The following is a 144,179-nucleotide window of genomic DNA, read 5'->3' as shown; positions in this document are numbered from 1 at the left end:
GAGGGGTATTCAAAATATTCTCGGTATGAGAATGAAAACAAACAAGTACGAAAAGTTTGATATTTTTATTTTTCAATATACTCCCCCCCTATGTTCATACACTTAAAAGATCGATCAATTATTTTTTTTAATCCCTCGTAAAAATATTTTTTATCTTTCGTGTAAAAATGCTCCTCCACTGCCGCCTTCAATGCTTCATCGTCAGAAAATTTATTTCCACGCAGATCCTTTTTAAGATTGGGGAGCAAAAAGAAGTCGCTGGGGGCTAAGTCCGGACTATACGGTGGGTGAGTAACAGTTTTAAACCCACGTTCAACAATAGCTGCCTTGGCAATATGAGCAGTATGGACGGGGGCGTTGTCATGCAGAAGCAGAATACCTTTGGTTAACTTTCCTCGCCTCTTTTCTTTAATTACATCCTTTAATTGACGTAGAATGTTAGCGTAGTACTGTCCTGTGATATTTACACCTTTTTCTTTATAATCGATTAGTAATACTCCTTCACAATCCCAAAATATCGTGGCCATGACCTTGCCAGCTGAAGGGATGACCTTCAACTTCTTGGGATGAGCTGAACCCTTAATGTGCCACTGCATGGACTCTTGTTTACTCTCTGGGTCATAATGATGAACCCAGGTTTCATCTCCAGTAACTATTCTTTGCAGCACCTCATCAGGATTTTCACCGCACAGGTCAATAAAATCGGAACAACAAGCTACACGCATGTCTTTTTGAAGCCGAGTCAGCATTCGCGGAACCCATCTTGCACTTACTTTTGACATATTAAGATGGTCATGTATAATATCATGTACGGTACCAATAGAGAGATTGGTTACTTGTGCTATAGATTTTACCTTCACTCGACCATCTTCCAATATAAGTTTTTCCACTTTATCAATATTTTCTTGTGAAGTAGCTACTACAGGCCGGCCAGGTCTAGGGTCATCTTCAATACTCTCCCTTCCGCGTTTAAACTCGCTTGACCACTTTTGAATGGTAGATAAAGAAGGAGCAGACTCACGGTAAACACAATCCATTTCCTCTTTTATGGTTTTTTGATTTTTACCCTGTTTTGTCAAGAATTTTATCACGCATCGATGTTCTAATTTAGTTAACATTGTCAATTCGCACAGGATGTTCATGTTTGTTCAGCAATTGCAGAAAAACAAAAGACTATCTCGGTTCGAATTATACTTTTTTTTAATGTCAATGAATAAACCTTAGCGGCCAGTAACGAAAGAAATTTTAGAAGAGGTCATAAGATATCAATACCGAGAATATTTTGAACGCCCCTCGTATCATTATAAACGTCACTTTTTCATAGAATTTTTAGTATAATGATAACATTTCCCACTGTGTTATTGCAAATGCCATGCAGAAACTATTTCGATCCACCCTGTATTTTTATTTGGATCCTCTTAAATACCTGGCATACCCTACCCGAGAAGGGATTTTTGTAGTTGAATTAAAAGAAAGTGCTCTAACTACAAAAAGAACCATTTTAATGCCGGCTGAACACACTCATCGAGAGACCCCGAGACAGGCCGAGAACGTGTGTCCATGCTGCTTCCTTCTCGTCTCGCTCTTACTTGTCTCGTCTTCTCCGATTGGGTCGGAGCGATGCCGAGACCCTTGGCGAGAAGCTCTCGACGAGTGTGTACACGTACAGCCGGCATAACGTTTTTTACTCTCCATGTTTCAGGGCGCGTCCTCGAGCCTGGTGGTGAAGTTCGCAGACACGGAGAAGGAGCGGCAGCTGCGGCGCATGCAGCAGATGGCCGGCAACATGAGCCTGCTCAACCCTTTCGTGTTCAACCAGTTCGGCGCCTACAGCACCTACGCGCAGGTCATCACTGAGCAGGTACTTTTTTTTACGAAAGACAGTGCCTAGGTCTCTTCTTACTTTCCTCATGACTGAAGATCACGACCACATAAGGTCACTGTTTTGTGCAACAAGGCTGTTCCATTCTGCACGATTTTCCTCCGTCACAATAATTGGCGCCTGTATAGTTCCCTGGCAGGTCTTCTTTACAGTATCTACCCAGAGCGCCGGTGGATGTCTACTACCCCGTCTTCAATAGTCAGTAGGTAGAGTTTAGAAAAAAAAATTAAACATCAAGCAGGTTGATGTCAGCCAGCCATACACAACGTTAGATGTAGGTAATCAGTTTAAGTAAGTCTTGGTATAATTATCGCCTCTTGTTTTATTTGGATTTCGATTTGTCAGTTAATTTGTAATAATGTATTATTCCAGCAACAAGCAGCCCTGATGGTAGCAGCGACGGCGCAAGGCTACATCAGCCCGATGACGGCGCTCGCGTCCCACGCGCTCAACGGCATGGCCAACTCCGTGGTACCACCGGCTTCTGGTAAATACACACAACTTTATCCGTACCTATGTTTCGCAACATACATTTTCATCCTCTGATTGCTTTGCGCGTCAGGAGGTTTGAGTTTGAACGTACTACCTTGACTATTTTGATCGCGTTAAAGGGTAAATAATGAAATGGTGAAATAGAATGGCTCAACTACATCGGATTTACAAATTAACGAAGAATAAAGATATCCGGGTTAAACAATGATGAGCGATGGTTTGTTGGTTATTTCAAATCAGACCTATATTTTGCGCTTTACATATTTCCAGCTCTGAATACAAAGTTTCAACTATCCAATCTTGCGATTATACGCAACATCATACAATTTTTAAGTGTATAAAGACGGTAACATTACGGTTACAGACAACTTCTCCGGGCTGGCGATAGGCACGGGCGCGCAGCCGCTGAACGGCGCGCTGCCGTCGCTGCCGTCGCCGACCATGCCGGGGTTCAACATGGCGGCGCAGACCGCCAACGGGCAGCCGCCGCCGCAGGACGCGGTCTACACTAACGGGATACACCAGACGTTCACTGGACGTGAGTATAATACTAATGAATGCATCGCCGTTGCAGCCCATTCATAATAATTTATTTGCAAAAAAAGGAGTTACAAAAGTTGGTACATTATATTCATACGAAAGTCCGTCCTCTGAGCCGTCCATGCTCAGCATGCAAATCTTACAAGCTAAGCATTCCACTGTTGCTGAACAGACGTCTAATGTCAGGCGACGTTGTTCTTTATCAACCTATCTGAGCGTCGCTCTGCTCAACGAGAACTGCCAGCCTAGCCAAGGTTACAATCGCTATCGCTTCGACAGCGAAACGCTTATGTGTCTCTATTCACTCGTTCAAATGATTTGTTAGCTGTACGTCCAATACGCAGTTCGTCCAAATGATATTTCAATTCGCATTTCGTCCAACACGTATTTGGTCCAACATGCATTTCGTCCAACAGCATTTCGTCCAACGCGTATTACGTCAACACGTATTTCGTCCAACAGCAAGTCGTCCAACATGGATTTAGTCCAACACACATTTTGTCCAGTAAGCATTCCGTCCAACTCGTATATATGTAGGAGTCTTGTCAAGAAAAATATATACGCCTCTCATTACTGCAGCCACGGGTCATTTTATGAAAATTCGAACCGTTTCTCTCAGTTACGTACGCCTTTGTACGACACACCTGTGCGTGAGCGGCGCGTTTTCGTGAACCTTGTAGGAAGGCACGAAGGTTGACATTGAGCTTTGGGCTGTAGCCGCACGCGTCAGTTGACGTATTTGGCGGTCAAGGGGTTTATGGAATGGATACAAAGATTTATTGATTGTCGAACGAGCGAGCGAAGCGAAGTTCTTCCAATCAACTTGGAACACACGGCTGGCTAGAGACGCACGTCCCGGCATTTCGATATTTCTTGACTGAACTATCCGAGGATAGTTTGTTGCGCTATAACTAAATATAGTATATTTGTTCTAATTCAAATGAAATTAGGTAAACGGTAATTTTACTCAAATGGTACCTTTTCCCTGTCACTGTCACAGATATATGCCACGTTCACACAACTTCACATGAACGCGACATTTCCATGCATTCCCTGCGCAAAGTTGCCAGCTCGCTCGCAAATCAAAGGGTCTACCGCGAACACTGAAGTCCGCAAATTGCGGGAATTTTTTTCTGTTTTACTCCAATTGGACGTTATTATAAAGTGACAGAGAAAAATGCCCGCAATTTGCGAATTTCGGTGTTCGCGGTAGACCCTCAGGATGGAACTGTCAAATCAACATTACGTAACGAACGTCAATGACGAATTTCACATGCTCAATGTGTGTTGTGTAGGTATTTATTCTTATCCTAGTCTTCCTTAGTCTTATCCCAGAGAACGGGACGAGCTTCCACTAGTGAAATTAAAAAGTCGACATCTAAATTGTCAGTCATTTTTGTGCATTAATTAGCACGTGAGAACTATGCAACAGCAAGTGCTACTGCACGACGCCGTGCCGTTACACGGTAGCCGGCGCCGCACCGTGCACATGTGGCCGGGCCCTAACAACTCGTTAACGGCTCCGACCGTGGGTCCCAGTAGCACCATATCATCGGCGTAGCTGATATTATTGACCATTTTCTCATTTCCCGTATCCTCTTAATAAACGAATCACGAAATAGACGAACTCCGTAATGATGAATCGCGAAATGGACGAAATGCAGAGTGACAAATCGCGAAATGGACGAACTGCGTATTGACGAATCACGAAATGGACGCATCACTTATGGACAAACTGCGTAGTAGACGAATGGACGAAATGCGATTTGGACAAACTGCGTATTGGACGTCCAGCTAACAAACCTTTCATATAGTGCGACAGTGACCGTTGCGTTTCTATCGCTACGGAGCATAAGTGATTGGCATGTTGGCTACGCGGCCCGAGACGCTACATCATTCATACCAATCATTTTAAAGTTACGTCCCATCAATAACCACACAAACTTAGTTGATTGCGACGTACCATCAAGCAAGGCATATTTCTTTATCAGCCTACATCCGTAATATCACTTCACATCCGTCGCTTCTCATCAACAACCACATCAAACTTAGTTGACAGCGACGTACCATAAAGCAAGGCGTATTTCCCCAGCCTATCTGAGCGTCCCACTGCTGGGCGAGGACCGAGGCGTGATATCGCCGATGTGCGCTGATCTGACGAATGTTGCAGCGGTGCCCGTGACGGCGCAGGGCCTGCCCAACGGCGAGGCGGCGCTGCAGCACGCGGCCTATCCCGGCATGCAGCCGTTCCCAGGCGTCGGTGAGTGGCGTTTACCGCTTCGCTTTACGAATGTAGTGTTTTACTCGCTTATCGAGGACGATAAACGAGGAAATGGTGTGTACGAAAATATTTGCGCGCTTTTAGACAAGTGTGCAGATATTTATAACGACATTAAACATCTATTTGATAGTCACTTGATTATAGAGACTTCAAAGGTTTAAACCAAGTTCTGGAGTCTTTATAAACAAATGACATTAAGCGACTGTATAGAATGATCAACATTTTATTTCGTGTCACGCATCTCTGTGGATTTAGGGCATATTAGTTGTGATTTTCTAATGTAAACATCGTCTAAATATCTATAAATGGATATTTACTTGTTTTATTTACTTGTTATGTTTGGCTCTCTCGGCTCTCTCGCACTCATATTATGTCTAGTACGATAGAACGAATCGGATATATTAAACGATGTTTACTTGAAAAAGTCACGCAACATAGATGTCAAAAGGCGAAATGTTATTACCGTTATTGTTATTGTACACAGATGTTACTAACACACAAGTTGCTTTAAATTTTGAAAAGTTTAATACTAAATAAAAAAGAAAAAGAAATTTGATATTGAAAATGTATTATTAAAGACAACTTGTGTATACATCGCTTCTATCAATGGATCGATCTTTTTTTACACACACATTAGTGCAACCAGCCAAGTTCACAATATTCAACCGCATTAAAGATCGATCGATTGACAGTTGATATACAAGTATGATGAACTGTTATAAGTGTTGATGGTGTAACGTTATTTGCGCTGTACCTATCACGCTATCGGATACGTATGTCACATACTGTAGTTGTTGTCGGTGTTATCATAGGCATAATAATCTGTTGTTTACTGCAGTCATTGTGTAAAACTTTGATGTATTAATATCCAATTATTTAACGGGGAGAAATATATAATTTAGATTTTGTATTATTTCTAGGAAGTATTCTGCGTACAGGAAAAGTACCTACATTCTTTTTTTCAAAATTGTATATGAAAGTTTGCTAAGTTTTAAATAATTAATGATCATCAGCCATATGATAAACAAATTGATTCTCTCATAATCTTATTATATTTACACATAACATAAGTATCTTTTGAAATCGTTTTTTTTTCAAGTCTTATTAACATTTTCGTTTCAAACATTATCGTTCTAAATAATATAACATCAAAATCAAAATCATCAAAATGTTAAATATCTTCATTTGGTTATATACTTAAATCGTTATGTTTTATAAGTGCTTTCATATGTTAAAAAAACATCGTCTCACATGTTTATTCGGCCGAAAATAAGATACCTACTCGAATTATGTTTATTTAGCTTGATATTAAATGTGGGGTGGAGTGCATGTGAATGTCGGATAGGTGTTGATTGTGGAAATGTTCGACAGCCTACCCGGCGGTTTACGGCCAGTTTCCGCAGCCGATCCCGCCGCCGATGTCCACCATTGCGCCCGCGCAGAGGGAAGGTAAGTGGAGCCCTGAGCTACAAAAATAGAGGTGCCACTTGTAAAGAGTGCGGCTATGTTAAATCTGCATTGAAATTATTAGACAATATCACTAAACGCCACGTGGTGTTGACATTCGAATGCAGATTTCACGCAGCTGACGTCTACAAGAAACTCGTACGTAATCATCTGCCTGGACTTGGCTTATTGCACTTCCTTGCTTTTTACAATTTGACAAAACGAGCTTTAGCAATAATTGCATACTTCATCATCGAAAAGTGGCATCTCTATTCACAATAAAAATCAACCAGATAGACCCTTCATCGCGTCGGCCGATCATACATCCTTCCGATTCCTCTTGCTTACTTCTTCAACCGCCTGATGCCCTGGTAATCATTACACAACATCACCCTACGAGCGTACATTCTATCGACAATATACATCCATGAGATGTAAATCTTGTAAGAAGATTAGTCTTTCAGTGAGAAACTTGTAAACAGGATACAGACTCTAAAACGCGAAGATAAAATTTTGCAAACAGCAAAAGTTCACGTTGAGTGTACGCCCTTAGCCCGAACAACCGTATTTTAGCATCGGAAACACTCATAATTCCATCTTTCTTCTTTTCGCTGATAATTTCCGAGCTGAAACACGGTAACTCATTATAATTGTCTGTGTAGTCCGTAGGTATTGCTCCGAAATGCTGCACGTTATATTGACAACTTGTTGCCAAAGTTTCGGACCTCTGATGTACTTACCTCTATAAATGTACATGTATAAATGTTGTGTTGTCTTGACTGTTTAGCTCCTTGTTCTTGTTTACTTTACAAACTTCGTGTGTGTGCAGTTCTTTGTCTCTTGAGAGCTTAGACGCCTTTAAAATACTGAGAAATAGACAGTTCTTAACTTACCCGAGTTTGATCAAATATCTTGTTTGTATTTGGGCTGATTTTTATTATATATATTGTCGAATTTTTTCGTAAGATTTGGATAAAAGGCTGGTTTATGGGCTCTCGACGAAATCTCAATTTGGCAGTACCTAACAAAAATACCATACGTTCAGTGGAAGATTTTTAGGACATACTGTGAAATTGCGCTTAGGTATACATATTATAAAAGGGGAACTCGACTGTCCACTATATTGTACCGATGCCTGACGAAAAATAATCGACAACAAAATATAAACGGTCCTCTAGTGTAGGTATTCTGACAAAAACGCCCAAGTTAAATACCGATAAATACTAAAACACGACGTAGATGTTCTCCTACAACCAAAAACAACAAGCACACTAATTTTGAACCCACAAATGCATCCAATTATTTGTACAAATCTACGAACTTTCAAGGATAATTTTTCAACCATGATGCGTATTAGTTTCTCTGGTCAACTTTCAACAAAAAAAGCAAGTTGTGATACGATACTTATTAATCCGCTTGTGTCTGTCATGTTTAACCAATGATTTTAAGTAACTCACTGAAAGTCACAACAAGATCAGGGTCTAAAATGCCAGTCATAATTGTCAAGAGGGCTTTGGTGAAACTAAATCTCGATTCAAAATTGCATAATTATTAAAATTATCTTTATGAGACATGCAACATAAGCCAATGCGAAAGAGCTGATGGTCTGTGATTTATATTACAAAATGTTTTACGTGCCATCTTCCTATGATTAGAATTAAGCCGAACAATTGTGTCTGGAGGCAGATTTGTGAGTTCTTTAAAGATTTTCTTATGTTCCCAGGGTGCTCGATCTCCGGCCCTGAGGGGTGCAACCTATTCATCTACCACCTGCCCCAGGAGTTCGGGGACGCGGAGCTGATGCAGATGTTCCTGCCCTTCGGCAACGTCATCAGCAGCAAAGTGTTTATTGACCGCGCCACTAACCAGAGCAAATGTTTCGGTTAGTTCGTTTGTTCATCATACCGACTTATGATCATTTATATAGGCACCCATTAAGTATAATGCACTCCTTTATCTATTATTGGACATAGGCTAAGCCTGAACTAAATTAAATTGACTACAGTGACAATCAGAATTGACATTTACGAACTTGAGTTTAAACAGACCACGTTCTAATTTATTGTACTTTTATTTTTATGGTTCTACTCCTTGTCATTTTTGTTGTCATACTTGTCATGTAATCTTTCGATTCATTGTTTTGAAATACTGCTGTTTGTTTACTCTATCTATAGCTCTACGGCTTTACGAAATACTGTTTACAATCATTTTGTCACTACAGTTTAACGTTTCACTTTTCTCACCTGTAGAAGCCTGCAGATTTTTACGCATGTGTATATTGTATATTCGGTCAACATCGCTGCCTTAAGTGTGTGGTCTCAGTGGCGAGTGAGCGAGCGTTTGGCAGGGCGTGCAGCGTTGCATCGAGCGTGCAAGGGATTCAAGCAGCGTTCACTGAGGACACAGTTGCATTATGCTCGCATTTGTTTAAAATGAACCGCGCTGAACGAGCTGCTTAGTCGCCACCGCTTGAGCCACTCAGTTTACACCGTTATATTTTTTTGCCATCCTTAACAGGCAATCGTAATATTCCAGGTTTCGTGTCGTTCGACAACCCCACATCGGCGCAGGCCGCCATCGCGGCGATGAACGGCTTCCAGATCGGCATGAAGCGGCTCAAGGTCCAACTCAAGCGGCCCAAGGACGCCAACCGACCTTACTAACCTTAGACGCCGTCCCTGCGCGCTCGCGTCACTACCGTGAGTCAATGAACTTTTTGAAAAGATGCCGGTCCCATATTGGGATACTCTCCTCCAATTGAGGGGGAAATCTTCTCGAGGCAGAGGTGTAGGGTTGGAGCCGGTGTAGCTTTATTTGACGTTCATAAGCGTATTGTAATATGCCTACTTGAATGATAAACGATCTATATCTTTAACTTTAATATTATCTAACGCATTCTTTGCCAGTGGGCGCTACGCGCTACATTCGTAGCCGGTTACACATATTTCCCACATGGTAGCGAAAAGCGCCGACAAGCTTCAAACGGAGCGTTGGGTGGGGTGGGCAGCATAGCGGCAAGCGGCCAAGTGCTCTGTGCGTGCAGCGTGCACTCAGTCCGCCCGCATACTCTTGCTTGTGTCTAATTCACTTCCTGCCCTGCTCCACGCTCCGCTCGAGGACTCTCAGGTCGTAGACGTAAAGATATCGCACTTAAGAGGGTTGGATGTGTGAGCGTGTTGCGGTTGCGGCGTGTTACAGCGCGTGTTGCTTGTTGCAGGTGTCTGGCCGCGCGCGCCCCGCGCCCGCAGCGCGCATCATCGTGTATTATCAACAATTCCAAGGAATTTATTAATACATCTTTATTGTATAGTAAATATCATTACCTACATACTTACCTAAAGATTATGCGAGCCCACTCGGCGAGTATACTAAATTAGTTAAAAGTAATTTATTAAATCAGCGCGTAGGAATGCTTCATTCTTATCATTATCGATTAATCATTAAATTACTCTATTATATTATTATTATATATACAATTTATTAACTTTGATTAAATTATTATTATTATAAAATGACACGTTATAAAAATTTTGTCATTCGTAATCATACTTCTACTTCTAAGTACTTAACGTTTAACTGAAACTTTTAACATAAATTTATTATACTAGTTATTTGCTTGAACTAAGCCAAACTGAATTTATTAAGTAAGTTGAAAATGTAAGAAAAAAGTGTATTTTAATTATTGTATATTGCAACAAGACGTAGACCGGGACGCGCGCCGCGGCCTCGCGCGGCGGCCGGGCTCGGCCTCTGGCCTCGCCGTCCGGCCCCTGGCCTCGCCGTCCGGCCCCTCGGCCCCGCCCCGGCCTCGCCCAGCCGGCCCGGTCCCCGCAGCCCCGGCCGGGGCCGCAGCGCCCGTCCCGGACACATCGCGGACACTGTTGTCTCCCTCCGCCGAACTGATTGCATTAATGTAAGTGCTCGGTATAGATCACTATTGGAGTATATATATCCTATATTTTGTTAAATTTTATTATGTGTGTGTCTGATAAGCTAATACGCTGGGGTACCACACGGCAGTCCTCTTGTATAACGTAACCAGTCCCACTCCAATGATCTGTACTTTCATGATGCATCGCGCGGCGAGAGCGTCCCGCGTCGGCCGATAGCGCCCGACGCCCGGTACGCCACGGACAATACGCGATGACTCGTATCGGTGCGACGCAACTCTGTCCATGGTACGCCCAGCTCCTCACAAACTACTTGTTAGTAAACGTAAACTAATGGCGATGTTGTTGACAAAAATTAAATGTTTGTATTTAACGCTGTGTACAAATCAAAGTGCACTTCAACATAAGACCGAATACTTAGGCCTTCGTTTCAAAAGATCGTGTTATTATGTGTTGTAAATTCCAAATGGGCTGTGATATAAAAAGTATAATCAACATAATGGACTGTACTCACGCCGTTCGTGTCTGTATGTGACGCGTCTCGCCGCCGCTCGCCGCCGGCCGTGCGGGTGTGGCCACCGCCGCTCCGGGCCGGCGCGAGCGCGCGGCACGCACGCGATGTCAATTCTCAACGAGCGTGCTTCCCCGTCTTTATTTCGTGTGTGTCTATACAAATATATACATAATACTATTCGTGTTAAGGTGTTAAATACAATAAACGTGAGGACCGCGTCCGGGAGCCAACAGTGGGAGGTGCGCGAGCTAACAGGTTACAAAACTAGTGTAATTTCTACAGACAAAAATAGATTCATAATCAAAAGGTACCAATATAAATATTATAATGATACTGAGATACCTTAGATTATATCGTGTGCGCTTGGGCGGACTAGGTGCCGGTGCGGCGGCACCGCGGCGCAGCGCTCGGGCCGGGCGCCGACCTCGGCCGCCGAGAGCCGCGGGCCGGGCGCCGACCTCGGCAGCCGAGAGCCGCGGGCCGGGGCGCCGACCTCGGCAGCCCGGCCCGGCCCGGAGCGCGGAGCGCCCGCCGTCGTCTGCCGCGCTATAGTCAAATGTTACACTCACCACGAGACATAGAATTTTATATTTACACAAATAATTATATTATATTGATATAGTATTCTAGTTTTAGGCGTTTATGATTTGTAAGTTAAGCGGTGTGTATAAAAACGACATGAATTTGTGTACCGACGTTTCGAGTGTATCTAGTTCTTTTCCCTGAAACTTGAGTGCAATACGTTGTTGAGCTTTTTAAATTGTTTTATAGCGTTGTTTTCGTTCACGTCGCATTTTTTTCTAATTTGTAGTGTTTTCGTTGAATTATGTTGTTTATCGGCGTGGTCTAGTTTCGTGCCGACTTGTGAGTCGGCCTCTGGGCCTCCGGTCCGTTCGGGCCTCAGGGCCGGCCGTCGGCCGAGTGAGTGCGGCGCGACGAGCGACGGCCCTCGCGCTATTAGGATACCAGTAATCGATGCCAAACCGGAACACGTATACTTAGTATATCGACTATCGATAAATATCACCTCGTGCGTAATGTAGGAGTAATGTCCCGGGGCGGCCCGAGCCCCCCGGGCTATTAATAATATTGTACTTATATCTTTATACTGATTAAAATTAAATCCCTAAAGATATATTGCGGTAACGCTAACGTTTGTAATAGATTAATGAACCTCTCTGAATGTATAAAACGATCGCCCATAAAAGTGATTTTAGGATACAGGGTATGCTTTGCAATTATTTAAATGTATCTAAATGTTTTCATGTAGGCAGGTTTTGCCGAACTCTGAACTAGACTGCGATGCTTCGGCCAGCCCGCTCTCGGGTCCACTAGCCGCCACTTTTTATATCGTCGTCATAGGAACTGAAACCATCTCATCTCATCCCATCGCGGCTGCGCCGGGAGAGTGCCGGGTAGTTGCGGGCAACGATGGGGAAGTCGGTTGGATGTTTGAACCAAGAATAAGTCACCGACTGGACTTTTCTGTCGCCGTGACTATCCAGGGGCTTGCTTTCCATGCAGACTACTCTTAACTTTATAGAAAGTTTGGTATGTACTAGAGACTATAGATAGTCCTGTGTATATAATATTAAAACGTTTTGTAAAACGTGCAGAAAATAAATTAAACAGTTGTTCAATTTATTTTATGAATCTAATAGATAGAACATAAATCATTTAAATAATATAAACGAAACTGGGTTTATCGCGTATAAAATGCCTATTTCTTTGGCCAAGTGCGATGGCAAAATACTCAAAATAAAACTTCGGAAAGTATTTAAAGTACAAATATACCTACGTACGCTATATATTCCATTTTAGTTGTTACCTATACTTAACGAGTAATACGATACGTTACGGTACGATGATTTATACGATAAGTTTTTCTTTTGTGCAATAAAGATTAAATAAATACATAATAATGGCAGACACCATAGACAATATTAGATCAGTTGGTAACTTCGTAGTTTGCACGGAAAGCCCCCATCGATCGAAGGTATAGACCGGACGGGAGCCCTCTCGGGTGATTCTTGCGCTTCGCCTTTATTTTACAAGTAACTGGCCGGAAACTTCATTCCAAATTACTGCGCCTTGCGTTCGAACGTATCCTCATTCACTTGTCATCTCATACTTCTGAAGACGGTAGACCGCGACACCAGAAAACTGAGAAATCTGCAACATCGAGCGCATCGAACCGTCTCTCGGAAACCTAACGGCAACTTAGTATTACAAAATCGAATTTCTTAACTATTTAACTCCTAAAACTTTTATAGAATATTTATAACGTTCGCATGTTTAAATTGGTCGTAGCGCTCGTGTAGATGGAACATAAGGAAGTAGGTACCGAGGAGGTACGTAGGGACGGTCGCCAGGCCGCCGGCCGGCGACGCGCGGTTACGCTCAGGTCCCTGTTCGACGCTAGTTAGTAAGATGAATGCCAATATTTTAATCAGAAAATAAAAAAAAACAAACGTTAGAATTTGGAATAATTAATCATATTATTATATATCTATTTATATAATAAAATATGGAGAGAGGCGCATAGTGCTTTTATGAATTGTAGATCCTAGAAAAAAAACAATCTAGTCATATCTCTTTACGTTATTTATGTTTTCTATCGCTTAGCATAGTTTAGCTTCAAGCACTCTTTTTTGTTAACTATTTATTATAATTTGTACTTATTCTAGTGCTTTCTCTTGTGCCATTTCGTTTTTAGTTTAACTATTGATTATCCTAGTTAGTTAAGCATACGATTTCCTACAGATAATGTCTACCCAATTGTACCGAAACCGACTATGTTGTAACAATAATAAGTTTATTGTATTCATGTTTTAATAAGTTATCCAGAATACTGTTTTAATATAGATCATTTCATCCATAGTTTAGATACGTTAAGATTAAGGTGAATTGAGATTATTTATGGTATTGTACGGTAGGGAGGAGTGGAAATGGTGTAACAGTTCGGTTAAATTAGAAGTTTAAAGTTACCTTAGCGAGTTAAAGATGAGTGAGTAGACGAAGTAACTCTATAGACGTTTTACTATCGAATGTAAAAGCAGAGATCGGCAAACGCGACTCGGGTACCAACAAGATATAAAACTTAGGTACTTAACAAAAGTAGGTATTCCCAGGCTTTCCTGGCGGTCTAACCAAGTGACAATCGTTGATAAAAAACGCCAATCGAAAGTGAAATTAATGTATGGAAATGATCATTGATCACGTAACTTTTCGTTGCACCTGTACTCCCGATACATTTTTTTCATTTCGGGCGTTTGTTGATGTACGATTGTCATCATGGCTAGACCCCCTGTAGTCATTCAAAAGTCAACATAGATGGCAGGAGGCCGTTGCTAGAATCAGATCGTAAGACCTCCCTATTACAATTAGCTATCTATTGTATTGGCAGGTCGTCTACAAATGGTTAGTAAAGTATTACTCTTTGTACTCAGAGACCCGCACCGCGACTGCCCTAACAGTTAGACTAAAGAGAGCAGTAGAACAAAATCGCGCCGTCCGTAAAATATTCCTTTCCTAGTCCAGAACGCTTGCAGCCGTGGAACTTGACTACATAGCCTTCGGTATGCGTCAGCCTTCAAACTCGATGTGTACATAATAATGACGTCATATCTAATTTAGGAGCTTACTAGCCTTTTGCCCCGGAATCCCGGGCGGGTGACAGGGTGACGTTGTGTAAATGCTAAGTCGAGATCATAATCATTAACCGTTTTAGAACGCGCACATTTTTACACGGGCGACATTTCACATTTAGGTGTTTTGATGTACAGATTTTTGGATGAGAAATTGCTTTAGGATTTTAATTTCGGTCGCCCATTATCTAAAGTAGCGTGGACATGCACTGTTCTGGATAACTTATCTTGGAATAGTTTAAGAGTAACCAACCAAACCTATTCTTGATCGCCTGCGCGATATCGAATCGAAAAGAAACAGGGCGGATTCGATTCCTTCACCGCGGCACCGTGATTGTTTGACACGCGGATTTGACTCCAATTCATGCCGCTTTAGACAAGTGTATCCTACGGTCCGAAGTCCCGGTGAAGGCCTGAAACAGGAAACAGACTAGCTGTTTACATATAGCTTAGCATTGAGATGCCTGTTAAGGTATCTGTGATATACGCTTGAAACGATCGTCCATTGAACCTACTCTATGTATCTATTTATGAACATGCTAGCGTTTCGTTTGGGTTGGTTTGTTTGGGCAGGCACTGAATGACCGACTTGATTTTTGTAAGAGTCAGTAATTGTACGGCTCGTCAAATACCCGCTTGTACCTCATGGCAGTCGAAAGAATTTTAATTTTAAATAATGTTGATATCATATCGATACCTACTTGTTATATGTATTTTAATATAAGATTTGGTAGGCAATGGTCGTTCAGTACACGCTTTACCGGTTACCAAAGATTCACCAAAACTAAATGTAAGTGGAATTGTGACTCGAACCAAAGTTGAGCATTCCTATAATGTGACATAAATAGAAGATACAGTTACCTCACATTTGCATAGATTTTTTAGATGCGAGTTCTCTTTGTTAAAGCACAAATGAAATTGAAGCACAAATTGACAGGACGAGGGCTCGCTGCTAAAATAAGCTATAGCGAAGTGCCCTGAACTGATTGACAATAAAACCGATCTTGAACGTGAAAACAGCGATCAGTTTTATTGACAGCTAGTAGAAAGGCTCGCTTACTACAACTCCTCGCACTCGCTCGGTCATTTTAATATTGGAATATTAGTGCTCAAAAACATCTATACAAACTTTTCATGACAATAAGGTCGTGTGTAGATATTACTGAGATATCTGCCGCACAATAAAGCTGCAGAAGCAACGAGGAGCATAGTACTGCGAGCCGTGGTCAGCAGACCGCCATGTACAGTAGGCCGCCCGCCGCTCACGCGCGTGGCGCGGCGGGCAGATACAAAGCATTTGATAGCTAGCTATTGAAAATGTTTATTCTCATATATTGTTATAGTTCGCCAAAGATTGTAAAATAAGAGAGTTATGATCACTTTTTTGGAGCGTCGCTAGTTAAATTGTTCTTTTTAAATTAATTAATTTATACTTTATTGATAGTTTTTAATGAAACTTTTAAACAGTACTTAGCTAATGACGGACTGCGTTCATAGAAACACATTAGGGAAATAAATACAATAATAATTCGCCTACTTTGCATGTCTTATTTAGTTAAATGAACGTTTTAACCTTATATCGAGTTATTAATATGTATATTGCTGAAATATTTCAAAACTAAATTACTATTCAATTATTTATTATTATACACTTATTACGTTTAGTATGCTAGAAATATGATGAAGGATAATAAATAATTTTAATTATATTAGGACAGTGTTTTATTTCCATCGTCAAAGATTCAAGAAAACAACCTTTGGGCCGATTTTTTTTACGTTTTTTTTCGATAAAATATCATATTGAAACGCAGCCTTTAGAATAGCATAGAATAGAATATAATTATTTATTGTGAAACTATGGTACATATAGTTGTTAGGCAATGCTATGCATTAATGGATGCATTACAATACAAGTGCGAAAAATAGGAAATTCGCAACGAGTGGCGATAAATTGAAACGCGACCGAAACGAGTTGCGAATTACCTTTTCGCACGTGTATTGTACAACGTTTTACAATTAGGTACATATGGCACTTTAAATTTTCGACATAAGCACGTATTGTGCTAGTTACCGCACTAGGGCGGTAAAATAGCGCCACATGTAGGTACCTACTGTAAAAAACAATGATTACCCATTATATTACCTTGGTATTATTCAATACCACTACAGTGAGTTAAGTTGCGAGAAAAAAATCATGTTTTCTATTACCACTGGTAACACCTTAGTGGTAACAGCTGGGAATAAGGGGCTATTCATAAATTACGTCAATTCAAATTGGGGGGGGGGGGGGGGGGTCTGGACATCGGATGATGGTAGCATGACGACATGACGTAGGGGGAAACGGGGTCATTCGAAGCATGATTTTGGATGATTTTAGGGGGGGGTCAAAAATATATGACGTAATTTATGAACAGCCCCTAACACAAAATGGTTCATTTTACGGACTTGTGTTATCAAGAAAATGTTTCATGTTGTAGTTTATTTACAATTCTGGTCAACTGGGGTAACAATGAGATGTGGGTAAAAATAAAACTCAATCGAAATCCCTACAGTTATAATACAAGCTATCTGTACCATTATGGATTATATTGTATGCGTATTTACGTATATGCGTTTATTTCTGTAAAAGTTTTGAATTTTTTTTACAGGCCAATTGAAAGGTGCACCCGACATCAAAACGATAGGTATTTGAATCATATCCTCCTAAGGCCCAACGAAAAATTGAGTATGTAGTCAGCACGGCCCCTAGTCCTATTGTTTTATACCTACTCATTCAGACTCAAGTACTCAGAAGACTTTTTGAAGTGAAATCTTCTTTAGCGGCGCTGGGCACTTTTTGAGGCCCACCTCAAAAAAATGATAAACTCGCGAGCGGATTCTAGGTCTGTGCATTCATGCAAGCGACTTTGACGTGAGACGCAATGATATCATGTATTCAAATCACGTTTTGATGTCAGGTGCATGTTCAAATTGGCCTGTTATTTTTATATAAAAATGTATACCTACATCTCATTTTTACCAAACTTAACTCTATTATAGTTATATTTTTATCTTAGAATATTGTTTAAACTAATGGCAATATAATGATCAAAATAAAAATTCAAACTAACTCGTTTTCTGAACGGAACGGAAACTCGTTTTCTGAATGAAATGCAAGGTCTGTGACATCTGGCAGTTAGAGGGTATGGTTTTCAAAATGAATATTTCTTCACTACCATAAATAAGAAACAACATAAAAGAGTATTTCTTTATTTTATTAAATTTACTTTTAAATCCTCATACTCCGACCTCATTTCTTCATAATTTCCTCGGACACTTTCCAGGTAGTCCTGGTCAGTCAGCCTCGTTTCAACGAGTTCAAGTTCCAGTTTATCCTTTGGGCTCACTCGATGCCTCACAGCCGACAACCGTGGCAGCAGGGCTGGGGTTATCTGACACAGCCCGCCCAAAATCAGCTCCGAGAGCACTGGACAGCTGCCGACACAACGTACCACATTATCATCCGTTAGGGAGTGGAATAAATTTAGCCGAATTCTATAGAGGCGCGCTCCTGCAAAGTGACGGATTGCCCTCAGGCCCAGAGGTGTAATGTAAGGGCCACACAATCCCACAGCTCGAGTATGTCTAGCTCCTTACAATAACACATTATAGCTGCCACAGCAATGTCATTTACTTTGAGGTCTATACACAGAGTGTGCAAGTGCCTGAGTCGACAGACAGCCTTATAATTCTTTAAATGACACTGATTGGTTCTCTTACTATTGCTGTGTATTTCTAGCAATTCTAATTTGGGCATCTTGTCCAACACTAATTGAATTTCCTCCGCTATTTCTATAGGAACATCAATTAGTTCAAGCATTGTCAGTTCAGCAAGTTGGTTGGTGGATGAAACTAAGTGTGAAGCTCGCAAATTAAAGCATGAATGGAAGACAAATACGTTAATCTTTTTGGGTCAGTGAGGGCAGCTACCAGATCCCGTGCTGCTACGAGAAAACGGTCTAAGAAGACCTTCCCTCGATTTCTAATTAATGAAGATTATGTGGAAGAAATTGTGTGGAAGATGATCATCAGCTTTTGATCGAACGAGCGAGCGAAGCGAAGCGAAGTTCTTACATTCGACTTTGAACACGCGGCTGGCTAGCGGCACGTCTCGGCATTTCGATGTTTTTAAGCTGAACTGTCGGAAGATAGTTTGATACTCTATAACTTAAGTAAATTTGTTCTAATTTAAATGAAATTGGGTAAACGTGTAGTCGAGGGCATTATATTTTAGTCATTAAATTATGAGCAGGCCCGATCAAGAGGTTATTGAGCTAGAAGAGCTTAGAAGGCCAAAAAGCTGTTTGTGAGAGGTCTTGCTATTCTAGACATTTTTTTGCAAGAAACATGGTCGAGTTTAGTATCAAATGAAAATGCTTGACTTACACTTTTATAATATCGTTTTTAAATTTCCCATTTTGAAATAATTAGCAAGATAAAAATAAAATAGAATAAACATAATATATGTATTTGACATTTGACAGGAAATATTTTGGCTTAGCACAGATACAGTTTATTTTAATCTCTATGGTGGTGACTTAAATCCAGGGGTGGGACAGCCGTATACGAAGCCCCAGGGGGGGGACAGTCACATATAAAGCCCTTTATTCAAAAAAATAGCACCACCTTTATCATTGAACACTAAACTTTTTTTTTAAATATGGCTACATTTTATTTCCTCAGAACGTCTTAAAAGTCTCGTATCTAGGACATGCAACAAACAAAAAACATTTAATAGAACAGAGTATTTTATGGCCATCGTTGCCATGGAGACGATTGTCACAATAAAAAACATTTTTGTCAAATAAAACTCATAATATAATATTTTCGTATTTATTGTACTACAACATAATTCAGATAAATAAAAAATACTTTCGGTTATACAATGTTAAAAGAAACAAAGTTTTCATACGCCTTCACAGTCGCTGAGAACTTTACAAGATAATTCAGAAAAAACCATGGCGGGTAGATTCCCGACCTGCTGCGTGTAATTGTGTTTCGTGGTCAATTGTGTGTTATTTCAGCCGTGTATGTTACGAGAGCAGAGAGGTCTCCACGAAGTCCACAATCAACTTATTTCAGATGCGGTGATGCACGTCTGTCCAAATCCAGACAAATACCCTGGGGGCCGATTTTTGAATTTCGAGCGGTCGATTTCGTCACTCGAAAATGTGTGGAAAACGGCGAAATGCAATTTTTTTAAATACGAGCGATGAAAATTGGGAATCTAGTGGTATTGACCATTCGTTTTCAATTCTATTAGTAAAATTTAAATGCCTATTAGTGGAGATATTATTGAACGAAATACACGAAATCGAGCGGTCGAATTTCAAAAATCGGCCCCCTGAGCGTTTTAAAGTTTGGGTTAAGCTTATTGGGGGCAAGTTGGATACCCCGTCAGATTATGAATTTTATAAGAAGAAGAGGGTCAAGAGGATTTGTGATCTTCATTTTACAGATGAACATAAAAATCGCTTTAAGCGACTGAATGCAATAGCAGTACCGACGCTATGTCTACTTGGTAAGTCAATAATAACACTATAACCACACAGCTACACAGCCACACAGCTAGTATGCCTGGATGACGGTTTTGAAGCCTAAATCACTATACTAAGTATGCTAAACTTTTACTCATAATTATCAAAAAATTGCATGTAAATAAATAAAATACCTATGTAATAATAAATAAATATTACAGAACATTATTACACAAATAGTTGCACAGTAAGCTCAATAAGGCTTGTGTTGTGGGTACTTAGACAATGACATGTATAAACTTTTATATACCTATAAATACATAGAAAACATCCATGACTCAGCAACAAATGTCCGAGCTCATCACACAAATAAATGCCCTGACCGGTTTTGAAGCCGGGACCATTGGCTTCATACGCAGGGTCACTACGTACTAGGCCAGACAGGTCGTCAAAAGCTGTCCACGATTGTAATTTACAATGCACCTACATGTGGAACTGAAATTATGCAACAATTTTGGATATGATATACCTTTTGTACAGTCAGCAATAGTATGTACTTATTCGCTTAGCACCTTTGCATACTAACTTCTATGCAGGGAGATTACCTTTCTTTGCAGATGACTCTGCCAGCGCGAGCTACGCGTTACGAGCGCAGGCGTAGCCAACAGCATGAGAAAGATTGTAGGTGTATGTAGTCAAATTGACTACACACAGAAAACCCGCCTAGCGGGTCACGGAATTGAACGCGTATGCAAAGTTTTTTGTTGGTGCAATAAAATTTAAACAATCATAATTTTAATACACTTTCAGGCACAACCACCTTTCAAGATTCTGCTCCTATCTGACATTCAAGCCACCTTTCATTCTGCTGCTTCTACGACAGGTAAATCACAAACCATCCATATTCATAACTAGATTGTTAATTAAACACTCTACTTTTCATTTCGATAACGAGGAAAGTAAAATGCATGTGATTTAAAAAAAACATGACTGAGTACTGTATACATTTTTATACTGTTTCTAGAGGGTACTTTGAATTAACAATTTAGGTTAAAGAATCGTTATTTATGGAATGGAGGGTTAAAAATCAGAACGGAAATTGCAAATCTATTTAAAACGAAATTTCAATTATTTATATAAAAAAATGAAAAAAAAATCGTCCTTGGAAAGTTAACGCATTCACTGCCAGGGGGAGTGGCCTAGGAACAAACTTGTATGACGGTCGACGCACATGTGCGTCAGTGGCAGTGAATGTGTTAATGCTCTAGTGCAGAAACGTATCACTTTCTGCAAACCTTTTAGAACAACAATGACCCTCTTTCAGAGCATGAGAAATGAAAATTATACACCTAAACCTTCCCCAAGAGTCACGCAGTCGAGTAAATACTTTGTACAGTACTTAGCTCGGGGTTTGGTAGCTGCGTAACAAACCTGTTTTTCCACCCATTGAAAGGCTTTTTTTAAATAATGCGTCGGTGGCAAATAAGCATACAGCCCGCCTGATGGTAAGCAGTCACCATAGCCTATATGGATACCTGAAACTTCAGAGGTGTTACGTAGGTACGTACACGTTGCCTACCCTAGGTAACACTTCGCACCCTCGTTGAAATGATCTAAATATGTATATTTAAAATAAGGTTTGTGTGTAAACATACGTTTAATATGTTTTTTCAGGCACCTCCAGCGCCCAACATATTTCTCCTGAAATAAACAATCAACTGAATCAACCTACCTTTAATTTCGCTACTTCTGCCCCAGGTAAATAACGATCCTTTCACTCACGTACTAACTGTACTAATAAAAGTAGGTAACTCAGAGTGATGTCTCAGTCCATCTGTTATCATTTCATGGCTTACTTAAGATGCAATAGAATAATAAGAACGTGTGTGTATGTGTGTGTGTGTGTGTGTGTATGTGTGTGCGTGCATGTACATCTGTGCATGTGATAGGCAGGCATATAATACTTAATAGGTAGGTAGGAAAAAAGGAATACCTACAATTGATATCTATATTTAAATTTTCAACTGGAGCTGAAGTTGTTTCTAATTAGTGCACTAATAAATTTGAGATAAATTGGCAGTAAAAAGATGGGAACATAATTAAGACAAGGGTAAAAATAGGCATCTTGGCTAGGCACCCAGTTTACTAAGTAACTAGCCCTGGCGTCCGTTCCGTAGCGGTGCGCGCGTATTATGGCTAGACACCAAAATCGGCGTAGGCCGCATGTACTCGTAGTGACGCGATGTCATCGCGGAGTGAGCCACACCTGTTCTAACATAGGAGAATAAAGCGCTTTGTGTGTCTTTTTTTATTAACCGACTTCCTTTCCCAGAAGTATTAGGTTCTGTATTCGGTTGCGGTTATTTGTTATGTATGTTCGCCGATTACTTACTCCGACATCCGTGATCCGATTTGAGTACTTAATTATTTTTAGTTTGAAAGGAGGTCCTCAATTTTTAAGGTACGTGTATGGTGATTTGGTTGTTTTCTTAAGCAACTCGAGAATTTTCTCGCAAACCACCAATTTGATGAAGTGAAGCATGAGCTGCGTTCTCGCGCGCGAGTCCATACTTGAAGTCGATGATGATTTTTTTGATGATAATGAATAATGATAAAGATAATGATGTTTTTAGGGTTCCGTACCCAAAGGGTAAAAACGGGACCCTATTACTAAGACTCCGCTGTCCGTCCATCCGTCCGTCCGTCCGTCCGTCCGTCTGTCACCAGGCTGTATATCACGAACCGTGATAGCTAGACAGTTGAAATTTTCACAGATGATGTATTTCTGTTGCCGCTATAACAACAAATACTAAAAACAGAATAAAATAAAGATTTAAGTGGGGCTCCCATACAACAAACGTGATTTTTGACCGAAGTTAAGCAACGTCGGGCGGGGCCAGTACTTGGATGGGTGACCGTTTTTTTTGCTTGTTTTGCTCTATTTTTTGTTGATGGTGCGGAACCCTCCGTGCGCGAGTCCGACTCGCACTTGGCCGGTTTTTTTACTTGAAAGAAGTTACCTCCAAGGTGATGGTGATGGAGTTCACGAGGAATTGAGGCAACTCCTTGATTTTGAAAGGCACGTGTATGGTGATTTCGGTGTCTTATAAAGTAACTCAAGCATGTACTCTGGATAACTACCAATCTGATTGAGTGCACTTTATGATATAGACCAAGGACTATAAGGGAACTTAATTCCCTCTTATGAAAGGTTTATTATGATTTTGGATGTAGGTAAGGTAGTAGGTATTGGAAATGACTAAAGAGACTGAGAGGTGAAGGGTAGGTGTGGGAGGTGAAGTCTGAAGGCAGGGTGGTGTTTGAGGGGTTTGAGGTTGGGGGTTGGGGAGTTGGGGCTTGACGAGTCATGGTCTGAGAGGCTAGGGGGTTAAGGGCTGATTTAAGCCCTGCAGATAGGCCTTGATTTGTTTTAAGGGTTCCGTACCCAAAGGGTAAAAGCGGGACCCTATTATTAAGACTTCGCTGTCCGTCTGTCTGTCCGTCTGCCGTCTGTCTGTCTGTCTCTCTGTCCTTCTGTCTGTCTGTCTGTCCGTCCATCTGTCTGTCTGTCACCAGGCTGTATCTCATGAACCGTGATAGCTATACAGTTGAAGTTTTCACAGATAATGTATTTCTGTTGCCGCTATAAAACAAAGTAGCTTCCCTGTCTGTCTGTCTCTCTGTATGCTTAGATCTTTAAAACTACGCAACTGATTTTGATGCGGTTTTTTTTAATAGATAGAGTGATTCAAGAGGAAGGTTTATGTATAATTTGTTAACCCGTGCGAAGCCGGGGCGGGTCGCTAGTTTATAATATAATTGTTACCTACATATTTGCTGTGACTTATTTTTCAAGAGTGTTTTTAATAAGAAAGACACTTCAAGATCGCTTACCTACTTTCTATCGCTAAGGAAAAGTATACGAGGGGCGTTCAATATATAATGAGAATGAGATGCAAACTCTTTAAATATTAGGAAAGTAAATACTGGCCGACAAAGCTAATCTACCTAGCTGATTGCCATGAAAAAAAAAAACTAACTGTTCTTTGTTTAAAAAAAAATACGGCGATTTCTTTGCGGTGCTATTGAGTACGTTAGCGGAAATGGAGAAAATTGAACTGCGCGCCGTTATCAAATACTTGTGTTTGAAATTTTTTTCTATGGACCAAGTCAATTTAGATTTACGGGACACTTTAAGGTCTAATGCTCCTCCGTATTCGACAGTCGCACGTTGGTGCGCCGAATTTAGACGTGGAAGAACATCGACCATGGATCACCCCCGCTCCGGACGCCCTACTACAGCAGTAACTGATGAAATTGTGAAAAAAGTTGAAAACTTAGTTTTGGCGGATCGTCGTGTCACGGTTCGTTTTATTGCTGAAAATGTAAAGATTTCAACGGGGAGCGTGCATAATATTTTACATGAACCCTTGGGTATGAAAAAGGTATCAGCGCGTTGGGTACCCAGAATGCTTACTGACACGCAAAAACAAACTAGAGTCGAGATTTGTCAAGAAGCTTTGGACCTGATACAGCAAGACCGGGAACTTTTTTTGGCGCGATTTATAACAATGGACGAAACATGGCTCCATCATTACGACCCTCAAACGAAACTGCAGTCTATGACATGGAAAAGGCCATCATCTCCAACTCCGAAGAAATTCAAGGTGGGCCCATCTGCCGGTAAGGTCATGGGCTCTGTTTTTTGGGATGGTAAAGGGGTCGTAATGATTGAGTATCTCGAGCATGGAGCCACTATTACGGGCTCTTTATATATGCCAAACAAATAGCAACATTGCGCAATTAGATCCGTGAAAAACGGCGAGGTAAACTCTCGAAAATTGTGTTGTTCCATCAGGACAATGCACGGGCACACAAGTCCGCCGTTGCAATGGCTGCAATACGTGATGCTGGGTTCGATATCCTTAAGCATCCTCCGTATTCACCAGACCTCTCCCCTAGTGATTTCTACCTATTTCCGAGATTGAAGGAATACCTAAGAGGCAAGAAATTTGAAGACGACGACGCGGTAGTCGCTGCAATACAAGATTTTTCAAGTACTCAAGATGAAACCTTTTTTAGAAATGGAATTTTAAGTTTAGAAAAAAGATATACTAAGTGTATTATGCTAAAAGGTGACTATGTCGAAAAATAAAATAACATTTAATAAAAGTTGTATATAACATACTCATTCTCACTTTTTATTGAACGCCCCTCGTACTTAGTTTTGATGATACCTAAGTCTACAGAAGAGTGACCCTTTATGGCATAAGTTGTAGCGATTATTACGTTGGAGTTTTTTTTTTACAAAAATAAGCTTTATAATACTTCCAGGGCAGGCACATCCATCCAGCGCCCAACATTTTCCTCCTAGAATGGGCTATCAGCACGCCTTTCATTCTGCTTCTGTGCCAGGTATATGATGGTTCCTATATATTCATGATATTAAAATGAAAAAAGAGCATTATATTTTATTTCATTATAAACTGAAATACATAGTATGTGACTTCTTCCTCGCGTTGTCCCGGCATTTTGGCCACGGCTCATGGGAGCCTGGGGTCCGCTTGGCAACTAATCCCAGGAATTGGCGTAGGCACTAGTTTTTACGAAAGCGGCCTTCCAACCCAGAGGGTAAACTAGGCCTTATTGGGATTAGTCCGGTTTCCTTACGATGTTTTCCTTCATCGAAAAGCGACTGGTAAATATCAAATGATATTTCGTACATAAGTTCCGAAAAACTCATTGGTACGAGCCGGGGTTTGAACCTCCGGATTGCAAGTTGCATGCTCATACCGCTAGGCCATCAGCGCTTCCTAAAATAATTTGATTTGTTCCCAAAGTTGTGTAATATTTTTCATTGTTTAGGGTTCTGTGTCAACTAGATACATACCGAGGAAGCATAAATTTTTATGGTTTCGCTATATCTGTCTGTCTGCCTGTCTGTCTGTGTCTGTTCGTCTGTGGATTTGCTACGTGATCGTAAGGCGCATTACACTATTTACACTGCACCCAATTAGCACGTCGCTCTGATTTTTGAGCGAGACAACGCTTTGCGCGTATTATAACCACATCCCGCTTGTCGGAATCGGATGCAGTGTGCCGTGCGCCTTAGTGCTAGAAAGCTGCAATTCGGTACCTATGGATACAAAAATCAATGATGCCGACTTTATTTTGACAGAAGGTAACTACGGAGCCCTACACTGAGCATGGCCCAACCTACTGCAGCAATCTTGCAAGCTAAACTAGACCCACTTCCCATCATTCGGTTGAGCTGAAAGTTCACATAGGTACTTAAGTAAGTCGGGTGACAATGCAATACATATAGGTACCTATAATTGTCTTTGTTAGCATTTTCTCGGTGAGTCTCGCTAATCGCCAGTATGATAGGGCCCTTAGCGATAAAAGCTGTATTTTCTGTAGGTATTTTGTTTCTAGATAAAAATGGATTCAATCACCATAATTTATTTTTAACTAGCGACCCGCCCCGGCTTTGCTGTGGTTAACAAATTATACATAAACCTTCCTCTTGAATCACTCTATCAAAAAACCGCATCAAAATCCGTTGCGTAGTTTTAAAGATCTAAGCATACACACAGACAGACAGACAGCGGGAAGCGAGTTTGTTTTATACTATGTAGTGATTAAAATACATATACGTATGTGAGAAACATGAATAGAAAATATTTGTTAGTATTTATTTTTCTGGAGTCTCGATAGAATTCTAAGATCTGCTAAGTTCTGAAGTACGCGCGTAAACAATGATTTTGTATATTTCTTTGTATTCTTCTAGTGACACCTGCCACACAACATTCTGAGATGCCTACCATCAACAACATAACTACTGCAGAGTCTTCAGTATTGGCAGAACATAATTATAGTGGGATGACCCGTTCGAAAAGAAGGACATTAGATCACGGTAATTAAAAATATTTATAAGTTATAATGCCATACTGATTGTGTATATCAATATAATGTAGGTACTTAATAGGTTATATTTATTATGAAGAGATCGATTCGAGATGATGATGAAAACCAAAGCTGAGCATAGGAACTAGGTAAAAAATAAATGTAACTCGTAAATATGGTGTATTTATAATTTTCTCAATCAGTGAAAGATAATTGTAGAGATAAAAATACAGTCGGTAATAAAAAAATGTATCAATACTAAATTTGATGACATAACAAACTTTTCACCACACCAGCTAGGAAAGGCTTACTTTGCACTTCAAAAACGGATAGCTAAATTGCACTTTGCTATCAGTAAATCACATGTGAGGCAAAGTAATCAAATGCAAATTTTGAGTTGTTTTCTTATGTTTGCTGGTAGAATTGACTTTTAATTGATGATTTTGGATGATAAATATTTAATAACATTCGAACATTTGAATGTGATTTGGTTTGATATTTTACATTTAATATTTGCTTCGGGTTGGTGTGGTGAAAAATTTTGTGTTTCACTCGGGGGCAAATTTTGTTTAACCCTCGTGCTTTGAAACCCTCGCAACTCTCAAGAATCTTTCGCTTGGTCGGGTATCAATATTAGCACGAGCGGTTAAACAACAACTTTGCCCCCTTGTAAAACAAATAACTATAAATGTATAGTGACAAACCAAAGCCAAAAGTTATTAAAAATTAAAGGTACTTAATATTATAATTTTGTTTTCTTTCAGGTTCGAAGAAAATTGAGGTGCAGCTTAAGGTTAAACAATTTCAAATGGAAGTTAACCGTTTGCGCAAAAGGGAACTTTCATACAAGCAACGATTGGAACAAGCTCACCAAATGTACCAGACAGTAGTGCGGCACATGACGAAACCAGCTCGGCTTTTAGTGAACATGCAAAAACAATCAACGAAGCAACCTGAAGGACGACGCTATTCATTAGAAAAAAAATACTGACAATGTCGCTTTACAAAAAGAGTCCAAAGTGCTACTGGCTGATGTGTGAATATTTTTCACTGCCATCTGGCAAAGCCATTAAACGCCAAATTAAACTGACCAGTGGCATAAATACAATTATATCCGAAGAAATTAAAAAAAACAATGGCTTCAAAAGAACCTGCTGACAGACTGTGTAGCCTAATATTTGATGAAATGTCTATTACGCCTCAAATTCTGATGAGTTTTTCAATTCAGCTGGTATCAATGAGATTTTCGAAACTTATTTGCGAAATAGCATTTGATATTTGTCAGTCGTTTTTCGGTGAAGGTACCTACCGATATAGTTTACCCTTTGGGTTGGAAGGTCAGATTGCAGTCACTTTCTTAAAAACGAATGCCTACGCCGATTCATGGGATTACTTAACAAGCGGATCACAGGCTCCCATCGAGCCGTGGCAAAAAGCCCGGATTACGCGCGGAAGATGATGACGCAGTACCTTTCACGTCTCCAAACTAAGGGCTCATGTGTGAACTCGTATGAGATTTTAGTTACATTGCGGACCATTAATGTAACATCAATTCAGCCGACCGATCAAATAACGCAATGTAAGGAAACTCGCATGCGAGTTCTCGCACCGTCTAAATGAGCCCTTAACACTTTCGGTGCCAGCGCTTGCTACGCGCTACGAGCGTAGCCGATAACATGGGAAAAACCGTATGTAGCGAAAATCGACTACGGATAGTGCACCCACCTGGCGGGTTGCTGACAGTGAATGCGTTAATTTTAAACAACCGATTGCCAATAATTCAGTTTTCTAGGTCAAACGGTTTGGGCTGAGCTTTGATATTAGTCAGTCAGGACTTTATAGCATACAATAACGTTATGTTTACCCAGGTATTGGCTCCTGTACTTGTATCTGTTGCGATGTTTTCTTTTACGTTTGTATAATATAGTTTATTACAGCATACAATAACGTTATGTTTACCCAGGTATTGGCTCCTGTACATGTATCAGTTGCGAAGTTTTCTTTTACGTTTGTATAATATAGTTTATTACAGCATACAATAACGTTATGTTTACCCAGGTATTGGCTCCTGTACATGTATCAGTTGCGAAGTTTTCTTTTACGTTTGTATACTATAGTTTATTACAGCATACAATAACGTTATGTTTACCCAGGTATTGGCTCCTGTAGGTATTTGTATCTGTTGCCATGTTATCATCATGTAAATGTTATATCACTATGTGTAGTAGATAAACTTCTGTATAGGTAAATGTGACTTGTGTAATAAACTTTTGAATTTTAAATTATGAAATATCAACTATCTTTTCTTTCCCATTTATACTTACCTTGTTATTTTATTTTATCCGGTATTTAATAAGCTACTTTATTATAATTTTCTTGTTAAAATCATTCTTGGATATCATTGTATTGTACTTACGTTACCTGTTGGACTTTAAAATATCTGCTTGCCAATATATACCTATAGCAAGCAAATATTATAATAAAGTTGTTGATTAATGGGTAAGAAGAGCAAAACTCTTGATATAACAAATTATATATGACCCTGTTTACACATTGATTAATGTTTAGTGTGAGTTTATACATTTGTAGCAAATGTATGAACTCATATTAAACATTAATCAATGTGTAAACAGGCCCTGTAGGTATGAATATTGACGTTAATATTGTGTGTTCGGATTTACAGATGGCGCTTCATAATGGATACAAAAAAGTTCCAACAGGGCTCTCTTTCTCATATATATATTATACTACTCTTTGCGAAGCCCTTTATTCGAAAAAATAGCGCCATCTATATTACTTAACGCTAAACTTGTAAATGGCGCTTCAAAATTTATGCAAAAAAGCAAATCTTGTCAGTAGAAAAAGGCGCGAAACTCAAATTTTCTATGAGACCATATCCCTTCGCGCCTACATTTTTTCTACTGACAAGATCTGCTTGGCCAAATATATTATACATACTACTCTTTGCTTAAATCAATCAGTTAAAGGCTCCACAGACCTTGCAATAAATCCACGCGATCTTTGATCCATTGCCGCCTATAGAGCGACATAAAATAGTAGAAATTAAATAAAATGGAACTCAAAAATGTCCATACTAAATTGTTGCCATGTGTAAGCATTTTACGTCAAAAATATGACAGTTACGTAGAAAGTGGCGCCCTCATTTATTTTCTATTATTTTATGTCGCACTATACGAGTACCTAAGTAGGTGCAACAAAGTCAATCGCTATATAATTTTTGGTTAACCGCGAGTTCTCAGCAAAGAATATTAAATCACTACGTTTTAAGAGTCGGCACTCTCGAACAAGCCTTAAACCGAATTAAGAACGTACATTGTGCCAACACACCAAATACATGTCAATACTGCCAACACAAAAAAAAACAACGCTAGGGCTCGACACTTCCGGTACCTACTGTTTATCGATATCGATAAATGTGCGATACGTGCTGTTTTACTGTACTACTGTAAAAGTAAATATTGAGAATCAGGTGGATTAATAAAATAAATGCAAAACATAAAAATAATTTTATTTTACATAATAAAGATAAGATACAGATAGTTTTATATTTACGTAGGCATATTACAATACGCTTATGAACGTAACTAAAGCTACAATCTACTTTTAGAGCACTCCTGCAAACACTGAGTCTTGCCTGTGAAGGCTGTGAACTCCAACTTCCCACAAAGGGAAAAAGCTGTCAGGCTTATTTACATTCACTTGTAGATTTCATTCAGCCTTTGTATAGGTAAATATTCCAAATCCTCATTACCTGTTACCTTTACCCATAGTCGATATCTGAAATAAAGGGATTATCGATAAGTTATTCGCACACTATTCGTGTCTTAGGTTACCTAGTTTTTTACAAGAAGAATCTATTCACAGAATGTTTTCGTTTTAATCAAGGATTGTAAACGATAAAAACTACTCCAAACTAATTAAAATAGTATCTGGTAACGACTCAAAATGAAAATATCGCACAAAAACATCAGTTTACCGACCTGTTCGAATCAAGGGGAAATCTTGCCAAAAATATATCAGAAGTAGGTAAGTTTCCTTACACGCCTGACCCCACAAACTTCACATTTTCTTAAAGATTTGCCCCCCATTTAAATAAAAGCTAAAGTTATTTAGTCTAAACACAAAAATAAACACGTAACATAACCGCTTTCACGACAATTTAGAATGAAGGTAGACGTTTTACCGATCATACCAACCTAAAGAAAAGTAGGTATAATACGTGTATGTTTGAAAGCAAGTATGGTATGTGCTACCAAAATGCAACAGCAATCATTTTAATTCGATAAGATTATTTACTATGCCTCAACGTTGGTAACAAGTACGTTCCTAAGTTATCATAGTATGGGGTGTCGATGGGCTGGTTCTCAGTTCGGGGCGAACTACTAGTTTAGTTTCGTTAAACTGGAAATATTATACGGATATTAACTGGAAATACGTTAGAGCTTCAACATTAGGGCAGTTCTGTCTAACAATTTCTAAATTTTTTTCATTCATGCAATATGTGGCCACAACCCCCACAACCGCGGAGCCAAGTTTGGTAGACCAACATTCGAATGATTCATACTTTGACCTTCGCATCCAAAAGCCTCTAAAAGCGTCGTAAGAGTGAACATGATTATTCACCGTTAATATTTCGCAACTAAACCGTATCCCGTTTAAACACATTAGCACCACTCGCTGCCACCGGCGGCTGACGCTCTCGCTTCGTACAATGTCGTGGATGGGCACATAGCCCAGCACTGCGCGCCAGCAGTCCTCGTTCAGGTAATCCAGTATCGTCCATTCGTTATCTAGTTCTAACATTTCACTATCTCAGATAAAACCTTGGAGGATACAACTAAACGGAGTAGCCATTAACAGGCCCTCTGTCGAAAATAGGCGGCCAACGGTCATACACAATGTATGGACTGACGTTTATCTGACATGGCTATTTTTACGTTACGCATACATTTGACGTTCCCCTCCCCCGCAAAAATCGGCAGACTGTTTTGTACAGAAAATTACAGACATGGCGTCTCCGTTTGATTATGTATCCTCCAAGGATAAAACTAGTAGTAAACAGAACACAACAACAAACAGACAAGCAACTAACGAAAAACATACGAAAAAGGACGCTAAAGTTAACTGTCAACTGTCAGTGTCAAACTTAAAGCCCCCTCCAGACTTATGTATCGCGGCGCGAAGCCGCGAACGCGAGTGTGGAGTTGATTTGTGTCTGTGAAAATCATGAATCTATAGATGGTCAACCAAATTTTGTCAGTAAAAAAAGGCGCGAAATTCAAATTTTCTATGGGACGAAAATCCTTTCGCACCTACATTTTTCAAATTTGCCGCCTTTTTCTACTGTCGAGATCTGGTTGACCAAGTATAGTATTAAACTGGATGGGGCATGAGTGGTGGGGATAACTGACAGAACGGGATAGTCTTATCTATCTTAGTAGGAGTAGCAGCGAAAGCGCTATTATTGTTTGTCCTTGTCAAAAGCGGTTTAGTTAGACTCTCGCGCGAGCCACGAGACGAGCCGCGAGCCGAGCCACGAGACGAGAGTGTAAGCGGTGGGCTCGCGGCTCGTCTCGTGGCTCGCAAGCTCGTCGAGCTAATATAATTTAAACACTAACGGCACGGCATAAGGTTTATAACCGAATGACAAGCCGAACGCGAGTGTAAGCGGTGGACTCGCGTCTCGTGGCACGGCTCGCAGTTCGAATCGTGGCTCGTGCGAGAGTCTAAATCGACTATCAGTCTCACATTTTTTTTTATTCCCCACCATAAATTATACTGGGTCAATCAAATCTTGTCAGTAAATAGGAACAGAAAAAACTATACTCATCCTTTTCTTTTCTTTAGTACTAGTGTTAAATAAAGATAGTATGATTCTCTCTGTCTATGTTTGAAGTCAAACAGACCTTTGACACACTATAGTATGGATTATGGTGTGGCAACAAATAAATTCGACCAATCATGCGTATGTTTTGTCCCTCACGGAGGCACACGTAGACCATTTCTATAGGATGCTACCTTCTATGGTCAGATATATATGTGGTCCGTCTGCCATCCTACATGTATACTTGGTCAACCAGATCTTGACAGTAGAAAAAGGCGGCAAATTTGAAAAATGTAGGCGCGAAGGGATATCCCATAGAAAATTTGAGTTTTTTTACTGGCAAGATTTGGTTGACCAGCTATAATTTGCATTCACAGTGGAGTGATATTTATGCCAGATGAGAGTAATCACATAATTTTGATTTTTATGAGCCGTCAAATATTTTTAAGCGACCCTATCAATAATAGAGATCAATAAGAGAATATCACTTGCTCCCTCTAACGCATAAATGCGTCCCTTGGAGTGGCCGGCGTTGGCCCATCGTGTAGAGGAGCCATAATAGACGGACTTTCAAACTTAGTCAAAGGGTATAGCCGGGTAAGCATGGCCAAACTGCCCTTAGCGAAAAAAACAATTTCCTTTTACTGGATTATTAACCTATATAATAAGTAGTGCTTTCACCAAATATTAAGCCTCAAATGCTTAAGATTTAAAAAAAAATGCAAAAAAAGAAAAATCATTTTTATTTTATTATAGCCAAAGTACTAATCCGATTTCTTTGTAATTTGGGTATGTTGTATATATAATTAAGGTCGATTTCTGAAAAAAAAATATATTGAATTATCTCTTAAAATAATAGTAAAAAATTGAGATGAAAATTTTCAGAAAAATAAAAAAAATACGTGCGAGATAGCGACAGTTATCCAATTTACATATTTTATGTAGAATTTAATAATGTTTAACATATATTTTTTTCAAAAATTAAAATCGGGATTAACAGTGTGAAAAACTCGAATTTGTAACATCCCAATAATACTCTCTCTTCAAATCAAGGGTGAACAGGCACCTTCTGGGCAGACTCGCTCCATCGTAGGCCACGTCTTCGCCCCGGCTAGTCTGTGGCCATGAGTAAGCCCATTTTTAATAAAAAAAAAAAATACAAGCAAAGCTAAGTAGTCATAAACGAATGAAGAATGAACACAGTCTTTACGAATTTGAATTTAGAATGTGACGTATTTTATTCATCAATTTTTTTTTTAAACAGTTATGGCCTGTTTATTCATCAAAGGAACAGACATTTTTCAATCGTTAACGCTCTGTATAAAATTCGTGCCTATTTTCCTGTTCCCGCGCTTTTTTTTTAATCCCTGAATGCCGTTCGCCCTAGCCGAATACAGCCACGGAGTTTAAGGTCCGCCCTAAGCAAAATAAGTCGCGTTCTAAATTCAAACTGCGTTGGGAATATAACTTTCTAGTATAACGTACAAGTTATTTTGTATGAAGAGAAGGTATTATGGGATGTTACAAATTCGAGTTTTTAACACTGTTAATCCCGATTTTAATTTTTGAAAAAAATATATGTTAAACATTATTAAATTCTACATGAAATATGTAAATTTGATAACTGTCGCTATCTCGCATGCATTTTTTTTATTTTTCTGAAAATTTTCATCTCAATTTTTTACTATTATTTTAAGAGATAATTCAATATTAATTTTTTCAGAAAGCTACCTTAATTGTATATACAACATACCCAAATTACAAAGAAATCGGATTAGTACTTTGGCTGTAATAAAATATATATTTTTTTCTTTTTTTGCATTTTTTTTTAAATGAAGCATTTGAGGCTTAATATTTGGTGAAAGCACTACATATACATAGGTTAATAAAATAATCCAGTAAAAGGAAATAGTTTTTTTCGCTAAGGGCAGTTTGACCATGCTTACCCAGCTATACCCTTTAATCTGCCAAATTACAGAGGTACTTACGTTCAATTTCCGGCGAGGTACATAAGGTACATTAGGGGTACATTTCGCCATTAAAAACTGAGCGCAATCAGGCGAGGTGGTCCGGCTGTGGAGGATCACACGACGGATAAAACTAAAAAATAGCCTTGACCATAGGTATTTCTTTAAGCAATCCTTCTGTATATTATTCTTTCATAAAATATAAGTTTCTTCAGTCAGACGCATCGGTGAAGGTCAACCATAATATATTTTAACATATTCGTAGGCATAAATACGAGCTTGCGCGGAGAGTTCCATAGGTCTCTTGAGACTTGAGACCTTGGTGAATGTTGAAAATCAAATAATGATATATAACAATTTCGCCATTTATTATTTGTTCTTTATTAATAAGTAACATAACTGAAATTTGTAACCTAACTTTAACAGGATTAAAAAATTCAACTTAAATACACAGACAGGTCCTCATACTCCTCCTCAATCTCTTCAAATTCCTCCATACCGATGCTACGTCGGTAATCTGGGTTACTCAGATCTGATTCACTGAGGTCCAGACACAATTCATTTCCCGGACTCACTTCATGCCGAGCGGCTGACACACGCGCTGGCAAAGCAGGGGTTAACTGACATGACCCACCAATTGTCAGCGATGTGAGCTCGGGACAGCTGCGGACACAATTTACCACATCATCATCGTCTAGGTGACAGAAAAAGTACAGCCCAAGATCAGTGAGGTGGTCTCCTGCATTTCGACATATTGCCTCCAAGCCGTCCGAGTTGAGACACTCACAGTCACCAAACTCCAAGGTTTCCAGCTCCTTGCAACATCGAGTTATAGCTTCCACAGACTCGTCTGATACTTTGAGGTTTGTACGCAGATATTTCAAGTGACCGAGACGACAGAGAGGCTTATAGTTTACTAGATAACATTGATTCATTCTCCTACGATGGGTGTTTATTTCTAGCCATTCTAATTTAGGCATCTTGTCCAATACTAACTGAATATTCTTTGATATTTGTTTAGGAACATCAATTAGTTCGAGTTTTGTCAGCTCACCAAGTTGGGGGATAGATAATATTATGTACGGAGCTTGCAGCTTGAGGCACATCTTCAAGACAAGGGATTTCAAGTTAGATAAGTTTGCAGAACTTAAACATTCCCCTGTTATTTCAAAACAGTCATTGAATTCTAGCTCTTCTAATGCTTTGTCAGCTATGGACTGACTGACAAACTGATCTGAGAGGTCACATGTACTGACACAAAGCTGTTTTACACACTGCAAGTCTTTCATTAAATTCTGTTGAAATTTTTTGGCTTTAGGTTCTTCAAGGTTGATCAGCGTCAAAGCTTCAAGATTGGGACAGTTTTCTGTCAATTTTTTTAAACTCTCATGATTCGTGCAGTAGGTACCAGCTACTGATTTGCCTAGTTTAGTTGTCCACCTCTCGAATGATTCGTACATTGACGTCGGCAAACTAAAATATGAGGCATTTGAAGGGTCCGCACAATCAGATTCCTCGGCTGAAGAAAAACTAAAGCGGATCCCTTGCAAGTACAGCAGCACTACTCGCTGCCACCGGCGGCTGACGCGCTCGCTTTTTAAGATGTCCTGGACGGGCACGTATGGGAACAAGGCGCGCCAACAATCATCGTTCAGGTAATCCAGAATGGTCCGTTCGTTAGTTGTTTCTGCTTCCAACATTTCGCGTTATTACTCTAGCAAAACTGGGATACCAAAAAAATTGAAAACCGTGAAAACAAACTAACATCAAACAATTAATGATGAAATGTCAACACTCGAGCGTCAAGTTCCATTCAAGTTCAAATTGATGGCGATTATTGCGGCGAAACCCCAAACCCGAACATGCCTATAGGAGTTTCGCTATCAAGAAACGGATATAAAATAACTTTTGTTTCTGTGACTGGACCGGACTTAGCCGTAGAAGAATAAAAAAAAAGTAGCCGTAGACGTCAAAATTGACAAATATGTATGTTATTTACTATCATCTTATTTCGTTATTTTAATGAAAATTAACTTAACGCTTTATTTTACAAAAATATTATCTAAAAGTTACAAAGGTTAACTTGCTTTTAATATTATTACACATATTTTTGCATTATATGAACAACAATTTAAAACAGTTCGTTTACAGTGGCAAGGCATGATTTTCGCGCGTTCGCTATGACCACCGACATGGAAAGTGATAATAACTGGCGAGGCGTTCCTTTAACCGAGATATGGGGGGCGCAATCCCCATGGGGAGCTCCAGAGTTCCCTTTAGTGGCCCCGGCATTTAACCACACGGTGTTGTACCATATTCCGAGTAGCGGTTGCGTACCGGGCGACCGGCCGCCTAAACCGCAGAACGGACAAGACAAATGGGACCACGATTTCGTCAGGATGCCGTGCTCTAATCAGAGTTTATATCCAGTTGAAGATGTAAGTTTATTTATAAATTGTATCTACAGATGTCTATTACAGTGAATTGTTTTAAAATGGTATATTCCATAATCCAAATCCAAACAATATTTGGTTACAGGTGAAGTTAAAGTGATGTCACAAAGTTAGTGCCTGGCTCCCTTTTGTCACGAGAAGCCACATTTTCTTGACCACCCTAAACGTGTGACGTAATTAATGGACGACCCTTTCTTTTTATTATTCTATCAAACTATCTGATCAGAGTAATTTTATGTATTTAATGTAACCAACAACACCATTGTTCAAAATTATATCATTATTTCAAGTTTGGGGCTTTGAAGTTTTTCTTTATTTATTGTGTAGAGCTCAGGAGAAACACACTTGAAGAAGCGCTGGGGTTTAATCCAGAGTGCCCTGTGGAAGCCAGTTCGGAACAGCCAGGAGCTGGCCGAAGCTATATTAAGTTACAACACACAGTTCAAGAACACTTGGAAGTTCAGAGCACTACATAAGCTGTTTAATGAGGTAATATCAATAATACATTTTTAGCAATAAGACCGCCTGATGTTTTGTATCGTTTTCTTTTATTGAGATGTGCAATAAAGAGTATTTGTCTTGTATTGTACATGGTGTTCAAGTAAATAAATATTAAATATATAAATTCAAATATTTTGGTACAATCTTACACAAATCAACCTTGCTATATGGCTTCTTTGTTATCTATACTTCCCATGTATTTTCTGGAATCTAGCTAGCTTTCAACTAAGCAAAGTTTTTACTATGTTGTTTAAAACAAAAGATCAAAGCAAGAAATCTTGTCAATTAGCCGGGTCCACACAGAGCGAGCATACACAGTCACAAAACGGCCAGTGCGGACACGCACGCCCGAAGACATATGCCAGGCCGTGTATGCTCGCTCTGTGTGGACCTGGCTATTGAACACTTTCCCAGCAGGTTAAAAAGTTATTACAGTTTGCCATATATTTATTTTCAGCATTTAGAAGAAGAGGAATCCCAGTACTTCTTTGATGTCACATTGCCCGAGATTGCTAAACTTGCACTTGAGTTGCCTAAATTAATACAATCCCCTATACCATTGCTCAAGTAAGTGTTACTTTGTACAGGCAGCATCAATGGTAGGAGATGAAACAACACAAACACACCAAAAGTATCTGATATTCGGATTGATGCGGACTGTATAAAGTCGGCAGTCGACATATACATACATAAGTATGCTTGAACCATTGATAAAATATCAAACGTTTACTCTGTTATTCTGGATATGAATATATTTACTATTTATAGGGTATTTTACAATTTTTGATGCTTTTTTTTTAATTTTTGAGTGCTCACTCCATACAAACTGGCTATTAGCCCAAAAGCTAGAAATAATAAATGCATGACGAGTAAGAGGACTGAGGGAGCAGCGGGCGGATGCGTCCGTTGTAAAACTTGGTATGCGCCCCCTCGCCCCCTCGGCCCCCTACTAGTTAGTTAGTACCAGTTTATCTATGCCTTTAGGTATAACTAGAATTTTGAAATCGATATCTGCTCTAAAGATGAAAAAAAGTAAACATTTTGGTTACTCCTTGCAGACAGCACAAAAACCGGTCAATATCACTGTCGCAGCAGCAAATATCGAGTTTGCTCGCAAACGCGTTCTTCTGTACGTTTCCACGGCGGAACAGCACCAAGAAGAGTTCAGAATATGCCTCTTTCCCGCACATCAACTTTAATACGTGAGTATTTTCGTTATGTATATTTTTTTTATGCCTGGTCAACCAAGTCTTGTCAGTGAAAAAAGGCGCGAAATTCAAATTTTCTATGGGACGATATCCCTTCGCGGCAACATTTTTCAAATTTGCCGCCTTTTTCTACTGTCGGGATCTGGTTGACCAAGTATATTTATTAAGAGGATAGCTAGAGGAAGTCGCGTGACCGCTTCTCAAACGCAGCTATGGCTCACAGTTATACCCCTTCGATTTTTTTAAATAAATAAAAGTTTTTATGCCTCAATTCTTATTGCATATTTATTAAGACAAATATTATAGTATAAATAATAATAAAAAAATCCATTATTTATTTACATTTCATAAATTCGTTTATTTTTGTTACAGTCTTTATGAAACATCAGGATCAGATTCCATCTTGGAGAAGCTCAAGTGTTTGTGCCACTACTTTAGAAGAGTCTGCACTAAAGGTGATATTATTTTATATCTGCCAGAAAGCATTGTTTTTTTTAATCCATTTTGTAGTCAGCATCAAAATCCCGCCAAATTGACGCGTATTACAACCAACTACAATTAACAACAAAGACCGAATTGATCACTACCCCTTCCCCTTACGCTTCCCCCTGTCTGTCTGTCCCTATGTATGCTTAGATCTTTAAAACTACGCAACAGATTTTGATGCGGTTTCTTTTTAATTTACTGTTTATAGATAAAGTGATTCAAGAGGAAGGTTTATGTATAATTTGTTAACCCGTGCGAAGCCGGGGCGGGTTGCTAGTTTTATTGACCGAAGCGTAAGCGAAGGTCTACGTTTTGACTCGGGCATTTGGCTTTTGTATGTCCGGATGTTCTCCTCCACAGGTCACAATTCTCAACCGATTCTTGTGAAATTTTGTGACCAGATTCTATGATTAAATAAAAAAATTTTGTCGATCCCGTTTTTGGAAATTTTTAAAAATGGAGGAGTTGTGATACCTCGCGCTTAAACAAATAGTCGTATCGATATCACAAGAGTATTTTCTTTTTGAGACATATTTACATAGTAAATGGCAAAAAATGCAGAAAAATTGTATTGCTGGTTTAGGCGGTATTTAGTTTGTACTCGAGAATGAGTAGCCGAATTTCGTCAGCTTAGCTAAGAACTATCATGGCGCATTTTGTAAACAATCGCTTTTTTAGGGTTCCGTAGCCAAATGGCAAAAAACGGAACCCTTATAGATTCGTCATGTCTGTTTAGAAGTAGTTGTTCTACTTCTATATATAATAGCTGGGTGACCTATTTGGTATGGAATGATAATCACTTTAAGAATTATTAACTCCGTATATTAAAACAATCAAGTTGATCGTACAAAGGTTCGAGCGGGACTGGCGTCCCGAGTTCCTTAAAGCTATACCTAAGCTTTTGGCTAGTCAGCTCATATCGCGGTGCACGCGCACTTGAATATGAGCTGACCTAGCTAAACTGTTCCTATATTTGTCTGTCTGTCTGTCCGTCTGTCCGTCTGTCTGTCCGTCCGTATGTCACAGCCACTTTTCTCCGAAACTATAAGAACTATACTGTTGAAACTTGGTAAGTAGATGTATTCTGTGAACCGCATTAAGATTTTCACACAAAAATAGAAAAAAAACAATAAATTTTTGGGGTTCCCCATACTTCGAACTGAAACCCAAAAAATTTTTTTTCATCAAACCCATACGTGTGGGGTATCTATAGATAGGTCTTCAAAAATGATATTGAGGTTTCTAATATGATTTTTTTCTAAACTGAATAGTTTGCGCGAGAGACACTTCCAAAGTGGTAAAATGTGTGTCCCCCCCCCTGTAACTTCTAAAATAAGAGAATGATAAAACTAAAAAAAATATATGATGTACATTACCATGTAAACTTCCACCGAAAATTGGTTTGAACGAGATCTAGTAAGTAGTTTTTTTTTATACGTCATAAATCGCCTAAATACGGAACCCTTCATGGGCGAGTCCGACTCGCACTTGGCCGCTTTTTTTTTGTTTGCACACAGAAAGTCTGGGTTCGATCCCCAGTAAGACATAACTTTTTGTATTTTTTTTTTCACTTAAACTTCGTATTTTTTTTTAATAAATTAAAATCTTTGTATTGTTGATTGATCAAACCGCTGTCATCGTTCATCGTGCACGGTTCCAATAAGCTATGCTCGCGAGGTCTACAGCTCACAGAGCCACTAGTATATTCTGAAGAAACCCAAACAGTAATAACACTGTAGAAACTATCCTCAACTCCCGTTCTGTATAGAGCAGCCCCGGTCGGCGCGGTGACGTTCTCGCGCCGCTCTGTGCCGCCGCGGCGCTGCCCGGCCTGGCCACAATCTGCTGCCTCCCTGGCTGCAGTGCCTTTACACGTAGCTGCCGGGGGAACTATCGAGGATTCTGACGGGCTGGTGCAGATGGACTTTGCTAACAAGTGAGTGAACAGAACCCGCTCCTCGAGTGATCCAACCGACTGCGCCAGACAAGCTTTTCTCTTTTCTTTGTCCCCTAGTCACAATCTGCTCCCTCCCTGGCTGCAGTGCCTTTACACGTAGCTGCCGGGGGAACTATTGAGGATTCTGACGGGCTGGTGCAGATGGACTTTGCTAACAAGTGAGTGAACAGAACCCTCTCAAGTGATCCAACCGACTGCGCCAGACAAGCTTTTCTCTTTTCTTTGTCCCCTGGTCACAATCTGCTGCCTCCCTGGCTGCCGTGCCTTTACACGTAGCTGCCGGGGGAACTATTGAGGATTCTGACGGGCTGGTGCAGATGGACTTTGCTAACAAGTGAGTGAACATAACCCTCTCGAGGGATCCAACCGACTGCGCCAGACAAGCTTTTTTCTTTGTCCCCTGGTCACAATCTGCTGCCTCCCTGGCTGCCGTGCCTTTACACGTAGCTGCCGGGGGAACTATTGAGGATTCTGACGGGCTGGTGCAGATGGACTTTGCTAACAAGTGAGTGTAGATAACCCTCTCCTCGAGTGATCCAACCGACTGCGCCAGACAAGATTTTCTCTTTTCTTTGTCCCCTGGTCACAATCTGCTGCCTCCCTGGCTGCAGTGCCTTTACACGTAGCTGCCGGGGGAACTATTGTTTTTTTTATGTCGCCTGGCCGCAATCTAGTGTCTCGCTCGCGGCAGTACTATTATATGTAGCTGCCGGTGGAACTATTCAAGATTCTGACGGGCTGGTGCAGATGGACTTTGCTAACAAGTGAGTGAACAGAATCCTCTCCTTGAGTGATCCAACCGACTGCGCCAGATAAGCTTTCGCGATAAAACTGAAACCGTAAACTTTTCAGGATTTTCGCAAGGCTATCCTATAGATAGGTTAGGTTAGGTTTGTTTTATGGCAATCCTGAAAAGTGACGCGTTTCTGAACCAAATGAATGATGACTAACGAAAATGCGGGCAAACAATACATTATGACTTAAAACTATTTGGTAAACAATAGAGACCCATTATACACATTATTAACTTGCAGATACCTCGGCGGGGGCGTGTTGGGATACGGTTGTGTGCAGGAGGAGATTCGCTTCGTCATCAGCCCCGAGTTATTGGTGTCCATGCTGTTTACCGAAGTGCTGCGGCCGAACGAAGCACTCATGGTTATAGGTAAATTCATTCAACACATTGACAGTTTGATCGCCGACCTCCGACCGAATTAGACATGGGTCGTTCACGAGTGAGTGATTCAAATGAAGTATGAATATCTTTTGATTGAACTCGCTCACTCTTCAACTCACTGATGATTTAACTCGCTCAGTAACTCAGTCGCTCAGTGTTCCTTGCGCGCTCTTTCCCACTCATGATTCGAATGAGCCGGCCGAGCGCGAGGTGCGAGTGAGACTGCGAATAGGTTTGGGAGTGGTTCGGAAGAATTCGGAGGGTGTCGGGAAAACACGGCGGGATCGTATCGCCTGATACGCCTTCTTGGTCGCACTGGCTGTATGTATCTGATTGATTGACATCTCTCTCTACTCACTCGTGAACAATATAGTCTACAGTTCCACTGAGCGAAATTAGTGATATATCAGCGCGAGCGAAAGATATGAATCACTCTTTTCAATTCAGTGAAGCGTTTTGCGCATGTCTAGACCGAATACATCCGTGGAGAACACATTACATCGTTTTTCCATAAGAATTTTCAACCGAATCCCTTTGTTTGACATAATTATTGAAAGTCATAATGTAATAGAAATTGTTTATTCGTGGCATAAAACAGATAAAAAGAGAAACAAGAAACAAACTTACACATAACATTACAACGCATATCATTACATAACATAACACATAAATTAGCCACGAAATTGTCCCGACTCAGCATGGTGTAGCCTGAATGGGCCAACGCTGGTCTTCCGTCGAGGCCATGATTGTCAGATTATCATTAGCCATCATTCTGAAACCTTAACTTTTCAGGATTTTCGTAAGGTTAGCCTATAGATAGGTTAGGTTTGTTTTATGGCAATTCTGAAAAGTTACGCGTTTCTTAGAAAAACCAAATTATGTCTAACGAAAATGCGGACAAAGAATACATTATGACTTTCATACACACTGACTTGGATTGTCTGTGTTCATACATTATGTACTTTATGGGAAACAATAGAGACCCATTTTACAAATAAAACTCTGAATCTGAATCTGAATTTTCAACCCTATTTGTATCTTCTTAGAGATTCCATAAAAAAAAATATTTTTAGAACTATATAGTATCTGTTAATATTGAAATAGTTGCGATATATTTGTCCAATATTATGAATTATTTTCACTATGTCAGGCTGCGAACGCTACAGCGAGTACTCGGGCTACGGGTCCAGTTTCCGCTGGTCCGGCGACCTCAGCGACGCCGCCCCGCTAGACTCCTCGAGCCGCCGCCGCGTGTGCGTGCTGGCGCTGGACGCGCTGCCTTACGCCAACGCCGCGCTGCAGTACCGCCCGCCGGCTATACTTAGAGAACTCAACAAGGTACATATTCAATTCAATTCAATATATTTTATTTCGGACCATGTCCATAGTGTTAGTGTACATTCCCTTAATCTTATGTTAGTGAGACTTATACTAAATTACCTATAATAAATTATAAACTACGCCTCTGGACCCCATATGTACATCGTCCCAGTGTTTCCAGAAGGCGCAAGCAGGCGATTCTAGCACTAGACGCACTTCTATATGCTTGCTTAGCCTATTATATTAAATTGATGATTTTAATGTTATCTAATTATTTTATGAAATATTTAGATTTTATGTTTTTTAAGTAGTCAGTAGTCACACTATTATATAATTATAAACTGAAATAGATAACATACACTAAAGAAAGAGTGACGCAAGTCCACCGATGGCCGAGGCGGGAACCTTAGTGGACTTGGTGAAAAAAATTTTTGAGTTTCAGTTCGATGTATGGGGAACCCCAAAAAATTATTGTTTTTTTTTTTCTATTTTTGTGTGAAAATCTTAATGCGGTTCACAGAATACATCTACTTACCAAGTTTCAACAGTATAGTTCTTATAGTTTCGGAGAAAAGTGGCTGTGACATACGGACGGACAGACAGACGGACAGACAGACAGACATGACGAATCTATAAGGGTTCCGTTTTTTGCCATTTGGCTACGGAACCCTAAAAACGGGACCCTATTACTAAGACTCCGCTGTCCGTCCGTCTGTCACCAGGCTGTATCTCACGGACCGTGATAGCTAGACAGTTGAAATTTCACAGATGATGTATTTCTGTTGCCGCTATAACAACAAATACTAAAAACAGATTAAAATAAAGATTTAAGTGGGGCTCCCATACAACAAACTTGATTTTTGACCGAAGTTAAGCAACGTCGGGCGGGGTCAGTACTTGGATGGGTGACCGTTTTTTTGCTTGTTTTTTTTTGCTTGTTTTGTTCTATTTTTTGTTGATGGTGCGGAACCCTCCGTGCGCGAGCCCGACTCGCACTTGGCCGGTTTTCTAGTGTATGTTATCTATTTCAGTTTATGATTTTATTATGTTATTTCTGCTTATAATTACGAGCTCTTGCGGTATAGGTACGGTGGAATATATAATGCTGAAGCTCACAAACAACTTAACGTTATACTATCATTGTATTTTTATCCACAATTCATAAAAAAGTGCTGCTTGAAAATTCTCATTAATTGAAAAGATTTATCTAATCATGCATGATTAGATTTTTTCGTGTCCATACTTTATATTATTTTCGTTTCAGGCCTGGGTGGGATTTACCTTTTACTCTGAAGATCAGCCCACAAGCACTCAGTACCCCGGCATTGCTACTGGCAACTGGGGCTGTGGGGCCTTCGGGGGCACTCCGCAGCTCAAGACCCTCATACAGGTTAGCTGGAAGAGATCCCTTTTAGGCATAAGCTCGCCTTTGGGTGGATCCACATTTTTGTGTTGTTTTTCTTTCCGATTGTCCAAGAGACACAGTTTGTTAGAAGAAATGTTGTATTAAATTCTACTGTTAACTTAGTAGATAGGCCAGTATGGAAATTACTATTACAAATAAAATCAGGGTATTTCAAGAGTTACCCAGAAGAACGTAACCATAGCAACGAGTAACACTAGAAAGTTGATTAAGTCCCTTGTACTTTCTTAATGTATCCCTGCTTTGTATATATCCTCAGTTATATAAATAAAGTGTTTATAATTTCCAGCTAATGGCGTGCGCGGAGGCCCGGAGGCCTATGGCGTACTACACGTTCAACGATGTGGGGATTCGGGACGAGTTTGTGAACATTTATAACTTGCTGGCGAGATATAATGTCACTGTTGGTGAGTTTATAATAATACATTTTTTAAATTATGATTTAGTCATTCAATAAACCAACCATTTTCCGTCAGTCAACCAACTAACTACCCAATTAATTAAAGATTAGTCCCCAACTAGTAAACAAGTAACTTTATAATCAATTATAGACTCAATTATCATATCAACCAACTAACAACTGAATCAATCAATTACTTATTTATTCTGTCAGTCAACCCACCAATAAATAAATATTATAGGACATTTTATTACACAAATTGCCTATGCCCCACAGTAAGCTCAAGAAGACTTGTGTCGTGTTACTCAATAAAATATTGATTTATCTATCAGTCTTTGTTTTAATATCTAAACCTGTACCAGGCCAACTGTACCGGTTGATCACGCGGTTCTGCACGACGGACGTTCGCAAGGGCAACCTGCACGGCTTCCTACAACACGCGCTGAAGACCGGACAAGTCCCGACCTGTCACACACCGGACACCGCGGGAACGGGGCCTGCGAGTGAACGGACAAGACCGGACACGTCGGGACCGCAACCGACAGAACAGGCGAGACCGACGGAGAGACAAACGGAGGTGGAAGAAATGGATGTTGTTAGTACCATCTGTCAGTTATAGTTGTCGTAAGACATCGACTGACAAAAAACATGTTTTTATGTCTATTAGGTACATTTTATTTAAGACGATCTTCTGTACGAGTTTGTGGATTTTTTGCATAATTTTTTTTATATCCACGGATAATACAGATATGGTCAGTGACCTTTTGTTCAAATTTATTTCTGAAAAAAAAAAACGTTTTCCATTATGGTTGCAAAAAGATACCCGGGCTATAACCGCGAAAATCGAAGTTCGCAAACTGCGGGCATTTTTCTCTGTCACTCTAATTACGCCTCTGAAGGCAATGATGGAGTAAAAGAGAAAGATCCCCGCAATTTGCGAATTTCGGTTTTCGCGGTAGCCCCTCTGGTTATAAATAGAAATAACATTTTCAAAAGGAAACCTCTGGGATATCATCATCAATAATTTCTTAATAAATTCTAATTTTTGTTAATAATTTTTCAGAGTGACACATTGGACGTGAACGAACTTGAACTCTCCGAGTCATTACAAAAGGAGCTCCTCAAACAATCACCTGACATGTTCTCCCAAGATGAGTCAGACTCCCAAGAAACACAACTATTAAAATACAGTGAAACTGTGTCTAAATCAACAAGCACAGAGGCTAACAAAATGGCGTCCTGTTCAAACAAAATGGCCGCCAGCAATAGTAAAAGTCTTACTACAGATTTGTTTGAAGAGATGAGCAAGCTAGACCAGTCGAATGGTAAGCTAAATCTATCTAAATCACACACTAATATATTGGACGATTCTGTAAAAAGTACAAATGACTCTATGGATATGAGTGAGACATCTGAACAAAGTAAATCGGATCCCAGTTCGGAGATGAAAAGGAAGATGGCTAAGAAGATAACGGATTATTTTAGTAAAAAAGCTATTTGATGTATATACTGCTTAGTTACTTTATAGTGTCTGATCTTAACTTACATTGTATTTAAGAGTTACACTTGTTAACTTTGCAAGTTCTTGATTATTCGACATCAAATATTATGTCGAAAGTTTCCGCCTACAGTGGGCCTACCGCGAAAACCGAAATCATCTTACTCTGTCACTCTTATTACGCCTTCATTGGATTAGATTGGAAAGTTTTCGCGGTAGGCCCCCGAGACGAAAATTGCAAAAGTGTGAACATTATATTTGACGTTAACTATACATTAGTCTGCATACCGACAGAGTAAAACATGTTTAGACTATAAAAACTTTCATATTGAGTTTCCTTACATAACAATAGTGCCTACACATTATTGTAGAATGTATATATGTGATATCTGTATTTTTATTAATGAATTAAAGTGTATAGTACCTACTAACCATTTTCATTTTTAAATTTTAACTATTAAATTAAGTATTTACTAGCTATGGTAGTGGACCTTATGAGTTTGTAATAAGGTTGAATGTTGTAGTGAGATTAAGGAGTGGAAGAAGACGGGATGATCACGATCATATTGACCAATTAAATTAGAAAAGAAATTGAGGTCATAGAATCATATTATTCTTGGTCAATCTCATCCAATGTCTACGCGTACTTTTGTTATTTTATTCAAGATCTGATCTTTTTTTTAGATTTATAGTGACATGCGAGCGCTCGTAATTAAAAAAAAATACCCCGAAGCGCGCATAAAAGTCGAAAATTGGCATTCATGCGTCCTCACCTCCAAATTTGATCGGTCATATTTAATAATACAATCGAATCCAGTGGGATCCGTGTGCCAATTCGTGTGCTCGCATCGTCTGATTTGATGAGACAATTCAATCAGATTGGACTTAAAATTGTCTTGTCTGGACTGGCCTTAAGTATGCTGTCAAAAGTGTCAAAGTCAAATAATGTGTGACTCATGCCATGCGTCACACGCACACGTAAGCCATGTTTAGTAAATAGTAAACAAATTAAAATTATCCATAGGACGAGCCATTCGTTTATTTTCAAGAATTTCGTTGGAATATACGCCTATAGATAAGTTATCCTAGTCGCACGTATTACATTACTCGATATTACGCATCATTTTCCCAGAATGTTATCTGAACACCAAACAGGTTAGCTTGTTTTCATCAACATTACAAAATTTATGCTAAAAACAAAAGGGGGCGATCATCCCTCCCCAGTTTCCCCTAAGTATTAACTCACCTCCCAGGGCAGCCAATAAACCCTGGCAGTTTAACTCCATATTTGGACCAAAAACATATGTACTATGTATTTTGTTTGTTACAAGTGAATTTTGTAACAAATAATTATAAGCAATCCTTGCTGGATTCCTGTATGGTATTCGTAATTTCTCTTTGTCGTTTTTTGGGTAGTACAGTATGTATCTCTGTCTGCCTTTTGTCTCAGCTGGGTGTTTTTCGAGTAGATTAGAACAATCCTTGGGTTTGGAATAGCTTTATGTATTACATTTTTGCTTACTTAATATATAGTTAGTTTTTTTAGCATTAGAAAAAGACTACGCAATCTTGACATAACGTGTCTCTCTGGTTCACCAGTCTTTAATGGTTTCCATTCGAAGCAACATCAGGCTTAATCCAATTGAAAAGTAAAACCGTGACTAATTTGATTGTGGTTTTCTATAAAAGGTTGACAATGGCTTAGGCCCCTGGGTATTAGTTTGTGATTTGAGAGTTCTCAATTGTTGTATTCTTGTGTGGAGTGTACGTTAAAATTCAATTAGATTAAGCACTTGCATGAGATGTGAATGTGTCATTCTGGTTCATTGAATCCACAAACACCAGTCCGCCATGCCCTTATTATTTACTCTAGATCTATATCTGTTAAATGTTATATTTGTTATGTAATATTAAATTGTACAACGGGACTTAACCGCGTATTTAAGTTTTTAGATTTACCTCCGACGTTTCGAGGACGGCGTTGTCCTCGTGGTCTCGGAGAAATTCCCTATAGGAGTTCTGGGAAATTTCCTATAAGTTAAATTGTGATAAGTACAAAAAATGTTTTTTAAATAATAAAACAGATATTTATGTAAATATTTTCTTGTTTATTTTCTTGGTCTTCCCGCCACCTTTTTGCCTGCCGCCTGCTTGTTCTTGCCGCCGAACGACAGTGATTGTTCTGTAAAAATTAAGACCACGTTTACAAAATTGCAACACACATATTAGTATGACCTAAAACTAATCTTTGTTATTTACAAGCAATTGACGAAGAACCTAGGACCAGAGAACCCGTGTCGGGTTTAGGAATGACTAATACTGAAGTGTTGCGGTGCTGGTCGCGGCATAGTACTTTGCATAGTATAAATAAAAATGATAAAGTGAGCGGCAACTTAAGGTGGTTCGCTTTCCATACAAAAAACAATTGCGTTTTACTCGTCCGCTCCCACGGCTCATATATGAGCCAGAACGCTTATGGTGACGTCACATCGTGGGATTTGACAGGTTAAGCCATTACACATTATTATTACATAAATATGTGCGCATCTATCTACTTTCGAATATTCGTTTGCGCTAAATTGATAGTAAAACACGCCAACGTTATTTTGGTGTTATATAGATAAAAAATATACCTACCGTTTTTTGCGTGGTTTATGTATAAAACAAATTGTTACTATAAACTTACCGGGCGGCGCAATTTTGAGGGAAATGTCGTAGGTCTTGCTCTTCGGCCTCTTGGCGGCCGGCTCCAGCTTCTCGGGGGTCTCCGTCGGTGTGACCGTGTCCTGCGTGGCCGCCCAGCCGTCCTGCAATCACGATACTATTATTACAATTTAAGTAAATTACAGAAAAATAAAAAGAAAACATAATTATAACTAAAGAAGAGTAGATTATACAGGGTGCTTCCTGTAACAGGAGTAATAAATTAAACTAAAGGCTCAGCGACTTTTAAAAATTATGAATCCTTTAGACTTCCTCTTTTTCATACAAAATAAATATTGCCTTCAATGTATGCTGACATCAGTGTGTTTGACGTTGCTTGTCACGCTTTAAACATAACAAAGTTTGCAATACATTGCGTCTTAGAATAAACTTTAAAGTGTAATAAAAATCAAAACATGAGTTATTTTCAAAAGTTGCTGAACAAATGTTGGTCAGTTTGAGGAGTACAGCCTACAGTTTAATTTATTGCTCCTGTTACAGGAAGCACCCTGTAGAAGAGGTGGTGCCTAAGAAAAAATCCGGGCCCTCGAGTATAACAGCCGAACTAGATAGCGATACGGCATAATCATACCATTATGCAGTAATGTAGAAGTGTGCAGATAATGATGAAAGACGCGTTTAACCACCCAGAATGGGCCAACACTAGAGCACAGATCATATAATACTAGTACAGATACCCAATCCCATACTAAAAACGCGCACCGTCCTAAGTAGCAAATACTTGTAGGCAATTTTTTAGTTCACAGTAACAAACTAGATGGCGCACGGAGCCCCACGGAGCTAATAAAACTCTTACGACAAACATGCGTTGAAATGGCGTCAAAACACCTCTCGCGCGACATCTGTTGTAGCTTTCACGCACTAAACCTACACATCACATTCATTTTTAAGGTCAATCATTACTAGATGGCGTTTCAGCCATCGGCGACAAAATTGAAATTTATTTACATATCATAATTTACGATTATGAAATCAATTTGACTTTTTAATTTTTTTGTTAATTTTTTTGTATTGTAAATAGAAGTTTGAATGGGTACCTACTTTAGTGAAGGCGTCAAAGTTTCGTTACAAATCACAGGTCGTATTCTTATCGCTTACCTTGCTTCGGCAAATCGGCACGACAAGCGTTCGGGTAAACCAGCATAACTGTGACTTTGAGATACACAATAATAATGCATAATCAAAGAGGACTCTTATGCTGGTTTGAAGGTATCTAGTAGGTACCTATGCTTCACATTAGGGCAGAAAGAACACGGCATTGCGGTATGATCTGTTTTAATAAAATAATTCTTGGAGCTAAGCGTTGCATTGCCGCGTGCCGTCCACATGGCCTTGAGAGGCCCAAAGCCCAAGGTCGCGCCGACGAAACAATCTATTTTTAACGTCCGTTAAATAAAATCGAAAGTAATAACTTGAAAAAATATGCGCATATTAAAATCTAAATTTATATGTGACGTTATCTATGAAAATGGATCTTATTGTCGATGGCGCTTACGCCATTATTGACGATGTTCAGATATAAATAAAAGGCCACGCGACGCCGTGCGGCGTAAGCGCCATCGACAATAAGGTCCCTTTTCATAGATAATGCCCCATATTAGTACCTAGAGATATAGATATAATACTACGCGGTATTTTCTTAGATTTATTATGAAATAAAAAACCGGCCAAGTGCGAGTCGGACTCGCGCACGGAGGGTTCCGCACCATAAACAAATATCGAGTCGAGCCAAAACAAGCAAAAAAACGGTCACCCATCCAAGTACTGACCCCGCCCGACGTTGCTTAACTTCGGTCAAAAATCACGTTTGTTGTATGGGAGCCCCACTTAAATCTTTATTTTATTCTATTTTTAGTATTTGTTGTTATAGCGGCAACAGAAATACATCATCTGTGAAAATTTCAACTGTCTAGCTATCACGGTTCGTGAGATACAGCCTGGTGACACAGTGACAGACGGACGGACGGACGGACGGACGGACAGCGGAGTCTTAGTAATAGGGTCCCGTTTTTACCCTTTGGGTACGGAACCCTAAAAAGACCATGTATATAGGAAAGGAAGGAGTAGGTATTTTGTAAGGATCACAGATCATATGTGACGTTATCCATGAAAAGGGACCTTATTGTCGATGGCGCCTACATCGTTATCAACGATGCTCTGGTATAAATACAATGCCGCGCCACGCCGTGCGTCGTAAGCGCCATCGACAATAAGGTCCCTTTTCATAGATAATGCCCCATAAAATACTAGTACATACATAGTACATGCAGATACCCAATCCGCCAATCCCATACTAAAAAAGCGCACCGTCCTAAGTAGCATATGTGACGTTATCTATGAAAAGGGACCTTATTGTCGATGGCGCTTACGCCGTTATTAACGATGCTCTGATATAAATACAATGCCGCGCGACGCTGTGCGGCGTAAGCGCCATCGACAATAAGGTCCCTTTTCATAGATAATGCCCCATATATGTACGTTGCTTTGCGTGTTTTACATTCTATTTCGTAATATTGCAATAAAAAATGTGTGTAACGTTTTTTTTGCCATGCTTTTAAATTAATAAATAAACTAATTGTATTTCCGATTTATTCATTTTTTTATTTAGCTACTAAAAGTTTTGTAGCTTATTCGCTACGGCTATCATGAGTTGACATTTGACGTTTAGGTACGCTAGCGACTGCATGAAGTCGATCGCAGTCTATCTCGCTCGCACTCGCATTGATGTATTGGTGCGATCGAGTTATCGAGTTCACGCAGTCGGTGGCGTAAAAGACAAATGTCAATTAATGGTAGCCGTACTTGTCCTATCATGTACAGTCAGCAGCAATAGTTGCTAAGCGGGCGAGGTGTTCAAAATAATCTTGACGCGACTTTATTGTTAAGTGAATAAGAGCGCGTCAAGGTAATTATGAACGCCTCGCCCGCTTAGCAACTTCTGCTGCTGACTGTACCTAAGAAAACATATATACAAAACGGATTAGTTATTAAAAATGTTACTCGAGCGCGCCAGCTATTGATAGTGTCAGTCGCGCACCAAGTCTCGGAAATAAAAAAGAGGAGTGAAAATAATAAGGGTATGCCGGTTTCCATGGTCAGGGTGTTTAACCCGTAAGTAGCAGGTCCACAACGTTACAAAAAAAGTGACCTTGAATTACCTACTCGATCGATTTTTTTATATTGAAAATAAAGTGTAATTTATTTATATAATGAGACAGATATTTGTTCTTGAGTTATGGATATTTTCTATGTATTTAAGTATTAATTGTATATTACACATTTGTATCGTTAGTCAACTTGTGTAAGAATGTCCCTATAATATTTATTTATTTATTAAACATTTATTTCATGTTAAAAATTTACATTCTCGTACAAACGGCAGTAACACGATTTATTTTGTAGTATTTTAAAATACAAAAAGGAAATATTTGCACTAAAAACAAATATTTACAGCCGGGCTGGCCACGATACGAGGGGTGTTCAAAATATTCTCGGTATGAGAATGAAAACAAACAAGTACGAAAAGTTTGATATTTTTATTTTTCAATATACTCCCCCCCTATGTTCATACCCTTAAAAGATCGATCAATTATTTTTTTTAATCCCTCGTAAAAATATTTTTTATCTTTCGTGTAAAAATGCTCCTCCACTGCCGCCTTCAATGCTTCATCGTCAGAAAATTTATTTCCACGCAGATCCTTTTTAAGATTGGGGAGCAAAAAGAAGTCGCTGGGGGCTAAGTCCGGACTATACGGTGGGTGAGTAACAGTTTTAAACCCACATTCAACAATAGCTGCCTTGGCAATATGAGCAGTATGGACGGGGGCGTTGTCATGCAGAAGCAGAATACCTTTGGTTAACTTTCCTCGCCTCTTTTCTTTAATTACATCCTTTAATTGACGTAGAATGTTAGCGTAGTACTGTCCTGTGATATTTACACCTTTTTCTTTATAATCGATTAGTAATACTCCTTCACAATCCCAAAATATCGTGGCCATGACCTTGCCAGCTGAAGGGATGACCTTGAACTTCTTGGGATGAGCTGAACCCTTAATGTGCCACTGCATGGACTCTTGTTTACTCTCTGGATCATAATGATGAACCCAGGTTTCATCTCCAGTAACTATTCTTTGCAGCACCTCATCAGGATTTTCACCGCACAGGTCAATAAAATCGGAACAACAAGCTACACGCATGTCTTTTTGAAGCCGAGTCAGCATTCGCGGAACCCATCTTGCACTTACTTTTGAGATATTAAGATGATCATGTACGGTACCAATAGAGAGATTGGTTACTTGTGCTATAGATTTTACCTTCACTCGACCATCTTCCAATATAAGTTTTTCCACTTTATCAATATTTTCTTGTGAAGTAGCTACTACAGGCCGGCCAGGTCTAGGGTCATCTTCAATACTCTCCCTTCCGCGTTTAAACTCGCTTGACCACTTTTGAATGGTAGATAAAGAAGGAGCAGACTCACGGTAAACACAATCCATTTCCTCTTTTATGGTTTTTTGATTTTTATCCTGTTTTGTCAAGAATTTTATCACGCATCGATGTTCTAATTTAGTTAACATTGTCAATTCGCACATGATGTTCATGTTTGTTCAGCAATTGCAGAAAAACAAAAGACTATCTCGGTTCGAATTATACTTTTTTTTAATGTCAATGAATAAACCTTAGCGGCCAGTAACGAAAGAAATTTTAGAAGAGGTCGTAAGATATCAATACCGAGAATATTTTGAACGCCCCTCGTAGGCACGACAGTATCTCGCGGCGAGATATATTGCCCGTCCCTCTTTTATTAACATGGTTAGAACTGTTAGGCTGCGGTCGTACTGCAGACGCCGCACGCAGCCGACAACGTCACGTCGCACGCAGCGTCTGAATGGTGTTGGCGGGGGGACGCCGCACGCAGCGAGCGAAAACGACCACTCCCGAGCATTCTCGAACACACCATTCAGAGGGCCTACCGCGAACCACGTTCGACGTGTTACCTCCCTGTCACACTTACGTACGAATTTACAAGTGCGACAGAGAGGCAACACGTCGAACGTGGTTCGCGGTAGGCGCTCTGACGCTGCGTGCGACGTGACGTTGTCGGCTGCGTGCGGCGTCTGCAGTACGACCGCAGCCTTAGAAGTTTCAAACCGTGCATGCTGTCCCTGTCGCTACTATTAGAAAGAAGAAGAGGACGGCACGAATGACTGTGGCGTTCAGCGTTCACGCCTATGTACCTAGTTGTATGGTAGTTTTCGTAAGCACACAGACGCACCTTACAATTAGTACTTAATCCGAGTGTGCGTGTGCACGTCGCTGTGCGGCCTTGAGACGCTGGAGCGATTGAGGACATAAGTACTCGTATTAAATTAAAAATAAATACAAACCTATAGATATAACACACCGTATTGTCAATTTAAGTTTGCAAACGCGCACCGTATTCAGTTTAGAAGCGAAACATCGACTTTTGACCAGTCATGGCGGTCATGACCTTGCATTGGAAATACGAACACCTAGGTATTTTTTTCAAGGATAACTCGCATGTCACACCGTGGCCAGTCCATGACCAAATCATGACCACCCCCATACTTCCCGTCGTAGTCATGAGTGCAGTCATTGTCGGAGTTTGTCCGTCAACAAAAATTCGACTAGGCAGGCCCCGCGACCCGCGAACACCGAATATTGCAAATTTTGGGCTCTTTTACTCACATTAAGTTGTAATTCGAGTGACAGAGATAGTTGCATGAGTCATACCAAGCATATTTTATTAGTGTTATTTTAAACATCAAACTTCTATTAGATTATGTAATTAAAAGAACACTTGCATAGTCTGTGTTATCAAAATCGCTGTCAATTTAGTTTGTTCTACCTCATGAAGTTTACAGACTTCGATTTTCGCGGTTTAAGCCGATCATCGTTTACAACAAGGAAATTAATAAACTGTAGACCTCGCGAGCATAGCTTAAAACTGAATAAAAAATATATGGGTACGCCGTTTAGAATTATTTAGAAAAACTAAATTAACAAAAAGTTTAATAAAAGATTGGAAAAATGAAACGAATACGTTTAACCCGTGCTTTGCACAAATAATAATACATAATACAATAATATAAGTGTAAAAATTTACAAAAAGTTAGCAGCGCACTTTACTGGGGTTCGAACTTGGAACCTCCATGCATCAAAGCAACTGTTTGCTAACTGCGCCATGATAGCACTTAGCCAATTTGACGAAATTTGGCTACTTATTTTCGAGTAAAACCTACATACATATCTAAATACCGCCTATACCATTACAACATTTCTACATTTTTGCCAAGCACTGTAAATATATCTCAAAAAGAAAAGAAATGCTCTTATAATATTGATACGACTACATATTTGTTTCCGCAATTTTGAAATAATCACATTGAAAAAAAAAACTATTTTATCCTAGAATCTGGTCACAAAATTTGATGAGAATCGGTTGAGAATTAAACCGAGGAGAACGTTCTCCTCAAACGAAATTTGGCCCGAGTTAAAACGGAGACCTTCGCAAACGCGTCGGTCAATAAAGGAGTAAAATGTGCGTTTGACTTGGACATCAAGCGAAATAAAAACTTGCATTGTGTTTAAAAACAAAGCATTCATTTCTTTTGAAAAACATCGGCTTACGAGTTTTTTTAATTTATATTTTAACGTCAGGCCTACTTTAAAAAAAATAGGTACTCATTTAGAGTAGGCATGTTTATTGACCGATCTATTTTTTTTACATTATATACTAAATTTCGTAATTCATAACTCAAATGTAATTATTCTAAATCAAACTCCACATATTAGAACCGTGGTGGCTCCATCTAGTGACAATATTCAATATTACTTCGACAGCTCCACATAACTGTCCTGCGCTGTTGTTCATAACGTAGTCAGTCGCGTTATAATTGTGATTTCAAATTTTGAAAATGAATGCATTGAATTCGTGTTGTTATTAATGTTTGTATTTCATTTATAATGTTTTTAATTTATGACACTTTAAATGTCTCTTAATACATCTTAATCTGTAAGATAAAAATTTCGTTATCGCCGATTGTGACATATAGCGCCATCTATGATATCGATTTAAAAAGAATTATACGGCCTTCGGAATGGGAGGGCATGACTAGAGGTAGCCCTTGGCTCCTTGTAAGTCCACTTATCGCCTTACAAGAGCTCATAACCGTACATTGTCTTATACTAACCATACAATAAATAACGTATAATTTAGCTCTCAATATGAATACCTTGACACTGGCTAAATTGTCCCACTGGACAGAAGATATTTTATTTAAAAAAAAACGAAAATTACAGAGTTTAATAGGATTGACTCTTTACTGTTCACGGCGTCCCAGTGCACCGCGCCGCACAGTTTGTGACCCCTGGACTTCACTATTTGTCGTGCTCCATGTATCCCTGTCTCTCCCTATTAACCTAAAGCCGCGTCTCGATATCGCGCGGCGGCCGCGCGAGCAATGTTCGACCGCGGCAAACCTGTATTTTGGCTCGCGAGCCAAGTTCGGCGCCATCTTGAACTACAGCGCGGCGGCCTCGCGCGGCGGCCTCGCGCGGCGGCCTCGCGCGGCGGCCTCGCGCGGCAGGCGAGCCGACGAATCCGACGATCGACCAGTTTGTACTCGGGAACCATGGACGTACGTCGTCGTGCAGCTGCCGCTTTTATAATGATTTATCATATTATTCACAAGAAACCTAAACGGAAAGTTCGATGGTGGATGAAAAAGATGTTTATGAATAGAATACTACATGGTGGTGTGAGACTTATGGAAGACATGAGATATTAAGTTGATGTTACATTACAAAATTTCACAAGAATGAGATCAGAAGATTACGAACTTTTAAAAGCATTAATTCCATGCATCACTTCTTAATAATCTGTTGCGATAATCACTACATTTACTATTCCATAGAAACTGTTTAGTTCCGTATAATTCAATTAAAGTACGACACTTTTCATTATCCATGTCTGCTGCCGCGCTCGCGAGCCAACTGAAATATGTACACATCCGTCCCAACTGCGCGCAAACATTCCTTTGCCGCGCCGAAACACCGACAATGAATGGTTCGTCGCGAGCCGCGTTCGAGCGAGCGAATGATCGAGTTGGCTCGCGAGCCAGCCCGGTATCGATTGCGCCCGGCTGCCTCGCGAGCCAATGTTCGATAGCTTGCCGCGCAATATGGAGACGGGGCTTAAGTCCCTAAGTCACAACAAGTTGACACGCTGCCCTATCCTCGATATAACGCAGTGTAGAACTAGTGTCCTACCTCCGGGTCCTCGATCTCTGGCGCTATGGGCAGGAAGTGCAGCATGCCCTCGTCCTCGCCTCCTCGTCGGAGCTGCAGAACTAGTGTCCTACCTCCGGGTCCTCGATCTCTGGCGCTATGGGCAGGAAGTGCAGCATGCCCTCGTCCTCGCCTCCTCGTCGGAGCTGCAGAACTAGTGTCCTACCTCCGGGTCCTCGATCTCTGGCGCTATGGGCAGGAAGTGCAGCATGCCCTCGTCCTCGCCTCCTCGTCGGAGCTGCAGAACTAGTGTCCTACCTCCGGGTCCTCGATCTCTGGCGCTATGGGCAGGAAGTGCAGCATGCCCTCGTCCTCGCCTCCTCGTCGGAGCTGCAGAACTAGTGTCCTACCTCCGGGTCCTCGATCTCTGGCGCTATGGGCAGGAAGTGCAGCATGCCCTCGTCCTCGCCTCCTCGTCGGAGCTGCAGAACTAGTGTCCTACCTCCGGGTCCTCGATCTCTGGCGCTATGGGCAGGAAGTGCAGCATGCCCTCGTCCTCGCCTCCTCGTCGGAGCTGCAGAACTAGTGTCCTACCTCCGGGTCCTCGATCTCTGGCGCTATGGGCAGGAAGTGCAGCATGCCCTCGTCCTCGCCTCCTCGTCGGAGCTGCAGAACTAGTGTCCTACCTCCGGGTCCTCGATCTCTGGCGCTATGGGCAGGAAGTGCAGCATGCCCTCGTCCTCGCCTCCTCGTCGGAGCTGCAGAACTAGTGTCCTACCTCCGGGTCCTCGATCTCTGGCGCTATGGGCAGGAAGTGCAGCATGCCCTCGTCCTCGCCTCCTCGTCGGAGCTGCAGAACTAGTGTCCTACCTCCGGGTCCTCGATCTCTGGCGCTATGGGCAGGAAGTGCAGCATGCCCTCGTCCTCGCCTCCTCGTCGGAGCTGCAGAACTAGTGTCCTACCTCCGGGTCCTCGATCTCTGGCGCTATGGGCAGGAAGTGCAGCATGCCCTCGTCCTCGCCTCCTCGTCGGAGCTGCAGAACTAGTGTCCTACCTCCGGGTCCTCGATCTCTGGCGCTATGGGCAGGAAGTGCAGCATGCCCTCGTCCTCGCCTCCTCGTCGGAGCTGCAGAACTAGTGTCCTACCTCCGGGTCCTCGATCTCTGGCGCTATGGGCAGGAAGTGCAGCATGCCCTCGTCCTCGCCTCCTCGTCGGAGCTGCAGAACTAGTGTCCTACCTCCGGGTCCTCGATCTCTGGCGCTATGGGCAGGAAGTGCAGCATGCCCTCGTCCTCGCCTCCTCGTCGGAGCTGCAGAACTAGTGTCCTACCTCCGGGTCCTCGATCTCTGGCGCTATGGGCAGGAAGTGCAGCATGCCCTCGTCCTCGCCTCCTCGTCGGAGCTGCAGAACTAGTGTCCTACCTCCGGGTCCTCGATCTCTGGCGCTATGGGCAGGAAGTGCAGCATGCCCTCGTCCTCGCCTCCTCGTCGGAGCTGCAGAACTAGTGTCCTACCTCCGGGTCCTCGATCTCTGGCGCTATGGGCAGGAAGTGCAGCATGCCCTCGTCCTCGCCTCCTCGTCGGAGCTGCAGAACTAGTGTCCTACCTCCGGGTCCTCGATCTCTGGCGCTATGGGCAGGAAGTGCAGCATGCCCTCGTCCTCGCCTCCTCGTCGGAGCTGCAGAACTAGTGTCCTACCTCCGGGTCCTCGATCTCTGGCGCTATGGGCAGGAAGTGCAGCATGCCCTCGTCCTCGCCTCCTCGTCGGAGCTGCAGAACTAGTGTCCTACCTCCGGGTCCTCGATCTCTGGCGCTATGGGCAGGAAGTGCAGCATGCCCTCGTCCTCGCCTCCTCGTCGGAGCTGCAGAACTAGTGTCCTACCTCCGGGTCCTCGATCTCTGGCGCTATGGGCAGGAAGTGCAGCATGCCCTCGTCCTCGCCTCCTCGTCGGAGCTGCAGAACTAGTGTCCTACCTCCGGGTCCTCGATCTCTGGCGCTATGGGCAGGAAGTGCAGCATGCCCTCGTCCTCGCCTCCTCGTCGGAGCTGCAGAACTAGTGTCCTACCTCCGGGTCCTCGATCTCTGGCGCTATGGGCAGGAAGTGCAGCATGCCCTCGTCCTCGCCTCCTCGTCGGAGCTGCAGAACTAGTGTCCTACCTCCGGGTCCTCGATCTCTGGCGCTATGGGCAGGAAGTGCAGCATGCCCTCGTCCTCGCCTCCTCGTCGGAGCTGCAGAACTAGTGTCCTACCTCCGGGTCCTCGATCTCTGGCGCTATGGGCAGGAAGTGCAGCATGCCCTCGTCCTCGCCTCCTCGTCGGAGCTGCAGAACTAGTGTCCTACCTCCGGGTCCTCGATCTCTGGCGCTATGGGCAGGAAGTGCAGCATGCCCTCGTCCTCGCCTCCTCGTCGGAGCTGCAGAACTAGTGTCCTACCTCCGGGTCCTCGATCTCTGGCGCTATGGGCAGGAAGTGCAGCATGCCCTCGTCCTCGCCCTCCTCGTCGGAGCTGCAGAACGCCGCCACTGCCTCGCACGTCGTCACGTCCACCTGCACGGTAACACAGAGAGAAATAAATAAATAATAGTACAGTATAATAAATAAATAATAGTACAGAAGATTCACTCTCCAACAAAATGCGTCTATTACGACGTAGGCCGCTAGGTGGCGCCAAGCGCGAGCAGGCGCCCGTTCCGTAGCGGTGCGCGGCAACTACTATGGCTAGACACCAGAATTGGCGTGGGCCGCATGTACTTGTAAAGTGTCACTCAATAGAACTTGCTATGTAAACAAACCGCCATACTAAAATTGACACTGAATGTCAAATTACTAGTAACTTTTGTTTACATTGTTAGCGAGTTCTATTGAATGACACTTTAGGTAAGAAATCGCAGAGTGAGCCACGCCTGACAGAAAACAATGGCGCGCAGTGCTCACACATTCAAGTTGAAATGGCAATATAAAATAAAAGTTATAAAACAGATCAGTAACCTATCTTATACCTTTTAACAAAAAATTCTTGTATATATCTATATTTCGGGGATACGATACGACGGATAACAATTTCGATGAAATTTGATAAGGCCCCCATAGGGTTTTCGGGGGCGAAAAATCGATCTAGCTAGGTCTTATCTCTAGGAAAACGCGCATTATTGAGATGTTTTCCGATCAAAGCTAGGTCTTCTACTTGGCGTTCACCACCTCAGACAGTCATTATTACTTCAAAATATAATACGCCAACTCCTTACATAAACGTTGTCGTTAGGTACCTCAAAATCATTACTATAGCTGGTCAAGCAGATCTTGTCAGTAGAAAAGGGCGGCAAATTTGAAAAAAGAAAAACCGGCCAAGTGCGAGTCGGACTCGCGCACGGAGGGTTCCGCACCATCAACAAAAAATAGAGCAAAAAAATCGTGTTTATTGTATATCTAAGGGGGGCTAGATATTTATTTTATTTTTAGTATTTGTTGTTATAGCGGCAACAGAGATACATCATTTGTGAAAATTTCAACTGTCTAGAATCTATCGCGGTTCATGAGATACAGCCTGGTGACTAGGGCTTCCAAATACCGGACTTCTCACAATACCGGTATTAATACCGATACTGTCTTCATCAATCCCGGGATCCCGGTATTGGATATGAATCGCTTAAAATATATAGTTTTATTAAAAAGGGGAATTAGAAAGGCTCACTGGAATACCAGATATGTCCTAAAAGCTATTACAACAATAAACAATCAATGCCGCCGTCTGCAATAATTTTATCCAATTTGTTGACTTCACCTCACCAGTCACATTTGTAGTCCAACTTAACCAACCAGACAACATTTCTTCAAATTTCCGTCAAAATTGGTTTGCCATTATTACAGTTATCCTTGCTCTTTCGTTTTATTTTTTGATAAAGTTATAAGAACTAATTATGTTAATGTTAATATCACTATCATCATATTCATCACTCACATAACATCAGGATTCATCCACCACCAACCACCAAATATTTATCTGACGCATGGCAACGATCTTGTTTCAATAATAAAATGAGGGTTAGAGACCAGTTAGAGTTAGACCAAGTAAAGTTTGCAACGATTTTGATAGCGTACGCAGTGCAAGTGTTATTTGTACGGCACAATTTCATAGAATTTTGACGTTTAAAATAACACTTGCAATGCGCGTGCTATCAAAATCGTTGCAGACATTTCTTGGTCTAACTCTAGATGCGTCTGACGTTTAGTAAGCTTTTTGAATTTTTTGATACAGCCGAATATATTGGATTTAAAGGGTTTATACTGCGTATTTCCCTCATTTTTAGGGTTCCGTAGCCAAATGGCAAAAAACGGAACCCTTATAGATTCGTCATGTCTGTCTGTCTGTCCGTCCGTATGTCACAGCCACTTTTCTCCGAAACTATAAGAACTATACTGTTGAAACTTGGTAAGTAGATGTATTCTGTGAACCGCATTAAGATTTTCACACAAAAATAGAAAAAAAAACAATAATTTTTTTGGGGTTCCCCATACTTCGAACTGAAACTCAAATTTTTTTTTTTCATCAAACCCATACGTGTGGGGTATCTATGGATAGGTCTTCAAAAATGATATTGAGGTTTCTAATATCATTTTTTTCTAAACTGAATAGTTTGCGCGAGAGACACTTCCAAAGTGGTAAAATGTGTGTCCCCCCCCCACTGTAACTTCTAAAATAAGAGAATGATAAAACTAAAAAAAATATATGATGTACATTACCATGCAAACTTCCACCGAAAATTGGTTTGAACGAGATCTAGTAAGTAGTTTTTTTTTATACGTCATAAATCGCCTAAATACGGAACCCTTCATGGGCGAGTCCGACTCGCACTTGGCCGCTTTTTTACTGACAAGATTTGCTTGACCACTATACCTCAACGACTTACCTCAAAGTCCACATGAGGTATGAGGAGATGGATTAACCGGTTAAACCTGGAGTTGCCATGGTTACCAGTACAATTCGACACTGGGTTAGCGGTGTTAGTGGCCCTAAAAAACATAATATCGCGCCAACTTCTCAACAACTGTATTGGTTTACACATTGGTTTATGAATTATGTATAGACACCGTTTGTTCCCAAATAAACATTCATCTTACGAATGTTGTCGTTAGGTACCTCAAAATCAATTAAATTAAATCTTCTCGGGGCAGAGGTGTAGGGTTGGAGCCGGTCTACCTAGCTTTATTTGACGTTCATAAGCGCATTGTAATTATGCCTACTTGAATAAACTATCTTTTATCTTTATCTTATCTTTATCTTATCTTATCATTTCTACCTCAACGAGTTACCTCAAAGTCCTCGTCGTGTCCGCTCTCGGCCGCCTGGTCGACGGAGCGGTCCTCGTCGGCCACGTCGAACTCGCTCTCCCTCTCCTCGTACTCCACGTTCTCGTCCAGCTCCTTGAAGTCGGGCGCGAACGCCGACCAATTCTCGACCTGATTCTGCGCCCAGATCGATACGACACCTGAAACAAGTTTAATTTACTTAACCTTTATTACACAAAAGAAGAATCTAACAGTACTTCCTTCCTCGCGTTGTCCCGGCATTTTGCCACGGCTCATGGGAGCCTGGGGCCCGCTTGGCAACTAATCCCAGTAATTGGCGTGGGCACTAGTTTTACGAAAGCGACTGCCATCTGACTTTCCAACCCAGAGGGTAAACTAGGCCCGTATTGGGATTAGTCCGGTTTCCTCACGATGTTTTCCTTCACCGAAAAGCGACTGGTAAATATCAAATGATATTTCGTACATAAGTTCCGAAAAACTCATTGGTACGAGCCGGGGTTCGAACCCGCGACCTCCGGATTGCAAGTCGCACGCTCTTACCGCTAGGACACCAGCGCTTTACGCAATTTTATGAAAAGGTGGAATTAATGCCGTAAGGCATTCTCAACGAGTCAACCTTAATGCTAAACCCCACATGAATACTATGATTGCATGATGGAATTTTTTGCGATTTATCCAAGGCGTTCGATTGTGTTGATCAATGATCACGCGTTAGTTGAACATAGCAATCATGGTGTCATGTCAAAGTGTCTTGGGTGTTCTACAATCATATACACTAGCCTAAACAAAATGTGTTAATGTTGTTTGGTATAGAATTGTAGACCAATAGAAAATTTTCGTTAATTTGGAAAATGAGTGTACACCAGGGATCTATATTGTACGACACATCACGTTGCCAACACAGCAACAATCTTTGCATAATAATACAATGATGATGTATATGGGACCTGTACTTGTGTATATTTCGACAAAGCAAGGATTTTAAAAACCCCGAAACATTAGAACTTCTTTATAATGCATATGTCCGATCAAATTTAGAATACGCTAGTACAGTCTGGTGTCCTCATTTTAATGTACATATTGAGACAATTGAAAAGATTCAGAATAAATTTATTAAAACATTGAAATATAAATTTTGGGATTATGATAGTACACACATTGAATCTCTTTGTAAGCGTCGTGAAATCAAATGGGTTAATTGATTCACCTAATCTCCTCTCAAGAATATCATATATGTAGATGTCCAAATCGGCGTACTCGTTCTGTAGGCTTATTTGCTACCCCGTTATGTCGTACAGCGTATGCAAGGAATAGGTTCCTAATCAGAGCTTGTAAAAATTATAATGAAAAATACATTGATCATGATATAAATCACATGTCTTTTCAACAGTTTGTTACTGCGATTAATAAAAAAAATGAAAAAAAAAAATAGACATAAATTTTAAGGTTTTAGGATATTCTCTGTTTCTGTTATGTACATAATATAATATGTAATGCGTTAATTTAAAAATAATATGCGTTGTTAATAATAATATGTGTAACCTAAAAGTTAAGTCCTTTCTGAGCAAACATAAATGTCATTAGTTATAAGTGGACACTGTTTCGGCTATGTATTGTCTAAATTAATTTTCTCCAATATGCTCGGAAATGTTCACCTTATTGTAGCAAAAATAGTACCGGAAGTACTTCTTTATTGTCAAACTCTAATTTAAAAAAATAAAACTATCGCTGTCCTGTTCTAGCGGACGGGAAGTAAAAAAACACTACAGTAATAACTTATTACTGTAGTGTTTTTTACTTTTTAAAAATAAAAAACGCAAACAGCCAATTATTATAGCCGCGGGCCGCGTCTACACGACCCGATCAGCTATCATTTCAAGCTATAGGATAGAGTGAGATAGTAATATAAACGACCTTACATGTCTCGTTCTTACAAGACCGTTGTGCTCGTGTATGATCGTGCGAATACTGCTTAATAAAATCAAAGAATATATTTTTTTTTTTTAAGGATCTCATCCGTGTTCATAAAGCTTATATTGCACAATTATAGTTTGACATAGACAGAGAGAATCATACTATCTTTGTCTTACACCAGTACTAGAACCCAAAAGAAAAGGATGAGTATAGTTATTTTTGTTCTTATTTACTGACAATTTGCTTTGACCAACTATATTTTCAATGAACGAATATAGAATGGTACTGAATTGAATGGCAGAATAAGTTTGTGCCTTTAACTTTTAAAAATAACGAGGGAAATTGTTTTTGACGTTTTTGATGTGAAGTTTCGATTTGAGTGATGCTCGATGCTTAAATAATTATTATTTTACTTTATTTCCTCGCATGTTTTGGAGAAAAGCACTATATATGCCTCGGCAGGAATAGCAATTCGTGGATTCGTCTTCTTTGTCGGACTCCGCTACGCGTCGTCCGACAAAATCGAAACTCATCCACGAATTGCCCTTTCCCGGCCTCTGCAATAATGTACTATATCTTGTTGTACTATTTTGCCTGTTTGTTTCCCAAGTTTAAATAAAATAAAATAAAAAATATACCTATTTTGGACAAATAAATGTTTTTGACGGTTTTTAGGGTTCCGTACCCAAAGGGTAAAAACGGGACCCTATTACTAAGACTCCGCTGTCCGTCCGTCCGTCTGTCACCAGGCTGTATCTCACGAACCGTGATAGCTAGACAGTTGAAATTTTCACAGATGATGTATTTCTGTTGCCGCTATAACAACAAATACTAAAAACAGAATAAAATAAAGATTTAACTGGGGCTCCCACACAACAAACGTGATTTTTGACCGAAGTTAAGCAACGTCGGGCGGGGTCAGTACTTGGACGGGTGACCGTTTTTTTGCTTGCTTTTTGTTGATGGTGCGGAACCCTCCGTGCGCGAGTCCGGCTCGCACCTGGCCGGTTTTTTTGACATTTTTAACACTCTTCTAGTACCTATTTAGGTACTTGGTTGTAGTTTCCCTCTTTTATGGTATGTATTTTGTAATCTGTGTCTGAATTGTGTGTTGCCACTCGTTTAGTCTTAGTTTAGATGTAGATTAGTTTTAAGTCAGGTACCCACTGAAAATCAGCGTCATGGCTCGCCGTGGCATTATGCTGAGTGGGGATCCTGTTTAGCATCTAAGTTGTTTGTGTTACTTGTATTGTGTGTTACTTGTACCTGATGCCACTGACAATCCAACCTCTAGACTGAGCTTAGGCCAATTATTTCATGAAACCGATGCTGCCAAAAATACGGGGGTGCGGGGGGACGAGGTGAGCGAATCCCGTGCCGTGATTGGTCCGTTCAAAGACACGGACCAATCACGGCACGGGATTGACTTTAAGATGGAGTAACGCTACCGTATGTGTGGCAGAGGGGGTAGCGCGACTATGCTATGTCTAGAGGTTGGATTGTCTGTGCCTGATGCTAAATAAATGTATTTCTTCTTCTTCTTCTTCTATTTAGTTACCTGCAAAAAAGGGTCCTAATTATTCTATTTGGCACCTGAGCGCGGGCTAGTCCAACGCTCAAAAAACCAGTGTAGGTGCGCTCTCCGATAACGCGCCTTCGTTACGCATCTCGATGACACATTTTAGACTGGTTCTGTAGCGTTCGACTCGCCGGCACTCAGTAACCGAAGTACCGATTTTTTATGCAGGTGGTTGTGGCACGTGGCACGAGCGGTTTTACTGAACAATAGACAATAGGATTAGCCTTCGGGCTCTATTAGAAAGCTACAAACTATACCTGCACTGATACTAGCTATGATGGGTCGGATGGGGTGCCAGACTACGTCGAGCAGCAGCTCGCCCTTGGTCCCGTGCAGGATCTTGACGAGGTTGCCGATGCTCTTCTCCCAGATGTAGAGCGCGTGCTGGCGCGCCGAGCCCGCGCAGATGTACTCCCCGTCGCCCGAGAAACAGCATTTCTTCCACGTCGTCCTGGGGACAGTAGGGAACAAACTTAGTAGTGGCAAAAAAAGAGGAAATCTCTTTTTAGGGTTCCGTAGCCAAATGGCAAAAAACGGAACCCTTATAGATTCGTCATGTCTGTCTGTCCGTCCGTATGTCACAGCCACTTTTCTCCGAAACTATAAGAACTGTTGTAACTTGGTAAGTAGATGTATTCTGTGAACCGCATTAAGATTTTCACACAAAAATAGAAAAAAAAAACAATAAATTTTTGGGGTTCCCCATACTTCGAACTGAAACTCAAAAATTTTTTTTTCATCAAACCCATACGTGTGTGGTATCTATGGATAGGTCTTCAAAAATGATATTGAGGTTTCTAATATCATTTTTTTCTAAACTGAATAGTTTGCGCGAGAGACACTTCCAAAGTGGTAAAATGTGTGTCCCCCCCCGTAACTTCTAAAATAAGAGAATGATAAAACTAAAAAAAATATATGATGGTATACCATGTAAACTTCCACCGAAAATTGGTTTGAACGAGATCTAGTAAGTAGTTTTTTTTTTATACGTCATAAATCGCCTAAATACGGAACCCTTCATGGGCGAGTCCGACTCGCACTTGGCCGCTTTTTTTTTGTAATACTACAAAATTCACCAAGAGCTTGTTGACTTAATAGGGATATTGAAGTAGTAGGTAGTAATCACTTTATTGTTGTACACTACACAACACGAGTTTACACAAAATTGTTTGGGCCCGCGCCGCGGTATTTCCGTAATTCCGGACCGACCGATTACCTTCAATTCAAAACCTTAAGACCCACAACGCCTTTTTGCAACCCTTCTGATACTGCAGATGTTAACGTGCGACGGTAATTGCTTACCAAGGCGATTCGTCTGCTCGTTTGCCTCCTATATCATAAAAAACTTTTGTACTTACTTGTTGACAAGATCCTGTAGTTTCTGTATGGGCTCTGGTTCGCCGTTGACGCCGCTCTTGACGACCGTGGTCGTGTCGTACACGCGGATCACGCGGTCCGAGGTGTTCACCAGGAAACAACTGCAATATACGACCAAGTTTAACATCGAAAGTCTAATCTAAGGTACCTAATTCTCAACAAACTGAAATAGATAAATCATACACTAAAGAAAAAGTCCACCGATCCAACTCTCAACAGTCTCAACTCTGTATTATTATAAACTAGCGACCCGCCCCGGCTTCGCACGGGTTAACAAATAATACATAAACCTTCCTCTTGAATCACTCTATCTATTAAAAAAACCGCATCAAAATCCGTTGCGTAGTTTTAAAGATCTAAGCATACATAGGGAGAGACAGACAGCGGGAAGCGACTTTGTTTTATACTATGTAGAAGTGTGCAAAAGGCATACCTAAATGAACACATCATGAGTGCGAAAGAGGCCGACTACAAATGAATAAACGTCACTAATTTTTAGCCTCATTAGGACCTCTTGTATGTACCAAAACGCAAGGTCAGTGGAATGGAAAATACGAAAAGCTGTAATCAGTCTCATTAATTAAAACATAAGTAGGTACTAATAGCTAGAACCGTGAGCCATAGGAAGTTAATATAATAGTGATTTTACTTTTAATTACAATAAAAACCACTCACTCTCCCCTCCTAGCGAACTCTATGCTCTTTATCCCCGTTGTGCTGGAGGTGCCGACGGTGATCTTGAAACTCGCCTTTATTGCCAGCGTCTGAGAGTGCAATATCAGGATCTTGCCTTTGGTGTTGCCCGTGTACACGTAGTCGCCGCGCCGGTCGAACGATGCTATCACGTTTATGTCACCCTGAGAGTGACATATATGTACAGTTCAGAGCTAAGAAAACTGGTTACTTTGGTATAGCAAATTGTAGATTTTCATCCCACTTGCATAAGGCCCGTTACACACTATCGCACAGCACCGCGACGAGAAAGAGATATCTGTTTCACTTATGGCCCTTATGGGTGCGACGCACCAACATCGCGGTGTGGTTCGATAGTGTGTTACCACATTAAAACGCTAACGCTAACGGCTAACGCCAAATTGTAGTTTTTATAATGTTTTTTTTACACTTTTTAATCCAATGCCATGAACACAAACTAAACTATACATTTGCAAGGGCAGACTCCAACCAAAACCGTAAAAGGTAGAAGTTGGCTCGATAGAACAAATCACGAAAGCATGTCGTACCTATTTTCATTAATTTTCAGTTGTACATATTTCGTTAACCTGCATATCATAGCAGTATAATTTTAATATAATAGTACATTTGAATGCAAGTGTGAAAAGTGTGTTATTATTTACGAGTCCCGAGATAGAGACTTTCACGCGTACATTGAACGACGTTTTTTAATACATTTGCGAAAAAATCACAATAAAACAAATATTAGTTACATGAGTACTTACAGTTACAGTTACGAATTTTCGCTTGAACTGGAATGATATTGTATATTATATATCATTCAGCACTATAAACTACGTTCAGCTAGGCGTGTCTCGCTCCGCGATCTCGTCGCTTTACTACAGCTAGCTAAAAGTACATCCGTTCGACCCCCATTTTGGGGCAAGCCATAAGCCGCGCGTGGCGCTGTCGCCACCTAGCGGCCATATCTGTGCTGATAGTAACAGACGCGTTTTGTTAGAGAGTGAGTCTTCTGTACTTAGTACTATTATTTATTCTGTGGTTCAACATTGCAAAAATCACATTAACTCATTTCATACAAAAACACTCTTAAAGTTGCAATTTAAGTTCATTATTTTGATACAACTAAATTTTAAGTGAAAATAGCGGGCGCCGGTATGGCGACTATGGCGCCGGTTTTACTTTTTAATTTTTCATTTTTTCTGTTAACGACAGCCAACGCGGCAATGATAGTTTTCACTGAGTGAGCAAAATCGCATTTTGCTCACTGTTTTTAAGTAGCAAAGTACCCTTGTTCGAGCTGCTGAGGTGAAAACTTAATTGTTGGTATATCTTAAGAAAACATGAGTGAATAGGTAAGTGATGAAGAAGGAATACATTTTTCAGGTTCTCTAATATGTTCTCACTGCTGAGGTGAAAAGTTTTGTGAACTACACGAGATCAAAGTTATTTACACCTCGTGCGCTTTTGAGTCCCTTACTACGCTCAAGATTCTAAATTAGATTCACTCGCTACGCTCGTGAATCTAGTATAGAATCTTTCGCTTGCACGGGACTCAAAATAAGCACTCGAAGAAATATCAAACTTTGATCTCTTGTTGTACAAATAACCATTTCCATACAGCCAAATTATAAAAAATTTTTTTAGTGAAATATCGTAACATTAATAATTAATAATTTTAGTGTAATATCATAACATTTTATACATATAATAACAAATAAATATTTACTTTATATCGTGTTACAATACTTTTTGTACGTATTAATATGTCTAATGTCAAAATAAAAAAATATTTATAAAGTTTTTAACCATCCAAACTTTTTGGTGTGGACGTATCGATTATGGTCAGAATTAAATAAATAAAAAATTGAAAAGTAAAAAGCACTAGTTCGCAAAAACACAACTTTGCGAACGCTAAACCGCTACGTAAAAATAGCACTTTTTGAGCAACTGTATTAAAATAGTTATTTACAGTACATATGGGGATACTTTTCCGCACATAACTATTTCGATACAAGTGCGAAAAAGAGGAAATTCGAAACGAGTGGCGATAAATTAAAACACGACCGAAGGGAGTGTTATAAATCGACACGAGTTGCGTATTACCTATTCGCACGTGTATCGAACAACGTTTTACAGTACATATGGCATACGAAAAGTGCTATTTTACGCACTAGTGTACTGTAAAATATATAGTTAACGATATGGCCAAGGGATCTGATGAGCAACATGTTAAATATAAGTATAAAACTCAGGCATAGAGTAATAGTCGAGTTTTTTTTCATTGGTCCACAAGCTCAACGAAAAGTAAAATGTCTTACATCTTCATCAATGGGCAGTATGTTGTGATCCCCGTCCGTGTCGACCAGCAGCGCCGCATGCCGCATGGGGCACACGAGGAACCTCTTGTCGTTGCGCGGATCGAACTGTACTCGCACTACGGCGGTTGGGAAGCGGTAGCGCTGCTCGCACTCGCCTGTGAGGATGTCCCAGATGCAAACGTTGTGGTCTGTTGAGGCCGATAGAAGCTGGAATAGAACATTTATTTATTTATTTTTTATTTTAGTTATTTATTACACAAAAGTTACAACTTTTTTGTTAAGGACAAAGCTCCACAAAACTACATTTGTTTGACTGTGGAGTCGCATTATTCTATACTTAAATAAATTTATGTTATAAGTAATAGGCTTACATTGGGAGTTATAATACTAGGTAATGTCATGAATACTCTATAGGGCAACACATTCCCCTATAGTGTATTCAAGAGATACATTTTAAGACTCTTTTTTAATCTACTTTTTTTGGGTTCTTTTACAATATATTTTCTCTCTCTGCACCAATTGAAGGTATCTCTGTTTGGCCCTATGGTTGACTGGTAGAGAATGCCATTTGGCATTAAGTCCGCCATTTGTACATTGTTGTATATATTTTGTGCAATAAAGTATAAATAAATAAATAAAATAAATAATTATCATGAAGAGAAGGGTACTTTTTAGAATGAATAATTAAGCGATTGTTTTTTTAATAATATTTATTCAATTTTATTCGGATACGTCGGGGGAAAAAATGCGATTTACGCCAAATGTCCGGGTTTTTGAAGTCTATGTCCAAGTTCGGCGAACTTAGACTTAGAGATTGCAGCCTTAGATAGAGATCTTTATTTGCATACTACAGTGTTGGCCGAAAGTTAATGTGAATAGAAAATGTTGGCCATTAACCATTATAAATTGAACCTTAAACCGTATCGGACGATTATAGTTTACGATTCAATTTATAATGGTTAATGGCCAGCATTTTCAATTTGCATTAACTTTCGGCCAACACTGGCATACTATAGTACCTACATGGACCCTGGAAAGGGTGTAGCAAAATAGGTAGTTCACAATATCACAGTTTGCTTATTATTACTACTGACTTATACTTAGGCCCTATATTACTTATACATTTTCTAAATTGCTCAATCTTGTTATTGGTTAATCAACATCAACATCAACATTTATTCAGCAAATAGGCCACAAGGGCACTTTTACACGTCAACATGGAATTTACATACAGCAAAAAAAAAAAACACATCAACAATTATAAAATACAACTAAGCCGCAAATATCAAATCAAACTAAAGTATTACATAGAGATGTATAAAGTCTCTAAATGTCGAATTACAAAAAAGGCTATAACATATAAAATATAATATAACAATAGTATTGAAAAAAGAAACACAAAGATACAAAAACTATAATCTAAAATTATTTAGAGATGTAAATGTCTCTAAGTGTCATCATAACTAAAAGATTACAATATATAGTAGTTAATCAAATTATCCTTTGAGATGTATAGGGTCTCCAAGAGTCAAAATCCTGTATACCTAATTAAAACATTCATTAAGAAAATGATAATAAAAATAAAATAGCACACGAGAACCGAATGAGGTGTGTCCATGTAATTATCCTCAAAAATAAAATTACCCAATATAATAGCTCGTGTTAGCTTAAATAGACCAGTCAAACAGCACCCGTTCACGAGTATGACGCGTATCTCAGCCATCGCCTCTCTTAACCTTCATTCGGGAAAGTGGCGACCCGATCAACAACGCCACCGTAAGCAAAGACTTTTAAGCGAGCATGACATATTCAAGCTGCCGGGCCATATTAATATTTAAATTGTAATAACGTACAGCTGTGAGACACAGCATTTTGTTCTTGTATGTTACATAAAAAACGGTATATCGTCACATAATTACTAAGCTAAATGCCCTATATTAACTTAGAGATGTATTATAGGTCTCTAAGTGTCCGAATCATTAAAAATATAAGTATGTACAAACAAATTAAAAATAAAAATAAAATTTAAACTTAGAGATGTATAAGGTCTCCAAGTGTCAAAAACTAAAATTAAATTAAGCAATATAAACAATGAATCGAGAACATGATGGTCTCATGTGTCAATTTTACTGGACACTAGCATGATTAATTCACAATGAAAAGAAAAAAAAAAGAAAAACAATACATATGGCTTAAATGCATCTCTATCATCTATAAAATCATTTACAGTATAGTACGCCTTACTCAACAAGGAGCGCTGAATGTGTGACTTAAATTTGTTAAATGGTAAATTCGCTAGATCAGTGGGAACTTTGTTATAAAAACGTGTACAGTTCCCGACGAAAGATGTACTAACCTTACGGAGGCGGTGGGCGGGCACAGCAAGTTTATGTTTGTTTCTAGTGTTATAGTTATGGATATAACTGTTAAGCTTGAATTCGTGGACGTTTTTCCGAAGATACATAATAATCCGGCACTGGTACTGTTCAGTAATGATATATTAATGAAATAAGCATTGACTGGAAAGAGGCAATATCAGTTGTTACAACTGCCTTCATCATTGACTCATGTCAAGTGACAAAGTCTGCAGCTATATGTCTGTTTATGTATCCACCTGATGGAGCCTGTGTTGCACATTAAATAAGAAAAACCGGCCAAGTGCGAGTCAGACTCGAATTCCAAGGGTTCCATACATTAAGTCCGACTCACGCTTGACTGCACATTTCTAATAGGTTTTCCTGTCATCTATAGCTAAAGAACTATTTTGAATATATTTTTCAAAATTTTAAACCCAGTAGTTTCGGAGATAAAGACAGACAGATAGACGCACAAGTGATCCTATAAGGGTTCCGTTTTTTCCTTTTGAGGTACGGAACCCTAAAAATGAAATAATAACCATACCCCGCAACGGAGCTAGCAAAACCGTAGCATATGACAGTTTTGTGTCAGGGTTGGCGATTATGATGAAACATTTTGCTTTAACTTTATTGTATGTAAGATTAATAAAATTGATCGAGAACCTTGTTGACCCTCTTCCGATATAACCCGGTTCAATTTACTGTCAAATAATATAAATTAACAGGTCAATGTCAATATTAGATGCGTCTCAATGTATCTGTTATTTTGTTTATAAAATCACGTTTTTTTTCGCATTTATTTCAAATATTAACATGGAATTTTTATTGCTTGATAATATTGGTGCGTTTGAAAACAAAGAAAATATATTTTTTGTACTTTAGTTTATGCGTAGTAGTGATAACCCTGACGTACAACTGCTACAGATTTGCTAGCTCGGTTGCGAGGTATGATAATAACTAACCTTTCTACAATTTCGGGACCAACTAAGACTGCAAACGGGATACACATGTGCGGATATTGACTTTGCAATTCCTCGGGTAAGGAAGTCCCAAATAAAGATCCTCCCATCGTTGCACCCCACTGCCAACAGGGTACCTCGACGGTTAAACGCGCAGGTCGCCGCCAGAGATATCGAGTCAAGAGACCCATCAAACTCCTGAAAAATACAAATGTTTTAGTTAAACAAGTTTACTATAATAAAGGCAAGATTAAGGTTAGTTTTGCTATTGAATTAGGTTGGCTGAAATTACCAGCATAGGAACTATATTCATTTTTATCTGCGACTTGTGAGCATATAAAAGAAACAATCTATAATCGTAAGTCAACATGACAAACTTTGATACTGGTTGGGTTTTGTCAAAATAAATTATACCTAGTAATAGAAATCTTTTAATTATATTACTCAAGTGCTTACCTCGGGATAATTTTGTCCAAAAGATTCTGGAAATAAATTGAAATGTGATTAAAAATAACAATAACAAGTAAGACACAAACACCGGAACACCATATTTAAGTTTACTTACCAAGTAACTCTAAATTCATGGCTGTGTAATGGTTTGTAAATTGATTGTTAGATTTGTGTTATTTAATATAATTATACTATAATGATAAAACTCATTTACTTATACTTAAAACTATTTTTATTATTGAAACGACGCTGGTTCTACCATGTTCGCGTCTATTTTCAATTTTGACATTTAGTTGACAGCTGCGAAAAGAGTTTGATGGGGAAAGTTTAAGATACCTTTAAAACTGCTACTAAGCATATATTTGTGATTAAGGCTATATGGACGGCCGGACGCGCATGTTCGGTCCGCAACACAGACTGAAAACGATGCGGCTATGTGTTAGAGTGAGACAGAGAAATATTGCAATGTAAGGCAGATGGCTTCAGATGTAAGATGGCGCTGTCATGTGCAGTGAAAATTGCTCTAACACACCACATTAAGGTCACGGTACGCACCGATATCTCTTTCTCGCTCTCACTTATGGAAGCGGTGCCACAGAATAAGTAATAGTAGTAGTGTGGAGGGGGCTTAAAACATAGTGATTTGATTATTATTCTTCGGCTTCATTTGAACAACGTTGCACTCGCATGCGGGATAAGGATTTTTAATTAAGTTAACGCATTACAAATAACAAGACACATTGTAGGAGAAAACATTTATTTTGCAAAAAGAAATAATCGATTTGATTCTTTAATAAAATTCGTATTTAGAGATACATGTAAGTACTTATCGACTCTGTATAAATAAATCTCACTTAAACATAACCGGAAATAATACATTTTATTCGAGACCAAAAAGTCCTCAACTTAATCCGCTAATTACGCAAACGTAATATCGAATCGATATATAAATAGATCACTATAGAGTATGTACAGGTCGCTACGCGTCGAGCTCGTCCTCGCGTTGGCTCGAGAAGTAGCTGACGAGGCCGCCGAACACGCTGCCCTGCGGCTCGGCCGGGGGCTCGGTCTTCACGAAGTCGGGGCCCCGGGGGGGCTCGGGGGCCTCCTCCGTGGGCGCCGCGGGGCCCGCCCCCGGCTCCGGGGCCCGGCCGGGCACGGAGACGGGGGCCGGAGCGGGAACTTCCGCGGGGGAGGGTTTGTCCGGCGGCGGACGAGGCGGAGGTTTCTCCGGCCCCGGGTAGTAGGGCGCCCTCATCAGCGGAATGTTGTAGGGCGGGGCGCCGGGCCGCAGCATCGGCGGGTAGCCCGGCGCCTCGGCCCGCGGCGGGCGCGCCGGCTCGGCCTTCTCCGGGAGGAACCGCGGGAGGCTCGGGTGCATGCGCTGCAGCGGCGAGGGGCCGCGCGGGAGCGGCGGCTGCTCCGCGGGCGCGTACGGGCCGTAGGGGCCGTACTGCGGCGCGTAGGGGCCGAGCGGGTAGCGCGGGCGCCGCTCCTTGCTGTCGGTGACCTTGATTTTGGGGTGGCGCGGCGGCTCCGGGGAGCCGCGCGGCGGGGACTGCCCCGGCGAGTGGTACTCGGGCTCGGTCTTGACCTCGGCTTTGATCTTGAAGGGGGGCTCCTTGGCGGGCGGCGGCGTGGAGTCGGAGCCGGGGCCGGGCGGGAGGGAGACGGGTGACGCGGAGCTCGGCGGCGCGGGGGACGGCGTGCCGGGCGCGTGCTGCGCCGGGCCCGGGCCCGGGGGGCCGAGCGGGCCGCCGGGCCTCATGGGGCCGCGCGCGGCCTGCAGCTGCACGGGCGGGCCGGCGCGCAGGAGCCCGTGCAGCGCGCTCAGGTGCGGGCCCGGCGCCCCGTGCAGGGGGGGGTGCGCGGGGGGGCCGAGGGAGGCCCCGGGCGGGCCGCGGGGCCCCGGGGGCCCGTGGGGCGAGCCCGGCGGACCCGGAGGTCCGTGGGACGAATTCGGTGGCCCATGAGGGGGTCCGTGGGACGAATTCGGTGGCCCGTGGGACGAGGGAGGCGGCCCGTGCGATCCCGGCGGTCGGTGGGAGGACCCGGGTGGGCCGTGAAGTCCCGGGGGTCCGTGGGGCCCGTGGACCGAGCCCGGGGGGCCGTGAGGTCCGGACGGGCCGTGGGGCGCCCCGGGCTGACCGGGGACGCCGGGCGGTCCGTGTGAAGATCCGGGGTGTCCGTGAGGTCCATGGGATAACCCCGGCGGGCCATGGGTGGACCCGGGGGGCCCGTGAGGTCCACGAGATGATCCCGACGGCCCGTGAGGTCCCGGGGGCCCATGGGTCGATCCGGGTGGACCGTGAGGGCCCGACGGCCCATGGGTCGACCCGGGTGGGCCGTGAGGTCCGGGCGATCTGTAGGGCGAGCCCGGAGGTCCGTGCGACGACCCGGGCGGCCCGTGGGGCCCGTGGTGCGCCGCCCCGGGGGCCCCCAGCAGGCGGGGCCCCAGCGCCAGGTGCGAGACGGCGTGGTTGGGCGGCGCGTCGGGCAGGCGGTAGGGCGGCAGGCGGTAGTAGTGCGGCGGGTACTGGCGCGGCGGCAGGCCGGGGTGCGGCACGTACATCACGTTCTGCGGCCGCGGACCGTACGGCGACCCCCCGCCCGGGTACATCATCGGCCCTCTGCGAAAATACAGAACTGTTACTTACTGTGCTGCCGAGTTAAAAAAAATACCAAGGAAAGTTTTTTGAAAAGGTTCTAAAGCTAGCCACTTATATCATGGGTGAACTCTCTTTTAAGGCCTTAGTTAGATACACTTGTAAGTTTTACTTACGTAAGTAGGGACACAGCTATACTACAGAATGAGAGATGAATATCGTTATCTCATTTTAACAAATAGTTTTGTCCTAAGTATCTGTATCTTGGGCCTAAGAGTGACATAAGTGTGCCAAGAATACAAGTGGCTCTCTAGGCTCACTTCTTGTATTTTTAGATTACCTAGTTGTATTTGTCTCGGAATTGTAATTACCTAGGCCGGCCTGAATTAATTATTATACAGTGTGTAAGTCTAATACGGGCAATAAATTAAACCAGATATAGAATTTACCCGTCTTATCATTAATTAAAATGTTTTTTTAAGTTACACTTAATTATGACCCCGTGATTAATTTTTTCCACATGTACCGAGCAGCAATGTACTGCAAACATTAAGAAACAGAAGATGACATGACATTACTAGATACGAGCTTTTTATAGTAACTGCCAACAAGCGTTGACAGTTACTTTGAAAAGCTCGTATCCCGTAACTTGTGTGGTGTATTACATTGCGGGCCGAATTATTTTGTATGGTTAAAATTTTCAATGCATTTCTAAGTAAAATCTATCTCAATATACTTTTTAGGTCCTATGCTAACCACCGTTTAAATATTCGCCCGTATTGGATTTACACATGTATATGTTTGTGTGTGTGTAAGTACCTGTATTGGTTCAGCATGTGCGGCATGCGCGTGATGACGCTGGGTTCCTCGCTGACCGGCTTGAAGGGCTGCGGGGAGCCCGCTACGGATAATGTGCCTGTCAGACAGTTTTCATGTTTTGAATGGGGTTGGCAACTGTCAAAGGTTGGCATAGATGGCGCCATCATAGTTTGCCCCTTTTTAGGGTTCCGTACCCAAAGGGTAAAAACGGGACCCTATTACTAAGACTCCGCTGTCCGTCCGTCTGTCACCAGGCTGTATCTCACGAACCGTGATAGCTAGACAGTTGGAATTTTCACAGATGATGTATTTCTGTTGCCGCTATAACAACAAATACTAAAAACAGAATAAAATAAAGATTTAAGTGGGGCTCCCATACAACAAACGTGATTTTTGACCGAAGTTAAGCAACGTCGGGCGGGGTTAGTACTTGGATGGGTGACCGTTTTTTGCTTGTTTTGCTCTATTTTTTGTTGATGGTGCGGAACCCTCCGTGCGCGAGTCCGACTCGGTTTTTTCTATAAGATTTGGCTAGGAATTGACAGGGCAAGCTATGATGGCGCAATCTGCTAAATATTTCGACCGGCCAACCCCATTAAAACAAAATTTACTGCTACTGAGACTCAAACTTAACATGAATCCTGCTTTCATCCTCTAAGGAGGTGCAATAGGAATAGCAATTTAACTAAACGAATTAGCCGGCAAAAGCTGGTATGAATTAATTTTAGAGTAATGAAATAATGAATATAAATCACAAGCCTTCAGAGCTGTCATTATTTTCAGCATAGTCGATTAGTTGGTAGGATACTTAGAGGATATAATCAAACGGAGACGCCTTGTCTGTAATTTTCTGTACAAAACAGTCTGCCGATTTTTGCGGGGGAGGGGAACGTCAAATGTATGCGTAACGTAAAAATAGCCATGTCAGATAAACGTCAGTCCATACATTGTGTATGACCGTTGGCCGCCTATTTTCGACAGAGGGGAAAGCTTGTTAATGGCTACTCCGTTTAGTTGTATCCTCCAAGGTAGGATACAATAATCGCAAAGCTAATGTCGGATGTGGTTGCTGGTTGCCTACCTTCCCGGAGGTTATCGGCGGCGAGCGGACCCGCCACCGGCACGCCGCGCAGCTCCGCGCGCACCTGCATACAGAAAAACGGCAACGTAAGATAAGATAATGTTTATTCATTTAAAACTTATGCTAATTTGATTTTTACAATGGTAATTATACAATTTGTACTTAAATACTAGTGCATTCATATATTTTTCAAAGCAGGAAGAAAATTCTACAAAACAGTACCTCCCGTGACCCTAGGCGGGAACCACTCAGGGTCACCAAAACGTTCAAATACCTTGGTCACTGGGTCACCGAGGACCTAAAAGATGACCTCGACATAGAGAGGGAGCGTAGAGCGTTGGCCGTCCGCGGAAATATGCTGGCGCGCAGGTTTGCCAGGTGTAACAAAGACGTGAAATAGTACATTATTGCAGAGGCCGGGAAAGGACAATTCGTGGATGAGTTTCCACGAATTGCTATTCCTGCCGAGGCATATATAGTGCTTTTCTCCAAAACATGCGAGGAAATAAAGTAAAATAATAATTATTTAAGCATCGAGCATCACTCAAATCGAAACTTCACATCAAAAACGTCAAAAACAATTTCCCTCTTTAATTTATTATTAAAAGTTAAAGGCACAAACTTATTCTGCCATTCAGTACCATTCAATATTCGTTCATTGAAAATATAGTTGGTCAAACCAAATTGTCAGTAAATAAGAACAAAAAAACTATACTCATCCTTTTCTTTTGGGTTCTAGTACTGGTGTAAGACAAAGATAGTATGATTCTCTCTGTCTATGTCAAACTATAATAAAATTGTGCAATATAAGCTTTATGAACACGGATGAGATCCTTAAAAAAATATAAAAATAATCTTTGATTTTATTAAGCAGTATTCGCACGATTATACACGAGCACAACGGTCTTGTAAGAACGAGACATGTAAGGTCGTTTATATTACTATCTCACTCTATCCTATAGCTTGAAATGATAGCTGATCGAGTCGTGTAGACGCGGCCGGCGGCTATAATAATTGGCTGTTTGCGTTTTTTATTTTTAAAAAGTAAAAAACACTACAGTAATAAGTTGTTACTGTAGTGTTTTTTTACTTCCCGTCCGCTAGAACAGGACAGCGATAGTTTTATTTTTTTAAATTAGAGTTTGACAATAAAGAAGTACTTCCGGTACTATTTTTGCTACAATAAGGTGAACATTTCCGAGCATATTGGAGAAAAAGACGCTTTTTAAAGCTTTTTGCCAATCGTTTTACACCTGCAGCCTGTGGGCCAGCTATACTCAGCGAGCGTACAACGCTCTACGAATATTTTAGGCATTTAGGTTGCCTAGTTATATAGTTATATTATTATTATTTATTTCTGATCTTAGGTTAGGTTATTTTATAATATGGATATAAAAATAAAATACAAAAACACTTACAAAAACAATACAAAATACATATAAACACATTATAAAAAACCTAACCTAGGGTGCCGCCAGCAGCGGGGCAAGGCCCAAGCTACCGGTGGTCAGGGCTGCAGAGACAGTTATATAGTTAGTTATATTTATTATTAGTACTTGTAGATTTATTATTGGATTTATTATTTTGTATTTTGAAATGTCACTAACCTTAATTAATTTTAAGATTTGTTTGTTGTAAGTACTATCATTTATGGATCATTGGATTCGAAATAAATAATTAATTGAAAATTAATTGAAATTGAAATATTCAACTTAAAATAAGTACAGGCAAAGTTAAAACTTTTTATACCAAACAAATGTGTATTTTCTGTTGCTAACTGTGACAATAAATTACGAAATGTGGGTAGTTTTACAATTGTTTTGCAGTCAAAATAAAGATAATAAGTCATTAATTTAGGGTCGAAGCAAGTTAAGTGCTACTTTCTTAAAAAAAATAATAATAATGTCCACATTACCTGTAACCTCGGCTGTGTGGGGAACCTCTGATGCTGGTCGGGACCCGGACTCGGACCGGGACCGGGGTAATCCGGGTGCTTCATGCCCGGGTACATCATCCGCATGTCTGGTCGAACGTTGTAACCCACTGGGCCGGATATTGGGTATTCGGGCTTCTCCTACGATAAGTAATTAAAACGTAATCATTTCATTACCTATCACGTGACATATTAAGCCGAATGGAATGAAATATTTATAATAAGCATAAGCGCTGGTGGCTTAGCGGTAAGAGCGTGCGACTTGCAATCCGGAGGTCGCGGGTTCGAACCCCGGCTCGTACCAATGAGTTTTTCGGAACTTATGTACGAAATATCATTTGATATTTATCAGTCGCTTTTCGGTGAAGGAAAACATCGTGAGGAAACCGGACTAATCCCAAACGGGCCTAGTTTACCCTCTGGGTTGGAAGGTCAGATGGCAGTCGCTTTCGTAAAAACTAGTGCCCACGCCAATTACTGGGATTAGTTGCCAAGCGGACCCCAGGCTCCCATGAGCCGTGGCAAAATGCCGGGACAACGCGAGGAAGATTATTATTAAGCATACATCGGGGTTTTTGGTGCGGGAATGTTTCACACTAGCCAAATAATAGGTAAAAACTGTAAAAAACGATACTAATTTAACATTTCTTAGCACATACCTACGTTCAATTCATAGTTTGGTAATTATTTTACAATAAACAAAGTTATAAATACACGAAATCATTCCCGCACCGAAAACCCCGATGTATGATAATAAAATACACACTAATGAAAAATCGATAAGACTTCCAAATTTAATAGGGTGCCAACAATTCATGTCTTTACACTGTAAACATACACATTTACACATTGTTGTGTGCCTGATCTCTATCTACGATGCAATGCCCAAAGATTCGTCGTGGGAGTCATTTTCAGGGTTTTCGGGGTACGGGAGACCGCGAAAGCTGAAGACGCCGATTTGAATCCGGTCGCGAGCACGGGGCGCGTAGCGAACGTGCCAATCGTTAACGCTCCGTAGCGTATCGTACCCTTGGAGGATATAATCAAACGGAGACGCCATGTCTGTAATTTTCTGTACAAAACAGTCTGCCGATTTTTGCGGGGGAGGGGAACGTCAAATGTATGCGTAACGTAAAAATAGCCATGTCAGATAAACGTCAGTCCATACATTGTGTATGACCGTTGGCCACCTATTTTCGACAGAGGGGAAAGCCTGTTAATGGCTACTCCGTTTAGTTGTATCCTCCAAGATCGTACCTAGTTATCTTTCTCTACCACTCTTTCACACTATTACGACAATGACAGTTGCGTTTCGTTCGCTACGGAGCGTTAACGATTGCATTGGCTACGCATCCTGGTTTGGTCACTATTTCTGTAGTACTTACTTTGTCTATTTCAGTTTACATTTAATTCAACGTAACAAATACCTTTTTCATCCGCTTGCTCTCCTGCTGCGCTATCTTCGCCAGTTTCTTTTCCTCTCGCTCTTTCGCCTTTAGTTCTTTTTGTTTCTCCTTCTCTTCCTTCTTTTGTATTCTCTCCATGCGCTTGGCTTCTTTCTCTGCTAGTTTGGCTTCGCGCTCTTGACGTTTCTTTTCTCTTTCAATCTTAAATGTAAAAAAAAAGAGTTAGGAATATGTGAGGCCTCAAATTTTAATTCGAAGTATTTATTGAGGATTTTTATGATTATTGCAGGCGAGATATTTATATTATATGATTAACTCTTACCTGGTTGGGTTTGATTGGTTCTTGGCTTAGATCTGTAAACAAAAATAAGGGTATATGTGTTAGATGTTAAGTTGGAAAACAAATAAAATGTGTAAGTGAATGTAGTGTGTATTTATGATTTTGTTGATAACGCTGAGGCCCGAGATATAAGTAAATTTAAAAAGAAAATAAATGATATCCGGCCAATCATTGTCTATGGAAATATAGTTTAAAGAAATGTATGTGACAGGCCACCTCTTTGTTTCATATTGATCTATTGCAAAAGTTATCTAGTGACCTATGTATGTGTGGGTGGGAAAGGTTACCTTTGATCTTGACGCCGACGAGCTTGGCGAGCGCGTCGTCGGCGCTAGTGGCGCCGCCTCGACCGCCGCCGCCGCGCCCGCGAGGACCCCTGTAATCAATTACATTTCTTCTTGCGGTTTCAGTCTTCCAAATGTGTACGCTTATTCGCTAGGTGCACGACTGGTGCTGCCCTCATTTTGGCGGACTTTCTACGTTAAATCTTATGGAGTAAAATTAGTTCAAGCGGCTGCCGCTAGTACTAATGGCGGACATTCCATAAGATTACCTGTGTTTGTGACGATCAGCGCCACTTCCCCCTCCAACGACTTCGCACCTTGCCAATAAACGTACGTTACACTTTTTGCGGTTTTGAAACCGAAAGCTGTATCGGACGACCAGACGTGATATTGGATCAGCGATGACGAAAAATTGCATTACAATTTGTAATGCACTTAGGCCTCGCAAAACCAACCTTCTTATTACGGTAGGAATACACATTGAAAAGGGCCTCGCAGATGTGGTTTCGCCCACGGCTAAATTAATGCAAGCTGCAAGCTACGCCACTGTTGAAACGTCAAAGTTTTTGAGTGACAATTATGAAATTTATCGATTAAATTTGAAATTCTACTTTGAACTCTAACGACGTACGAGTATATGCCGATATAAAAAAAAAAAGCGGCCAAGTGCGAGTCGGACTCGCCCATGAAGGGTTTCCGTATTTAGGCGATTTATGACGTATAAAAAAAAACTACTTACTAGATCTCGTTCAAACCAATTTTCGGTGGAAGTTTACATGGTAATGTACATCATATATTTTTTTTAGTTTTATCATTCTCTTATTTTAGAAGTTACAGGGGGGGGAGACACACATTTTACCACTTTGGAAGTGTCTCTCGCGCAAACTATTCAGTTTAGAAAAAAATGATATTAGAAACCTCAAGACCTATCCATAGATACCCTACACGTACGGGTTTGATGAAACAAAAAAATTTTGAGTTTCAGTTCAAAATATGGGGAACCCCAAAAATTTATTGTTTTTTTTTTCTATTTTTGTGTGAAAATCTTAATGCGGTTCACAGAATACATCTACTTACCAAGTTTCAACAGTATAGTTCTTATAGTTTCGGAGAAAAGTGGCTGTGACATACGGACGGACAGACAGACGGACAGACGGACAGACGGACAGACAGACAGACAGACAGACATGACGAATCTATAAGGGTTCCGTTTTTTGCCATTTGGCTACGGAACCCTAAAAACGAAGTAATAATATACCTGCTTCCCCGGCCGCCGCGACTGCCCTTGCCTCGCAGCGGTCTCGCCTCCGTCGCGGCCGCTTGAGCGTCTGCAACGACACACCATGTTACACACCCCGACAACACTTGACAATGAATTATCCGAATGAAACTTTACCAACTAATTATTTATCTTTTAAACTTTATTGCACAAAGATATACAATTATGTACAAATGGCGGACTTAAACATTAAACAATAACTATTTTATAAGTTAAGTAAGCAAAGAGTTTTGCTAACTGTAAAATTGCAATAAGTTGTGTTGCCAAATATTTTTTTGGGAAATGATAATTTGGGTACAATAGTTTCATTTCATTTCATTTCATTTATTGAATGCCAACCATGGTATTACAAGGTACTTACATATTATAATAATAACATTATAAAGTACAGCATGGACCCTGCTAGGGCGTGACAAATCTTAAAATATAACTTAAACATAGGGAGAAAAAAAAAATGTTAAATTTACACTTAAAACTAATACATATTTTCCGATCCGTCGTTCATATATTCTTCGAGAGTGTAAAAAGCTTTAGATATTAAATATTTTTTTAGTTTTGTAACAAAAGTATTGTATTTCTCTTCAGCTACTATATGACTAGGTAAGTTGTTGTAGACTTTCATTGACATGGAATGTGGTCCATTCGAGATCATTTTGAGTTTGGCTATTCCAATTGGCACCAGTTTGTTCCTTGGCCTCAAGTTATGGTTTCCTTTACAAAGGTCTTTAGCTTGGGTATAGAGATAAAAATATTTCCGCACGAATTTACATGACTCGAGAATGTACAAGGATGTCAGTGTTAGTATTTTGAGTTTAATAAAATGTGGTCTACATGATTCTTCCACATATATATTGCTCAAAATTCTAATGCATCTTTTTTGAATTAGTATAGTATAGTTATAGAAGTTTCAGGTATAATACTTTGGGAAAAGTTTTTGGCCCATTCATTATTAAACCGACATTATATAGGCAGTATTGACCGAAATTGTCATTCAATTAAGTTCGTTTTTATTTAAGATTCCATCATTTACTATATTTTTTTGTTATCAATGTAATCATTCTCCTTTCGACACCTACATATAACTAAATTAGTGATAGTTAAAGTGTTAAGGTGCGACCACACCGCTACTTAAAAAACGGTGACGTTACGGAATCGCAGTAACGCATCGTAAGCGTACCATCCACACCGCTGCTCAAGATACGCAGTCGCCTTTTTTAAGCAGCGGTGTGGTCGCACCTTTAAGCGGTAGAGCATTACTTAAAGGATACGCAGTGCTAGTTAAAGATACGCTAGTGCTAGGTAAAGATACGCTAGTGCTGGGTAAAGATACGCTAGTGCTGGGTAAAGACAACCTACACAATAAGAAACGACCTCAATGAATTAAAATAATAGCTATTAATAATAAATTGACAAATTAGTACAAATAACCTTTTGGCAATATATTGTGGACGCTATTTACTTAGACTTAGTTTTAACTTTTAAGCTTTGACGTCATTTATTTTTAATTTAATTTATTACTAATAAGTAAATGGTATTAATGTTAATATGCTGCCTTATAGACTAGCTTAGAATAGAATAGAATAATAATACTATTGTGTGCCCTAACAGGGTGTCATGATCTGACCATATACAATGTAACATCTAATGTACATGACAATACAATATGAAATAAATGAAAGATACGCTAGTGCTAGTTAATAGTGCTAGTGTTAATAAAAGTGTTAAAAGGCGTACACACATAACTTACTAAGATGCGCTTGCAGCTCCTCCTCCTTCGCCTTGGTGACGTCATCGGGTAGCTTCTCGAGCGGCACCACCGCGGTCTTGATGAGGTCGCTGAGGGTCTTCTGGTTGGGGTCGGGCCGGTCCGAGTCCGAGTCCTCGGAGGAGGTGACCTTGAACTCGTCCGAGCTGTCCGGCATGTGCTTGCCGCTGCCCTTATGCATTTCCTGTTCAACGGAAAATTAGTTTCTTAAGTACAGCCGCCATCAGATATATCGGAGCGCCCGAGGTACTCAAAAATATGTGAACACGCACTGTAGCGCCTTGACAATAGAGGCCTGTTTAGATATTTGTGAGGGCGTTGGCCGCTCCGATATATCTGATGGCGACTGTACATAAATAGGCAATTTGGAATTGTCAATAAATCATTCTAAAATGATATACAGGTAGGCGCTAGGTAATCCGGCACCCGATTTATTTCCCCCTTTGCCGGATTGTTGGAGCTGTCGGAATAGTGGATTTGTATGGGAAATAAACGGAAACAAACACGTGGCACTACCGAATTATAGAGCGGGCCGAGTGCTGAGGCCTCCTTACGCGACGCGAGGCCGAATGTTACAAAACGCAAATTATGTTCATATACTCACATCTTCAGATTCAGTGTTGGGCATCTCAGTATAATTAATCTTCTTCTATCTCGTCCTGTGTTTAGGCGACCAGTCGTTGGGCGAGTCGCTGAGGCCTCCGTAAGTGACGCGAGGCCGAATATTACAAAAGTAGTAAAGTTCATATACTCACATCTTCAGATTCAGTGTTAGGCATCTCAGTATAATTAATCTTCTTCTGTCTCGTCCTGTGTTTAGGCGACCAGTCGTTGGGCGAGTCGCTGAGGCCTCCGTAGGTGACGCGAGGCCGGATGACGTTGCCGTCGGCGTCGTACTGCTGTAGGCCTCGCGGTTTCTTCGGCTTCGAGGGGCGGGACTTGTCGCGCCTCTCGCGCTTCTCGCGTTTCTCGCGTCTGTGTCGCGATTTGGATTTTGATCTGGAACAAGTTAATGGGAACGGTAAAATCTAAATGTTAAGTTCGGATAACCGAGGTTCTACATGTGGGTAACCAAAGATACATGTAACTCCGTATACGGCCTTACCACGAAGCCCTGGGGCCAAGGCGTAACAATAGCGACATTAGAACACCAATCAAACGTAAGATAAGTAGTCTAAAGAAAAAACGTGCCTCGGAAATCAAGAAAAAGTTGTTCTCGAATAGATGGCGCCACGCCTTTGGCCTATACTCGGGTAGATGACATTGGCGGCGCCGTTTGATATTAAACAATTTTAACACATATCAGTGAAAGAACGTGGGTCAAAGCCATATGGCGTTTTAAAAAACGAAAAAAAAAAAACATCTATCCATATAGCTATCAAATCATTTATTTTATATATCCATACTAATATTATAAATGCGAAAGTGTGTCTCTCTGTCTGTCTGTGTGTTACACCTCTTCACGCTTATACAGCTGAACCGATTTAGTTGTAATTTGGTATGGAGATAGTTTGAGTCCCGGGGAAGGACACAGGGACACAGGGATCAGGACAGTGGAAATTTGTATGGGACATCGATAAAAAGCAGATTGGGTAAAAATAAGCTGCCCAAATTAATAACTCCACGCACACGAAGTCGCGGGCAAAATCTAGTATATATTCTCATTTTTATATTTTAATTTTTAGTTTGTCGATAGATAGCAGAAAATTTACTGTCACTACAAAATTGACTATGACAATAACCCTCTATATTATCTATTATCTTTGGTGTAACTCACTTGTTCTTCGGTGGCCACTCCTTAGCGCCGCTGGACTCGCTGGAGCTGCCGGCAAACTCCCCCTTCAACTCCGGCCACGATTCCCGGAGTTTACTATGACCTTAACCCTCTTCGATCAACACGGGCTTCCGACACGGAAGGGATAGGCCCAAGCGATATCTTGACATTCAAATCATTCTGCCATTTTTCGCGGGGGGGGAACGTGCACACAGTCGCACTTCTCACACACATACAAAATCCAATCTGTAATGACGACACAAGTACATAGAAAATGACACCCTACACAGACAAATCTTGCACACCTCGATCTGTTTTTGTGTACGGACGAATCACAAGTGTCACAACACGCATACTAACACATTTTCGTTAAAGAGTTTTATTGTTTTCTGAGAGATGAGAAGTCGAATTTGTCGCTCGACCGATCCGCAATTTGTACTGGGCGAGCAAAATCGTGAAATCCAGCAATTACATGAGACTAAAATATAATAATTGTGTTTAAATGTAATTAAACGTATGACATGTAAAAAAATATTACATGTGACCTTCTTTTTGTAAATTTGATGTCCCCGACCTCTTTTTACAACAAAAAACCGAGCAATTAGGCATTTTTTCTGCCGCTGTGTTCACTCGCGCGTCTGGACTCGGTCTAGTTTAAAATCCGAGCGCAACTATTTTTATTACCCGCGCTAGATCAGTTGATCTTGTACCTAGGCATAGGGGAAATAGTGCGAATGCCGCATCCGTTCCGTGTTGATCGAAGACACTGACCATCCAGCCTCTAGACTCAACTTAGGCCAATTCTTTCATGAAACCGATGCTGCCAAAAATACAGGGGTGCGGGGGACGAGGTGAGCGAGTCCCGTGCCGTGATTGGTCCGTTCAAACACACGTGGGCGTCAGACAGAAATATCTGCCGGGCGCTAGTGATGTGACACGTTGAATAATAACATTGTCAATCACGGTCAATAATGTAATAACAGTAATAATATGCAAGCATGTTTTGAATGCTATGTTGATTCGTTCGTTCGAAAACATTAACCCATAACGTTGTGGTTTCGTTAGCAGGTGTATCTGCTTTATATAATTAATTTAAAAATAAACTATTGGTAAAAAGGCGTCTTATGGGATTTAGAGAAGCGCGAGACGAGACGAGATGCGGATGCGGATATTCGCAACATCCCTGCTTGGAAGCACTTCATTCACGCTCGCCCTTCGGCCTCGCTTTAAATTACTGAGGGTTGCACGCTTGGGAGTCGGGGTGAAGGCTTCGGGCCTTCGGCGGGTCAGCCTTCGGCCTCCCAGCCTGATATTCGCCCTTCGGGTTCGCTTAACCTACTTGGAAATTTTCCTTTGCCCGTGTCCGCCGCCATTTTGAGTGTTAATAAAAAATAATTCACATACTAATCTTGGGCCCCCAAGCTCGCCGCATGCCAAATCTCAACGCGCTCAGACCAACTTGAAAAAAAAAATCATATCATAATCATAATCATAATTCTTTATTGCAACCATGGTATTACAAGGTGTTCTTATGTTAGTTAGTACATTTGAAACTTTTTAAATGCAATTTGTGTTGTCTCGGGCCCTCTATGGCATTTGGTCGAGCACCCCCCACCTATCTCTCACCTTTGAAGCTTTTCATAAAAAACAAGTGGCCATTTTTACCGCCATATTGGTTTTATTAAAAAAAAATCCATAGGAATACAGCTAGGTGACCCCGAGTTTTCGTGACCAAAATTTTAGCGCGCTGGGAGCATTTTGAAAAATGATCGCCATTTTTAATCCGCCATTTTGAAAAAATAATGGCGGCTTCAGAAACTGTCAGCGTCCCTCTATGACATTTGGTCGAGCATCTCCCACGTATCTGTCACCGTTTAGTGACCAAAAGTCGGATAATCCGGTAGACCAAAAGTCGGATTTTTCTGGAAGTCACCAAACCACCCCCTCTATACGACCGTATCAAAGTCAAATACCCCAGGAACCCCCTTCTGGGAGAGCAATTATGTCAATTAATCAGTCGGGTTGCGGCTTTATATACAGGGTGGATTTTCTTTTTGGCTCAGTGAGGGCAGCTACCAGATCCCGTACTGCTACGAGAAAACGGTCTTAGGTGACCTTCCCTCGATTTCAAATTAGATCCCATTCCTACTGAGGATCAAAAGCTTGTATGGAAGCAAAAGGAAAACTTTTCCCATAATATTTGAATGAAAATGAAAACTTTTATTTTTCACATGCTATTTTTGTATGCCAATCGATTCCATTCCTATCCAGTATCAATAGTTTCCTAGAGGTCGACTTACGGTAATGTACTAAAAAGCCACAAATTAATAAAAACTTTTTCCATACATTTACTATGGAGAAAATGTGAAATTTTATTCACAATTTTCTACCTCGCCCATCATTCGTACAGCAATGTCTTCATACAGTATTATGGTTCTTAAATGTAACAGGGCAGGACTGATTGGCCAAATATTATGGGAAAAGTTTTCCTCGATTTGTGGCTTTTCTAGCCGGAAATTTTTTTTTGCTTCCATACAAGCTTTTGATCCTCAATAGGAATGGGATCCATTGGCATAAAAAAAAAGTTTGTCAAAAATTACCTTTTTCTCGTATCCTGTATGTTTTTTCCAAAATCTGTAAATGCCAATCTTCATTAATTTGAAATCGAGGGAAGGTCTCTTAAGACCGTTTTCTCGTAGCAGTACGGGATCTGGTAGCTGCCCTCACTGAGCCAAAAAGAAAATCCACCCTGTATTCGCGGTATCCTACTATACCCACCCATTTAACACCCTGTATAATTCTATTAAGAGTTATTACATGGTTTAAATCAAATATTTATTTGTTATTATGTAAATGAAATGTTATTTAACGCAATCTAACTAAATGAAGTTTAAATTATTTGGCCGAATGTTCAAGTATCATTGCCATGTTGGCAGTCGTACACAGAAAAAAAGCAAAAATTAAAAAGTTAAACCGACGCCCACTATTCTCAACAAAAATGGAATCAAAATAATGCATTTTAAATTGCAACCGTGTGTTTTTGTATAAAATTGGTCTTGTGATTAATTTAAATTTGCAATGTTTTTATAATCGCTAAAAGTAATACGAGTACCTATGTAGTGCTGAATTGACAATATCGTTTATGTTCAAGGGAAAATTGGTACCTGGCCGTAAGTGTAATTCTCATATTATTTATTTGTTTTATAGTGAATTTTTCGCAAATACCTATGCGATTTGAATTGAATTACCTTATCAATAGTAAACAATCACATTCTATGGATATGGACATCACTAGTTTGGGCTTAGGAATGTCACGTAATAAAAGACAAGAAAGGATGTATACGGATGCAGCGCGATAGAAAGAGACTTTCTTAAAAGACGTCATCGAGTTTCAAGCGCTGTCAAATTTGATGACACGCTTAAATTAAAATATTTTTTATCCAAATCTCTAAAAAATCGGCTTACCTGTGAAATGAAATGCCATTTTTTTGTACACCAGAGTTTTTAGTGTTCTTGCCACACAATTTGACACAACAATAATGCATTTTTGATAGCAAAAACTTCTTCGAGCTACCGAAGTTTCTAGACCGAGCCCGGTCCGCCGACTGAAGTAAGCGGTGTAGGCGTGACTCGAAGATGGAGTAACGCTACCGTATGTGTGGCAGAGGGGGTAGCGCGACTATGCTATGTCTAGAGGCTGGATGGTCAGTGATCGAAGATAACCCTCTATCTATACTATCTATTATCTTTGGTGTTCCTAGAGTGTCCAAAGCCTCAATAAAAATTAGATTAAAAAAAAAATCTTTGGTGTAACCACAAAATAGATACAGAAGTCAATCACATGTATGTACTTCACTTTTCATACCTACGCTCGGCGGTCGCTCTAGGGTTGTTAACTATGATTTATGCACAAAAAACTATCGTAGTAACGTGATAGTGGCACTCGTATCTAGTAGTGGCCGGGGCGGGGTGCATAGGTACCTACCTACCTAACTGTTCTGTTTAACGTTAAAACGAACCATCGAAATACAAGCAGATACTTACTCTGAAACCACTGGTAGCTTAAAAAACGACAATTCATCGTTTTATGTTGAATTCAAACAACCGTCCACTGAACAGTTATAATAACTTTTTTTTGTTTCTCCATTATTGCACAAAAAAGTTCACAGACGCGTGTCTCAAGCGGATGGCACTCGCGCTCGCACTGGTCCCAACCGGTCCGAGATATCGTGTCCGTGAGCAGTGTCTATGTGTGCGTTGCTCGAGCGCACTTTGTATGTAGATTGATTTCTATACTGTATCTATTTTGTGGTGTAACTCACTTGTTCTTCGGTGGCCACTCCTTAGCGCCGCTGGACTCGCTGGAGCTGCCGGCGAACTCGCCTTTCTTCTTCATCTCCGGCGACGATTCCCGGAGTTTCGGACGGTCTGACAATTGTAATAGCAATGTTCACAAAAACGTACCTTACTGCAATGACGATATAGTATTTTATGCAACCGTTGTTTAAGAGGGGTCAAAAAAGGCGAGTGGCGTGAGTAACAATTTGAGGCGAAGCCGGAAATTGTTAATAAAGACGCCACGAGTATTTTTTGACTCAGTTAAACAACGTTGCATACAATACTTTTTCTACGACCAAGCACTTACTTTTAAATAAAATTGTAAATTTAACAAATATTTTTAATTCAAGAAGTAGCAAAGATGGAGGGTACGGGCGGGAAGAAAATGAATGAATGAATGAGATTTAAAAAAAAATATGTCTATGGTTCACTTATTTGTCAGAGATGACATTTAAAATAAGGTTGGCAACACTGTATTTCATTCAATATTTTTTAAGTGGTCATTACACAAAGTATCGTAAAATCGCCAAAAAGATACTGCGTGTATGCACAAATCCTTTTTTGGGGAATAGACTAAAGACTTGTCTTGACAACTATAAGGTAGGGTTTTAAAGGTGTGTGCACGACCCTTTAAATGACAAATAAAAGTACGGGAGTAGAAAAAAGTCTAAAATTTACTGCTATAGTCATAGAGAAATATAGTAAGACGAGAGTGCTCACTCAATACATCAGTTTTGGTCCTCCATACATCAGCACCGACCGGAAAGCCTTATGTTGTTAAGCATTAGTCGGTCGGTCGGTGTTACATCTATTGTCAAGTAGCAGTACTGATAATTCCGCTACTCGATGCTAGACGTCGACTATGAAAATAATCTTTTTGGTACCAAAACTGATTTATGGAGTGAGCAATCTATGTATTTTCTTTCTCTATGCTATAGTGAAGTGTTAGCCTTTTTCTAGGCACAATATTATTATTTATAGACCACATATTATCACTAGAATTTCTGTCTTGTGAGTTTGTGTTTTCTGTTTAGAATGTTCTGTCATTTAAGGTTTAGATTAGGACCCTTTTCCAGGCATAGTACGATTTATCGACCACATATGCGGCAAATTTCAACTTTACCATTCCGAGTTAAGGTTCAAATTAGATTGCACTTTCGGGAAATGTGATGAGTTGATGACTTTTGTCTGCTGGTGATGAGATGAGAGGAGACGTGCAGTAATAACTAATGGCATTTGTTGTAATAGGGAATATTACACGAAACTCTTCGTAGGGGGCGCCACTCCCACAATAAGTCACAATCTAAGGGTCATTGGATATTTTGTTATCTATCCTCTCCATCACTCTTGCATATTCGAGCGATAAAGAGGCAGTTAGCCAAGTTTCTATTTCGTGTTTCCCGGTAGGCCCTTTGTAAACAAACCGCCTTGATGTATCAATGTCATATTTGATTGTCTGTGAAAACTTGTCAAAAAACAGTTTAAGGTAGGTACAGTATATATAAGTTATTCTACGGTTTACTAAAAGCGCTAGTGCTGCACTCTGGCGGCAAAACGTTGCAGTAATACTCCCTATTCAGCGGAGCGGAGAAGATACGTGGCTTACAACCATAGTCTAGGAATCCTCTAGACTGAGTTTAGAGCAATTATTTCATGAAACCGATGCTGCCAAAAATACGGGGGTGCGGGGGACGAGGTGAGCGAATCCCGTGCCGTGATTGGTCCGTTCAAAGACACGGACCAAACACGGCACGGGATTGACTCGAAGATGGAGTAAAACTACCGTATAAGTGGCAGAGGGGTAGCGTTACTATGCTCAGTCTAGAGGATTCCTAGTCTATGCTTACAACCAAAGCTATTAGTTTCCTCCCGCATATCTCCTATCTTCGCAAGGCCCACCATACAAAGTTTCCCTATTTTTAATTTGAACCTTTGTCGCATAGTACATTAGGGTGACTTTCGTTTGTTTTAGAAAACAATGAAACTTAAGAAATGCTACCTTATTTAGTTTTCGAAAGGTTCAAATTAGATTGAAACAGACTGTACATTGTAATTGGGTACTTTCCTCTACTCAAAATAAATTATTTCACACTGTGCACGAAATAAAACACCAGATAATTATTAGAAAACCATAGATTGCAGTTATTTTTAAACATAGTTTCTATTTAATAAATCGTATTGAAATATAAAAAGTAGATGAGTTGACCGTGACGTCACTACACATGTTTTCATATAAATTCCCTATTAGCAAATCGTTTTGACAGGTCTAAAAAAGAAGCTGATTTGACTAGTAGGAATATAGCCAATTCACACTGGGCCTTACGAGGCTATTATATGTAGGTGTTATTTACCTTTCTTTTCAGTGCGTTGCGCGCGGCGTATGGGCAACGAGTCAGAGGAGCGTGAGTTCGAACTGTCGCGGTCTGCGGACGAAGACATGTCTTCCGATGACGAGTCCATGCTGGAAGAAAAATGATAAACATAAATAAATATAAAATATAAATATCAGGGGACATCTTACACAGATCAACCTAGCCCCAAACTAAGCAAAGCTTGTTCTATGGGTGCTAGGCGACGATATACATACTTATATAGATAAATACATATTTAAAAACAAAAAAACCACCACACCAGGAACAAACATCTGTGCTCATCACACAAATAAATGCCCTTACCGGGATTCTAATCCAGGACCATCGGCTTCACAGGCAGGTTCACTACCCACTAGGCCAGAACGGTCGTTAACACCACAAACAACACATACAGACACATTACAGGTACATTGTAAACAGATATGGTTGACTTGGCTAGTATTTTTATTCACAAACTCTTGCGACTAGTTGTTTTAAAAATTGACATTAATACGCTTTCCCGCAAGATGATGAACGTGGTTCTCGTTAAGGGGGTTTGCTATACATAGGTCACTAGATAAGTTTTGCAATAGACAACTGTGAAACACAGAGGAGGCCTATCACATATATGTACTTTTTAAAACTATATTTCCATAGACAATGTTTGGCGAAAAACTAATACTTTATTTTTTAAAAGTTTAAATCTATTTTTTTTAAAGTAGATTTAAAAAGAAAGTTAATGTTTTCCCGCCTATGGAAATATAATTTTTAAAAGTAGGTATGTGTGATTGATACGCCTCCTCTGTGTTTTTTATATTTGTCTATTGCAAAACGTATCTAGTGACCTATGTACAGTAACAGTAACATTAGCATAAGGTATAGTCCGACAAGAAATTATAGAAAATTATTGAGGGCGCCACTTCCTACGTAACAGTCTCATTTTTGAAGTAAAATGCTTATCTCTTTGTATGTCTAAGCCATAGAAGGTAGCATCCTATAGAAGTGGTCTACGTGTGCCACCGTGAGGGACAAAACAGACGCAATGCGACGCTATGATTGGTCGAATTTATTTGTTATGGTGGGCAACAAATAAATTCGACCAATCATCCATGCTAATTACGGTGGGGAATAAAAAAAAATTGTGAGACTGTGACAAGGACAAACAATAATAGCGCTTTCGCTGCTACTCCTACTGAAAGATACATAAGACTATCCCGTTCTGTCAGTTATCCCCACCACTCATGCCCAATTTTAAGTTTAATACTAGATTCATGGTCACTGATCAGTGCGAATAAATTTAAACCTATTGTAATTAAACAATGGATTTAAATTCATGCGCACTAAACAGTGCTTAGACATACGAAGGGTTTAACATGGCAAGTTGGCAACAATTTAGTATGTTTTGTTTTGGTTCCATTATATTTAATATCTATCTTATGTCGCACTATAGGCGGCCACTCACCCGGTGTCCTTGAAGTCTTCATCAGTCTCGTCGTCCTCAGATACCACCTCCAACGAGTTCAGTTGAGTTTTTTTTTTTTTAATTTTATTTAAACGAAGGGTTTAACATGGCAAGTTGGCAACAATGTAGTATGTTTTGTTTTGGTTCCATTATATTTATTTTCTATCTTATGTCGCACTATAGGCGGCCACTCACCCGGTGTCCTTGAAGTCATTCAGTCTCGTCGTCCTCAGATACCACCTCCAACGAGTTCAGTTGAGTTTTTTTTTTTTTTTTTTTTTTTTTATTTAAACAGTGCTTAGACATACGAAGGGTTTAACATGGCAAGTTGGCAACAATTTGGTATGTTTTGTTTTGGTTCCATTATATTTAATTTCTATCTTATGTCGCACTATAGGGTGCCACTCACCCGGTGTCCTTGAAGTCTTCATCAGTCTCGTCGTCCTCAAAACCACCTCCAACGAGTTCAGCAGAGTTATTTATTTTTATTTTTTTTTAATTTTATTTAAACAGTGCTTAGACATACGAAGGGTTTAACATGGCAAGTTGGCAACAATTTGGTATGTTTTGTTTTGGTTCCATTATATTTAATTTCTATCTTATGTCGCACTATAGGCGGCCACTCACCCGGTGTCCTTGAAGTCTTCATCAGTCTCGTCGTCCTCAGATACCACCTCCAACGAGTTCAGTTGAGTTTTTTATTTTTATATATATATATTTTTTTTTAAACAGTGCTTAGACATACGAAGGGTTTAACATGGCAAGTTGGCAACAATTTGGTATGTTTTGTTTTGGTTCCATTATATTTAATATCTATCTTATGTCGCACTATAGGGTGCCACTCACCCGGTGTCCTTGAAGTCTTCATCAGTCTCGTCGTCCTCAGATACCACCTCCAACGAGTTCAGTTGAGTTTTTTTTTTTTTAATTTTATTTAAACGAAGGGTTTAACATGGCAAGTTGGCAACAATGTAGTATGTTTTGTTTTGGTTCCATTATATTTATTTTCTATCTTATGTCGCACTATAGGCGGCCACTCACCCGGTGTCCTTGAAGTCATTCAGTCTCGTCGTCCTCAGATACCACCTCCAACGAGTTCAGTTGAGTTTTTTTTTTTTTTTTTTTTTTTTATTTAAACAGTGCTTAGACATACGAAGGGTTTAACATGGCAAGTTGGCAACAATTTGGTATGTTTTGTTTTGGTTCCATTATATTTAATTTCTATCTTATGTCGCACTATAGGGTGCCACTCACCCGGTGTCCTTGAAGTCTTCATCAGTCTCGTCGTCCTCAAAACCACCTCCAACGAGTTCAGCAGAGTTATTTATTTTTATTTTTTTTTAATTTTATTTAAACAGTGCTTAGACATACGAAGGGTTTAACATGGCAAGTTGGCAACAATTTGGTATGTTTTGTTTTGGTTCCATTATATTTAATTTCTATCTTATGTCGCACTATAGGGTGCCACTCACCCTGTGTCCTTGAAGTCATTCAGTCTCGTCGTCCTCAGATACCACCTCCAACGAGTTCAGTTGAGTTTTTTTTTTTTTTTTTTTTTTTTTTTAAACAGTGCTTAGACATACGAAGGGTTTAACATGGCAAGTTGGCAACAATTTGGTATGTTTTGTTTTGGTTCCATTATATTTAATATCTATCTTATGTCGCACTATAGGGTGCCACTCACCCGGTGTCCTTGAAGTCTTCATCAGTCTCGTCGTCCTCAGATACCACCTCCAACGAGTTCAGTTTGCGCTGTTTCCGACGCTGCTTCTTTTTCTTGCGGATCTCCGTTATTGGTTTACCCTGTAGGAAATAATACTGGAACAACTTATTTACAGTACATTATGGTGCTACTTTCTCGCACTAGTGCGGGAATGAGCACTTTCCGTGTATGTCGCAAATTTAAAAGGCCATATGTACTGTAAAACGTTGTACGATAGCGACTAGGTAATTCGCAACTCGGGTCGATTTAAAACACTCACTTTGGACGTGTTTTATTTTATTTGGACATTTTGTTTTTCTAGTTTTTATTTTACCACTTTGTCGGTGGAGTAGGTGTATGCATGGTGACAGTGCCGATTTTAATGAAAAAATTAAAATAATTTTACCTTAAAATCGGGTAGGACACTGTTAACTCGCGAATAACATAATATTACAAGGTGCTCATGAGGAATGCGAAAGATTTTAACCACGGTCTGAGGTCAAAAGAAGGAAAAAAATAATATAAGTGTAGGTAAATTTCGTCAAAAAAAATTTTTTTTTGTTTTGTTTTTTTTTTTAATTTTTTGAATGTATTTGTCCATAAAAAGTAAATGTTATTGTTAAACTTGTCACTAAATGGATTTTTACTTTTTTTTCCGCAAAACCTAGTTTTTGCACAGTTTTATTTGTCACTTTTTGACATCTATCAATAAGGATATTTAGTAGCAATATCGCCATTAAAAAGGCGTTGTGCACAATGTAACAATAAAAACTTGTTTTATTTTATTTTATTGGTAATAACTCTGAAACTAGACGAATTTCAAAAAAGTTTTTAGGACATTTTTGTACCTAAATATGATCATGAATATGCTGTTAAAATTATTCGGTTTCCTCATGTTACACCGTGTATACACTAAAATACATGTTTAGGTTATTTCCTCACCGATGCGATGGCCTCCTCTCGCTCGGCCTTCAGCTTCTCCTCCTCAGCGGCCTCTATGATGGTCGAGATGTCCTTGCCGCGCCCCTGGTTGCCCGCACTCGTCGTCGGTTCCACGTATTCCTCCTGCAAATATTACATATTCGTCTACTGTGTTACACATAAAAATCGGCCAAGAGTATGTCTCAGTGTTGGGTTCCGTGGTTACTATTCTGTCAGAATAAGCTAAACGGGGGCTATTAGTATAGTTTGTAGCTTTCTAATAGAGCCCGACGGCGAATCCTATTGTCTATTGTTAAGTAAAAGCACTCATGCCACGTGCCACAACCACCTGCATAAAAAATCGTTCGTTCACTTTAAGTTCTTTTGTTAGGATGTGTGTGGTCCGTTCAACTCGCCGGCACTTCAGTACTTCGGTTACTGAGTGCCGGCGAGTCGAACGCTACAGAACTAGTCTAAAATGTGTCATCGAGATGCGTAACGAAGGCGCGTTATCGGAGAGCGCACCTACACTGGTTTTTAGAGTGTTTGACTAGCCCGCGCTCAGGTGCCAAATAGAATAATTAAGACCCTTTTTTGCAGGTAAGTAGCACGTGCGGTTTTACTTAACAATAGACAATAGGATTAGCCGTCGGGCTCTATTAGAAAGCTACAAACTATAAGTATCATATACATTACAAGCATAAGGGAGTAATACCTTCGCAGCACTTTGTAGGTACGTTTTTTTACTGAGACAAGACTTTTTGCAATAACTCAAAAACGGCTGAACTGATCATGTTCACTATAGTTTTCATTGTAAGTATTTATTAAGCTTTTGTTTTACGACTATTTCATTTTTTTTTACACATATTTTTTTTCATTTGGAGCGATTATTTCCGAATATATTTACTTAATAAAAAAATGGTTGTTGAAGACTCGTATTCGTTTTGAAAGACCTAGATAACGCTACCCCTCACCATTAAGGTAATAAGGTATAACGAATGTTAAGTGGTACCTTGATAGCGGAGCTGATGAGCCGGTCGTACTCCTGCGCACGATAGCTGACCGGCAGCTGGCGGCGCGCGCGCAGCCTGTACACGGCGCCCGTCGATGATGATGATGAATAGTCGCTCGCGCTGCCGCTTCCGCTGTCTGACTCTAAAACAACATTCATATAATTTAATATTGCTTTTTCTTTTCAAAATAATAGCGTTGTAAGATAAGGTTAAACGAATTTCAACAACTCTACTGCTACTAACTACTCGTACTAAACCATACCTTCTCCCTTCTCGCTCTTGACGGACGGCGGTTTCTTCAGCAGCTCCTGTTCCTTGACCCGCGCCCGCTCGGCCTCGACGCTCACTAACAGCTCGTATATAGCCGCTCTCTTCTTACTACCTGCTACTAACTACTCGTTCTAAACCATACCTTCTCCCTTCTCGCTCTTGACGGACGGCGGTTTCTTCAGCAGCTCCTGTTCCTTGATCCGCGCCCGCTCGGCCTCGACGCTCACTAACAGCTCGTATATAGCCGCTCTCTTCTTACTACCTGCTACTAACTACTCGTTCTAAACCATACCTTCTCCCTTCTCGCTCTTGACGGACGGCGGTTTCTTCAGCAGCTCCTGTTCCTTGACCCGCGCCCGCTCGGCCTCGACGCTCACTAACAGCTCGTATATAGCCGCTCTCTTCTTACTACCTGCTACTGACTACTCGTTCTAAACCATACCTTCTCCCTTCTCGCTCTTGACGGACGGCGGTTTCTTCAGCAGCTCCTGTTCCTTGACCCGCGCCCGCTCGGCCTCGACGCTCACTAACAGCTCGTATATAGCCGCTCTCTTCTTACTACCTGCTACTAACTACTGGTACTAAACCATACCTTCTCCCTTCACGCTCTTGACGGACGGCGGTTTCTTCAGCAGCTCCTGTTCCTTGACCCGCGCCCGCTCGGCCTCGACGCTCACTAACAGCTCGTATATAGCCGCTCTCTTCTTACTACCTGCTACTGACTACTCGTTCTAAACCATACCTTCTCCCTTCTCGCTCTTGACGGACGGCGGTTTCTTCAGCAGCTCCTGTTCCTTGACCCGCGCCCGCTCGGCCTCGACGCTCACTAACAGCTCGTATATAGCCGCTCTCTTCTTACTACCTGCTACTGACTACTCGTTCTAAACCATACCTTCTCCCTTCTCGCTCTTGACGGACGGCGGTTTCTTCAGCAGCTCCTGTTCCTTGACCTGCGCCCGCTCGGCCTCGACGCTCACTAACAGCTCGTATATAGCCGCTCTCTTCTTACTACCTGCTACTGACTACTTGTTCTAAACCATACCTTCTCCCTTCTCGCTCTTGACGGACGGCGGTTTCTTCAGCAGCTCCTGTTCCTTGACCCGCGCCCGCTCGGCCTCGACGCTCACTAACAGCTCGTATATAGCCGCTCTCTTCTTACTACCTGCTACTAACTACTCGTTCTAAACCATACCTTCTCCCTTCTCGCTCTTGACGGACGGCGGTTTCTTCAGCAGCTCCTGTTCCTTGATCCGCGCCCGCTCGGCCTCGACGCTCACTAACAGCTCGTATATAGCCGCTCTCTTCTTACTACCTGCTACTGACTACTCGTTCTAAACCATACCTTCTCCCTTCTCGCTCTTGACGGACGGCGGTTTCTTCAGCAGCTCCTGTTCCTTGACCCGCGCCCGCTCGGCCTCGACGCTCACTAACAGCTCGTATATAGCCGCTCTCTTCTTACTACCTGCTACTAACTACTCGTTCTAAACCATACCTTCTCCCTTCTCGCTCTTGACGGACGGCGGTTTCTTCAGCAGCTCCTGTTCCTTGACCCGCGCCCGCTCGGCCTCGACGCTCACTAACAGCTCGTATATAGCCGCTCTCTTCTTACTACCTGCTACTGACTACTCGTTCTAAACCATACCTTCTCCCTTCTCGCTCTTGACGGACGGCGGTTTCTTCAGCAGCTCCTGTTCCTTGACCTGCGCCCGCTCGGCCTCGACGCTCACTAACAGCTCGTATATAGCCGCTCTCTTCTTACTACCTGCTACTGACTACTCGTTCTAAACCATACCTTCTCCCTTCTCGCTCTTGACGGACGGCGGTTTCTTCAGCAGCTCCTGTTCCTTGACCCGCGCCCGCTCGGCCTCGACGCTCACTAACAGCTCGTATATAGCCGCTCTCTTCTTACTACCTGCTACTAACTACTCGTTCTAAACCATACCTTCTCCCTTCTCGCTCTTGACGGACGGCGGTTTCTTCAGCAGCTCCTGTTCCTTGATCCGCGCCCGCTCGGCCTCGACGCTCACTAACAGCTCGTATATAGCCGCTCTCTTCTTACTACCTGCTACTAACTACTCGTTCTAAACCATACCTTCTCCCTTCTCGCTCTTGACGGACGGCGGTTTCTTCAGCAGCTCCTGTTCCTTGACCCGCGCCCGCTCGGCCTCGACGCTCACTAACAGCTCGTATATAGCCGCTCTCTTCTTACTACCTGCTACTGACTACTCGTTCTAAACCATACCTTCTCCCTTCTCGCTCTTGACGGACGGCGGTTTCTTCAGCAGCTCCTGTTCCTTGACCCGCGCCCGCTCGGCCTCGACGCTCACTAACAGCTCGTATATAGCCGCTCTCTTCTTACTACCTGCTACTAACTACTCGTTCTAAACCATACCTTCTCCCTTCTCGCTCTTGACGGACGGCGGTTTCTTCAGCAGCTCCTGTTCCTTGATCCGCGCCCGCTCGGCCTCGACGCTCACTAACAGCTCGTATATAGCCGCTCTCTTCTTACTACCTGCTACTAACTACTCGTTCTAAACCATACCTTCTCCCTTCTCGCTCTTGACGGACGGCGGTTTCTTCAGCAGTTCCTGTTCCTTGACCCGCGCCCGCTCGGCCTCGACGCTCACCAACAGCTCGTCGTATTTCACTAGCTCGCTCTCTAGAGACGATATTAGCATAGCCTGAAACAAAGTTTCATATTTCATTGTCATGAACATAATTAATTAATTACGTACATAATAAGATGTTACAATTACTTAAAGTTAGTCAATTCATGACACCCTGCTCCTCCCGTATACATAGAAAACACCCATAACTCAGGAACAAATATATGTGTTCATCACACAAATGTATGCCCTAACTGGGATTCGAACCCGGGACCATAGGCTTCATATGACCTTCGCGCAGGTTTTAACGTTTTACCTCAAAAAGGTGAAAATATACCTACTTCTATTTTAAATTTTGCTCTTCAGATCCCGCAGCTATAAACTATTTTAAAATTACCTAAAATCCAGGGTAATGACATACAACTGAAATAAAATTAAAATTAGACATGTTTTCGTGATTTTTTTTTCTATCGAGCAAACTTTAATCTTTTAAAGTTTTGGTTGGAGTCCTCCCTTGCAAATGCAGTCTAGTTTCCGTGATTTCGTCATGGCATTTGCATAAAATTAAATTTCGCCTGAGTTTTGGCAATTAGTAGTGTTTATTGTCATCATAAAGCAAATGTGCCTGTACCACTAATTTAAACCTATTATATGTATCAGAACGAAAGGCAAAGAAAGAGACCCAAAAATTGACTCTCCCCTCTCCCATAGGAAATTTCAACATCAGACCAGCAAAATGTATGAAACATCCAATTATATTTCCGCGTTTTCGGGGTTGGTCCCATAGTAAAAGTTGCTCAGTATGACCTAAACATTAACGGGTCTCTTTCTTAGCCTTTCGTTTTGATACTTACTGTATTATTATATAAAATAAATGCTAGTGCCTATAATAAATTGAGCATTGAGTAATAAGTATTGCAAAAACTGAAATAAAAATACATAAAAAAACACAAATTATATGTTAAAACCTGTATACCTCTTCCTCCAGTTCGTCGTGAATAAAGCCACAAAAACATGTTTTGCGTACTTTCATTGTGAAACGAAAAAATCTTCTATTGTGATTAAAAGTCCATTAGTACATAGATAAATTCAACCATTGATTGAAATATGATACTTGTGTAAACAATCATGCAATCGTAAGTCAGCACACAAGAGTTTTCTTTCCAAGAATTCCATGAAAATCCTATGTATCTCGCAAAATATTCGTTAATCTCCTACAATAAACATATTAATGAGTAATTATTTACATTACCTAGTAGTAAGAAAATCTAGCCACCCCACAAGCGTGAAAACTAAATACGACGCTATCACCTACCCGCGCTTTTAGTTTTTTAAAGGCATAGACAATATCAGCTTATTTTTCTCATTGGAAAAGTTGCGAAGGAAGGAATTATGCTCATTCTGCCAACTGATTTAAGTAGATTACGAAAAAACATGATTTTAATTTTATCCTGAACGAGATATTTATGTACCTATTAAATTTATGACTCGCGGTCATTTCAAATAAAAACATTTTATTTAAAAAAGATAAGGTTCATAATTGACATCTAAATTGCGCAATCTAGTACAAAAAAATCTTGACGATGAAATCGCGTGTGCGATACCGGGGTGGAAGGCAGACATTTTTTCTGCCGACGCGATATCGCGACGGGTTTAGTCTACAATGTACTTACATGATTGCACGGTGGGCAGAACCAATCGCCCTCCGGCACCAGGAACAGCATGGGCTTGAGACACGACGCGTGGTACCCGGCGTCGCACTGGTCACACAACAGTATCCACTCCGGCTGCTCGCCGCTGCCGCAGTGCTTGCAGAACCCATTGTCCGCTCCTAGACAGTCAATGGACTTACCAAACGCACTATATACGGCAGTGGCACGGAATTTTCAGTCATGTTTCACGATAATATGTTTAGGGGTTTTCGTAAACATTGCGAAAGGACGCCACTTTGACAGATTTTTTTTTTAATTATATCAGCCTCTTGTTATAAGTTCCTATTCACGATCCATCATGTGTGACATGTATTTGAGGAGACATTGTTTGTTATGTTTATGTTTCTATGTGATTGAATGAACTCCATCAAAATAATCGATGATATAACTACCTGTTAATTAGCACTGAAAAATATTAGTCGTGGATTTTTTGTATGTATGAAAAGTTACCACTTGCCTTACAATCAGGTTGAAAGTGTCGTTGGCAGGGTGTTGATAATAGGATACGCGCAAGATTCACGGCTCAACACTAAAATGCTTGTAATAATAGGTATCGACCATGTTCAACCAGTTAATCATGATGGACCGTGAATAAGGGGCTTTATACTTATAGTTAAGTATAAAAATAAAAAAGGTTCTTTTATTGAAAAGTACTTTATGGTTTTTCTTAAAAAGGTTCTTCGAGTTGCATTTTCATTTCGCTAAAAGAAGCAAATAAAACTTTATCTAACTCATTGCTTGTGCATTTATATTACTAGTTCATGCATGAATAATAACACATGCGAAGTAACTTATATTATTATTTATTAAGATATTATTTAGCAAAAGCATAATTTAATAGAGTTAGACCAAGAAAAGTCTGCAACGATTTTAATAGCACACGCAGTGCAAGTGTTATTTATACCTACTTACGTCAAAATTTCATAGAAGTTTGAGGCTTTTTTAACACTTGCACTGCGTGTGCTACCAAAATCGTCGCAGACTTTGTTTATTTTTACCGAGTCTTAGTAACCACTCAACGAGTTAAATGACTTACAAACCTTACAAATGAAATGACATAATAAAACAAGCAGTTTTTTTGTATTTTCGAAATCACTATAACGAAAATAAAAAAAACACATGCTGATTATGATTTATTTGACCTACAAAATAACATAGCCTATTCTTAAATTAATAAAAGGATAGTCAACTTTAATATTAATCTTATATGGGCCGGTTTTTATTAATTTTATTATGCTGTCGATTTTTTTTCGTAACATTTGGATAAAATTTGGCTGCTTTGATGAGCTCCTAATTCTCAGTGGAATAAATAGGAAATCCCAATTTGGGACACATAAAACGTGCGTAATTTAGAAAATTCAGTTCAGTTTCTATAATTCCACACGTTTTTGTTGACAGGGAAATTGGACTTGTATTGTATAAGTAAAAAATGTGTATGTAATGTTGTGATTTGTGTAAAAATGTCCATTAATATTTATTTATTTATTATTTATTTATTTATAAGTAATGGGAAACTTTATAGAAATAAAAATCGGCCTAAGATGGTACATTTCTCTCAGGTGACAAGCAAACTTCACTAATTACCACCAAACGTTCATAGCCATAGTGAACCATATTAGTACTGCAAGAGGGTTGATTTTTGTTTAAATATTTTTTTAGTAATTAGTGAGTTTTGCTTGCGTCTGACGATTTGTTACATTTACAGTGCATTTTTAAAATTTGCGACAAAAAATAACAAGAAAAACATGCAGCCCTGAAAACATTGGTGCCCAGAAATGAGCGCAAAAAACCATGCAGCATTTTCTTGACGAATATTTATTTGTTTTTTCACAAACTCTTGTATTCTCGTGCAACCTTCCACCCGAAGCGAACTCACCTTCCTGCAACGTTCTGGCCCTTTTCAGGGGCTCGCTCGGCTCCCCAGTCTCAAGGTCGGACTCTGGAGAGAACTCATGGTCTGATTTGCCGAATTCGACTGTAAATTTATAAAAGGCAATAGATTATCGCGTAAATTGATTGTTTAATATGGGGGCAAGCAAACGTATGGCCCGCCTGATGGTATGCGATCACCGTCGCATATGGACGTTTTCAAGTTGCTTGCACAAAACCTTTATCTCTAAATAAAAAGACCGAATCTCTTAGAAAATTTTTTTTTTTAAGTTTTTATTTATACTCTGGCAAACCCAGTTAGTCAGTAGAAAAAGGCGCGAAATTCAAACTTTGTATGGAAGAGCAATCCATCGTGCTTACATTTTTAAAATTTGCCGCCTTTTTCTACTGACGGAAATTACTTGCCAAACTGTAACTTATTATTCTCGTAATTTAAGCTGCTCTTATATTTTCAAAATTAGTTAACCCGTTTTCGATGACTTCTTATGAAAACTAGTGAGAGAGCTTTTCATTCGAGTACCGTGTTTAGGCCACGAAGCTTGCTGAGTGGTCTAAGTAAGGTACGAGATTGAAAAGTTTGATTATATCACTACTACAACACTTTTTTACTATAAAGCATGAATAATTAAACAAAATTAGGTAATTATTTCAATAGATAAATACTAGCGCGTTGATGTCTTTTGTTCTATCGTTTGGCGACGCGTTATTTATCGAATTCATTACAGTTGCCTAAAGCGTTTTGAAAGTCATAGTTGAGTCGGGAGCCCAAGTGAAGTTTGCGACTAGTTTGGTTCCTATACGAATAATTAATGCAACCATTAAAGTCGAGGAGTAGAGATAAAGTATGTCGGCTAACTCACGGTCGGGCTCGGGTCGGTCGGACAGGTCGTCTCGCTCGGACTCGGAGTCCGGGTCGCTGGAGTCCTGCGCGCGCCAGCCCGCCGCCGCCGGCCGCGCGCGCCGCACCGGCGAGCCCGAGCTGCTGCCTGACAAGCGCCACTCCTCCTCGTCCACGTCCTGCCATACAAACATACAAATGGGTGAATCAACTTATTGATTATCACTCGTGGCAGTATCATCTTGGGTTATTGGTGTTTGGAGAATTTAAATGCCTAAAAATCAGGATTTAAACAGTGACCCAGGGGAACGTAACCATGGCCACGAGGGTATCATCTTGGGTCGTCTCATTCGTTTTTCGTCAAATTCTTAAATTAGTCCTATTCTGCTTTCGTCACTCATTCTACATTGAAAGCCACCGACGATTATGACGAATGTAGAATGAGTGACGAAAGCAGAATAGGACTAATTTAAGAACGTGACGAAAAACGAATGAGACGACCCAAGATGATACCCTCGTGGCCATGGTTACGTTCCCCTGGGTCTTCTGATTTTTAGGCATTTAAATTCTCCAAATACGCTTTTTTGTGAAATAAACCCTTTCCATAGAGTTTCGTCTTCCAAGCGTGTCAGAAGGTGGTGGACAATGTCTTCTAACAAACTACGCTACTATTGTCTCTTGGCTGACCGGACAGAATAACAACAAGAAATAGTTGATCCACCCAAATACATCATGATCATGAATTACTAAAAAAAACCGGCCAAGTGCGAGTCGGATTCGCGCACGGAGCACCATCAACAAAAAATAGAGCAAAACAAGCAAAATACTGACCCCGCCCGACGTTGCTTCACTTAAATTTTTATTTTATTGTTTTTAGTATTTTTTTTTATTAAAAATGGGCTTACTCATGGCCACAGACTAGCCGGGGCGAAGACGTGGCCTACGATGGAGCGAGTCTGCCCAGAAGGTGCCTGTTCACCCTTGATTTGAAGGTTGCCGGGTTATATGAGCTCGGAAATATAGACGCCGGCAAGGAATTCCATTCCTTGGCAGTGCGCATAAGGAAAGAGGAAGCAAAGCGCTTCGTGCGGATTCGTGGAATACCTACCAAGTAAGGATGGAAACCGGCCGTGCGTCTAAAAGTCCGATGGTAGAATGGGGACGGTGGAATAAGCTCGTGTAGCTCTTGAGCACACTCCCCGAAGTGCAATCTGTAGAACACCGACAGACTGGCGACTTTCCGCCGATGGGCCAAAGCCTGAAGCTTACCCGTTAGCTTCTTGTCACCAATCATCCTCCTGGCTCTGCGCTCCACTGAGTCTAAAGCGGCGAGTTGGTATTTAGCTGAGCCGTCCCACAGGTGGCTGCAATACTCCATACACGATCGGACTTGAGCTTTATAAAGTGTTAGAAGCTGTCCAGGTGTGAAGTATCGCTTCACCTTATTTAGGACGACCAGCTTTCTGGCCGCAGTCTGTGCTTTAGATTCAATGAAGGTGCCGAAGTTGAGGACTGAACTCAACTCCACGCCGAGGAGTTCCAGGCTGTCAGTAATAGGTACAGATGCACCTCGGAAAGAAGGAGTCAGTTCGAATGGACTCCGTTTTGCGGAAAACAGACACGCCTGCGTTTTTGAGGCATTGAACGCGACCAGATTGTCGTCGTCCCACTGGGAAACGAGACTAAGGGTCAGGTTCATCCGCTCAACCATGGCCTCTCTCTGTGAACGTATCTTGTCCCTGCTGTCCCCTGAACTAGCCAAATATCTCTCAACAACCGTACTGTCGTCTGCATAACCTACAATGCTGGGTTGCAGCATGTCGTTAATGTGGAGCAGGAAAAGGGTTGCGGAGAGAACAGACAGTATTTGTTATAGCAGCAACAGAAATACATCTGTGAAAATTTCAACTGTCTAGCTATCACGGTTCGTGAGATACAGCCTGGTGACAGACGGACGGACGGACAGCGGTGTCTTAGTAATAGGGTCCCGTTTTTACCCTTTGGGTACGGAACCCTAAAAAATATCAAATATGAAAAAATACCACTTGACCGAATTAAAACTGTCGTGAGACATACTAACATTAAGCTAAGAACGCCCCGACAGCGCAAGACCTCCCCTAAGGCCCACTTGCACCATTCAATAACCCGGTGTTAAACTGTTAACCCAGTGTCATATTGTACTGGTAACCATGTTAACTCCAGGTTTAACCGGTTAACTCCAGGTTAATGAATGGTGCAAGTGGCCCTAACCGGTTATCTCATCGCGGGCGACGCGGCGTGCAGCCGTACGCGACGCGCGGCTATCGTGAACGCTACTCACGCACTGTTGGTGCTTAAAAACGAAGCTTTACTCTGGCATTCATATTTAAACACAAATTAAAAGCACAGTACAATAAGAACAGTTGTGAATCTAAGGCCGCTCGGCAAGTTATTTACCTACTCTTGCGTTGGCGCTTAGGGTTGTCACTTTTATTTTTAGTTAAATATTATTTGCGTGTTTCTATTTATATAATATAATGAAATGTTCTATCAATTCATAAATGAGGTATAAATTAAGGCCGGTAAGAGCAGGCAAATGCGAGCGTACTCGAATGCGCGCGATCACAGTCGCGGTACGGCCCACACTGCCGCCACCGTATTCCCCCGTATATTATGCGAATGTGTGCGTGGCAGCGCGTGCGTACACGGCGCCCGGCGCGCACGCACACATTCAAGCCGGCAGCGGCACATTTCTATGAAGATTCACTACTGTTCTTGTACTGTGTTAAAAGTCTTACCTTTTTCTTATGGCTCATCTTCATCTCCCGAAGCGCAACTTCCTCCTGATGCCTCCTGTCGGCCTCCTCTCTGATCTTCTGCTGCGCGATCCGGCGCGACTGCCGGACGGGCGTCGCATCCGAATCGTCCGCAGCCTCCTTTACTTTGGCCTTCTCCTTGCCTTTTGGCTTCTTTTTTAGGACTTTCTTGCCGGTCTTTTTGCCCGCTGAAATTTGATGATGCAAGCAATTTATTGAAGGCAAAAAATCTATACAAAAATGGCAAGATAATTATCGTTTGACATTGCATTGCCACTCAAATTTAATAGGTATGCTAGAATCGGAATGAACTAGTTTCGTCCGTGCAAGATTTAAACTAACAAAAGAAAATATAAAGTAAAAAAACTAAGAAAGTCATAGTTTTAATAATAAGAAAGTTATGTTCAAATTGTATTTTACCTATACTGTACAAAGTTTCTTCTTCGGAATCGTCACTAGATTTCTTCTCGAGCAGCTTGGCTTCAACCTTTTTTCTATAAAACAAAATATAAATATAATATGCTATTCAAAACTAATTTTAAAAACCATTTCAAGTGATAAAAATAAACAGAAATGTTACCTGGATGTTGTTATAATTTTCTTGGGTTTAATTTTCAACCTCTTGCCGCTTGTGATGGGCATATCGTCCTCACTTTCACTTTGAGATTCAGATTTGTTCCTGTCACTTTGCGTCGCGTCCAACAGCGACCTCTTCAGAGGCTTACACTTACTCTTCTCCTTACCATTACTCTTTTCTACATCACTATTATCTACCTTATTCTGTAATATCTTTTTTCTTTTAAACTTCCCTTTGTTAGCTTTAATTTTCTTTCTCATGGCTATAGGATCTTTATCTACATGGTCTTTGTTAAGATTGTCGTTATTTTCATTGTTTTCGCTTTTAGCTTCGTCTTTATTTACATTGTCTAGAGACTCTAGAGTATCTTTGGAATGTGATACTTCAATGTCCTTACTAGGTTCTAAGCGTAATTTTTTTGGAGGTAGATCGTCGTCAGGCTTAGCCTCGTGTTCCGGGCTTCCTTCCTTTTCCTGTTCCGCATGATCAACTCCGTCTTGATCTGAAGACACACTGTTTTTCCTCTTTTCTATAATACTGGCTTTACTATCATTACAATTGTCAGCGTCCGATGTAGACTCTTTCTTCTGATTTAACTTTAATTTCCTCGCTACTTCAGGTTTCTTCTTTACCTTACCTCTAGTTTTTTTCACATTATTTTTGTTCGGACTTTCACTATCTGTGGTTTTGTCATTCACGCTGCTTTCCCTCTTCAAGTCATTGTCATTATTGCTTGAATTTGATTTCACACTGTCCGACCTGTTAAGCTTTCTAATACAATGTTTCTTAGAATCTGGTTTCAGAACTTCGGAATTATCATTAGATTGCTTCTTCAAAGATCGTTTATTTACAGTAGGATGACCACTTTTTAACTTAACACTTTTAACTAATTTACTTTTACTAGAGTTAGAGATATCGTTAGAGTTAGAATGTTCACCGTTGACACATTCTTCATTGTCATTCTCCTCGTCTGAGTTATGCTGCGCTGTGTTGGCTTCTTCTAATACTTCAGGGTTTCCGGTATCATTATCATAACCACAACCTTCTCCATAAAAATACATGATGGGTTCGGATATTTCTTCACCTATGAAGTATGAGCTCTCACAATCGGCCCCGCTGCCTTCCCCTGTGACAACCATGACCGGCTCTTCTATTGCCTCACTCACTTCATCATTCTCCTTTATTTCGGTTTCCTCACTTGGAGGATTCTCAGGCGTCTTTTCACGTTCTGGAGATTTTTTGCTGTCTGTACCGATTTGAAGTTTTTCAGCAACATCAGATTCTACTTGTTCTTCGTTTTTGTCGTTCTTTTCTTCCAATTGTTCATTTTCTGAATCTTCAGCCTTTTCTGATATTTGCGCTGATGGTTTTTCACTTTTCTCTTCTATATCTTTAGGAGGTTCATCTGTAGGAGGTTCTTTTACCTTCACATCTTCTACTTTTTGTTCTTCTGTTCTAGAATCCTCAGTTTTTTCACTTTCTTCTACAGGTTTGTTATCTACTGTTTTTTCTTCTTTGTTATTACTATCATCAGCTCTTGTGGGAGGGGGTTTCTTATCAGCTTTAGATTCATCATCATCATGTTCCGACTCTGACTCTGGGCTTAGGAATTCCTCGTTTTCTTCTTCGGGTTGTGTGTTGGTTTCCTGAAAACATTAAAAAAAGTAGCAAAAGTATTAGTAGTTGAAAGACAAAGCTTTTTAAAATTGCAGTCTTAGGTTGTAGTATTTAATAAGTAATAAATATCTGTTTATTTAAACATATAGATACAGATCATAATTATGTGGTTAAAGTTTAAGCCACTATCACCATTATGGAAAAAAGCTATCTAATTAAATTATTTTTTATCAAACACCCCTTCCAACTATGCTTAAAGACAAATTAATTATCACAAAAAAAAAACCTTCCACAAATATAACATGTATTTCAGTTTATAATTTATTATAGTAGTGTACTTAAAGAACACAAATCAAAATAGTTTTCATTTGTTCAGTAAGTTGAACAACGAAATAATACCTCAGTTGGCTCAATTGCAGGTATTTCAGTACTGTTGGAGTCCTCATTGCTGTTGGACACAGTTGACGGACAAATTTCCTCTCCATTTTTCAACTGTCCTATTACTTTGACTAGCTCTTCTCGATTTCTGCAAACAAATAACTTATTAATAAAAGGGATGACAGATTCACTCATCCATAAAACACTTAACAGTTTTTTTTTGTGTTTACAAATTGAAAGGTTTTTAGGATATAACTGTAATTTATATTAAACCAGTTAAATTCCTATAAATATAGAAATATTTTTATAAACATACTCCATAGAACCATCGGCTTCATAGTCTTATTATAACATGAAAAGGTTTACCAACACTGATTGGTCAAGTTTATGAATTTCTGTGTTCCTCTGCCTGTCATATACAGTACCTCGCTATTAACTGCCAAGTCTCCTCATCCTGGTCCTCCCGATACAGACAGAGGTTAGCCTCATCATCCACCTGAAGCCAGTACACGCAGCCCTGCTTGTCCCGTCCGATGGGGTCCAACCGGAGCTCCTTACATGACAGGGCATTGACCGCTGCCTTGAACTTTGCGTGGCATGTGAATTGGTACTCAAGAAGTATCTGAAAATGAATAACTTACATTATAATAATAATGTTAGATTGTTATATTTTAAAGAATATTATTGATATGAATGTACTGGAAGCACATAATTATTAAGGTAAGCGTTTACTGACAATGCCTTATTATAAATACAAACAGAAAAAAATAATACAAGAAACAAAGCAAGGTTAGGCAACTAAGGCAACACAAGTATTTTAATAGTGACAAAAAGTAATCTTAAATGTTGATACCATTTTATAAAATATTTAGGTAGCAATAAAACAAATCCATTTTATTTTAGATTAATCATAACATTGCTAAGTTACATTTATATATGAAACATATAGTTTCGATGGTGGTATAATTTAAGAGACACCCAATATTTGGGCAGGTTACATGCCATAATTTTGATTTAGTCTGACTTTTAGGAGATTGTCTGCTTTAAGTAAGTTTTTTCAGGTATAAGCTTCAATTTTAATATTAATTAGAACATTAAATCAAGTTGATGAACTTAAAAATGCTGTTTAGAAATTAAGATGATCAAATGCATAAGTTTACAGTGACATTAAAGTGATCAGAGATAGACAGTGACTAATTAAGTTCAGTACAAACTACTAAATTCACCTACCCTGCTTCAACACTAAAGAACTCAATTACATTAACAATGTAATGACACTTACATAGTTGTTTTTATGTCAGATCAATACATTCTGTATACAATAGAAACTAACTGTAATGCTTCCATCAAGCCACTTTCTAATTCAATAGTGTGGGTCGCAAAATGTCGTAAAAAGTGTTGTTCGTACCTTGAGGGTCTTTAGTTTGACCTCTGTGCTGGCCTTCTTGTAGGAGAAGCGCTCGATCTCCCACGCCTCCTGGTGGTGGCCCTGCTGGTGGCAGAACTTGATGAGGCAGCGCTCCCAGCGGTTGCTCTGCACGGACTTCTGCGCGCGCCGCAGCAGCCGCAGGTGCAGCTCCTTCAGCGGCTCCGGAACTGCACAAACAACACTCTCAACACTGTTTGTTTATAACACAACACATCACAATTCTCGTAATACCTTACCTTCCTCCGTATTCTCTACGAGCTGCTGTAATTTTGCTATTGACGGTATTTCTAGCCCGTACAATTTCCCGAAAACCTTCAAAAACGAGTAGATTACGGCGAAATTGGGATCATTCGTACAGGAAATTTCTCCGTCAGACGCCATCGTCGAAACTCAGTTAGTTTTTATACTAAACATCGCTATGTGGCTTCCACTAGTGGTATACGATTTCATCACTTATATCTAGATTAAAATTGTATAAAATGTACATTATTCACGAAAATATTATTTTAATGTGCACAGAATTCATTATTTTCTTATTTTTCTAGTAATAAAATATAACTCAATTGACAGCCATCGTGCCATAGACTTACGAATTCGTAAATGTTGTGTTTTTAATCGCCTTTACCACAGATACGATATTTTTTAAAAAGAACCGTTTGAAAAGCATCTTTGTATACGCGTGTGATAAAAGCCTAATAAATTGTCGGCGAACTTTGTCGGCGAAGGATTAATTTAGGGTTGCCATAGAAGAATCACCTGTCTAGATTACGTCTGTCTAGTGCATGTCTATCTACTCTGTGGTTAACATCAATCCAAAAAATTGGTTCAAGAACCTTTAATATTGTTTCATTCGCGAGTTTTTCGTGATTGAATTGTTTAGTTTAATAATTATTAAAGCAAAATCATTAAACATGTCTTCGGCGTGTTGTGGTACTAAGAAGCAGAAGATGAACAATTCGTATAATGGTATAGATCGACCTTTAAATGGGTACCAAGAATCAGTGGCTATTCCTGATATGTGTTACTTTTGTTTCGATGTTTTGTATAGTCAGCTGCATAGTATGGACCCTCCACAAACGCCAAATTTTACCAACGATGCCTAGTAAGTGCCAATATATTTATACTCTAGTGAAACTATTTATGAGTTAATCTCTAGGGGGTTGGATTTCGCTTAGGCATTCTTTGTTTGCTTACAAAGAAGCTGCTTTGTTCGTCGGTTGGGCAATTAGTAGGTTGACCAATTTACGCCCAAAATGCGTTTTTGTCAACGTAAATGTGTGGGTGTTGTTGTTTATCAATGCTTGTCTTCTTTATAGCAACTTTCACTTTATAATAAATGCACTCTTTGTCGTAATATAGGTATTGGATATGTATATAGTGGACTTTAAACGAGAGATGTTCTTCCAGCCCTTTGTTTGTTACCTGGAAGATCGGGAAGGAGCACCGGCTGCGGGGCTGCATTGGGACATTCAATGCCATGCATTTGCATTCTGGTAAATAAATGATTTGGTAATAAAATACAATATTTTTATATCATAAGGGCTTATGATGATAAATACATTATAAGTATAGCTTAAGCAATATACAGTTTTATTTAAGTTCATTTTACTAATTTGAAAAATAGTTTCGGGTGATAACCTATCCAAAAATCAATTGACTATGATAAACATAAACATCATTACTTAGCAGACCTTGAGAGGAGTAATTAATCTCAATGATGTAATCTGTAAAGCCATTAAAAGTACATTTTTAAAATCACCTCTAGATTATTCATTATTCTGACTCATTTATTCCTTCAATTATCATTCCTCTACAAGACATAAAAGTTACAAAACTGTTACAAATAAAGTATTACTTGCAGTAATTTTAAGCAATTTACATGATAATGAGCACTAAATATTTATGATCCCTTGACACTCAGCTCATTATTATTTTCTGCTTAACAATGACTGCCAAACAAAGACTCAATCAATAAAAACAGTACATACTACATATTAATAAGAGGAAGAGGGACAACCGGTTCTCCATATAAACATAGTCCCCATTTTCCTGAATGGATATGTGTTTTGGTAAAATGGAGCAGAAAGTTCTTAACGACTTTTACGCGGACGAAGTCGAGAGCGGGAGCTAGTGGTATTATACATTAATTAACCCCGCCCTTCCCATTATAGCACTACTGAGTCAGCAAAAACTAGTAGCCCATAGATAAATACCTTAAACAGCACACATAAAAAATATACCTTAAAACTAAAAACTACATAACACGGATCCGCTGGAACTTGAAACCCTTCTAAAAAACTCTTCCTTTCTTAATTTAAGATACCTGTTAGTTGAGAAGTTCGTTATTTTTAACCATAGTGGCCCATAGATAAATACCTTAAACAGCACACCTATTATAAAAAAATATACCTTAAAACTTTGTGTTATGTAGTTTTAACACGGATGGAACTGACACCTGACACCCTTCTAAAAAACTCTTCCTTCCCTAATTTAAGATCCCTGTTAATTGAGCAGTTAATTATTTTTGACCTCCATGAATATTGATGTGTGCACATTACTAACCCTCATCTCTTCTAGGCCTCCGCGAGTACGCGATAACCAGCGCCCTCAAGGACTCTCGCTTCACGCCCATCACTCGCGAGGAGGTCCCCCGCCTCACGGTATCCGTGTCCATCCTGCAGCACTTTGAGGAAGCCGAGCATTACCTGGACTGGAAGCTTGGGAAGCATGGCATCAGGATCGAGTTCATCAGCGAACGGGGGTCGAAGCGGACCGCTACTTATTTACCACAAGTTGCTACTGAGCAAGGTCAGTGGCTAATTAGGAGTTTCAGTCTAATTTCTTGCGGTTTCAGTCTTGCAAGATTGTGGGCTTATGAAGCATGCCGTAATTTACACTTTTTACAGCTTACAGCACAGTCATTTTTACATACAGGGCAACTTTACCGCACTAGTGCGATAATTAGCACATTATGCAACTATGTCAAAAATTTAAAGTGCCATATGTACTGTAAAACGTTTTATGATACATGTGCGAATAGGTAATTCACAACTCGTGTAATGTTTTGTATTACAAGCTGGATTATATTAATTCCAGGTTGGGACCAAATCCAAACAATCGACTCGTTGCTCCGCAAAGGTGGCTACAAGGCAGCCATCACCGGCGACATGAGACGCAGCATCAAGCTGACCCGCTACCAATCCGAGGAGATATCTGCCTCCTACAGCGACTACATCGTCCAGCGCTGCTAGCACCAACCTCTCCGTCTCCGGGGCCCGGTGACTCACACCTCATCTCAGTTGCCCCGGAGGCCTAACAGTTCACCACTTTCTAGAGGTTATAAGATGGAAAACAGTTCTCATCTAAGTGGTTATAGTGCTAAGTTAGTATCTAAGTGTACCCTAGTGGCATGATCAGATTGTGGTCAAAGTGAACGCGTGTCTTAAACAACACTGCCATCGACATTCCGAACACCAAAGTTTGAGTAATGTATGTGTGAGTTATTTTATGTTAAGGCGGCGGTTTGGCGGGAATGATTTTAAAACATCCTAATTTTAGGTTATCAAGCACTCTTGTAAATGTAAAAGGTCATTGGCAGAGAATTACCTATTGCAAAAAATACAACTATGTTCTAAGTGCGGACCAATTGCCAAATAACATTCTCTGCCAGTCAACCATAGGTCCAAACAGAGATACTTACAAATGAAGAGCAAAGGGGTTGACCGCTTCATGGACAATATATTGACATAATTTGATGTATATTAGCCAAAGCTATGCCCCTTCGTTTGACTTTTTTGGATTGTTTGATTATTATAAGAATTAGGAGTGAAAAATTCCATACAATTTTTTAAATGCGTCTATCTTATAATAATTAAGAAGTATAAAAATCAAACGATTATTGATTTTTTAAATTTTTATTGGCAGTGGTTTATATAATTATATACATACTTACATCAAATTGTGTCAAAATATTTTCAATTTCAATAATGTCCAGAGAGGAAAATGAGGACTACGTTTGTATGAAAACGCGAAGGTGATTTCGCGCGGTGTTCCCCTTTCATCCTAATTTTAGCTTTAGTTCCATTTTTAATCGGGTAGGCTACTCTGAAATGATTACTGAAACAAATGCCCTCTGGGTTCTGACCTTACCCGAAGTGCTAATAATAAATTGGGATACGGTTTGACATTTAGGATTGAAATAAGTAAGTATTTTGGGAAGTGGATGTTTTGAATCCAACCAATGCATGCTAGGATGTTTTTTGTGCGTTATATTAATAGGTGGAAAGAACTCGACAGAACAGAAGTAAGCATAATGGTATTCGTTCATGAATTTTATTTTTTAAATGATTTTTTTATTGGGCGCTTTATGCGGTAATATCGGTTTTATTTTATTACTATGCCACAAGATTAAGTTATCGGTTTTATTTTATTACTATGCCACAATATTAAGTGCTTGATAATAATCATCATGTTTTATGTTAGGTTTCTTAACCAACGCGATAATTAGCATCAATTTTGGCGTGAACTGTCAAAATTCTTTTACATATAACATTTTATTGAATTTTGACAGTTCAGTAGGTACCTACAAATCTTACGCCGGCTGAATATATACATTTCCTTCTATGGAGTTCTTTATAATACTAAAAACGAAGTAAAATGGATAGTTTATAGTTTAGCGAGAATCGTCAGTGGAGAATAGGCAGAGAGAATCATACTGTCTTTTTCTTACGTTAGTATTATAACCTCAAAAAGAGGGATGCACATAGTTTGTTTATAAAACATTCCCGCCAAAATCTTAAGCCGCGCCGACACGATTGGCCACTTTGACCACAATATTGACAGTGTTGACATCTGTTGTTGCAATAAAAAAAGTTCACGACGACCGCGTTTGTTTCTTTCTGACGCTTGATTCATTTCATGAGTTGAAAAGAGACAAAACTGAATCCGCTCGTTTAAGTTTATGTATTGACATTATGAGAATTATGATTGGATTATTTTTAATCATAAGTATTTTTTATTATTCCAAGATTCGATTTTACACATGACAATAATGTAAGACGTCATATAATTAATTTGAAAATCCTCGTTTTTATATCCGAGATACTATAGTACTTTTCAAACAACTTTGGTACGGTGACAGATGTCATCTCAACAGGTACTATTATGCGAGATTTTGCGTTATAAGGCTATAAATTGTATGGAGTTGACATCTGTCATCGTATCGAAGCTGTTTGAAAAATACTATAAAATGACAGATTGCCCTAACTTTTCCAACCGATCTCCTAAAGCTCACCATGCAAAAATCGGCAAGTGTATTTGAAATCAATAGTGAAAGGAATATAGTTGAATTTCTTTTGTTTTGAAATCGAACCAAACCAAAAAAAACGCAACTCTGTTTCCATTGAAATTGGTTTAAATTGCATTTGAAGTAATGAATACCATCGCCCACACTGTTAACGGACGGTTCGTAAACCTTATTACAAAAGGCATAAGGTCCACTACTGTTTGTACTAGTGGGCCTTACGAGGTTTAGTACTTACTAAAGCAGGATGATTGGGTAGAGTTAAACCAAGCTAAGTTGGCAGCGATGTTGATAGCCGAGACCGTGCAAGTGTTGTTTTAAACGTCAAAATTCTATGAAATTATGACGTTTAACCCTTAAATGCATGATTTTGTATAATTTCCTAATAAATTGAAATAGATGGGTAATGTTCATACCCCGCAACGGAGCTAGCAAAATCGTAGCATATGACAGTTTTGTGTCAGGGTTGGCGATTATGATGAACCATTTTGCTTTAACTTTATTGAATGGAAGATTAATAAAATTAATCGAGAACCTGGTTGACCCTCTTCCGATATAATCCGGTTTAATTTACTGTCAAATAATATAAATTAACAGGTCAATGAATATTAGATGCGCTTCAATGTATCTGTTATTTTGTTTATAAAATCACGTTTTTTTCGCATTTCTTTCAAATATTAACATGGAATTTTCATTGCTTGAAAATATTGGTGTGTTTGAAAACAAAGAATAGTTATTTTCGATACAAGTGCGAAAAAGAGGAAATTCGAAACGAGTGGCGATAAATTAAAACACGACCGAAGGGAGTGTTTTAAATCGACACAAGTTGCGAATTACCTATTCGCACATGTATCGAACAACGTTTTACAGTACATATGGCACAAGTTTCGACATCCGCACGAAAAGTGCTATTTTACGCACTAGTGCGAAAAAGTAGCCCCATATGTACTGTAAAATATTTTACAGTACATATGGGGCTACTTTTCCGCACTAGTGCGTAAAATAGCACTTTTCGTGCGTATGTCGAAACTTTAAAGTGCCATATGTACTGTAAAACGTTGTTCGATACACGTGCGAATAGGTAATTCGCAACTCGTGTCGATTTAAAACACTCCCTTCGGTCGTGTTTTAATTTATCGCCACTCGTTTCGAATTTCCTCTTTTTCGCACTTGTATCGAAAATAACTATTTCGTACTTTAGTTTATGCGTAGTAGTGATAACCCTGACGTACAACTGCTACAGATTTGCTAGCTCGGTTGCGAGGTATGGTAATGTTGTATAGATTGTGGAAAAAAAAAACAAAAAAACATAGTAATTAAAAAAATATATATGCATATTGCTGAGCCACGGGCACAGACAAGACATCCTCCAGACTGAGCATAGTAGCGCTACCCCCTTGCCACAAATATACGGTAGTTTTACTCCATTTTCGAGTCAGTGTCTTTCTGTGACGTCCGTGTCTTTGAACGGATCAATCACGGCGCGGGACTCGCTGACCTCGTTCCCCGCACCCCAGTATTTTTGGCAGCATCGGTTTCATGAAATAATTGCTCTAAACTCCGTCAAGAGGATTCCTAGTCTATGGCCACGGGCCATCAAAATATACGATGTAGATCTACAATGTAGATTCTACATCATAAAATTCATCACATTTGCACAGTCTGAGCTATCAAACCCGATGCCAACTTAGCTTGGTCTGTTAATGGGCCAATACAGCTGAAAGTTTAGTATCTGGATTAAAAGAACGAGTGTACAGATTTAGTGCATAATGGTTTTCCATCGTCTTTTCACGGAGACGTACGAACGTGTCTTGCTATTTCAGTCAGTCTCGGTACAAAAAGTACTGAGGTTGACTGAAGTAGCATGACAAATATGTACGAATGTTTCCGAGAAGAGGATGAAAAACAATTATGCACTACATTTGTAAATGTAACATTTATCATTTACAAATCCATATAATATTTTAATTTTATGAACAATACAGGTCGATTTTCCAAAACGTGATAAATAATATCCAGAGCCCGGAATTCTCGTAGCATTTTTGAGCTGGACTTCTCGTTTATCGACTTCCGATTATTATACATATGTATATCGATAAATACAGAATACAATATGTAAAATATTATTACGAGTAGGAGTAAACAACATGCAGTCTTATCGCGAATGAGCGATCTCTTCGAGATAACCTTTTGATAAATTGATAAAAAGCAAAGGGAACTTTAAGGGAACTTTCGCGATGAGACTGCATGTTGTTTACTTCTACTCGTAATAATATTTTACATATTGTATTCTGTATTTATCGATATACATATGTATAATCGGAAGTCGATAAACGAGAAGTCCCTATGACAACTCAAAAATGCTACGAAAATTCCGGGCTCTGATAATATCTGTGTTTTGTCGAATTGCTTAAATTATGTATGGACACGAGTCGATATAAAAGAAGTACACCTCGATAAACAATATGAATGAATCGATTTGCAGCTTGTAATTATTTAATTTATTTTGTTATATTAATCCTTAAGCACTGCGTAACACAATAAAAAAGAACCATTTCTAGCGCCGTAAGGGCGTCCGCGTCGCGTGAGCGGGTGCACTTCGGTACGGGTGTAAGTAAAATCCGTCGCACGCGTCCGCGGCAGTTACGCAGCGTACTACGTAGGCGAACAACACGCGAACGCGAAGCGAAGCGATGCGGCGTGGGGTGAATCAAACCTTTGATACCTATAGAAGTGTCCTACGTGGGCGGTCTCGTCGCAAACGCGAAAGGCGTTGGCGCGCCGCGCCGCTTCGCTTCGCGTTCGCGAGTTCGCTTACGTAAAGGCCTGTCTCCATATTGCGCGGCAAACTATCGAACATTGGCTCGCGAGGCAGCCGCACGCAATGGATACCGGGTTGGCTCGCGAGCCAACTCGATCAGTCCTAGTAGCACGGTCGCATTTTTATCGTTTATCACCATGCCTGTCACGTTCTAACAAGTATGTAAGTGCGAAAGTGACGGGCATAGTGATAGTCGATAAAAATGGAACCGTGCTGAGCCCGCAGATCGCGTTGGCTCGCGAGCCAACCCGATATCTATTGCGCGCGGCTGCCTCGCGAGCCAATGTTCGATAGTTTGCCGCGCAATATGGAGACGGGCCTTAAGACGCAGCGTTAGTGACGCTCATACTATTTTTCGTTAACCCACTCACCCGCGCCGGCCAGCGGACGCCCTAAACGCCCCGTCGAAATTAAATTATGCTCGTTAAACACATCTCTGGCTTCTTAGCTATAGTAAAGTTAAATATTTCTTCTATATTTCAAATGTTAATACAAAATTTCACGAACAACGCTTTTGCCAAAAAATCAGCATGTTATATATCTACTTTTTTTTTTTCAAAACATTAAAAATTCAGATACTTATTCATATAAAATTATAATTATCAAAAGATTTTTAAATGTTGAATCGAAATTCAACTCAATTTTGACGCTTAAAAGTAAAATGTTTTACCTTATCATGTTCAGCTTGCCTAAAATAAAAAAAATACAAAAACAAAGGTACTTATTACATTAGATGATAGCGATAACTATAAGGTGAAGTTCTTATGCTAAAGTCACAAGAATATTATTAATATTAAAGATTATCCTTATATATCAATATATCATGCATTGGATTTGTACAGTCAGCAGCAGAAGTTGCTAAGTGGGCGAGTTGTTCAAAATTACCTAGGCGCGCTCTTATTCTCTTAACAATAAAGTCGCGTCAAGATCATTTTGAACACTTCGCCCGCTTAGCAACTATTGCTGCTGACTGTAATGAGAAAAGTAAGTATAAAAAAAGCAAAATAATTATGAAAGGACAAAAAAAGTTATGATTATGATCGATTTGTTAGGGCCATCCGCCAGTTATTTGTATCGCGTTGTTATTTAAATGATGTATGTATATAAGCATTAGTATGGTAAATATACAGGATGGATTTTTCAATGGGCCAATGACGGTAAGGGGTGGGTAGCTGTTGCGTGAAAATGGACTTAGTAAAATTTCCCCGACTTAATCTTAAATAAACTGACAATTGGTGTACACTGGTTTTGGAAAAGTCAGTCAGCAACGAAATCGACAGTTTGTCGTTTTTTTTGCACGGAACTTAATCACTTAAGACCATTTTCGCGTGGCAAGACAGAATCTGACCCATTTAAAAATCCACCCAGTATAACGCTTATATGCCTATGACTTAGGTAGGTTTTCGTCATTTTGTCAATTTGAATTTATTACGGGATATTACCTACACAAAATACTGATTTAGGACATAATTAGGATCGTTGAGCCATTTAGGGTCCTAGGTTAATTGGTTGATCAATACTTCCGCTATGGAACGTCCAATTTACCTAGAACCCTAAATGGCATAACAATCTTTGAGCGTGACTGTACATACAGTCGGGTTCACAAACATCTTTAAAAGCCAACGTTCGAAAATTATATTTGACGACCTTATTGTCAGTAGGTAAGTATCTTAGAGGCTTATTAACAAAAAAAAACTATCCGTGATCCCGGGCACGCACGCCGTCCGCTCAGTGCTCAGCCAGCTGCGTTCGGAGGACCTGAACTCACGGGCCTTAACCTTTTGGACGCCAATGATACATATATCCGCACCGTAGGTCCAACGCCAAACGGATTAATCCGTCACAGACCACAGCAACATATACCTAAGTGCATATGCATAAAGTTCAATTTCAGTTTTGACACTTCGGTGATGGGGCGTCCGAGTGACAGCTTTTGTGTTTGACACGGCGTCGAAAAGGTTAAGTGTTTCTTTCAATACCAGTCCTTCAGAAAACTCAGTATTTTATGTGTAATCAGTAATGTCCAAAGGCGAGTGTTTAAAATGTTATTATTAACACAGATAAAAATAGCTTATTTTAAGATCGCTAGAATTTGCTGAACTTAGGTTTCCTTAGGGCATTTAGCGATTGTTTGTGAAAGGCCTGACCAGATCTGAATATTGTCTAAGTATGAAATCAGTGCATGTACATATTAGGCTCAATTCTGAAGCCCCAGCTCCCGAATAGATTGCTAGAGCGTAGTGGAACATTATATTAATGTAAGTATTGAATATGCAGACATAAAATCAGTTTCATACATTTTTGTCATTTCTTATGCTGATGAAATAAATGGCGTTGTACTGCGCCTTTTATTTCAGAATGGTACGTGATAGTTTCATGTTAACTGGATTGTCTAACGGCAATTTTTGACAACCAGCCCTAGTAGCACGGTCAGATTTTTATCGTTTATCACCATGTCTGTCACGTTCTAACAAGTATGTAAGTGCGAAAGTGACGGGCATAGTGAGTCGATAAAAATGGAACCGTGCTGAGCCCGCTGAGCGTCTACCGCGAACCACGACGTGTTGCCTCTCTGTTGCACTTGTAAATTCGTACGTAAGTGCGACAGGTAGGCAACGCGTCGAACGCTGTTCACGGTAGGCCCTCGAACCACGAATTTGTCTTAGATCTTTTACAATCATCAAATCTTGGGTAGATAGTAGGTACAAACAGCAACACTCTTATACATACTTGGTTAAGCAGATCTTGTCAGTAGAAAGAGGCGGCATATTTGAAAAATGTAGGCGCGAAGGGATATCGTCCCATAGAAAATTTGAATTTCGCGCCTTTTTCTACTGACAAGATTTGCTTGACCATCTATAACAGTCCATCGGTGGACCTTATAGGAAATTGCGTGTCAATGTACAATATTCTTCGTGATATTCACCATGTTTGAGCATGATAGTTAGTGTAAGGCCTGAGTGGACGCTCATGTTGGGCGTGCAGCGGGGCGGGGCGTGCGGCGTGCATGTCAAACAAATACAAACGTATAGGAGCGGCCTTAGTGCACGCTGCTCAAATCCCTTGTGAGCCCGACGCCACGCTGCACGCCCCGCCGAACGCTCCGCTTCGAGCGTCCACTCAGGCCTTACACTTAGGCTCAGAGGGCCTACTGCGAACTACGTTCGACGTGTTGTCTCCTTGTCACACTTACGTACGAATTTACAAGTGCGACAGAGCGGCAACACATCGAACGTGGTTCGCGGTAGGCCCTCAGATTAATTTTGGAAGAAAAAGTTACAGTTGAGGTTATACAATTTCTAATCGAAAAAAGGGGTAGTGTTTTTTTAACTAAGTATTACGCCACACATTTTCTATGCAAGAAACAAATGGTCGTACTATTTCCTATGGGCAGTCCTTCATAGTAAAAAAACAGTATAGTTTTGTGTGTGCAAACCATGGAAGTCAACCGATAATGAGCAATAATATAACTAGCATAAGGTACAGTCTCGCATGTGTTCAGGGCAAGCGTTTCCGTTGTGACGTTGTGTGCGGTTTGTTGCCCGTTTTTGTATCGTAAATATGAATTAATTAATATAGGTTACTGAAAAAACTACATATTTTATTTTATTTATCCAGGTTCACCTTTTCAGCTGACGATGAATGATTCGCAAGCCATCAACAGTTGTTTAAAAACAAAATTAGATTAAGATACTATCAAGTACGGTGCGATTCCCACCGAACGGGCGGTGTCGGCGCGCATTTCACATTTTTACGGCCGCAAGCCGGTCGGCTCCTCGCGGATGCGGACGGCTCCGGTCGGATTCCATCGCTTCTGCTGCCATACATAATGTATAGGCACATTGAAAATGCGCTCCGGCGCGGCCAGGCTCCAGCCTTGATGAAAAAAAGTCCTTATAAAGTGGATTAAATAGTTACTGGTATATTCTCAACCCTTTTTAAGCACTGTTTTTAAGGCATAAAAGTAAAAAAGTAAGGGGTAAAAGTGTCAGACATTACGAATAATTTAATCCTATGACTTTGAAACAAAGTTCAAAATCGTGTGGGAAATATATTCCTTCCGTCCTTATAAAGGCTTAAGCTAATTTAAATGAGCTTTATTGTTAGTATGACCTTTGGTAAGGACTACCTCTCTTGCGGTTAATGTTAATATACGTATGTCATAGGGCAATATCACCAACTTCATAGTAATGAAAACAAAGAATCAACAGATTTTCTAATTGTATAATAATTAACAAGCTACTTAAATAAAAACTATTCAAGCCCATGCTCGGCCATAACTTTTTCTTCAATCTCCAATATCTTTAATCTGACAGTGATATGGTTCTTCATTTCAAAGTATGTCAGCACAGACGACATCACCAACTGGAACGCACCCATGTAAACTAAAGTTGAGTAGAAGGGCTTCGTTAGTTTTGCTAATAACTCGAACATTACTTTAGGCCCCTCTATTAAGTTGGGTACTCTGTACGTGGAGTATCTGCTGGCGAACTGAAAATAAGGAAAAGGTGACATTTAACAACCATACATAATATTATGAAATCATTGGCAAGGACCACGTTTCTAATTTAGGACTGTGGGAAATGGAACAGAAAAGTTCCCATCTGGGATTAGCTAGTAATTCCCATTTGTTACCATTAAGGTATGAGTAAATCCCTTTTGAATTCAGTTGTTACCAGTTTATTAAGTTTGACCATACATAAAGCCAGTTATTATCAACACATATTGGTAAGTATAGTTAATATTAATAATACCTGCTTCATAAAGATATTGTTATTGGCTTTTGTGAAGGAATCATTCCCAGTTGTCCTCAATAACTTTTTGCCCCATTTTCCCACAATACTAATGACTAGGAACAAATGGGAATAGGCTGAAATTCCACTAAGGTAAGATAATTCATTAGTGTCATGTCATACCATTAAAGCTGACGTAGGTCCCAAAACCATGGGGTAGGCGATACCGAAGCCCCACTGGATGGCTGCCGATTTGAGCTCATAGCAAACGGGACAGGCTTCTTTCTTCATCAGTAACATCTCTGTTGACACCAACTGAAATAATTTAGCACTCATATATATGTAGTCTTTTGAATGGTTTTTGGGTGCGGGAATGATTTAGTGTATTTATAACTTAAATTATTGTAAAATACTTACTAAACTATGAATAAAAAATAGGTAGTAAGCTCCAAACAGGCTTAGAAATGTTCAAATAGTTTCTTTTTTTACAGTTTTTACCTATTTTTTGTTGTCATCCTTGAGTCTTACTCTTACTACTTAAGGCCCACTTGCACCATTATAGTAACCCGGAGTTAACCGATTAAACCTGGAGTTACCATGGTTACCAGTACAATTTGACACTAGGTTAACGATTTAACCGCTTAACCCCGGGTTAGTGGGATGGTGCAAGTGGGCCTAAATGATATAAAAACCATGCCAGTCCAGGCAAATAACACACCTTCGTTGTATTTCAAACTTTTGACAAAAATTCAGAGTATCTTTCATAAGAAACTTACATGTCTATGAAACAATGCAGTCATCAACCCAGGCATCAGGGAAATAGGTATCACGGATGAGAAAAATCCAAAGTTGCCCAACTTTAATTTCCTCCTGTAGTGGTCATTTATGATGACGCCGGACAACGCACTTATGCCTCCTAAGACCACCGGCCCGTAACGTAACGCCCATCTGCAGACAAAAAATATAGCGATACAGGTTTATTTAGTAAATAAGACCTGATATGAGTAAATAAACCAGTGTTTATATCAGATATGAAGCAAATTTAATGGCTCTAATCCATTACGTATCATGAAAAAAAAACATTAAATGCAAGAACAACTCCTTCAAAACATTACCTATTTTTTTTTCTTTGATAAATATTTAATAACATTAATTGAGATTTGATTTGGTTTGATTTTATTTGATAATTTACATTTAATATTTGCTTCGGGTTGGTGTGGTGAAGAATTTTGTGTTTCACTCGGGGGCAAATTTTGTTTAACCCTCGTGCTTTGAAACCCTCGCAACGCTCAAGATTCCATTTTTCAAACCACTCGCTACGCTCGGGGTTCAATTTTGGAATCTTTCGCTTGCTCGGGTATCAATATTAGCACGAGCGGTTAAACAACAACTTTGCCCTCTTGTAAAACAAATAACTATTAACTCTTTACCAGGCTGAAATTGAAATGACAATCAAATGTCAGTCTTACTCATTGAAAATAGAACACATGTTTGAAGTGCCGTATGTGGGAAATTTTGATAATATCCCTGCCTGGTAAAGGGTAATTTTGAATTACCCAGGCTAAACTAACCTACCCAAAAAATAACCTCATCTTATTCATGTTTTTTTTAGTTTCATGAAGGGTTATTATTATTAATCAGATCTCTTGAATCCCCTTGTATACCTAACGATATAAGGCTGTTTTCATACATACATTATAATCAGTAGCATTTTTAGGTTAGCAATCTTGTTAGAAAATGTATCATAAGATTTATGTTATTAACTAAACATAGTATGAACTAATGGTAGATCCTTACGTATCGGAGAATGATTCCCAATTTGAAATTAGCTCCCAGACATAGTTGGTAGCTTCGACTGGCGTTAGTTCGACGGCATCTTTCGGAATCTCTCCGACCGTCCTGCCCCTTAAAGCCATGGCGGTATATTTCTGTTATTACTGTTTAATTACTCTTTATTATCATACACTACAACATCTCAGGAAATATCACAGGTTTTCGGTTTTTCATTCAGAATATTTCAGGTTTGGTTTAGGAAATATCACGGAAATATTTTCATGCGCCAATTTAATGTCAAGTTTAGAATGTCACAATTTCAGAATCAGCTGGCTGTCAATAATTGTCAATGTCAAAATGCGGGACGTTCGGATTTCACCACATATCGCACAAATGTCCATGCCCACCCCATCGGGAACCAGCGAGCCGTGCGTGAATCGCGGAGCGAAGCCGCGAACGCGAGTGTGGAGGGGCTTAATGGTGCTGAAGGCCTACCGCGAACCACGTTCGACGCGTTGCTTCTCTGTCGCACTTGTTAATTCGTACCTAAGTGTGACAGGGAGGCATCACGTCGAACGTGGTTCGCGGTAGGCCCTCTGTTCCGTGGAAGTTCCGTGAAGTAAAAAGTCCTCAATCGCGTGATGATCGCGTGAGATTTCTAACCCCGGCTACACACGTTAACTATAAATCGCTACGATTTATAGTTACATGTGTAGCCGGCATAATGAGATTATAATATATGCCCCTCTCCTAGTTCTCCTCTATCACTTCTCTCACTCTTCTACTACTATACTTGGTTAACCAGATCTTGACAGTAGAAAAAGGCGGCAAATTTGAAAAATGTAGGCGCGAAGGGATATCGTCCCATAGAACATTTTAATTTCGCGCCTTTTTTTACTGACAAGATTTGGTTGACTAGCTACTAGCAAAAAGCAGAGCTTTGTAAGGGCTCGCGGAGTTTTTCTACCTAAAAGTACCGGACCGCGACTTTGATCCAGTCCGAGGCTTGTTCCATGTTCGATCGAGTGGGTACGTAATAAGTCCGTTAAGGACGCAGCTATAAGTGAGAGCAAAAAAGAAATATACCTACTAATTGGACCCCGGTCGCTGTCCGGTACGCCTGTCTGTTACAACTTTTACTTTGTCCATTAAAAACGTGTCCAGACGACAAAATCAAATTGCCAATATCATCCACACGTAATATACAATTTCATAGGCGCTTACACGGTCGCCCAGTACTTTTTGTAAAGAAGCCAACTGGCTTTCCTACATAATGTTGGGTCAGCGAGCCAATGTCCTTGAATTTATTTATGCGTCCACACCACACAATTGAGCGTAAAACTATCCAGCCTGGACACCTACTGGCAGTAATCATGCTGCTCCGCACATAAACTTACGTATAATTTGCTCTCTTAAGTGCTCATCAAGACGAGTGAGATGACCAAAACAGCGTGTGCCTATGTTGCAACAAACGTGAGTTCCACTAAATACTGCCAGAGTTCAGCTACAGCTCTATCGTGAGTATCTCCTAAGTGCTAAAAAAGACGAGTCGGATGACCAAAACAGAGTCTGCCTATATTGTATAAAACCCTTGCTCCACTAGGTACTGCCAGAGTTCAGCATCAGCTACCTTGGGTACTACTCTACCAAGTGATCATCATGAGGAGTCGGATGTCCAAAACAGCGTGTGTCTATGTTGCACCAAACCCGAGCTCCACTAGGTACTTCCAGGGTTCAGCAACAGCTCTATCTTGGGTACTACTACTCTCCTAAGTGCTCATCAAGACGAGTGAGACGACCAAAAGATCGTGTGCCTATATTGCAACAAACCTGAGTTCCACTAAATACTGCCAGGGTTCAGCTACAGCTCTATTTTGGGTATCTCCCAAGTGCTCAAAAAAAACGAGTCTGATGATCAAAACAGCGTGTGCATATGTTGTATTAAACCCGAGCTCCACTAGGTGCTGCCAGGGTTCAGCATCAGCTATCTTGGGTAGGTACTGCTCTACCAAGTGATCATCATGACGAGTCGGATGTCCAACCCAGTGTGTGTTTATGTTGCACCAAACCTGAGTTCCGCTAGGTACAGCCAGGGTTCAGCATCAGCTCTATCGTACTGCTCTCCCAAGTGCTCATCAAGACGTGTCGAATTACTAAAACAGCGTGTGCCTATGTTGCACCAAATCTGAGTTCCACTAGGTACTGCCAGGGTTCTGGGTAATTTTGTTGAACTGCACGCCGACGTTGCAATTGGCGTGCAGTCGGCGTGCAGTTTCCATACAAGTTGCAGTTGCCTAATATGCTTATCTTTATTTATAATTTTGGCAGTTCCAAGCAATAGTAACACTAAAACTGTTTCTCGAACTGAAAATACCCGATTTAAGTTTGCTAACACAACATACAGCTGAACGAAACCATGCGGCTGATCACTGGTTGCCTCAAACCCACTCCAACATTCTGGCTCTGTGCTCTTAGCGCGATAGAACCACCACAGCTGCGGCGGAAAAAGTGCCAGCTCCGAAAGGCTATAAACACCAAATGCCAACCCACACTGCTTATCCATAAAGACCTCACTGACTTTGGAGATAAATGACTCAAGTCGCGTAACCCGCCAGCTCTTGGGATAGTGCCTATTGACAACGAGTGGGACGTACACGACTCATGGATGACCGAGTGCAGTGCCCAATAACTTAAGGGTGAACAACTTTTCACACTCAACCCAAAAGCAAGTCCACCTGGCTTCGACAAACAGCGCCGGGTATGGAGCCAATTGAACCGCATTAGAACAGGCGTAGGAAACTGTGCCTATACCATTGGCATAAATGGGGCTGGTGTGACTCCCCCCCAGGGCGCCTGTGGTGACCCTGAGCAGACAGTCGAACACATTATTCTAGAATGCCCTTTCACCAAATTCAGCGGACGGATCGAAGACCTCACGAACCTCAGTGAAAGGGCCATCGAGTATCTGAAGAGTGCAAACATCAATCTCTAGGATAATATTTAAATTAAATCCAGTAGGTAACTCTTAGCCATGCGATAAATAAAACTGCTAAATTGGGAATCAAACCGAGCGAAGCGAGATGGGTCAGAATCCAAAATGTTAACCCTTTTTAGGGTTCCGTACCCAAAGGGTAAAAACGGGACCCTATTACGAAGACTCCGCTGTCCGTCCGTCCGTCCGTCCGTCCGTCCGTCCGTCCGTCCGTCCGTCCGTCCGTCTGTCACCAGGCTGTATCTCACGAACCGTGATAGCTAGACAGTTGAAATTTTCACAGATGATGTATTTCTGTTGCCGCTATAACAACAAATACTAAAAACAGAATAAAATAAAGATTTTTGTGGGGCTCCCCCATACAACAAACGTGATTTTTGACCGAAGTTAAACAACGTCGGGCGGGGTCAGTACTTGGATGGGTGACCGTTTTTTTTGCTTGTTTTTTTTCTTGTTTTGCTCTATTTTTTGTTGATGGTGCGGAACCCTCCGTGCGCGAGTCCGACTCGCACTTGGCCGGTTTTTTTGTATTCATCGTTGTTAGCACGAATTTTAATTCATAATTTTTCTAACAGATGGCGCTAGCAGTAATACAAAGTGTTATTCCTTTATTTTATTATTTTAGGTTTATTAAATGATATTTTTATGTTTGATAACACATCTAGACATGAATTTAAATTACTATGTTAAATTTCAAACCTATAAGTGCGATAGTTTTTCCGTAAAGTGTACCACAAGAATGCATAGTTTGTCGAATAGTGATAGGGCTCGCTTCGCTCGCCCTAATAACAAGCATATTCGAGCGATAGAGAGGCAAATAGACGACCGAATAGGTACCGAATTGCACGCTAGATGACGCTGTTCCCTGTAGTAAAAATCCTGAATCGCGCTATTAAGATTTTTCTTGGGATCATGACCCCAGCCTCATAGTTTTTGAATTGTTAACAAATGTTATTATGCAAGATGGCGTTGTTAAATGTAGGTTGAAATTTCTAAATCAGGCTATTAAGATTAATTTTCCTTGGGAAAATGACCCTATATTAATATAGATGGTCAAACCAATTTGTCAGTAAATACTAAATAGGAACAAAACAACTATACTCATCCTTTTCTTTTGGGTGCTACTACTAGTGTAAGACAAAGATAGTATGATTATCTCAGTCTAAGTTTGAAAGGAGAAACCTTCCGTAGAAAATAGACCACAGCCAAAATGTATGAAAGCCAAATTTTTTTTTCGCGATTTCGGGGTTGGTCCCATAGTAAAATTTGCTCAGTATAATCCCAAAACCTCCCTGGAAACGGAAGTGCAGTTATTTTCTAGCCACACTGTATGGGAACCACGGAATTTCATAACAAAAGTTAAAAGTTTAAAAAAATCATAACTCGAAAACTACGAAAAATCGGCTAACATACATGGGGTATATTCTGATAGCCCACGACGTGAGGAATCTAAAAAAAATTTTTGAACGTGAAGGTTTGGACCATCCTGTATATTTATATTATATTATTATGTATTTCGGGGATCTCGGAAACGGCTCTAACGATTTCGATGGAATTTGTTATATGGGGGTTTTCGGTGGCGAAAAATCGATCGAAGGTCTTATCTCTGGGAAAACGCACATTCTTTAAGTTAATGTTTTGCGAGCAAACAGTGGCGGATTTGCAGTCTTTGCCGCCATAGGCCCAGAACCTGTAGCCGCCCCTTCAGCATCAGCACCCATCATATTGACTACATTTAGGTCAGGCAACGAAAAGGTATAGAGGGAAATGCTTGGGACACATTTTTAACTTAGTAACTTTGTTTGGACTCGTTAGGAGGTGAAAATATCAAAAGTCCCCGGCCGTAGCCCTTGAGCGGGGGTAGGGGGGTTTGATTTGAAGGTTCCATTTTTCGGTTTTTCGCTTATAATATCTTAGAAACTATGCGTCGTTGTGACATGATCATTAATTGTAGGTACAATGATCAGTCGTTCTAACGACTGATCATTATACAAAATGAAAGCTAATTAAATTTGCTACAAGTTTTATACTGTCGAGTTTTTCGATAGGTATCTTGTTTAGTTTTTGCGATAGCCGCTCTTGAATGTCTATAATTTTGCATTAAATTTCCATCAATAATATTCACGGTGCTCACGAGGAAAGGAACCCGAAAGATTTTAACAGTCTAGCAGATCTGCGAAATCGACCCCACACTCGCGTTCGCGGTTTCGCGCCGCGATTCGCGCACAACTGTGGAGGGCCCTCAAGATATCGAAAAACTGTACTAAATAAAACTTGTAGCAAATTTAATCATCTTTCATTTTGTACAATGATCAGTCGTTAGAACGCATAGTTTCCGAGATATAAGCGAAAAACCGAAAAGTAGGACCTTCAAACCTCCCTCTTCCCCCGGCTCAAGGGGTCAAGGGCTACGGCCGGGGACTTTTGATATGTTCACCTCCTAACTAGTTCAAACAAAGTTACGAAGTCAAAAATTGTGTTCCAAGCATTTCCCTCTATCCTCCTAAGGCCCAGCCAAACAAACGAAACATCCAAAATTTGCCACTGAAATTTGAACCTAAACTGTTGGAAATAGAGTTGATTTTCCATTGTTTGAAAATTGAACGAAACAAAGCAAAAGCACTCTGTTCCCATCGAACATGGTCTAAATTACATCGAACTGAAGCAGTACTATAGGCCTTGGGCCTTAGGAGGCTATACCTTTTTTTGAGAATTCGTTGCCTGGCCTAATTTTAAGTTATTTCTTGTTGTAATTAGATCTTATGACATTTATTTAAAGTTTATTTCTTGTTATCATCAGCGATTTTTTTGTCACAATTTGCCGCCCCTAATATCTCGCCGCCCTAGGCCCGTGCCTACTGTGCCTTATGGGAAATCCGCCACTTGTTCGTGCAACGCACAAAGCTCGTTCTCCCAAATATTACTGATATTAGTAAATATTTAAAATAAAATAAAAAACCTTTTATTTCCGAAAAGTGCCATAACTCTTTCCGCAGTCGACAAAAAACGTTATGTTAAGTAATAGATTTCCCCTGGACTCTCATTTGTTATGCTAGACATTTCTCTAGGGAGCCAGCCACATGGTGTTTGCCGCGCAAACAACCTTGTGCCAAGGACGTTCGCACGAACTAAACATTGAAATATTCTGAACTGGATGATGGAATAAAATGAGTTAAGGCATGTTGTTATTTCTTAGCTTTTCTTTATCTTATTTTGCCTAAATAGATAAGTACCTCCTCCATCTTCTTCGCGTGGTTCCGGCATTTTGCCACGGCTCATGGGAGCCTGTGATCCGCTTGGCAACTAATCCATTACGAAAGCGACTGCCATCTGACCTTCCAACCCAGAGGGTAAACTAGGCCCTATTGGGATTAGTCCGGTTTCCTCACGATGTTTTCTTTCACCGAAAAGCGACTGGTAAAATATCATATGATATTTCGTACATAAGTTTCGCAAAACTCATTGGTATTGGTACGAGCCGGGGTTTGAACCCGCGACCTCCGGATCGCAAGTCGCATGGTCTTACCGCCAGACCACGAGCGCTTCCCTAGATACCTAATTTATGTTAACTAAGCATACCTAATTAAGTATTTTGGGCAAGCCTGTAGGAAATAAATTCTATAGATGCCCATCAGCCACGGCTAGCTGTCTCTTCAACGCAAGAGTGAATATAGGATGTTACTAAACTACTGGGATTCGTATCAGGTATTTTTGGCAGGTCAGGTTAAGGTCCAGGATAAACGAGTAGATAATTCCAAACCTAGTTCAAGAGTCGAGGAACCCTAATTTCACTAGTCTCACCTTTTTACAATGTTTATGTACTTAATGTAATTCTCAAACACGGGTTCCACATTTACTTACCTACTAAGAAATGAGCTCAACATATCTGTTGGTCTAGCTAGTTGGAACAGTTGAAAACGACCTCTATTGTTGTAAGCGCAGTTGCAAGCTTACCATGTGTCATGAGGCGAACGGTGGGGAATTTGGTTTTGAGCCTTCTGATGATTCGGGTAAGTCTTAATTATTGATATTATCTTCTACCTAAGTACCTACCCTTTTTTTGACGGAGTGGGAATGCATACCTATACGCACGGTGTGTGGGACTCGCCGCTCCTTATCCCTCTCTTGGCGAAAGATAAGAATCCAATACAATTAACAATAGGTATTAAAATGTCTAATTTGAATTTAATCTAAAGCTCTAGCAAAGTATTCTTTAATGGAATAATAGGGCTTACTAATAAAATATTGTTTCAGTTTTCTTTCAAATGTTTTTAGATCCTGGCATTCCTTTATATCTTTATCTTATATCTATCTATATATATAAATGCAAGTGTCCTGACTGACTGACTGACTGACTGATTCATCAACGCAGAGCCGAAACTACAAAAGATAAAAAGTTGAAATTTGCACACCAGGTTACATTTATAAAGTGTACAAGAGATAAGAAGCGATTTTGAGAAATTCAACCCCTAAGGGGGTTAAAAAGGGGATGAAAGTTTGTATGGAGTTCAAGTTTTATTTTAAGCTAGAAATTTGAAACTACGAAAAAAGATATATTATTAAAATACAAGGAAAGTAATTTCAGCGTTTTTGAAAATTCATCCCCTAAGGTGGTGAAAAGGGGGTTGAAAGTTTGTATGGATATCAAACGTGTTTTCGAGCGCGGGAGTTGAATCTTTGTATTTTAGGATATTATTAGAAGACAGGAAAAATAATTTCAGCGTTTTGTAAAATTCATCCCCTAACAGGGTTAAAAAGGGGTTGAAAGTTTGAATCCATTACAAATGCTTTGAAACTTCTTAGAAAGGCATAATAGCCGATTAGAAAAAAAGTTATTGCAACGTTTTGCGAAATTTAACCCCTAAGGGGGTTAAAAAGGGGATGAAAGTTCGTCTTGGGGTGCAAAATTTATTTTAAGCTAGGAACTTGAAACTTTGCAAAAAGGTATTAAATTAAAATACCAAAAAACTAATTTCAGCGTTTTTGAAAATTCATCTCCTAAGGTGGTGAAAAAAGGGTTGAAAATTTGTATGGATATCAAACATTTTTTCGAGCGCGGGACTTGAATCTTTGTATTTGGGGATATTATTAGAAAACAGGAAAAGTAATTTTAGCAATAAAATTCATCCCCTAACAGGGTTAAAAAGGGGTTGAAAGTTTGTATGGGGTTCAAATTTTATTTTAAGCTAGGAACTTGAAACTTCGTAAATAGATATATTATTAAAATACAAGAAAACTAATTTCAGCGTTTTTGAAAATTAATCCCCTAAGGTGGAGAAAAAGGGTTGAAAGTTTGTATAGATATCAAACGTGTTTTCGAGCGCGGGACTTGAATCTTTGTATTTGGGGAATCTTTGTATTATTAGAAGACAGAAAAAGTAATTTCAGCGTTTTGTAAAATTCATCCCCTAACAGGGTTAAAAAGGGGTTGAAAATTTGAATCCATTACAAATGCTTTGAAACTTCTTAGAAAGGCATAATAGCCGATTAGAAAAAAAGTTATTGCAACGTTTTTGGAAATTCAACCCCTAAGGGGGTTAAAAATGGGATGAAAGTTCGTCTTGGGGTGCAAATTTTATTTTAAGCTAGGAACTTGAAACTTCGTAAAAACGTATTAATATTTTAAAACGGCAAAAAACTAATTTCAGCGTTTTTGAAAATTAATATCTCAAGGTGGTGAAAAAGGGGTTGAAAGTTTGTATAGGGTTTAAATTTTATTTAAACCTAGGAACTTCAAACTTCGTAAATAGGTAGTTAGGTAGTAGGTTTTATTAAATAGAGGACATGAAAATCTTCTAAGGGGGTTGAGAGGGATTATAATATCGAGAACAATTTTATTCAGTTAGGGGCTTGAAACTTCGTAGGTTGTGAAAGTCTCATGCGTTGTATAATATTAATAATTAACAAATGATTAACCGTCCCTACTGCAATCTTTTACTGGATAATGTTCCAAGCTAATGTAGAATATATAACCGCCAATATACAAATCCACGCATACGAAGTCGCGGGCAACAGCTAGTTTATTATACACCCTTACTGCGGTGTTGTTTTAAACTTTTGTCAAAATATCTAAAATTACTTTTAATTACTAACATGTCATCCTTATTTCTAAAATTAATGCGAATATTCTGTCTGGCTGTTTTGAATAGGTCTTTGTTCTTAAAAACATATAGGCATATAGAGTAAAGGTAAAGAGAAATAGCTGTTAAAATTTTATGCTCTACAAATATATATCTATGCGTGTCAGGTACACCCGAACAACCTACAAGAAACCGTAGAGCTTTTTTCTGTTTTATGAGTACATCTTGTATGTTTATGCCATTACCCCAAACTTCTATGCAGTACCTCATAATGCTCTCGAAGTGTGCATAATAAACCATTTTTAGAGTGTCACTATCTGCAAAACTGGATAGGCTCTTTAAAGCATTAACAAGCACTGGCCAGCCGGTTGGATACTTTTTCAGTTTGTTTGTGCCATATTAAGAATGGGTCTAATTCGACGCCTAGAAATGTAATGCAGTCTGATTTGGTAATAGGAATGCTACAAATGGGATCTGGGCTATTATACCCACGCCGAAATACCATGTAAAAACTTTTATCACAGTTAATTTTTAAACAATTAACTGAGAACTACTTACACAAATCCGACCAGCATTTTTGCATTTTCATATTTAATTCATGTTCAATGCGAGCTTTAATAATGATGCTGGTATCGTCAGCATAGATATATGGTGTTCCAGTGGTAATACAGTGTGGTAAATCATTAATGAATATAATAAAAAGTAAGAGACCTAACACAGATCCTTGTGGAACGCCGTATCTTAAGGTAGTTTCATCCGATTTAAATATACTTTGAGCTTTTCTTATCTCTACATACTGGGAACGTTTAGTGAGGTAGGAATTTAACAGATTCCAAGCTGTTCTATGTACACCGTATGATTCCAGTTTTGTGAGGAGTATTCCGTGATCAACACAATCAAATGCCTTGGTAAGATCACAGAATACCCCTCCACAGTAGTATCCGTCATTAAGTGCCAGCATTACTTCAGTAACTAAATTAATGACCGCAGTTGAAGTATTCTTATTAGTTCTAAAACCATACTGACTGTTAGATAATAAACCGTTTCTATTAAAGTATTTTTCCAACCTAACAGACAAACACTTCTCAAAGATCTTAGATAATACTGAAAGTATGGATATAGGGCGAAAATTGTTAACATCAGACTTACATCCCTTTTTATAAATTACAATTACTTTAGCTCTTTTAAGCTGACATGGAAGGTACCTTGTGCTATACATTCGTTAAAGACAATGCACAGAGGAATACATAAAAGGTCTATGTTACTCTTGATCATTGCAGTGTTTAAATCGTCATGGCCTCTAGCATTGCTGTTTTTTAAGATTTTTTGTTACACGTATTACTTCAGGTTCGGTATTTGGGTCTACAAAAATAGAACCTGTTTTTACTCTGGGTTACTTGTTTCAAAAAGGTCTTAAAATCTAAGTTTTCCTTACTAACTTCAGTTTTACCCACGTTTACAAAGAAATTATTAAAAATGTTAGCTATCTTTTCCTGATCATCAATTACAGTTTCACCTATTTTTATTCTCAACGTATCATTTTTACCGGTTTTTAATTTTCTACCAGTATTTTCACTAACCATTTTCCATACAGCTCTTGATTTATTTTTAGCATTACTTAAGGTTCTCCTGATGTTTAGTTTCTTAGCTGTTAGTAGAACTTTTCGGAAGTTTTTTTGTAACAATTAAAGTGCGATTTTAAGTTTTCATCTTTCGTATGTCTGGTTTGTAAGTATAATTTTCTTTTATTGAGACTACTTTTTCTTATTCCTTTTGTGACCCACGTGCGGTGTTTTTGTTTCACTAAAACTTTCTTTATTGGGAAATGTTTATCTATCAGATCAAAAAGCAACTCATAGAGTGATTGTAGTTTATCATTACAGTCTGGTTTCGACAGCACGTCTGTCCAGTTAATATGTGCAAGTTCATCTCGAAAGCTATTAGTCGCTTTTTTGCTAAAGATTCTTTTACTTGGGGTTCTTTAATTTTTAGTTTAGGTGTTGGTATTGTCATGAATAGAGCGTCATGATCGGAGAAGCTACATGGGATTACAGATACGTCTCTATAGTCTTCAATATTGGTAAGGAAGTTATCCAGACTTGTTGAAGTGGAATCTGTAATGCGTGTATATTCCGAAGTGACAGGACGTACATTGTGCTCCAATAGTAACTTCAAAAGAGCTTTAGTTTTGAAGTTTTTGATAGAAGAAATTTGATAGCATTGTAGCCATAAAGGCTACTTTCTATTATTTATTTTTAGAAACCTCGGTATCCAAAATGAACCTAAAAGGTAAATTTTAGATCCCTTGGTCACGGAACCAAAATGTAACCTCCCACTATCTAAACTTACTTACTTACCATAATATAAACACCCCTTTAGATTTACCCTTAGAATATGGCCATGTGATTTAGTCGTGATCGTCTAGTCTAGCGTTAGGACCCCTCGAAGTGAAACGCGGTACCCTAAGTTCTTTAATGAGTATCAGCGAAATTTCGGACTCTGACTTTATTTACAATTACCTGGACTTTAGGAAAAATACATTATGATATTGGAAGCACGCTTATTATGATGTTAATGAATAACTTGATAAATTACAGAAATAGTACCAAAAGTTACCAGAATTTATTAGTGTAATGTAAATGCAGTTATATTTTACTTCAAATGATATTATTTAGATAAATGCAGCATACATGATAATACGAATATAAAAGAAATATGTTTGGTAAAATGAGTTTAAAAATGGGGTTGGTAGAAGCCTGCTACAATCTATTAAGCCTCCGGGATAACATATGAGTAGCACTCCTGGGGTAAGCCCATTTACACCCTAGCATTTCAAGTTAATATTATTAACTACCAGCTTCTATTCGAAATATGCTACCCATACGCTCGATGCAGGACTGGGGGCTCCTAGTCCAATCAGCAAGGTCAATTGGAACTCCTACCCTACATTTTTAGCCAGACGGGCTATGACCAACACTTCGGAACCTATGCGTACCTAGATGGCTATGGAAAGAAGTGTCAAAGTATCCATCAGTCATCAAAATTACTATTCTTTTTTATTTCAAAAACTAGGGATGCGAATCCCATTTCCATTCCCCAGAACTAAAATATAAACTGTATTTCTAGTTTTTTAGAAGTATGAACGAAGTACTAAGTTTATTTGTTAAAAATGTACTATATTTTATGAGACTGAAATATCAAGATGAGCATTATTTCACTCAAATCATCCTTTGGATTACTCTTGCCTGCCAAAGGTTCCCTAAAACAGCTAGTCGTCGATTTTCTATCTCCTAATAGACTGTGTTCCTAATCCCAACTTGATATTTAAGATTTTATTTTGTAAATACCTTAGAAACATGATTGTAATACTCAGTACCTCGTCTTTACACCAGAAAACCAGAATTACATAAATAAAAATAGAGATAAGATACATTTATTATTTTCCCCAAATAAATTAAAATATTGGAAGATTTAAGCAATTGAAACCCTATACCTATTTACGCACAATTTTAGTATAGCGAGACCGTAGTTGAAATCCCTTAAAAAGAAAAATACATCAGTTTTACAGACCAAGACTAAAACGAACCCTAAATTCCGAATAATTGGTGTGTGAATTTACCCTAAACCTACCCTTGTCCCTACTCTAGTATAACCAAAGCACAGTTCGTACTTACCATCGACCTGGTACTTTGGAATATACGCAAGTGTATCCCTACTAAGAAGCTGTAAGAGTTCGGCGAGCGATTCCGAGAATGCAACCTAACAGCTCGTGGGCTTGTCTCCCCCCATGGCGGGTTGCACAGAGGCAGGGTGGCAACATGGGTAAGACAGGTCCCTATTATGTATATAAGTGGTATAAATAAATATATTTAATATACGAAGCCTCCAAATACTGTAGATTTCAAATGGGCCCAGATTACTCCGGATGGTGCGCATGTGACACCCCCACTATTCATCTAACAGCTGGACATTGGAGAGCTAAGGAGGGAGACGTTTTTCACCTTCTATGTTGGTAAAAAGAAGGCGCCAAGATAACCCTCATCTTGGAACAAAAAGACTCCTAGACAGCTCACATTTAACACCGCAAGGGGTGAGCGGTCCAGCCGGACAAACAGTCAGTCCAAACAATGATCTGGTTTTAAACTATATAGCAAAAGACCCCATAGTAAAACACTAAAATAACTAGGTTCTATTTTACGAACCAAACTCCACACAAAATTAAACTAACTAAACACAGAAGTGAAATTCCCTTAGACACCATTATCTAAGTTCAGCTTTATGACGATATTGTCCCCATAAAACCAAACACAGACACGTTTTCCAAGTCCCTGCTATGCAACGATATTGTCCCTGCATAACGTGATGGCACTTAGAAAACACAGTGTAGAAAACTTCACTATAACAACACACAGTAGCAAAGAATCCCCGCAATAGCCTGAGCTCAGTTTTACGACGATATTGTCCCCGTAAAACCAAACACAGACACGCTTTCCAAGTCCCTGTTATGCAACGATATTGTCCCTGCATAACGTGACGGCACTTAGAAAAACACTGCGTAGGAAACTTCACTATATTTAAATCCCGTACACGGTAACAAAGAATCTCCACAAAAGTCTAAGATCAGCTTTACGACGATATTGTCCCCGTAAAACCAAACACAGACACCATTTCCACGTTTAAATTCACCAGGATAATTCCAAGCGAAAACAAACATAGTAACAGTAGTAGAGGAACTTTGCTCACCGAATATTTAAACGCCCGAGAACCAGAGTCACTGCTAGCCGATGGTTGAAGAATGAATGAATCGCTCGCGGCGCGCACCTGCCTTTTATACCCCTTACTGGCGACCTATTGGCGACACAATCGGCGACGTATTGGCGACGCAACGGCGACGTATTGGCGACCTGTTGGCGACAAGCGACGTAACGGCGACCTATTGGAGACATGCGACGTAACGGCGACCTATTGGCGACATGCGACGTATTGGCGACCTATTGACGACAGGCGGCATATTGGCGACCTATTAGCGACAGGCGACTCAACGGCGACCTATTGGCGACAGGCGACGTACTGGCGACATATTGGGGACCTATGGCTAGGGTCATAACAGTGACGTATTGGCGACATATTGGCGACATATCGGCGACATATCGGCGACATATCGGCGACATATCGGCGACATACCGGCGACATACCGGCGACATACTGGCGACATACTGGCGACATATTGGCGACATATTGGCGACATAACGGCGACATATTGGCGACATAACGGCGACATATTGGCGACATAACGGCGACATATTGGCGACATAACGGCGACATAACGGCGACATATTGGCGACATAACGGCGACATGTGACTTACTGGTGATCTTATGACACACTGGCGACCTATTGGCGACAGGCGACGTATTGGCGACCTATTGGCGACAGGCGACATATTGGCGACAGGCGACATATTGGCGACAGGCGACGTAACGGCGACATATTAGCGACAGGCGACGTATTGGCGACATATTGGCGACAGGCGACGTAACGGTGACATATTGGCGACAGGCAACGTAACGGCGACATATTGGCGACAGGCGACATATTGGCGACCTATTGGCGTCAGGCGACGTAATGGCGACATATTGGCGACAGGCGACATATTGGTGACCTATTGGCGACAGGCGACGTAACGGCGACATATTGGCGACAGGCGACGTATTGGCGACAGGCGACGTATTGGCGACAGGCGACATATTGGCGACATAACGGCGACATATTGGCGACATAACGGCGACATATTGGCGACATAACGGCGACATATTGGCGACATAACGGCGACATACTGGCGACCTATTGGCGACCTATTGGCGACATAACGGCGACATAACATACTGGCGATAAACATTAACCCAAAATACCAGGATACTATAACTGAGGAAGAGGTCATTTGCCTCGTGGCATGTGACGACAATCGACTCAAGTAGAAAGATCATAAGTCATATTCTGTTTATTAAGCCA

At 40.3% G+C, this 144,179-nt stretch overlaps 6 protein-coding genes across 16 annotated transcripts in view; 3 read left to right on the top strand and 3 right to left on the bottom strand.

Annotated features, from left to right (window-relative positions):
* LOC134652179 (CUGBP Elav-like family member 4) overlaps nucleotides 1-11,445 on the top strand; it is an 849,854-nt gene extending 838,409 nt beyond the window's left edge. For 7 of the 11 annotated variants that reach the window (XM_063507352.1, XM_063507345.1, XM_063507380.1 and 4 more), the window contains 8 exons: nucleotides 1,703-1,861; nucleotides 2,255-2,369; nucleotides 2,739-2,912; nucleotides 5,007-5,174; nucleotides 6,567-6,644; nucleotides 8,347-8,523; nucleotides 9,177-9,340; nucleotides 9,859-11,445. In XM_063507352.1, coding sequence (XP_063363422.1) covers nucleotides 1,703-1,861; nucleotides 2,255-2,369; nucleotides 2,739-2,912; nucleotides 5,007-5,174; nucleotides 6,567-6,644; nucleotides 8,347-8,523; nucleotides 9,177-9,304 — 999 coding nt within the window. In that variant the 3' untranslated portion in view covers nucleotides 9,305-9,340; nucleotides 9,859-11,445. The remainder of the gene's footprint in view (nucleotides 1-1,702; nucleotides 1,862-2,254; nucleotides 2,370-2,738; nucleotides 2,913-5,006; nucleotides 5,175-6,566; nucleotides 6,645-8,346; nucleotides 8,524-9,176; nucleotides 9,341-9,858) is intronic. The other 4 variants (XM_063507360.1, XM_063507400.1, XM_063507387.1 and 1 more) reach the window with 4 other exon arrangements.
* Nucleotides 11,446-36,926: 25,481 nt separating this feature from the next.
* LOC134662636 (poly(ADP-ribose) glycohydrolase) lies at nucleotides 36,927-47,408 on the top strand. Its single transcript, XM_063518912.1, has 13 exons — nucleotides 36,927-37,003; nucleotides 37,078-37,364; nucleotides 37,707-37,868; nucleotides 38,338-38,447; nucleotides 38,939-39,082; nucleotides 39,461-39,543; nucleotides 41,348-41,510; nucleotides 42,566-42,696; nucleotides 43,859-44,046; nucleotides 45,293-45,418; nucleotides 45,741-45,858; nucleotides 46,214-46,446; nucleotides 46,915-47,408. Exons 1-13 carry the CDS (start codon nucleotides 36,949-36,951, stop codon nucleotides 47,350-47,352), a joined length of 2,238 nt encoding a protein of 745 aa, XP_063374982.1. The 5' UTR covers nucleotides 36,927-36,948; the 3' UTR covers nucleotides 47,353-47,408.
* Nucleotides 47,409-49,450: 2,042 nt separating this feature from the next.
* On the bottom strand, nucleotides 49,451-75,550 carry LOC134652171 (retinoblastoma-binding protein 5 homolog). The gene is made up of 11 exons (XM_063507335.1): nucleotides 75,397-75,550; nucleotides 75,288-75,313; nucleotides 74,835-75,029; nucleotides 71,516-71,722; nucleotides 69,177-69,358; nucleotides 68,483-68,602; nucleotides 67,382-67,575; nucleotides 63,635-63,810; nucleotides 60,758-60,871; nucleotides 50,036-50,156; nucleotides 49,451-49,531 (listed from the first exon to the last, which is right to left on the bottom strand). Exons 1-11 carry the CDS (start codon nucleotides 75,413-75,415, stop codon nucleotides 49,458-49,460), a joined length of 1,428 nt encoding a protein of 475 aa, XP_063363405.1. The 5' UTR covers nucleotides 75,416-75,550; the 3' UTR covers nucleotides 49,451-49,457.
* Nucleotides 75,551-76,021: 471 nt separating this feature from the next.
* Nucleotides 76,022-115,072, bottom strand: LOC134662625 (remodeling and spacing factor 1-like). The gene is made up of 27 exons (XM_063518901.1): nucleotides 114,704-115,072; nucleotides 114,447-114,634; nucleotides 113,464-113,660; nucleotides 113,060-113,186; nucleotides 111,047-112,689; nucleotides 110,887-110,960; nucleotides 110,449-110,654; nucleotides 109,581-109,583; nucleotides 107,694-107,850; nucleotides 106,820-106,918; nucleotides 104,905-105,062; nucleotides 103,168-103,306; nucleotides 100,355-100,497; nucleotides 99,364-99,486; nucleotides 98,404-98,522; nucleotides 95,258-95,367; nucleotides 92,891-92,996; nucleotides 87,550-87,793; nucleotides 86,777-86,978; nucleotides 85,009-85,078; nucleotides 83,754-83,842; nucleotides 83,449-83,480; nucleotides 83,148-83,327; nucleotides 81,703-81,861; nucleotides 79,788-79,851; nucleotides 78,707-78,803; nucleotides 76,022-77,911 (listed from the first exon to the last, which is right to left on the bottom strand). Exons 1-27 carry the CDS (start codon nucleotides 114,846-114,848, stop codon nucleotides 76,261-76,263), a joined length of 6,525 nt encoding a protein of 2,174 aa, XP_063374971.1. The 5' UTR covers nucleotides 114,849-115,072; the 3' UTR covers nucleotides 76,022-76,260.
* A 192-nt stretch (nucleotides 115,073-115,264) lies between these two features.
* Nucleotides 115,265-118,031, top strand: LOC134652334 (uncharacterized protein CG5902). The gene is made up of 4 exons (XM_063507508.1): nucleotides 115,265-115,569; nucleotides 115,875-115,960; nucleotides 117,045-117,275; nucleotides 117,564-118,031. The coding sequence occupies exons 1-4, from the start codon at nucleotides 115,379-115,381 to the stop codon at nucleotides 117,716-117,718; spliced, it is 663 nt and encodes a 220-aa protein (XP_063363578.1). The 5' UTR covers nucleotides 115,265-115,378; the 3' UTR covers nucleotides 117,719-118,031.
* Nucleotides 118,032-126,810: 8,779 nt separating this feature from the next.
* On the bottom strand, nucleotides 126,811-129,342 carry LOC134654507 (uncharacterized). Its single transcript, XM_063509956.1, has 4 exons — nucleotides 129,121-129,342; nucleotides 128,100-128,271; nucleotides 127,507-127,638; nucleotides 126,811-127,081 (listed from the first exon to the last, which is right to left on the bottom strand). Exons 1-4 carry the CDS (start codon nucleotides 129,237-129,239, stop codon nucleotides 126,845-126,847), a joined length of 660 nt encoding a protein of 219 aa, XP_063366026.1. The 5' UTR covers nucleotides 129,240-129,342; the 3' UTR covers nucleotides 126,811-126,844.
* Between the last annotated feature and the right edge of the window lie 14,837 nt (nucleotides 129,343-144,179).

This window comes from Cydia amplana, chromosome 1 (genome assembly GCF_948474715.1).
Source record: "Cydia amplana chromosome 1, ilCydAmpl1.1, whole genome shotgun sequence".
NCBI classification, from domain to species: domain Eukaryota; kingdom Metazoa; phylum Arthropoda; class Insecta; order Lepidoptera; family Tortricidae; genus Cydia; species Cydia amplana.
The sequence above is the reverse complement of the archived record's forward strand: the minus strand, read 5'-3'. Positions and strand labels throughout refer to the sequence as shown.

What these genes read in the sequence shown, in the direction of transcription:
- LOC134654507 (XM_063509956.1), bottom strand. Translation starts at nt 129,239, where the DNA reads ATGGCTTTAAGGGGCAGGACGGTCGGAGAGATTCCGAAAGATGCCGTC. An exon ending in TGGGAATCATTCTCCGATAC is followed by an intron (nt 128,272 to 129,120) that starts GTAAGGATCTAC and finishes TTTTGTCTGCAG; the next exon opens with ATGGGCGTTACGTTACGGGC. An exon ending in CTGCATTGTTTCATAGACAT is followed by an intron (nt 127,639 to 128,099) that starts GTAAGTTTCTTA and finishes AAATTATTTCAG; the next exon opens with TTGGTGTCAACAGAGATGTT.
- LOC134662625 (XM_063518901.1), bottom strand. Translation starts at nt 114,848, where the DNA reads ATGGCGTCTGACGGAGAAATTTCCTGTACGAATGATCCCAATTTCGCC. An exon ending in CTGCAATTGAGCCAACTGAG is followed by an intron (nt 112,690 to 113,059) that starts GTATTATTTCGT and finishes TAATGTTTTCAG; the next exon opens with GAAACCAACACACAACCCGA. An exon ending in GAGTGGCCACCGAAGAACAA is followed by an intron (nt 87,794 to 92,890) that starts GTGAGTTACACC and finishes AACTTGTTCCAG; the next exon opens with ATCAAAATCCAAATCGCGAC.
- LOC134652334 (XM_063507508.1), top strand. Translation starts at nt 115,379, where the DNA reads ATGTCTTCGGCGTGTTGTGGTACTAAGAAGCAGAAGATGAACAATTCG. An exon ending in AATTTTACCAACGATGCCTA is followed by an intron (nt 115,570 to 115,874) that starts GTAAGTGCCAAT and finishes ATGTTCTTCCAG; the next exon opens with CCCTTTGTTTGTTACCTGGA. An exon ending in TGCCATGCATTTGCATTCTG is followed by an intron (nt 115,961 to 117,044) that starts GTAAATAAATGA and finishes CATCTCTTCTAG; the next exon opens with GCCTCCGCGAGTACGCGATA.
- LOC134662636 (XM_063518912.1), top strand. Translation starts at nt 36,949, where the DNA reads ATGAAAATTAACTTAACGCTTTATTTTACAAAAATATTATCTAAAAGT. An exon ending in TACATAAGCTGTTTAATGAG is followed by an intron (nt 37,869 to 38,337) that starts GTAATATCAATA and finishes ATTTATTTTCAG; the next exon opens with CATTTAGAAGAAGAGGAATC. An exon ending in TACTTAGAGAACTCAACAAG is followed by an intron (nt 44,047 to 45,292) that starts GTACATATTCAA and finishes TTTTCGTTTCAG; the next exon opens with GCCTGGGTGGGATTTACCTT.
- LOC134652171 (XM_063507335.1), bottom strand. An exon ending in CTACAGGATCTTGTCAACAA is followed by an intron (nt 67,576 to 68,482) that starts GTAAGTACAAAA and finishes TACTGTCCCCAG; the next exon opens with GACGACGTGGAAGAAATGCT. An exon ending in CAGAGATCGAGGACCCGGAG is followed by an intron (nt 50,157 to 60,757) that starts GTAGGACACTAG and finishes TCGTGATTGCAG; the next exon opens with GACGGCTGGGCGGCCACGCA.